The sequence below is a fragment of the Canis lupus genome, chromosome 5 (assembly GCF_011100685.1).
Source record: "Canis lupus familiaris isolate Mischka breed German Shepherd chromosome 5, alternate assembly UU_Cfam_GSD_1.0, whole genome shotgun sequence".
Classification (NCBI taxonomy): Eukaryota; Metazoa; Chordata; class Mammalia; order Carnivora; family Canidae; genus Canis; species Canis lupus.
The window spans coordinates 51,502,168-51,610,792 of NC_049226.1; the positions used below are offsets into that span (position 1 = coordinate 51,502,168).

The following is a 108,625-nucleotide window of genomic DNA, read 5'->3' on the forward strand; positions in this document are numbered from 1 at the left end:
GTAAATCCTCTAAAACTGTTTATAGTGTTTATCAAGATGTTTTTCATCATGCATTGAAAATACATATAACGAACTGCTGTAGCATCATACCACTATCTGATACCTTGTTTATTTACCTGTTTGCTTGCTGACTGCCTAGATTTCCTCTCTGGGATACAAGCTCCAAGAACGTCACATCTCTACCTGGTTCCCTGCTGTACCCCTGGCACCTAGAACGCCCTTGGTGCTGGCTATTTTTTGGTGGCATAAATGAAACATACTCTACACATTGTTTTGTGGCTAGCTAGTTTCCAGTAACTTCCAGATGCTTCAGGTTATACTTCATTGTTCTCGAAATGTGCCATTTCAGAGGTCACGCGAAAGCAGAGAATTCTCTCTCCAAAGACTACTTCTATCATTGCAACTTCACAACCAAGAAGCTTTCGTCCTTTGGCAGCCCTCGAGTCTCCTTCGCTTTGGCCAGGACTGCCTGAGAATCTTGAGCAGTCGCAGCTTTGCCTGGATCATTCTTTTTTTTTTTTTTTTTAAGGCAATATATAATGCTTATTTATTTATTTATTTATTTATTTATTTATTTATAGTTGGAGTTCAATTTGCCAACATATAGCATAACACCCAGTGCTCATCCCATCAAGCCCATCAAGGATCATTCTTTGGAGGTCCTGAGAGTCAGGACAGGAGTGAGGACCAGCCAGCGCCGACCGCCGAGCCCGCAGCCACGTCCCTCCTCCGGCCGCGCGGGGGCGCCAGCGCGCCACAGTGGCTCCCGGTCCGCGGCCGCGGGGAGGGCCACTCTGGGCGGGTGTGGCGACTGCCCGCGGTGGGCGGAGCCAAAGGCGCCCGGGCCCGGGCAGAGGGCAGGAAGTGAGGGGGCGGGGCTTCTGGGGCGCGGTGTGCGCTTGCGCGGGAGCCCGGCCGGAGGAGTCTCGGCGTTCGCTGCTGCTGGGGTCTGTCCTGGCGGGGACGCCTCCGCCCTTGGTTTAGGAGTTGGGGTGGGAGAACTTCCAGGGGGAGGCTGAGGGGGGCACTTGGGGGCAGGGGCGTCCGGCGTGGGCGGGCAGGGGGCAGGGGGCGAGGGGAAGAGGAGGGGGGGAGGGTCCAGCCTCGCGGCCCCCATCCCCCCCCCCCCCCCCCCCCCCCGGGGATGCGCTGCCAACCTGGGAGGTGTAAGCGCGCAGGGGACTTGGTGTCGGGGGGTGCCCAGCCTCTCCCCTCTGCCTTCCTTTCTCTTTTGCGGCTCCTTTTTTATTTTTAAAATTTTTAAAATTTTATATATTTTTTATTTTTAATTTTAAATAGTATTGACGCAGCGTGGGGTGCCTCGGACCGACACCTTCACCTGCGGAAAACCGCTTCTAGCGGCCTAAAGCGACTCGGGGGGCGGGTGGGGGGCGGCCCTGCCCCTGCCCCTGCCCCTGCCCCTGCCCCTCCCTTAGCTTCGCAAAGTCTCCTACCTAAACCCTGAGCAGCGAAGAGCTGAGCACGTCCGCGTCTCTAAACGGTTCTAGGCAGTTGTGATAATTTCTTCACGAACCTGTCTGCAAGAGGTCACTTTAAAAAATTTATTTTTTTATTTTTTATTTTTTAAAGATTTTATTTATCATTCATGAAAGACACAGAGAGAGAAAGAGGAGAGATACAGGCAGAGGGAGACGCAGGCTCCACGCAGGGAGCGCGACGCAGGACTCGATCCCAGGTCTCCGGGGTCACGATCTGGGCTGCAGGCAGGTGCTCAACCACTGAGCCACCTGGGCTGCCCCGCCCCCCCCCCCCCCCCAAAGAGTCACTTTTTATGGCTGTTAAATAATGCCACTGGCCTGTGTAGAACAGAGCAGCAGTTTAACTGCACCATGGAGCCTCAATGAGAAATTTTAGTCCAGGGTTGGGGGGGTTGCGATGAAGACCCCTCATTTAGAATTCAGGGATTGATCAACTATCACCACTGCCACCGATGCCGTGTGGCCCTCGCTCCCGTGATGCAGACTTAAAACATGCATCAGCTCGGCCACAGGGAAGGGGTGCGGTCTGACATTTGAAAGCTTGAAACCCAAGTCTGTCGCCCTCTTATTTATTTATTTATTTATTTATTTATTTATTTATTTATTTAAAGGCTTTCCATCATGTGTACACTTTGCTTGAATGATTAAAGTACATGTCCTTTTTTTTTTTTTTTTTGCCAGTCTGACAGCTGTTTCCATAGAAACTAGAGAAGAAATAGTCATTTTCAGCAGAGTTGTGAAAACCGTCTTCCAGGCTTCAGCCGTGAGCACCAGTGAGTGCTGTACTCGCTCATTCTGAGACGGTACTTAAAGGAACTCAGGATCTGAAATGTTCTTAGGCTAACCATCCAGATTGTTTAATTTTCCTCACCTCGTTAATTTTGCCGTCTTAGAGGTTTGCCAGCTATGTTTGTTGGCCTGCCACGGTTCTTTGAAGAGGATGTGTCAACCCTGATTCTTTTTTAGGCTGGGTATAGCCTGGTGTTGGCTCTTGGAAGGTGTATAAATAGATTTCTTTCCCCTTTCTTGAGGATAAACCATGCATCGCAAAATATCAGGCACTGTTTCTGTTCTAAATGACGCTTGATTGTCAGTGATACAAATGAAAATGTTTTTAGTTATGTTCATGTGATGTTTGGAGCTTTTGCTTATACCTTCTGGGAGAGACTATTTTTTTTTTTTTAAAGATTCCACATAAGTCTTGAGGGATGATCAAGAGTTGCTTGCTGTAATTACAGAGCTAAGCAGTGTAATAAATGTGCATAGAAATAGAGATGAGAGCTTTTCTGAGGGGTGTCGGTAAATCAGTGGGTCTGGAGCTTAGGAATGGGTAGGAGCTGGGGGAAGGTGCCTGGAGAAGTAGTGGGAGGTGGCATCATGAGAGGCCTGGTCTTCCATGTAGAGGAGTTTACTGAAACCAATAGAAACTGTTGGAAATTATAAAAATAGTTGCCTTTTTGGTTTTGGGGCTTATAAGAGTAATAATACATCCTAGTAAACATTTAAACAGCACAGAAATACATGAGATGAGAATACTAAATCCTTTACACCTGCCATTTTGCCACTCAAAGTAATCACAATGAATGGTTTGCTACGTTTTACTTTAGATTTTTAATTTCTATTTGTATATACTAGCATATTTCAGCATTACTATTTTTTGCAAATTGGGCAGAGATTTTTGTCTTCTTTATTTCCTGTGGTATCTCCAGCATCCAGAATGGCATGTGATATGGCATGTAGGAGGCACTCATTAAATATTTAATGAATGAATAACATCATTCAGAGGTCAAAAACTGAGTGGGATCTGGTGTATGTATTTGGCCAAGGTGGTTAAAAACTTTGTTTTCTCTTGAAGTTTGTTGCCAGCATTTTAAAACTGATAACTTTAATAAAAAGTTTGAATTACTGTCTTTTCTTGAAAATATTGAACTGTTTGGTAACACTAAGCTCAAGTTCCATTACAATTGCACCTTCCTTGTATGGGCATGAATTTACGTTTATATCAGTATGGCTTTGCCTGGACCCTACAGACTGGACCCAACAGTGCACTGTTGACCACAGTAGCACTAGTCACCGATGGCCATTTTGTTTTAAATTAACTAAAGTTAATTAAAAATTCTGTTGCTCAGTCACACCAGCCGCATTTCAAGCGATATAGTACAGTAGCCATAGGTGGGAGATACCATATTGGACAACACAGACACATTTCCATAATTGTAGACATTTCTGTTGTGCAGGGCTGGTTTACACATCTGAGTTTGCCGTTCCTGACCTACAGAATTCTTGCAAGTAGCATTTGTTGTTATTTTTAAGGTTTGTGTCTCTTTGTCATTGCACAAATCTCCTTTTAAAAATGGCTGCATAGTATTTAGCATTGTAGGACTTCATGTGAGTTGTGGGAGTAGGATTCTGTTGTCTGATTTTGCATTTTAGAAAGACTGCTTTAGTTCTTGTTTGGTGGTGAGAAATGAACTAGGCAGATAGGAGGAGTTGGTTGTTTAATAGGCAGAGACATTGGAGGGTATGTAGTAATCTACAGCCTAAAGCCACAGAGCCCAGGAAGGGCTAGGTTGAGATAAATTGACATGACTGATTTAATGTGGATTGAGGTCTTTTGTATGGTAAAGTCACTGCAGAGATAATCCAGTACTAATCTGGAACTGATTCAGTGTTGAAAAGTGGGAATTCAGCTTTGCAAAGTCTAGAAGAAACCCTTAGCTAGTTCTAGTAAGCAGCATGTATAATATTAAAATGTTATCAGCTTGCATGTAAAACAAGTGTAATTTTTATGCCCTGTAATTTTTTTTTTAAGATTTTATTTATTTATTCTTGAGAGACACACAGAGAGAGGCAGAGACATAGGCAGAGGGAAAAGCAGACTCTCTGTGGGGAGCCGGATGCTGAACTCGATCCCCAGACCCCTGGGGTGTGATCTGAAGGCAGACCCTCAACAGCTGAGCCACCCAGGCGTCCCTGCCCTATAACTTAAGTTTAAGTTTCTTAGATACAGAAACCCTTTGAGGGAGAATTGTTTGAGGAAGAAAGTAAAAGGTCATAAAGCTCAGTTAAATTTAGGAAGTACAATGGATTCTTGGGAACTAGGAAAGTATGAATCTTGCTCCCTCTCTTTCTTTCCCTGAGGCTTCATGATCTTTTATTTTATGCACATTGATTCCATTGTCCTTTTTGTTGATCCACTTCTCTTTTGCAAAGGTTTTTGTTTGCAGTTCTTGCTTGCAGATTGCTTTGTGTTACCATGACACCAACTATAACCCCAGTTTATACATGCCCTTACTCCTTTGCCTGATACTGCTTCACCAAAAGTCTTTTCTACGTCAGATATCCTAGCTCTGTGGCCAATGGCAGGGGTCACTGGGGAAGAGTGGCAGTCGGCCTATCCCTTAAATTGAGGTTTTAGGATGCCCTTATAAAAGGGGAGTGTGATTGAGCAAGTGTCTGAAGCTTACCTCCTATAGTAAAAGAATGTGGATTTGTGTTGTTTTTGCAGTTTGACTTCTAGCAGGTGACTTTTTTTTATAAAAAAAAGATTTTATTTATTTATTCATGAGACAGAAAGAGAGACACAGGCAGATGGAGAAGTAGGCTCCCCGCAGGAGCCCGATGTGGGACTGGATCCCAGACCCTGGGGTCATGCCCTGAGTCAAAGTCAGACAGACACTCAACCGCTGAGCCACCCAGGCGTCCCTGACTTTCTGTTTTTAAACCTTCAGTATACTTTCCCATTTGAAACCGTTTTTTCTGCATCTGCCCAAATGGCCTAAAAAATAATAGTTGCCTTGAACTATTCTGCTATTCATGGATGTCCTTTCTTTTTAAAAAATTTATATAGTGCATAACACTTAATGAAGAACTATATTTTCTGCTACTAAGTAGTCTTCTTAGGTACCTGTGCCCTTCTCAATTAGATAACATCCGTGAGGGCAGGGATTGGATTTTATGCTGTATCTGTAAGTCACAAGTCACCTAGCCAACGAAGAACCTTACTAGCTACTAAAATTTAGTTTTGAAATGATTTCTAGGCTTCGGTTTGATTCAAAAAAAGAAAAGAAAAAACCTAGAAAGTATCTTGTTAATGACATCAGATTATTATGTATCAAGTTTGGACTCTGATTTAAAATGGATAGTAATTCCAAAAGGTTAACTTGGAGTTAATGTTTACTTAGCATGCCCTTTATTCACATTATATGTTAATAATGCAAGGGTGAAATGTATAAAGTATATAAAAGTTTTGAGTGACTTTCAAATAGTTTGCTGTATAGTTAATACGGTTTTTTAAAACTGGTGTTTTTGGGATCCCTGGGTGGCGCAGCGGTTTGGCGCCTGCCTTTGGCCCGGGGCGCGATCCTGGAGACCCGGGATCGAATCCCACGTCGGGCTCCGGGTGCATGGAGCCTGCTTCTCCCTCTGCCTGTGTCTCTGCCTCTCTCTCTCTGTGACTATCATAAATTAAAAAAAACAAAACAAAACAAAACAAAAAACTGGTGTTCTGAACCATCTTTCTAGATAATATTGTCTAGCTTGAGTTAGATTTACATATTTTCCTCCAACTTTTATTATGAAGATTTTGAAACAGAAAAACCAAAAATATTTATTTATTTATTTATTTATTATTATTATTTATTTATTTATTTATTTTCCCCGAAAAAAATTTTAATGAACACATGCATAACCACAATTTAGATGGATGTTAATATTTAACTGCATTGGCTTTATGGGGTGTGTGTTTGTGTGTGTGTGTGTATTTGTTAATACAATTTGGAAGTAAATTTTATTCATCATAAAAACATACTTCAGTAAGTACTCAAGTGTAAGATATTCACCTACATAACCACATCATTATCACCTAATAAGCAGTACTTAACCTAAAATAACCTAAAAGTAAATCCATGTGCAAATTCCCCCAATAGTACCAGTTGTCCTCTAAAGCTGATTTTTTTTCCTTCAAACCAAGATCTATTCAGAGTCCATACATTGCATTTGATTGTTCTTTTTTTAGTATCTTTTGAAAAATAGCTTAAGTGATGTATAATTGATGTAAAATGAATTGTACGTATTTAAACTGTGTATTATAAGTTTGTCACATGTGTACACCTGTGAAACTAACACCACAATCAAAATAATGAACATACTCATTACCTCCAAACTTTGTAATTCCTTTCCTGATCTTCTTTACCTTCCTGTCCTCAAGCAATCATTGATCTCTCTGTAACCATAAATTATTTTGCGTTTTTTACAGTTCTTATTATAGAGCTGGAATCATAGAATTATGCATGTTTTTGGAGGAAGTACGGTCTGGCTTCTATCACTTGATAGTATATAGAGATAAAATTGCTTTTGTATATTGCTTTTGTATCCTACCCCCTTGCTAAACTCCTTGTAATAACTTTTCTGTAGATTTCCTTTGGATTTTTTATATAGATGGTCATGTTATATAAGCATATATAGGCATAAAGACCATTTAGCTTTTATGTTTCTTGTCTGGATGCCATTTATTTAGTTATGCATTTATTCTGTTCTTTTGTTGAGGATCTCCAGTACAATATTGCATTTAAGCGGTGAGAGCAAACATCCTTGCTTTGATCCTAAACTTAGGCAAAAAGTATAGTCTTTAACCAATAAATATGCTGTTGGTTATAGTTTTCTGTAGATGTCTTAGTTTACTGAGAGGGTTTTTTTTTTTTTTTTAATCAGGGTTGAATGTTCGATTTTATCAAATGCTTTTTCTATATCTACTGAGATGATCATGTGTTTCTTTTTCAATAAATAAGGTAGATTACATTGATTTATGAATTTTTTACTCAAATTTCCATTCCTGGAACACATCTCAGCTGGTCATGATGTAGTCTTTTTATGTATTGTTAAATTTGATTTTCTAAAATCTTTTTTTTTTTTTTAAAGATTTTATTTATTGATTCATAGAGACAGAGAGAGAGAGGAGGGAGGGAGGGAGGCAGAGACACAGGCAGAGGGAGAAGCAGGCTCCATGCAGGGAGCCCGACGTGGGACTTGATCCCGTGTCTCCAGGCCCCGGCTGCAGGCGGCCCTAAACAGCTGCGCCACCAGGGCTGCCCTAAAATCTTAAGTTTTGTGTCTGTGTTCATGAGAGATACTACTCTATCGTCTTCTTGTAATTTTTTTCCTGGCTTTAGTATCATAGTAATGCTGATCTTATGGAATAAAATGCAAAGTATTCCTTTCTTTTCAGTTTCCTGGAAGAGTTTGAATAGAATTATTATTAATTCTTAAATGTTTGATAGAGTTGCCCAGTGAAGCTGTTTGGGCCTGGAACTTTCTTTGTGGGAAGGTTTTTAAACTATGAGTTCAATTAAAAAAAATAGATATAGGGCTCTTCAGATGTATCCATTTCTTTCTGAGTTAGCTTGGTAGTTTTTGTTTTTCAAGGAATTGGTCCATTTCATCAAGGATGTCAAATTTAAGATTTTCTCTTCCACTGGTTTTAAGAAATTTGATTAAGATATGCCTTGAAGTAAGTTTCCTTTGTGTTCATTGTTTGTGTGGCTTTTAAATTTCATGGATTGGGATCCCTGGGTGGCGCAGCGGTTTAGCGCCTGCCTTTGGCCCAGGGCGCGATCCTGGAGACCCGGGATCGAATCCCACGTCGGGCTCCCAGTGCATGGAGCCTGCTTCTCCCTCTGCCTACGTCTCTGCCTCTCTCTCTCTCTCTCTCTCTCTCTCTCTGTGACTATCATAAATAAATAAAAATTTAAAAAAAAAAAATTTCATGGATTTGTAGGTTTATAGTTTTCATCAAAGTTGGAAAATGTTGGCCACTATTTTTTTAAGTATTTTTGTTTACCATCCCTCCCCTCTTTTCAGGGACTCCAGTTATACATGCATTAGGCCACTTGAGTTATCCTATACTTCACTGATACTCTGTGCCTTTTTTTTCCCTCTTAGTTTTCTTGGTTTCTATTGATATGTCAAGTTTACAAGTCTTTATTTCATTGTTACGGTATCTGGTATCTAGTCTGTTAGTCTCATCCAATGTAATTTTCTTGTTTAAATTTTTTTTTTTTTTTTTTAGATTTTGTTTATTCATGAGAGGTACACAGAGAGAGGCAGAGACATAGGCAGAGGGAGAAGCAGCTCCCTGAGGGAGGAATCTGATGCAGGACTCAATCCCAGGACCCCAGGATCACGCCTTGAGCCAAAGGCAGATGCTCAACCACTAAGTCACCCAGTCGTCCCTCATCCAATATAATTTTCATCAAAGACATTGTAGTTTTCTTGTCTAGAAGTTGAGTGTAGGTCTATTAAAAAAACATATTCCATGTTTCTACTTTAAATTCTCAGATTTTTCTTTTAAGTTTTTAAAGACATGGAATGTAGTTGTAATAACTAATATCCTTACCTATCAATGCTGTCATTCATGTTACTTAGGAGTGAGTTTTTATTAATATTTTTCATAATCATGGTTCACATATCCTATATCTTTGCTGCCTGGTAATTTTTAATTATAAATTGTACCTTATTAAATGGTGTTTTTTTTTTTTTTTTTTTTTTTTTTTTATACTTGTAACTAATTTTGAGCTTTTTTCTAGGATGTGGAGAAGTTCCTTAGAAACAGTTTGATCATTTTGAGTATTCTTTTAATCTTTGTTAGGTAGGGTCAGAGTAGCTTTTAGTCTGGGACTAATTTTTCTCTGATGAGGTAAAACCCTTCTGAGTACACTGTCTGGTGCCCCAGGAATTCAAAGGTTTTCCACTTTGAAAGATAGAAATTGGCACTACACTCTGCCCTCCTTGAGCCCTGAATTTTGTTCCTCTAATCCTGTCAGGTGATTCTTTCCCATCTCCAGGGACTTTCCTAACATGAGTGCCCTGTTTAGAACTGAGATGAGTACTGGAGGCAGATTTTCCTGCACAACACCCTCTGGAGTTCTTTCCCTGCACAGTCTTCTCTTGTATTCCATTATGTGGGGTCTAGCTACTGTGGCCTGCTTGAACTCCCAGCTTCATCTCTCCAATTTAGGAGTGCTGTTGGGCTGGGCTAGGCTTCCCCTCTCTACATAGTGGCCTGGAAACTCTCCAGGCAGGAAGCAGGGGCAATTGTAGGGCTCATCACATTTGTTTCCCATCACTCAGGGGTCACTGGTCTTCATTGTCTAACGTCTAATGTGTTGAAACCATTGTTTTATTATTCTGTTTGTTCAGTGGAAGGATAAGTCTGGTTCCTTTTATTCCATCTTGCCCCCATTCCGAAGTGTGAGGATTATATTTGAAAGGATCAGGTTTCTATTTTAAAAAATACATTTTAAAACTTAGATTTTACTATTCCTTTACATGCTTTTTCCTCCTACTTACTGCCAGTTCCTAAAACCTGTGGTTATTTTTGCTTAATCCATTTCTTAATTCCCCTATAATTTAGCTGTTAAAATAAAAACAGACTTCCCCCAACTAAAACTCAAAAACGAAAAGAAAAAAATCCCAAGTTTCTAGAGTATGTGTCAGAGTAAAAAAAAGTGGGTAAAACCTGCTTGTTTTGCATTGCTGACAGGCATTACTGAGGGATGGTGGTGGAAACCTAAGGTAATTCAGTCTGAGATGTGTTAAGGAAAGAACAATTGACACACCTGTTTCTTTTTTTTTTTTTTTTTAATTTTTATTTATTTATGGTAGTCACACAGAGAGAGAGAGAGGCGCAGAGACACAGGCAGAGGGAGAAGCAGGCTCCATGCACCGGGAGCCCGATGTGGGATTCGATCCCGGGTCTCCAGGATCGTGCCCTGGGACAAAGGCAGGCGCCAAACCGCTGCGCCACCCAGGGATCCCGACACACCTGTTTCTTAAGGGTTATGTTCCAGGCTTTGTAAATAAGTATTTTCCAGAGATATTTATAACTTATTTTTTTTGTGTGTGTGTTCCAGATAATCAAGGAGAAGAAAGATGAGCTTCATCTGTGGACTGCAGTCTGCTACTAGAAACTGTGTTTTCTTCCGAATACATTTGCTGACCAACTGGAGAAGATGTCACACACTAACTGTGACCTCACCAGACTGTCATCAAGTACAAATTAGTCAGATAGTTAATAAGTGTCAGGGTCTGGAAGTGAATCAGTGTGATAGGTTGACTTTTCTGCCTGAAAATTTTTATTTCTGTAGGACTTTTAATAACAAACGACCGAAATGCCTCTTGAGCACGAGATGTAAGGAATTTGGGATGGTTACCCCAAACTGTACTGCGTGGAATGGCTCTTTTTCGAGACAGCTACTGATAAAAGAAGTTGCAGGAGTTCCTGCCCTTTCACTATTGCATCCTTTAAACTGTCTTCCCAAAAGAGACGCCAGGAGTTTCCACACTTCTTCTCGGTTTCAAGCTGCTCCAGTTCCTCTCTTGTTGATAATTCTTAAACCAGTGCAGAAACTATTTGCAATCATTGTAGGCAGGTAAAAAGCTTTTAAAAAATAAACTTTTATATTAAAAACTATATTTTTTATTATAAACTATACTTTTAATGAAAACTTGTTAGATTTCCCATTTTCCATATTTAGCTCAAAATTAAGTTTCTGAACAATTGGTTCTACCCAGTTTTGTTAAGTATGATTTAGTAATCTTTTTTTTATGATTTAGTAATCTTGAAATAATTTACTGCATATTATTTTTTTAAAGATTTTATTTATTTATTTATTTATTTATTGACAGCGCAGGGGGTAGAGAGAGAGAGAGAATCCTAAGTATACTCTGTGCTGAGCATGGAGCCTGACACAGGGTTCGATCCCATGACCCTGAGATCAAGAACTGAGCCAGATTCAAGAATAGAATGCTTAACTGACTGAGCCACCCAGGTGCCCTAATTTATTGTATATTATAGTATAAAAATATGATCTCTAAGAAATTTTATAGACACTTTTTAAAGGATTTATGTTTATGATTATAAGAATGAGAAATGTTGGTTATGGCTTGTGTGTAAGAACAGTAACAAACATGTTAAGTTTATGGAATCTGAGGCAATGGGTCATGAAACTGAAGAACTTCACTTATTTAAGAATGGGCTCCTTCCTAGCCAAGTTAACACTTAATTGCTATTTATTTTTCTTTTATTTAAAATTTTTTAATTAATTTATTCATGAGAGACACACAGAGAGAGGCAGAGACATAGGCAGAGGGAGAAGCAGGCTTCCTGCGGGGAGCCTGATGTGGGACTTGATCCTGGGTCTCCAGGATCACACCCTGAGCCAAAGGCAGATGCTTAACCGCTGAGCCACCCAGGTGTCCCTAATTAGTATTTATTTATTTCTTCTATTTCCAGCACATCTTTGTTATTTTCTCTTGGGTACTCCTTCATAATAATTACATTTTTATAGCTAAATAATACTTTAATTTAAACCTTCTCCCCTAAATAATCTTGTTTTCTCTTATTTGCTCCATGAAGATTGAAGAAAGATAAAGTTAAGCATTGTTTCTTCATCAAGCTTTCTTATATTTGAAGACAGGCCCTTTCTATGGGCCCTTCTGTGCCTTCCTCCTCCCATACTAACCAAACCAATTTTCTTTTTATCAGAAATTGAGAACTTGTACTCTCTAATGTATTGTGTTCCTAAGATTTGACATTGGCACTCAGAAAAAATACAGCTGTGTTAGCTCTTTTTTTTTTTTTTTTAAAGATTTTATTTACTTATTCATGAGAGACAGAGAGAGGCAGAAACACAGGCAGAGGGAGAAGCAGGCTCCACGCAGGGAGCCCATGTGGGACTCGATACTGGGTCTCCAGGATCAGGCCCTGGGCTGAAGGTGGTGCTAAACCGCTGAGCCACTGGGGCTGCCCCTGTGTTAGCTCTGAATGTAAGTAATGGCTATCAAAGAAAATCAGAGCTAGCCTACAGTTAAAGCAGTAAACATTTTATGCAGGACTGTTGCAGTAGGGGAAGAGACCTAAGTATAGAACCAGAGTTAATTTTGAATACAGCATGGGTAAGTGGGAATTTATAGCCAAGGTGAGGTTTGGTGGATGGAAAATTAGTAAGAGAAAATATCAGGAGTACAGGGTGGTTCTCCCTGACCTGACCCTACGAGGCTTTTTGCTGAAGGCAGGTGAGGGTCAGACATCACTTGGAGGCTGGTGAATGATGAGGAACCTGATCAGATTCTGCGGATAATCAGATATGAAGGGTGGGGGTTCTGGCTAAACTGATTTAGTGGGATTCTTGCTGAAAACTGGACAATGAAGAGATGAGATACAGAAGTCCAAAGGTGAGGCCTAGTTGAAAAAAGTTCAGGGGAGCCTGAGTAGAATCTGATGGAAGAGAGAATCTTTGTCACAACTCAGCCCAGGTTCTTAGGCCAATGGCTCTTTTCATCCTTTTTAATCATTATTTTTAACTTTTTGTTGTTTTTACTATTATAATGACATTTTTAAAGCTGTGTTATCATCTTAATTTTAAGCAGAAAATAAGTCACATATAGTTAGTTTTTTTTTTTTTTTAAGATTTTATTTATTTATTCATGAGAGACACACACAGAGAGGCAGAGACACAGGTAGAGGGAGAAACAGGCTCCATGCAGGAGCCCAATGTGGGACTTGATCCCGGGTCTCCAAGAGCACTCCGTAGGGCTGAAGACGGATGCTCAACTGCTGACCCACCCAGGCATCCCTATAGTAAGTTTTAAATAGGAAATAAGTCTCTTCAGCTTGAAACACTTTGAGGTATTTTAAGTGTATCACTTAATAAAATTAAGATAACTTGAAGTTATTTTATAAGATGAATTTTGTCAAGAGAATGATGTATGTATCTTAAGTTTTTGTTGTGATTTCACAGATGAACTTATGAGGAAAAAGTTTGTCCCAGAGTTGAAAACATTGCTTGTCAAAATGTCTGCGAACCCTGATAACCAGCAGAGAGTATTGTTGCCTGGTAGGAAGTGGACCTCCTCATGTGTTAGCTATACAGTCTCTTATTTCCTTATTTTTAAAAAAGACTTTATTTATTTATTGATTCATGAGACACATAGAGAGAGAGGCAGAGACATAGGCAGAGGGAGAAGCAGGTTCCCTGCGGGGAGCCTGATGCTGAACTCAATTCCAGGACCCCGGGATCATGCCCTGAGCCAAAGGCAGATGCTCAACTACTGAGCCACGCAGGTGTTCCTGTTATTTCCTTATTTACAGTGTTTATGCTCTTCTCCTTTGTCGCGTTCTTGGGAGAATAGTGGGTTTTTTTTGCTAGTGAGCAATAGTTATTTCTAAAACTCAGTGCTGAGGTTGTTTCCTTAGTACCTTGCTTGAAGTCCTGGCAGATTGTGCCAGAATTCTGATGACCAGTAGGGAGGATCATGGTTAGAGGTATAGATTATTGTACCATAACCCCCTCAGAAGCGTGTTAGGGCAGTTCATCCCTATTAAGTGGTTAAGTACTCTGACTCTGGAGTCACACTGTCTTAGCTGGTTACGTCTGCAACCTTGGACAAGTTGCTTTGCTCAGTATTCTCTTCTGAAACAGGGTTAATGTGAAGGTTAAATGAGATGACCTGTATATAACGACTAGAATAGTAGTTTGCATGTGGTAAACAGTCAATAAATGTTAAACTAATGGTAGTTGTGTAAAATTGCTACTCCTTTAGTGTTCATCTTTAAAAAACTTAAAATTTAAGTGAACATTAGAATTTTTTTTAACATTAGAATTTTTAATTATAGTTCTATATAACTGATTACTTTTTCATTATTTAGCCAAGAATTGTATAAATTGAAAAAAATTCATCTACACGGAGAAATATATCACAAAAATTCAAGTGTTTGATGACGTAAACTCCTAGCATAAGATTAAGTTTTGGTGATATGTGCTGATACTATTGTCAGAACTTTGAATTTTTTTTTTGCTCTAGGGGCATAAGGAAATGGTGGCAGGCACTTCCTCCTAACAAGAAGGAGCTATTTAAAGAAAGTTTAAGAAAGAATAAATGGAAGTTACTCCTTTGTTTCAGTAGTTTTGGATTGCTCTTTGTAGTGTTTTATTTTACTCACCTGGAAGTCAGTCCTGTCACAGGAAGGAGCAAGTTACTATTATTGGGGAAAGAACATTTCAGACTTTTATCAGAATTGGAATACGAAGCAGTAAGTAGTATGAATTGTTTGTAATTGCTTAATATAATACTCAAAGCGGGAAAAATTTCTTAAGTATGAAAGAGGCACTACTTTTTTGTTAGTCTTTGATAGAAAATTAACATTTTCCTGAAAGGCCTCCAACCTTTCATACTCAGTATTCCAACTGCCTACCTTGCTTTTCTTCTCATTTCTTCCTTCTCATGACATGTCACCTTGAATGTCACTTTCTCAGGAAAGCCTTCCTTGATTATCCAGACTGGGTTAGGCAGGTTGGCTACAGTAGGCTTTGAGGGTATACTTCATACAGACTAAATTATAAATCAGCTCATTTGTAATTGTGTCCAGTGGTGGCTATATTGGGGTCAGGACTCCTACTTTTATTTTCTTGCTTTTTTTTTTTTTTTTTATTAAAGATTACTTATTTATTCATAAGAGACACAGCGAGAGGGCAGAGACATAGGCAGAGGGAGAAGCAGGCTACATGCAGGCAGCCCGATGTGGGACTCAATCCTGGGACTCCGGGATCATGCCCTGAGCCAAAGGCAGACGCACAACCACTGAGCCACCCAGGTGTCCCACCTACTTTTATTTTCCTTGCATACTGTGCTTTTCTTTTAAATCACTTATCATGAGGGTAACAACAATTATTTGCATAATTATTTATTTGCTGATCTGTCTCCTTTGTTAGACTAAGCTCTGGGAACAGAGGCCCTGTCTGTTTTATCATTTTATCTTAAGTACTAGCACAACATACAAAGTAGTACTTAGTATGTATTTTTTTGGATAAGTAGGTATGTAATAGAATTTTTATACCTTGAAAGTAATGTAGAATAAGATTTTTTCCCCAAAAACATCATTTTTGGCAATTTATTATATTTTTTGAATGCAAATTAAAGTTGTAATTCAGAAGTCTTAACTCCTTAGCAAATACAAGTTAAGCATTTTATACCACTAGTGAGTTTCTTGAGGATAGATCCTCTTTGACCAGTTCTTAGTGCACACATAGTATGTGCTCAATTAGTATTTGTTGAATTAAAGTCTCGTAGTCTCACTTGACAGCTTTGGTGTGGCTAAATCTTTGTATTTTTAAATTTCAGTTCAACTTGAGTTTGTCCGTGGAAAGTTACCATTAAAAAAGAAATAACAATGTGTTTTCACTAAAAAGATTGTTCTCAGTAAAGATAAGATGCATCTCTTCTAGTTGAGTTTATACAGAGATTGGAGATGTTTCTTAGAGTAGTCTTGTCTGAAGCAAGTTTGAGGAAAATGTTGTGGAAGGATTGAGTGAGATAGGCCTAGTGTTAAATCAGTATGTCTTCTACCATTTATATCATTTAGAAGCTTTAAAAAATTATATATATGTTTGTATGTGTTCTTTTTTAAAAGATTTTATTTATTTATTCATGAGATACAGAGAGAGAAAGAGAGAGAGAGGCAGAGAAATAGGCAGAGGGAGAAGCAGGCTTCCCTGCAGGGAGCCTGATACAGGACTTGATCCCAGGATGCTGGGATTGTGATCTGAGCCAAAGGCAGACGCTCAACCACTGAACCACCCAGGTACCCCTATTCTTTTTATTTTTTAATCTACAAATGTAATAACTTGCTTGATATGAAAATTCAGGGATGCCTGGTTGGCTCAGCAGTTGAGCTCTGCCTTTGGCTGAGGGTGTGATCCTGGAGACCAGGGATCAAGTCCCACATCGGGCTCCCTGTATGGAGCCTGACTGTCCCTCTGCCTATGTCTCTGCCTCTCTCTCTCTGTGTCTCTCATGAATAAATAAATAAAATCATTAAAAAAAAAATTCAAGCACACATTTTTATACAGATATTATAAAGCACTATAATTCTATATAATTTTGTTTCATCCACTTCAGAAGGGTTCATATATAATGTTTTTTTGTTGTTTCAGTTTACATTGGTGACTTACGCTTTTTAAAAATGCTATTGATAAAAAGACTGTTTCAGATCCCAATTCTACAAAATCATCTTTTTTTTAAATACATCTCAGGGAAGGTTATCAAGTTCTTGATCCGCATGTAAAAGAAGTTTTACATTTTATGGAAATTAAAGTAATATTTTCAAAACATCTTTAATTTTCCTAGACTTGAAAGGGTTTCTTATGGAATATAGCTTCAGAAAAAGTGTCTTCATTTGGTGGCTAGTCTTACTCAACATCGTATAGAGGAAATTGCATGCCCATTAGTTTTAAAATTTCAGTAATTTCCTTTCATTCTGTGTGAATGAAACACTTTAAAATTAATGAAATGTCTTTTTTTTTTTTTTTGGTAGAAGTTTAAGTTTTTCAGTAAGTATATAGGGTGTTTTTCTATTCAGTGGGTTATGAAAGTAATTTTCTTTTGTATTACACTTCCTTATGTGAAATCTCTGTTCCCCAGGCAATGTTTTGTTTTCTGAAATATTTAGGAAAGTAGAAATCATACTTAAGCATTTTCTTTCTTTATAGACTAATAGAAAAAGATGAAAGTTTTATTTCAACCAATTTATATGAAAAATATTGGTTAATAGAATTTATTCCATTTGCATTGCCTTTGCATGAATAATTCAATTTAAGGATTTGAGTGTTTAGAATATGTAGATTTTACATAATTAAAAATTAAAATGTTCAACAGTAAGTAGCTATATAACTCTTCATAAAGCAATATAAACATTTTGTGGAGCTAAAACTCCTTAAAATAAAGATGACTTTTTAATCTTTCAGTGGATGGAAGAATTTAAAAATGATATGCTCACTGAGAAGGATGCCAGATACCTAATGGTTAAAGAAGTAGTTAATCATTTGATTGAATGCAATAAAGATATTCCAGGGGTCTCTGAGATCAATTGGATTATCCATGTGGTCGATTCTCCAGATGTAAATGCCTTTGTGCTTCCAGTAAGTAAAAGTACTCACACTAAATTTTTAATTGTTAAATTTAATGTCCTTGTTTTTTTAAGGTGTTCCAGTTGCTTACATTATTTTCTTTATGGTACAGAATGGACAAGTGTTTATCTTCACTGGACTTTTAAATAGTGTGACTGATAGCCATCAACTTTCCTTCCTTCTGGGCCATGAAATAGCACATGCAATACTTGGGCATGCTGTAAGTACCTAGAATGAATGTTTAGTTCTTGAAATACTGCTTTGAAGTTAGCAAGTCAAATCTTTTAAAACTGAATCTTTTCAGTTTTGTTTTTCTTTAAAAGATGGAGTTTTAGTTTTTAGTCATTGACTATGTTATCTCAAAAAATAAGATTGGCTAATTTTGAGAATTTTTATAGTCTAGTATTTGATACCTGGATAATTAGTGTTTCTCTTAAATACTATTTTTATCACCTGTGTCTTTTGCAAAGAAGTAATTATTCTCAACCTCTAATTATTTTAAATTAGATTTTAAACTTCCCATAATTATTAACATACTTGTAGTCTGTTGAGAAAATTAACTATATGAAAGTGATATGACTATTTAAGTGGTTAAATCCTTTTTCTTGCTTTTTTATTCATTCTCAGAGGATGGCTTGGAGCATTTCTGAAAATCTCTGGAATGATATGTCATATATAATTAATGCAGAGTAATAATAATGATACCTTGGCATTTTACAGTTTGCTGAGCTTTTAAATACAAACCTTCTCAATTATAATTTTAATACCATCCTCATTAACTACGTATTTAACATCCCTATATTACATATGAGGAAACTCATGTTTAAAAAGATTCTAGATAACTGGAGTAATGTGTCCAACTGGCGAATTGGGACTTTAATCCAGTTCTTCTGTTTGCAAATCCAGCACTGCTTGCTTTTATTGAAGTTACCTGGATATTGGCAGCACCTTTTTTTTTTTTAATGGATCATAGAATTCAGGTTGATTTATTTTCCTGTGAATACACATCTGTTTGACTTGATGGGTCCAAAAAAACCAATGTATTTGTTTACTCATATATTAGTATTCATTAAAAATAAGCATGTCTCTTTTGTCCACATTAATTAGAGAAATTAATTAGAAATATTTCCTGATTGAAAACATGAAGATAAATAGTGAAAGGATCATGAAATATTATGTTGGAAATGCAAGTAACATTAATTTTAAATGAAAATGATAATGTTATGAATTGCTGTAAAAATCATCTCAAATCCTGTCTATTCCTTAAAGAATTAGTAAATTGAAGTGGGCCACGATTTTACTTTTCTGAAGCATAAATAGGAGTTATTTCCTTCATTTCTTCTGTGGTACAGAAAAATGTAAAAAACATTTTCCGTAAACAGATATGCAGAAGAATAAATCAAAATAGATGGTCTTTCAAGAAAGGGCTTCATCGCTGCAAAATCAATCAATTTTGGTCACTTTAAAAAACATTTAAGAGATGTTCATATTCTGTATCTTTACTTTTCTGGCCTCTATCTCAGTGCCTCATTCAGCACACTGTTGTCATTCCTATCAGTGGAGGAACGCTAATTAGATAAGATATAAAAAGAAAATAGCGGCCTTAAAAATTGAAAATAGTTATTAGTATTTCTTTGTAGAGATCTTAGCCCTTATCAGCACTATATTTTCTCTTTTAGCAGTCTCCAGTTTGATTCATTATAGCCTTCAGTGTTTTTTTTCTTCATTCCACAAATACATATTTAAAAAAGATTTTTAGTTTTCTAAAACTAATAGGAATTATATTCTTTAATAATTAATAACAAGGATTTTATCTTCAATAATAACTTTATCTTTTGTAGTTTTACTCTTTTGTGCTAAAATAATTCCATAATTGTTTTTCATGACACACAGTTTGTATAATGAAGCAAAGAATGCTTTGTGAAGGCAGATTATATTAAGAGAAGTGTTCTATGTGATTATTTTAAGTTGTCAGCCATGTTTCATACATTCAAGTAATGATTCCTGTATGAACAATGTCAGCATTATATTAACATTTATTTATCAACTTAAATAGGGAACAGTGAACAATTCAGTATGTTAAACTTGTAATTGGAAATTACTACTCAAAACAACTATTTTAACTAAAATTGGTTATTACTGTAAATAAATATAAAACTTCACAGAAGTTGATTTCCTAGTGAGAAATATCAGAGTGATAATTTTGCAGACTTGCCTAAATGAAACATTTGGTCTTAAAATCCAAAAGACTTTTATTTAAAATAAATTTCCAATCTTCTTCTGAATTTTCCTTGTTTTAACTATTTCATATGTTAGGTAGTGTTTAGTCTGTCCAAAGGTATAATCATAATGAGCACATTTGTTCGCTTTAAAAACAATTTAATGACTACATTAGAAACTAAAACTTCCTGGGGTTTGATTTCTAGTCCTTTTACTAATAGCTTTGGGAATTTTGACAATTCTTTTAGTTTCTCTCCATCTTAGTTTCTTTATCAAATAGGGATAATTGAACCTATTTCACAAGATCTTATTATACTTATTAATATAAGAACCATAGGTTAATGAACTTATGTTCATATCTTTGAACCTGTCATTGTTCAGTTTCATCTATATGATGTAGGTGGCTCAGTAAATGTTAGCTGAATGAGTGAATATATATAAACATGTAAGCAAGTATGTAAGCAAGGGATGGAATAAATAAAGCACATGAAGAAAAAGAACATGTGATCTTAGTTGGTGAAGGTCAGTTAAATGTAATTATTTAGTGTGATTATACATGATGAACTAGAAGATGTAGGTATATGCTGTCTTTTTTTGTACATATTCTCAATTTATTAAATGTAATTTTCATTATTTTGATTATTCTCAGGCAGAAAAGGCTAGCTTGGTTCATTTATTGGATTTCCTAGGTCTGATTTTTCTCACAATGATTTGGGCCATTTGTCCTCGAGATAGTTTGGCACTTTTGGGCCAGTGGATACAGTCTAAACTACAGGAGGTAAGTATGAGACAGTAAGTTGAATTTGTAATGGCCTGTGATGAGGATATTTTAAATATTACTCTAAAGTAACAGATACCTATTTTCACATACCATGAAACATAGCTACTAAATTTTAGTGTCTTATGTTTTCTCATTTTTAATAGGTCTATATTTTTTAAAGATCTATTTATTCTAGAGAGTGAGCATGGTCGCCATGCACACACACACACATGAACAGGGTGAGGGGTAGCAGGAGAAGTGTTAGAAAGAGAATCAGATTCCCCATTGAGTGTGCAGCCGATGGGGTTTGACCTCACTACCCACAAGACCATGACCTGAGCTGAAACCAAGAATCAGAGGCTTAGTTGACTGAGCCACCAGGGTGTCCCTTTAGGGGATATTCTTATTAATGAGCATTCAAATTAGAAAATACAACATCTTTTAAATGATGTGGGATAGAGGGTTACAAAGGCTTAGCAACTTTTGGCTAACATGATATGGAGGGGATATAGTTATTGGTCTTTTTTTTTTTTTAAGATTTTATTTATTTATTCATGAGAGACACAGAGAGAGAGAGAGAGAGAGAGAGGCAGAGACACAGGCAGAAGGAAAAGCAGGCTCCACGCAGGGAGCCCAATGTGGGACTCGATCCCGGGACTCCAGGATCACCCCCTGGGCCGAAGGCAGGTGCTAAACCACTGAGCCACTCAGGGATCCCCCTAGTTATTGGTCTTAAGGAGAAAAAAGCCTTGTCACAAATCCTTTCCCTACTTCTGTCACTTTGCGTTCAGACTTTTCATTTTTGTCTCTCATAGTGACTGTGGTGTACTTATTAGATAACTTCCTTCCCCAAATATTTACATTCTGATGGGGAACTTTTAAAACCTGTAAACTTTTATGGGCATGATGTTGCTGAAGCTGCCCTCATCTCCTTCCTCCCAGTTAAACTAGAATTACCTGGAAAATACCAAAAGGGTAGTTATATTAGGTGTTTGTTAACTTTATTTTTAGTGCTTATGTATAATGATAATCGTTGCAAAATTTATTGAGGTCATTTTGTTCAGCACACTTCACAACTGAAAGTAGGTCTTGCAATCTTGATAATTGCTTTAACTATAATTAATTATTTTATTTCACATCTTTCTTCACATATTTCCTCCTGTCCTAGGAGGTTTGGTTATTCAGGAACAATCTGTTATTTGTTTATTTAATGATTTGTGGAGCACCCATCATTGTGCCATTTGGGTGCTGTTTAAATCTAATGTGTAAAATTCTTTGAGACAAATTGCTTTTGAAATCGGATAACTAAGCCTTTTATCCAGCGTTACCATATTGTTTGGCTGCTTCAATTTATATTGAAATAAAGGTTCTTAAAAGGAAAAAAAAAAGAATGGTTATTGTTTAGGTTACAGGATCTCGTATTTTGAATTTTATTTCTGTTATTGATATGCTGGGTAAGTCATAGGAGTTTGTGTAGTTTTCTCCCCATTAATTAGTATGTAGATTTTTTTTTCTGTGATGTAATCTGAAGATTCTGTCCTAAGAAAGATAACTTGTAGCTGTTTCTCTCTTGAAATATTTGATGAATCCTGCCACTTCGTGTAATTCTTTAATAATTAAACTAAAAGTAGAGATCACTTCTCTTTGAATGTTTTTTCCCTAAATCAAGGCTCCTCCAGTTATTTTGGTGATAAGGATATGTTTCTCTAGAAGCCTTGCTCCAAGGAGATGCTGATAGTGAAGTCATAAAGGGAGGGGAATTGGCTGACATTCATTTGCCAGAAAAAGGAAGAAACAGGGGACTTTACATAACCATTGGGGGGTCCTATTTTTGTAACATTAAAAGATTTGGGTATAAGGTAGCAGTCCTTATAGAGTGCTACCAGGTAGAGTTTTGAAAACTATTAGTAATAATTATGGTAGCTGTTTATGGAGTGCTTATCATATGTTAGGCAGTAGGTACACACTGTAGATTAATTATGTACAGGGGTTAAGAATATAAACTGTGAACAGATAGACCTGTTTTTGAATTTAGGCTCTGTTAGTCCTAAATTCTTTTTTAAAAAAATACATATTTTATTGGAGTTCGATTTGCCAACATATAGTATAACACCCAGTGCTTATCCCATCAAGTGCCCCCCTCAGTGCCCGTCATCTAGTCACCCCATTGGCCTTCCTGCCTCCCCTTCTGCTATCCCTTGTTCGTTTCCCAGAGTTAGGAGTCTCTCATGTTTTGTCTCCCTCTCTAATTTTTCCCACTCATTTTCTCTCCTTTCCTCTATAATCCCTTTTACTATTTTTTATATTCCCCGTATGAGTGAAAGTAGACCTAAATTCTATATAACTTGGGTAGATTACTTTACCAATTGTAGGCCTCAGTTTCTTGGTCTGTAAATTGGCATAATACTGGCTAAACTCAAAGCACTGTTATGGGTTTAGTGATGCATTTTAAAGTAAGATCCCTCAACCTAAGCACTATTGACATGTTGGGCTAGATAATTCTTTGTTGTGGGGAATTGTCCTGTGCATTGCAGGATGTTTAGTTAGCCTCTAAACATCTGACCTCTACCCACTAGATCCCAGAAGCACTTTTAACCGCCATCCTTCCTCCCCTACAGTAGTGACAATCAAAACTGTCTCCAGGGGCACCTGGGTGGCTCAGTCAGTTAAGTGTCTGACTCTTGATCTTGGCTTAGGTCATGATCTCAGAGTTGTGAGACTGAGCCCCACATCAAGCTCTGTGCTGGGTATGAAGCCTGCCTAAGATGCTCTCTCTCCCTCTGCCCCTGCACCACCTGTGTGTACTCTCTCTTTCTAAAGAAAAAAAAAATGTCTTCAAACATTTCCAAATGTCCCCGGGGGCAGAATCATATCCAGTTGAGAACCAGTGATTATAGAACGGTTAGCACAGGCCTTAGTACAAAGTACGGACTCAATAAATAGGAGCTGTTATCATTATTTGCTCATTTTATCCTGTCTGTAACCCCTGGAAGGTTGGTGCTGTTGCTACTCCATTTTACATATGATACTACTGGGCTTAGAGGGGTTAAACAATTAGCCAAGGGTTCACAGTTAATAAGTGTCAGCATTTCGACTTGAGTGTAAGATTCTGTCCTTTTAAAGACAATGTTTTTAACCAGTTACACTATCAGTAGATTTGATGGAAACCTGCAGATTGCTCGTTGAAAGTGAAGACTGATACATAGTTCATCAACCTAGAAAAGACCTGATCATGAAGGAAGAAAGTCATATCTGGTAGTCATATACTGTGGATCAGATTGATTATATTATTTCTGGACATCATTGACGTGTAGCTACCTCTGAAAAAGTATTTCCTCTATTAATAACTCTGTTCTCAAAAGTTCTGACTATTGATCCCTCTCCTACAAATTTTAGTACTTACTGAAAATAAGAATTTAACTGGAAAGCATTCACATAAATACAAGTAATTAGGAAAGTTAAAAATACGATAGCTATTTATATTTTTTTATTGAAGTTGGAAGAAAATTTCGTTTCCCTAACCAATACCTCAAAAAGAAAGATGGAATTAAGATAATTTATCAAGGAAAGAAAATTCTGCTATTTGGTTAATTTCCTAACTGAAATAAATTCTCTAGTGGTGTCAGTGGTTATTATATAGCTATATTTTTTCAATTTTCTTTTAAAACTGCACGATCAGGGGCACCTGGTGGCTTAGTGGTTGAGTGTCTGCCTTTGGCTCAGGTCCTGATCCCGGAGTCCTGAGATTGAGTCCCACATCAGGCACCCTGCAGGAAGCCTGCTTCTCCCTCTGCCTATGTCTCTGCTTCTCTGTGTCTCTCATGAATAAATAAGTAAAATCTTAAAAAAACAAAAAACAAAAACGATAAGATCAGAATGTTCCTTGGCCATATTAAAAGCTTGCATTAATAAGCTTTCTTAGAGGATCCTCTACACAGTAGGTAGAGGTTGTAATTGGGAAAATAGAAGTACAGGGATCCCCTGCTTTCTGAAAGTTCTTGTTATGTCACTTTCAGGCTTTTTTCATAAAAGCCAACATACTCTTTGGATTCTTTTGGTTAGTGAAAACAGGTACTAATGTAGGTCTTTAGTAAAAGCAAAGTAGAGTGAGGCAAACTTTTGGAAAGTGGGGGATACTTGTACTGTAGTATTCCTCTCCCATTATCCATGGGGTGAGGGGATGGTGGGATATATTTAAGACCCCTAGTGGATAGGCTTAAAGCCTCAGATAGTATCCAATCCTATATATACTATGTTTTTCCCTATAAATACATATCAGTGATAAAGTTTTAAAGTTAAACACAGTAAGAGATTAACAACAATAACTAATAATAAAATACAAGTTATTAACCACACACTGTAAAAAAAGTTATGTAAATATGGCCTCTTTCAAAATATCTTACTGTACTCACCTGCTTGTGATGACATGAGATGAATGGTGAAGTGAGGTAAATGATGTAGGCATTGTGGCGTAGCATTAGGCTGCTCTAAACCTGCCAGTGTGTCAGAAGGACCTTGTGCTTCCAGACCCCTGTTAACTGTGGGTGACTCAAACCATGGAAAGTGAAACTGGATAAAGGGGACTACCATACTCTCTGTGATACTATAGACTCTTCTGTAGTCTGTAGGCATAATTTTTTAAATATTCTTTTCATGTTTTTAAAATATTAATCTGATGGAAGAAATAAAGGCTGCCCTTTGAATGTTAATCATGGAGAGTGTAAAAACTCTATCCTAAATGTTCCATGAAATTAATTTTAAAAATCTCACTTTGGCACTCCTTTTGTTGTAAGATAAATATCCTTAATAGAGCTTCTCTTTCTTATCTCTTCTTAGTATATGTTTGATAGACCGTACAGTAGAACATTGGAGGCTGAAGCTGACAAAATTGGACTACAGCTAGCTGCAAAGGTAAAATGCTCAGTAGTTGAGAAAACAGAATGTCCTTCACACAGTACAAGATAAATGTACGTCATCTTAATGAGCTGTGGCATGAGCCAAGAATGAGAGTTGGGCTGTATGAAATTTGTCATTAATACCTTTTTAAATTTGTGCACACTGTACACTGATAGACTATCTTTATTTTACTCCTCTCCTTTGTTTCACTGATCTAAGGGTACTTTTCGAGTAAAGTCCTGTATAATGTTCCCCCCCCCGACCCCCTGAGAAAGGTTTATCGCTATGATCCTAGATGAACAAATTGAATTTTTACCATTTAAATAAACAGTAGAAGGACAGGCTTATTACTCTGTATCTTTAAGACTGCTTTTGTTGCAGCAAATGACTGACCTTTGCTAGCCACAGAAAGCAACTCTAGGCCTTTACTATGATTTAAGATGGCTTTGTTCATGTCTCCTTTATAAGGGCACTGCATGCCTGCCTGCTATTTTTATCATTTGTGATAACTGAGCATTGTTAGTAGAATTTAATATTGGAAGTAAAACTGCATTTTTTAAAATGGTTAAAAAACAATGCCACTTTGTACATTAAATTCAAATTGTACTTGATTCTTTGTTGTTTCCAGTAGTTATTAAAAGTCCTAGCTATTAAAAATCACTATTATTTGAAGTTCTTATTATGAGTTTTATGGATTTAATTTCATAAATGAAGATACTGCTCATTCACAAAAGCAAAAGTAGTTATTTGAATGTTATATAATGAAAGTTAAGTGAATTATCTCGCTGTTTAGATTAAGAAGTTCCTGAATAGTGGGCCACAGATTGGCTATAACAAGAGTTTCCTAACTTTAATGTACTATAGTCTATGGAATTTTCTCTTTAAGGTATGTTTTATGTTCTGGTTAAGAAACCTTTGCCTATTTCAATAAATTGTTACTGTTTTACTTCCAAGAAGCTTATTTTATTATCTTTTTAAAATATAATATTAGGAAGAAATCTAAATTGTTTTTTTTTTCCCATGTAGATATCTAATAGCCTCAGCACTGTTTATTGAAGAGTTATCTTTTCCCCACTATACTTCAGTGCCCTCTTTGTTGTAAATGTGGGAGGCTATAGAGAAGTCCATTTCTGGACTCCCTATTGTGTTCTGTTGTCTTTGAGCCAATACCACACTGTCACTGTAGCTTTGTAGTAAGATGTGATATTTGATAACTTCTGTCCTCCAGTGTGGTTCTGCAAGATTGACTTGGCTATTCTTAGTCCTTTTCCTTTCCATGTAAATGTCAGAATCAGCTTATCAAATTACACACTTCTACAAAAACATGCTTGGGATATTGATTGGAATTGTGTGAATTTGGGGATGGTTGAGTACTGTTAATAATATTGAGTCTTCCAGTGAGGGAAGGAATATATTTCTCCATTTACATAGATGTTCTTAGATGTTTCAGCGCTGTTTTCAGATGGTGTGTGTGTGTGTGTTTATAGGACTTACACATCTTTTGTTAAATGTACTGCTAAGTGTTTGACATTTTTTGATGTTATCGTCAAGTATAACTTAAAAAATAAACTTCCTATGTATAGAAGTGCAATTTATTTTTTATAAACTTGTATCTGGCAACCTTGCTAAAGTCACTTAATTCTAATAGTGTGTAGATTCTTTTAGATTTTTTTACATACATGTTTGTGTTACCTGTGAGTAATGACAACTTTAGTTCTTCCTTTCCAGTCTGTGTACTTTCTTTTTTTACCTTATTGCAATGGCCAGAAACTTCAGTACTTCAACTTCAGTTGATGGTGAGACTTTTATTTCTTCATGCCCTTAGGGGGAGAGCATTCAATATTTCACCATTCTGATATCTGATATAAGTTTTTTTTTTTTTGTAATCTGACTTTTTAGAAGAGTTGCCCTTCTATTTCTAATATGCTAAGAGAATTTTTTAAAATTATGAGTAGCTGTTAAATTTTATCAAATTCATTTTTTTGTATTGAGTATATAATTTTTCTTCTTTAACCAGTAAATCTGGAAAACTACATTTATTTTTATTTTACACATTAGGACAACTTGCTATTTTTGAAATAAACCGATTTTATCAATTATATTATCCTTTCAGTATATTACTGAAGTCGGTTTGCTAATGTTTTGCTTATTAGAATGTTTGTATCTCCATTCATAAGAGATACTGGCTTAGAATTTTCTTTTCTTGTAATGTCCTGTCATGTTTTGGTATCAGGATTATGTTAGCCTCATAAAATGAGTTGGGAAGGGTTGTTTTTCTTTTCTCTGGAACAGTTTGTATAATATTAGTGACATTTATTTTTTAAATGTTTGGAGATTTCATGAGTAAAGCCATATGGACCTACACATTTCTTTGTGGAATGGTCTTTAGTTATGGCTAATCTCTCTAACAGATACAGAACTATTCACATTTTTCTGTGTTGTGCTAGCTTTTTAAAAAAATTATTTACTTAGAGAGAGAGAGAATGAGCAAGGGAAGGGGCAAAGGGAGTGAGAGGGAAAGAAGCACACTCTGCACTGAGTCCATCGCAGAGTTTGATCTCATGACCCTGAGACCATGACCTGAGCTGAAATAGAGAGTTGGAGGCTTAACCAACAGAGCACTGAGGTGCCCCAGTTTTGTGTCAGTTTTTATAAGTTTTGTTTTTTATAGAAACTTAGGTTTTATTTAAGTTCTCAACATTATTGGCATAACATTTGTCAATATGCATATATATCCATATTTGTATTTTATATATTTTTTATTGAAGTATAGTTGACACACAATATTGCATTAGTTCCATGTGTATAAAACAGGGATTCGACAACTCCATATGTTATACTCACCGTAAGTGTAGCTACCGTCTGTCACCATGCAATGCTGTGACAGTACCATTGACTGTATTTCCTATGCTGTACCTTTCATCCTGTGGCTTATTTATCCCATAACTAGAAGCCTGTATCTCCCACACCTTCATCTACTTTGCCTGTCCCTCATGCCCCTCTCTTTTGGCAACCTTCAGTTTGTTACCTTTAGTATATTTTTAATGTCTGAAGGATATTGCATTCTATATATGTATTTTATTTATTTATTGAAAATCTAATTCAGTTTTATTTAAGGAGTTTCACATGTTGTGATTCCTTCCACTGTCAATCACTTTAGTTCTTCCAGAGTTTAAGTCATAATCTTCAAGGTAGCCCTTTTCTAAAGTCATGTGGTGTGCCTGGGTGGCTCAGTCAGTTAAGTGTAGAACTCTTAACTTAGGCTTAGGTCATGATCTCAGGGTTGTGGGATCAGACTCTGCGTCAGGCTCAATAGAGAGTTTGCTTGAGATTCTTGTTCCCTCTCCTTCTGCCCTTCCTACTCTTTGCTCACACACTCTTTCTCTCTCTCTAAAAGTAAGTAAATGAATCTTTAAAAAGATGCTTTGCTCAGTCCACAGTTCTTTTAGTTGGGCTTCTTTGATCTCCACTTGAATATGCACGTGCTTCAGAAATTCACCAGCTGTAATTTTTGGGATCCAGTGTCTTCAAGCAGTTTCCTTTAGGGCCACAGTTAGGGTCTGAGTAGATGGATCTGCCTAGTTCTCCATTTCAGACACCCTCTAAACGTGAATAAGTTCAAACTGTATTCACTCCTAAACTGTCACACTCTAGAATAGTAAAGATTGTTGGGATATGCCAATATCTAAGATTAAAATAATTTGTTAGTTCTTTCATAGTATTAGCAGATCTGTCTTGTGGTTCTTTCCCACAGATAACTCACGTTTCAGCATGTATATTTTCTGTCACGTCTTGTGAGCTCACTGATCTTACTTTCACTTGTGTCCATTCTGCCATTAAACCTGACTTTTAAATTTTAGTTATTATACTATTCCATGCTAGAATTTCTCTCTGATTCTCTTATAAATTACAATTCTCTGGGGAAATTCTCTATTTTGTCATAATTTTATTCATATTTTTTTGAATATGTTAATTGTAGCTTTTTTTTAAACATTCATGTTTATTAACTATTTGCATTCTCTCTGGGTCTGTTTCTATTGTTTGTTTTTTGCCTTTGGTCTTGTTCTTGATATGCTTGCTCATTTTTGATTGAATCCTGGACATTTCATATAAATAGTACTATTGGCTCTGAATGATAATTTCTTCTGATAATGGGGATTCTCCCTTTAGCCTGGAGGACTAGAATAGTCCAGAGTATTTCAGTCAGTCAGAGCCTGAGCTGAGACTTCATAAGTTTAAATTTACCTCTACTTCACCTTCATTCATAAAGGTGTTGCTGTTCAGGGAAGTCTACTGAGGCATGTAGTATTTGCTAAGTTCCTTCTGTGTAGTGGTTTTTGCACTTCAGTTTTTCATTTGCCAGCACCATGAGACTGTTGAAATGTCTACTCAGTTTTCATCCATTTTAAGTGTCCTTTGCAGCTTAAAAATTGATAGGACACCTTGGTGAACTGACATCAGGTGGTGTGTTTGCCTTCCTATGTTTCAGATCTTAGCTTCTCAAGTTTGGCTACCTTGTTAAGCCTGAAGTTTTGGCTCTCTAGCCCTCCTAGACAGCTGAAAAATCTCCTTAGTCACCTCTTTCTGCATGAATTTCTTTAGAGTTCTGCTTATATTCTCAGCCTCTGGCTCTTTACTGCTTAGAATTTAACAAATTTCTTTGAAAGCAAGAGCAACTCATAGATAAGACTCTCCTCCCTGAGCTTTCCTTCTGGGATTTTTGCTTTTCTAGTCTTGGCTGACTTGGTAACTTTCCAATACCTTTGAACAAATATTATTTATACTTTATCCAGATTTAAAAAATTTTTTGTTGAAGTATAATTGGTATGGAACATCCTTTTGATTTCAGGTGTACATCATATTGATTCAGTATTTTTATACATTACAAAATAATACCCATGAGAAGTGTGATTACCATCCATCACCAAAGTTATTACAATATTATTGGCTGTATTCCCTATGCTGTACATTATATCCCCATGACTTATTTATTGTATAACTGTTAGTTTTTACCTCTTAATCCCCTTCACCTATTAGATTTTCTAATTATGTTTGATAGTAACATTGTTCTGCTATAATTTATTTACTCTGTCACTGCTAGAAGAGGCAGTCCCTAACTTAGTCTTTTTAATAGCTACCTAATATTCTGTAATATCAGTAAGTAATTTAGTTATGTATCTATTCATGTGCTTTTGGATTATTTCCAGGTCTTTTGTCATTGTTTAAATTGCAAATTGGCATCCTTGTACACATATCCTTATGTTCCTTGAGCTTTTTATAGCAGGGTGGCATTGCTGACATGCCATTTTTATTTTTAAAAGATATTCTCAATTATTATAGAACATTATGGCAGATCTTAACAGTGACATATCAGAATACCATTTTTCTAATACCCACATCAGCACCATTTTAAATATCTTTAATTTTTGTTAATTTGGACAAAAAATGGAATCTTGTTGCTTTAAAAAATTTGCATTTTCTTGCCTAGTAGTAAAGTTGAGAATATTGCTTCATTTTTATTGACTATTTTATTTCTTCTTTTGTAGATTGCCTTTTTTAAAAAAAATGTTTTTTCTGCATAGATTTTTAAAATACATATTCTAGGCCCTACACTTGGAAATTCTGAATCAGTAACTAGATGATGAAACCCTGAATCTCAATATGTTTAGGAACTTCCAAGTGATTGTGCTCTCTAGACAGGTTTGGAAATTACTACTTTGAGTGATCAAATGTCAATTTTATGTTTTTGGATGACTCGGTAAATTAAATTTTCTGTTTTATTTGAGAAAGAAGAATGAAATTAGAAAATTTAGTAAATATTGATATTCCTTTGATTACTTTAAAATATATAAGCTATATATTTTTTAAGAGAATATATCTGGGTAGATAAAACTATGATTCATTTTCTAAAGCACATTTAAATATTATGGACAAGGTGACTTTTGCCAGTTGTGACATCATACTTAGTTCAAAGGAGAAAATGATACTGCTTACAGATGTTAAGTTATGAATCCATAGTGATACCAGTAATATCTTTGTTATGGAGCCCTTAGGATATAAAAAACGCCATGTCTGAGTATAAGTATTCATTTCCTATCAAAAGGAAGGAACAGTGTAAGAACCTCAGATATTATATTGATACTACCATTTATTCTGCAATATCACCTGTTTTGATGATAATGTCATTATCTGTGATTTAACACCATATTCTAATACCATGTTTAGTATGCTATATATATTGTCTGATCTAATCCTTTAGTAACTCTGTGAAATAGTGATTAGTATCATTATCTCCATCTTACTGATAAAGGAACTGAAGCCCAGATAGGCTGTGTTACCTTCTTACAAGTACAAAACGGTAAAGCCATGACAAACCCAAGTGTGTATGATTTCAAAGTCTGTGCTCCAGTTTTGTTTCTGGTGTTATCCCTTTACCACAATTACATTTCTCAAGCTCATCTTGTTTCCATGTTATTATATCCCATGCATGCTTTTCCATCTTTATGTTGTTCTTTTAGTAGCATTTGACACTATTAACCATACTCCCCTTTAAAAATATGTATGTATTTGTGTTTTTAGCTACACATTTCAGTATTGTATAGAAAGTAGTTTAATATTAATATTGTAAACTCATAATGGGAAATAACAGCCTTTACTGCCCCTCTACCTTATACCCTGAAGTGAAAGTCACCTTAACTTTAGCTGTTTACCTTTATGTTTTCACATAATGTGTTTATTAATTTAATTTCTTGACTGATTAGGTTTAGACAATTCATTTCTTGTTATGGAAGATTTAATCTTTTATAACCCAGTTAATGTTTTTATGTGTTTATTTGCTATCTGTGCCTATTCCTCCATGGTTAAGTATTTTTCAGTTTTTTTTTTTTCTTCATACTCTACTAGGATTGTGTTTTCTTACTGTTGACTTTGGAGTGTTCTTTACGTATTCTGGATACAGTCATTAGTTGTATGTGTGATTTGAAATTGTTTATTCCTTATCTGTGGTTCATCTTTTTAAACAAAGTTATGTGTGCTTTCTTTTCTATTTTTTTCCAGAGAAAACATTTTTAATTTTGATGAAATCTAGTTTAAGATACCCCCAAGGAAACTCTGCTAATTTCTCAGGCGAACTTCTTTCTGAAACCTTAACCCACAAATTCCAACTACTCCTGTAGCCCTAAACTCTTGTCTTCTAACTCCTTAGCTTAGCCAAACTTACCATGTTCTGCTTGGGTTTCACCCCTTTATATTGAGATCAGGAAACTGCCTCTAGGCAGAGAGCAGGAGCAAATCTGGGGATCTCAGTACTCAGTGTTTCTCTTTTTTTCAAGAATGACAGTCTTGTCTTGCCTTTTGTCCAGTACCTGAAAATGTTTGCTTCATGTAATCTGTCCATTTTTATGGTTATTTGTGGTGGGAGGACAAGTCCAGTGCCAGTTATTCTCATGAATGGAAGTGTATACACCCCCACATTCGTAGCTCATGATTGTCCATATTTTACACAAATACACTAAGAAACTTCTCAGAAGCTCTGCATACATAGGTTGGGATAGTGGACTCCACTGTAAGATGAAAAGACAGTGAGCTAGCTCTATCTTTGGGAATTTCTACATGGAATATATGTAGGCCCTTTCTCTGTGGCTGTTCAAGTGTCTTTGCGGAAGAATCCTATAAAATTGGCTGTTGTTATTTAGGGGATAGAAAGGGAGAGGGAGGTGGGGTTATCCTTTTATTGGTGAGACTCTTCCTTATTCTCTTTGTGAATCTTACACCTCAGCCACTTTCTCTTGAGTACCAAATATGGAACCTTTCTGGAGTCCCCATGATGTGGGGCTGTCAGCTGCCAAAGAAGCAATATGTATAGTGATAATGAGCGAGCTCAGAAACTTGACTGCCTCAGTTTGAGAATCTGCTTTGCCAGCTCTAGAGTATTAGCTGTGTGATCCTGGGTGAATTTTTTTATCCTAGAATTTCTATACCTCAGTTCTCATCTATAGGACAGGAATAGTAATAAGACCTATGTTATAGAATTAATATAATTAAAGTCCCAAGAGCACTAATCTATCTTCTAATCATTTATATTTAAATGTATGCCTGTGTTTCAGCTGTAGTCAAAAAATTAAAAACAAAACAAACATATAACTGCCTGTTACTTCCTCTTTCTATTTCACAAGTATCCTAAACCTAATATATTCAAAATATCCTTGATTTTCCTTCACATCTACTTCTAGTCATCCTTTCCCCAATAAATATCCACCTTCTATTCAATTGTTTTTGAAAAACATCTGGAGTCCTTAATACTTCCTTCTTTATCATTCACATTGAATCTATTACCACGTGTTGGTAGTCATGTCTATAAAATATATCTCAGTGTTTCTATCTCCACCATTAGCATTTTACCTGAACTGTGCCAACCTCATGCCAGCTTTCATTGGCTCCAATCACATTTTCCTCTACTTTGCCATAAATTATAATTAGGTCCAGTCAGCTAGGATATTTACTTTCTCAAGGTAAGACCTAAGAGAACACTGGCCAGCATTTGCCATGAGATTTTTCAGATTCTATTTGATTGGCACTTTTTTTCCCATATTTGTTAATATATGCTATTAGAAGACATCTTTTTTTTTTAATTTTTATTTATTTATGATAGTCACACACACACACACACACACACACACACAGAGAGAGAGAGAGAGGCAGAGACACAGGCAGAGGGAGAAGCAGGCTCCAAGCACTGGGAGCCCGAAGTGGGATTCGATCCCGGGTCTCCAGGATCATGCCCCGGGCGAAAGGCAGGCGCTAAACCGCTGCGCCACCCAGGGTTCCTAGAAGACATCTTTGAGACCTAGGTGACACTCTTTAAATTGATATACATAGCCCTTCTTCAGTCTATTATGTTGATTTCTGTTTATTAATTCAGTGTGTACTTAATGTGTATGTATCATTTTCCAGGATGTAGGGATTATATAATACCTTTATGGAGGTCAGAATTTGAGTAAAAAGCAGAGACATTCAATAAGCAATTTTGTAGTTTAAAGTATTGTGATAGAAATACATAGGATCCCCTGAAAAAGTAGAGCAGAGATGTAACGTAACTAGGGATGAGAACTTGGCCTAGAGATTAGACTGAGAAAGAGATGCTTCTAGCAGACATCTGAAAGCTAGGTGGTAATTATGCTGGTGAAGATGTCGATGGGGATATTTGTGGCATGGTGGACAGCATGTTCAATGGCAAAAATAATTGCTTAGTCTAGTAGTTAAAAATGCAGTGTGCTAAAATGTAGAGTTCAAGAGCACCAATGTCAAGAGATAAAACTGAAAGTTAGAGACTTGTTAGCAATTTTCAGAATTTTATATCTTACCCAGCATAGTGGTTGACACCTTGAACTCCAGAGTCATACTGACCTGTGTTTGACCTCTTGTCTCTTTCCCATGATTGTCAGCAAATCACTTAACCCTTCTAAGTCTCTTTTCTAGTCTGAAAAATGGGAATAATGATAGTACCTACCTCTCGTGGTTACTTGATTCTTACTTGTGTCTTGTATCCTCTTTTTGGACATTGATGCATCAAACTTTAACTTCTTGCCATTTAATATTCAAATCACAGAGCATAATAATCTTATTCCTAATTCTGTCCTTATTAGTCAACCTCCTCATTATAGCCTGACTTCCTTTGTACCATGCCTAAAAGGGAGAGAACATGATGACTAGAGGACACAGATGCCCTGTACCCTTCGTAGTTTTGGCAATTCTAGTTATTGGCACATATTAATAAGTTGATATTCTGCTTTTATATCAGCCTTGTGAACTTGGTTAATAGGAACTGTTTCTGTGAGATTGAACTATTGGTCAGTCATGTGCTATCTATCCCATTAGATTTATGAGATTTTATGGCCAAGGACTAAACAGAATATGGAAAATTCATTAAAATCAAGTTACTCAGGATGCCTCTTTGAAAATAGGCAGCTTGCTGCCTTTAGAGTGCTCTCTAGTTGCTCTTTGTTATTGGGTGTGAGTTTATTTTGTGTTTTTATAGTTTTATTTTGTGTTTTATATTTTTATAGTTTTAATTTTTCATTTATAAAACATTTAATTTATCATTATATAAATTATCAGAAAGACTAATACAAGGTTGGTAAAAACTGGTGACTCACAGAGTAATTACTAGTAGATGTCCTTACTAGCTGGCAATCAAATTACATATTTGATTTTGTATGTGTCTGTATTCTGTGTCATTATAAAGATAATTTGACACTTCACAGTCATTTACATAAATGGCTGATTTCACCAGCAGCTAAATCATTTTTATTTTTTAGTATCTGTTTCTTAAATATGAAAAAGGAAACTGATTTTGTTTCAGTGGTTTTAATGCAGGAGCAGTCTTTTTTAGTAGGGCACTTCTTGTGATTGTCACAATGTTTAGGGTAGTAGAGATTTCTGGTGTTTAATTGGCATGGGATAGGCACTGGGAGCAGGGATCTTCAATACCCTGTAATGGCCTGGAGAGCCTTCCAAATGGTAGAGTTGTCCAGCCCCCCAAATTTGTAAGTGTTCCTGTTGTGAGATGCCAGATGGATTTTTCAAGTAGCCTGCATAACTATGCAGAGAGCACCATCTAGTGATGGAAACAGGTAATAAACAAAATCTATTTTCATGGCAGAAATAAAATCAAAATTCTAAACTTTCTGTAAATAATAGGTAAAAATCATAGACTTTTGGAGCAGGAAGGAAAGCTGGAGATAATCTAATCAACCTTCTCTTTTTACAGATAAGGAAATTAGGGTCCAAAGAGGTGAAGTGATTTGTCCCATAACATGCACCTAGTTAGGAAGAACCCATGCTAGGATGCAGGTCTCAGAGTTTTCCAGGTTGGTAATCTGAGCCTTTGTCATAGCATACTGACTATTTTTGTATTCAGTTTGGGTTAATATCTTAGGTGCTTTGCTTAGTGATTAAAGATTAAAAAACAGGAAATGAGGAAAACATCTCATTTACTAGGTGTGTTATAATGTAAATTTTCATAAAGCATACATCATGTGTTACATATTATTTGAACTTCATTATATCATGTAGACAAATGAGACAAGCTTTGTGTATTCACTTAATTTTTTAGTTGCAATGATTTTAACTCTGTTGAATCTTATGATAGAACTTTAGGATAGGGAAAATATGTACATGAAAGTTTGTTAAAATTTTATTGTATTGATGAACTGACATGTTGACAATCAAAAGATGCAAAAAACTTTAAAATGAAATGAATTTACAAAATGATTGAAGTCTTCTTATTTCTCTTTATTAGGGCATATAAAATAGCTTTGGTAAGTCCAGGTTTTTTTGTTTTGTTTTTAATGAGGTATTGAGAATGGTTTAGCTGAAACCATCTTGATGCTATGTCACATTCATTTGGAAAAGAGCAATTTTTAAGTATTGACTGGAAAATGTTGTTTGGACAAGAAATGGGTTCTACCATAAAGTGAGCTTTAGTGAGTGATGTCTTCAGAGGTATTGGGAAAATGATAGTATGAAAGTGAGAGACTGGGAGAGCTGGTTTCCTGGTAGATGGTGGTGATAGTGATGACAGCAGTGCTGGTAACACTGATGATGCTATTCACAACAACAGCAATACTGTTAACTAACGTCCCTGTACGTGAGGGGCCCTGTTTTGTTTGCGTGTGTTAACTCTGTAATTTTCCTAACAGCCCTGTGAACTATAGGTGCTGTTATCATCCTCATCTTATAGATGAAACTGAGGGACAGAGAAGTTAAGTAACCTGACAAAGATCTCTCAGATAGTAAGATTTTTCCCTCCTAGGATAAAAATACATGTTTCTGAAATGGAACTTTCTATGATATTGTAATGCACCAGGAACAATTTTGGTTTTCTGCAGCACTGCCCCAAAGATAATCGTTTGAAAAAGTGTTTGGTCTCTCTAAATAGCCTCAGTATATTCTTCTATCTCTAGGAGTCCAGCTACCCTTCTGCCACAGTCCTTTGTAGTATTATCTCAGGTGACTATTTTACCCACCGCATGTCTGTGTGAAATACAGGAGAGGATGTCACAAGGACTGACACAAGTGTAGGCTGTTAACGGCATTCTGAAAAATGACTCAGAACTGCTAATGTCAGATTTTACCCCTTAGGGTTATGGCTGGCAGGAGTTTTGTTGTAGAGTCTATCTAGAGTCTATCTAGGTGAATAGAAATCAAAATTCAGAGCTACCTTTATTGTTACATTTCTAATGAAAATTTTGGCTACAGGTAGGATATACTAGGTCTGGATTTATTTATACGTATTTTTTCTGGTATTGTTTTGACATTGGAAAATATTCAAATATAAGAATAGCTCTTCTACTATTCTACTCCTATGAATATCATATCCCACTGAGTTTCTAATTGAATAGTAGCAAATTCTTTTTGCATTAATATGTCCCTTAATGCATATTCATGCATGCTGATGTTATAGGCTGAATTAAACTAAATCCTTCTTTAATTGTAAATTTGTGATATCATCACTTATGACCAGACCTAACATCTTGCAAAATTGGTTGCTCACCGGGGGAAAGTAAGAGTAGAAATAGTATCTACTGTGTTCCGGGTTAGACTGACTACTTTAGAAGAGTTACCACATTTAATCCTAATGATCTACTGCTTTCATTTCATTTTGAAAAATGAATCTGAGATTCCTGGAGACTAAGTTATTGGCCCAAGGTCACAAACACTTCAACCATTCTACTTCTGTTCAAATTGTGACCCTGTCACTTACTAGTTATGTTACTTTCAACAAATTACTTGATCTCTGTAGGCCCTGGTTTCTTCCTCTGATCTGTAAAATGAGTGTAATAATAGTACTTACTCTCAAAGGTTTGTTATAATGATTCAATGGGTTAACATTTGTCATACGCTTGGAATAATACCTGGCATTTAGTGCCACGTAAGTCGTTATTAATTAAACAAAATAAATAAGTGGTATTTTGAACCCAGTCTTTCTGTTTCTAAAATCTGTGCTCTTCCCATTGTCCCAGTATAATGCCTCAAAAAGTGTTCCAGGACCAATGTATTTTACTTAACGTATTTTCTTATATTTCCCTTCGCCAACTGTAACCATTTCTAGTTCTATTTTAAGAAGGAAACCTTGTCTAGGAATTATCCCATCTTTTCTTAATGTACTTTCAGACACTTTGTAAATGCAAGTTCCTTACTTTGTGATAATTTTTAAAAGTTTATTTTAGAGAGAGAGGGGGAGAGAGAGCACCCAAGTAGGGGGAGGGGCAGGGGGAAAGGGAGAGAATCTCAAGCATACTCCATGCTAAGCTTGGAGCCTGATACAGGGCTCGATCTTGAGATCACAACCTGAGCCGAAATCAAGAGTTGGACACTCAACCGAGTCACCCAGGCGCCCTGCTGTAATTTTTATTGAGAAAAATGAATTAGGTTTGTGATAGGCTGAATATTTTTTTAATATTTCTGTTTTGATATATAATTATCATTATCTTTTTTTTATTGTGGCAAGAATATTTAACATGAGATCTACCATCTTAACAAATTTTTAAGTGTGTAATACAGTACTATTAACTATAGGCTGTGTTGTACAGCAGATCTCTAGAATTTATTCATCTTGTATAACGGACGCTTTCTGCCTTTTGAATGGCAACTTTCTTTTTCTCCCTATTCCCAGCCTGTGGCAATACCATCTATACTCTGCTTCTGTGAGTTTGACTATTTTAAATACCTCACATAAGTGGGACCATGCAGTATTTGTCCTTTTGTGACAGGTTTATTTCACTTAGCATAATACCTCAAAGTTCATCCATGTATTTGCATATAGCAGAATTTCCTTCTTAAAAACTGAATAATATTTCATTATATGTGTATGTCACTTTTCTTTATCCATTTTTCCACTGATGGGTGTTTAGATTGTTTCTGTATCTTGATTGTTATGAGTAATGCTACAGTGAACAGAAGAGTGTTGATATTTCTTTGAGATGTCAGTTCTTTTATATAAGTACTCATCAGTGGGATTGCTGGATCATATAAAAGTTCTATTTTTAATTTTTTGAGAAACCTACATACTCTTTTCTGTAGTGGCAATACTATTTTACATTTCCCACTGACAGTGTGCTAGGGCTCCACTTTCTCTGTGTTCTCACCAACACCCTCCCCCTTTTTTTTAAATCATAGCCATCCTAACAGATGTGTGGTGATCTCTCATTATGGTTTTGATTTCCTTTACTCTCATAGTTACTGATATTGATGATTTTTAGATATACCTATTGGTCATTTGTACATTGTTTTTGAAGGACTATCCAAGATTTTTGCCCAATTTTAATTATTTTGTTTTTTGTTGTTGTTGTTATTGAGTTCTAGGACTTCCTTATATTAAATATTAACCATTTATTAGGTGTATCATCTGCAAATCTTTTCTCCCATTCTGTAGGTTGCCTTTTCACTCTGTTATTTCCTTTGTTGTACAGAAGCATTTCCATTTGATGTAGTCTCCTGCATCAGTTTTTGCTTTTGTTGCTTGTGCTACGGTGTCATATTAAAGGAGTCATTGCCAAGACCAGTGTCATGAAGTTTCCCCCCTATGTTTTCTTTGAGGAGTTTCATATGTTTCAAGTTCTGTGTTTAAGGTTTTAATCCATTTGGTTTGATTTTTGTCTGTGGTGTAAAGTGAGGGTCCAGTTTCATTGTTTTACATGTGGATATCCAGTTTTCCACTTAATGAGGAGACTGTCTCTTGCCCATTGTATATTTTTGGCACTTTTGTCAAAGATGGCTTGACTGGATATGCTTAAGTTTATTTCTGGGCTCTCTATTCTGTTCAAATGGTCTGTATGTCTGTCTTTATGCCAGTATCATTCTGTTTTAATTACTGTAGCTTTGTAATATATTTTGAAATTAGGAAGTATGAAGCTTTTACCGTTGTTCTTCTTTCTTAAGATTATTTTGCCTTTTTTGGGGTCTTTTGTGGTACTTTGTGAATTTTAGGATTTTTAAAAATATTTTATTTTATTTTTTTATTTGAGATATAGAGAGAGCATGAGCCAGGGCAGAGAGAGAGGGAGAAGTGGGTTCTTGTTGAGCAGTTAAGCCCGTTTGCCTTTGTCTCAGCGCATGGTCCTGGGGTACCAGGATCGAGTCCTGCATCGGGCTCCCTGTGGGGCTTCTCCCTCTGCCTGTGTCTCTGCCTCTCTCTTTCTGTGTCTCTCATGGATGAATAAATAAAATTTTTAAAAAACCCAAAAAACAAAAAACCAGCTCTTAGTTTTTTTATCTTCCTATGATTATTATTATTATTACTATTATTTTAGTCTTTATTCCATTTATTTCTGCTCTGATCTTTATTGTTTCCTTTCTTCTAATTTTGGACTTGCTTTGTTCTTTTTCTAGTGCCTTTAGTTGTAAAGTTAGATTAATTATTTGCTATTTTTCTCATTTCTTGAAGTAGGCCTGTATCACTATAAATTTCTGGCTTAGAACTGATTTTTTTGTGACCTAAAGATTATGAACTGATTGTGTTTTTGTTTTCATTTGTTTTCAAGTATTTTTAAGTTTTCTCTTTGATTTCTTCATTGACCCATTCATTGGTTCTGTTGTAGCATGTTGTTTAGCCTCCACCTGTTTGTGGTTTTTTTTCAGTATTTTTCTTGTAATCAATTACTAGTTTCATATTGTTGTGATTGAAAAGATGCTTAATAAAATTTCAACCTTATTAAATTTTTTGAGACTTGTTTTATAGTGTAACATGTGATCTATGCTGGAAAATGTTCCATGTGCACCTGAAAACAATGCGTATTCAGCTGTTTTTGGATGGAATGTTCTCTATCTACCTGTTAGATCCATCTGGTAATGTGTCTTTAGAGTTATTGTTTCTTTATTGATTTTCTGTCTGGATGATCTGTCCATCGATGTAAGTTGGGTATTAAAACCCCCTAGTATCATTATATCATAGTCGACTTCTCTCTTTATATCTGTTAATATTTGCTTTATATATTTAGGTGCTCCTATGTTGAGTGCATAGCTATTTACAATTGTTACATCCTCTTATTGGATTTATCCCTTTATTGTTATGTAATGCCCTTCTTTATCTCTTATTATAGTCTCTGTTTTAAAGTCTGTTTTGTCTGATACAAGTACTGGTAACCAGCTTTTTTTTTTTTTTTTGGCTTATCTTTGCATGGAGTATCTTCTTCCATCCCTCATTGTCAGTCTTTTTTTTTTTTTTTTTTTAAGATTTTATTTATTCTAAATAAAGGAAAAGGAAGGATATAAACTTCCAATTATGGAGTGAATGAGCCAGAGGGAAAAAAGGCATAGCATATGAAATACAGTCAATGCTATTGTACCAATTTGCATTCCTACCAACAGTGCATGAGGGTTGGTTTTACCCCATATCCTCACAATACTAGTTATTTCTTGATATTTTATTTTAGCCCTTCTTATAGGTATAAGGTGATATTTTCATTGTGCTTTCTATTTGTGTTTCCCTGATGATTAGCAATGTTGAGCATTTTTTCATGTGTCTATTTGTATGTCTTCTTTGGATAAAGGTCTATTCGTGTCCTCTGCCCATTTTTAAATTGGATTATTTGGAGTTTTTTTGGTGTTGAGGTATATAAGTTATGTATTTTGGTTATTAACTCCTTATCAGATATATCATTTGTAAGTATCTTCTCCCATTCAGTAGATTGACTTTTTGTTTTGTTAAGAGTTTCCTTCTCTGTTCAAAAGCTTTCTGTTTTAATGTAGTCCCAATTGTTTATTTTTGCTTTTGTTTCCTTTGCCTTAGGAGACATATCTAGAGAAATATTGCCGTGGCCAGTGTTAAAGAAATCACTGCCTGTGTTCTCTTCTAGGGTTTTTATGTTTTCAGGTCTCATGCTTAGGTCTTTAATCCATTTTGAGTTTACTTTTGCATATGATATTAGAAAGTGGTCTGGTTTTATTCTTTTGCATCTTGCTATCTAGTTTTCTCAGCACCATTTATTGAAGAGACTATCTTTTCTATATTGTATATTTTTTCCTCCTTTGTCATAGATTAATTGACCATATATCCACGGGTTTATTTCTGGACTTTTCTATTCTTTTCCATTGATCTATATGTCTATTTTTGTGCCATATCTTCATTTTTAAATTCTTTTTTCTTTTTCCTCTTCAGCTTGGTTGCTCTCAATTTTCCAGTCTTTCAGATCTCTGATCTGTTCTTTTATATCCTCTAATCTGCTTTTTATTCCCCCTAGTGTATTTTTCATTTCAGTTACTGTATGCTTCAGCTCTGATTGGCTCTTTTTTTTTTATATTTTCTATTTCTTATTGAAGTTCTCACTGAGTTTATCCACTTTTCTCATAGTGTGGTGAATATCTTTATGACCATTACTCTGAACTTTCTCATATCAGATAGATTACTTATCTCCATTTGATTTAGTTCTTTTTCTGGGGTTTTGTTTTGTTCTTTTGTTTGGAACATATTCCTCTGTCATCTTATTTTGTCTTATTCTCTGTTTGGTTTCTTTGTATTAACTAGTCAGATATGTCTCTTGGTCTTGAAAGTAGTGGCATTACGTAAAAGGTATCATGTAGTGCCCAGTAGCTCAATTCCCTTGGTTACCAGAACCAGGTGTTCTATGGGTATCATCTGTGTGTGCTGCATCTATTCTGCTATTATGGCTAAACTGTGAGTACTGATGATGTGTTGGTGGCTGGAGCTGGCCTTAAGCCTGCCTGTCAGCAATGACTGACTGAAACTACTGTGGACACACTGATGGACATGGCTTGCCTCTGATACAGCTGGCTGAGGATTGGCTGTAGTCACCATGGGTATGCTGGTGGATGGGGCCAGCCCTAAACCTTGCTGTCTACTGTGATTGCTTGGATGCCTTGGTGGGTAGGGATTGCCACTGGCATAGCTGACTGAGAAACCTGGCAGTAGATACTGTAGGTATGCTAGAGAGTGGCATTTGCTTCTACCCTCCCCTGGACAGGAGTCACATTAGAGGAGCACTGCTCCTGACCAGGCTGCTTACTGTATGGCAGGGCAAGTGCTGCTTTGGAGGAGTGACTACTGGGATAAATCTGTAGGGGAGTGCTGCAATGGGGCAAGTGATACCAGCAAGGTGATAGAAAGTGTCAGAACTGGCTCCTGCAAGCATCCAGATAGCAAGGCTAAAAAGAGGGCAAGAAAATGGAGCCTGTCGTCACTTCTGTTCCCAGAGAATTCTGCAGACTTCTGCCTCTGTGGCAAAAATCCTAAAATTAGACTGTAAATCTCCTTCATGTGTAACAAAGACACTTTTCAAATGGGTGCTTCTGTGCTGGGTCTCTGAGTAATATAGTGCAACTGGCCTTTTAAGCTCAGTGACGTGGTTTCCTATAGCCTTCTGGTACCCTTGGAGTTAAGCCTTGTTGATTTTCTTTTTTCTTGTTTTCTTTTTTCTTCTTTTTCCTCCTTCCTTCCTTCCTTCCTTCCTTCCTTCCTTCCTTCCTTCCTTCCTTCCTTCCTTCCTTCCTTCCTTCCTTCCTTCCTTCCTCCCTCCCTCCCTCCCTCCCTCCCTCCCTCCCTCTCGCATGAGAGAGAGAGAGAGAGAGAGAGAGAGAGCGCGCGCGTGTGCGCGCGCGTGTGAGAGAGCAAGCACAAGCAGCTGGAAGGGCAGAGAGAGAAGCAGGATTCCTGCTGAGCCGAGAGCCTGATGGGACCCTGGGATCATGACCCAAGCTGAAGGCAAATGCTTAGTTGACTGAGCCACCCAGGTGCCCCAACCCCTGTTGATTTTTAAAGGTAGATATTATGGGGATTTGTCTTCTTGGTTTAGGTCCTTATGGCTTGAAGTGCCCAGGGTTGGGCCTAATCCCAATTCTTCCTTTTCCATATTTGTTATTTCTCCTCTTTACTGGTTGCTGTGCCAGAGGTTTGGTTCACTACAGTGTCTATGCCCCTCCTTCACTTCTTGTTGTAGCCTTCTTTTTATGTTTTTAGCTGCGGAAGATCTGTTCTGCCAGTCGTCAGGTCATTTTCACAGTTAGTAGCAATACATGAAGTTGTTGCCTTGATATATCCATGGCAGGAAATAATCTTAGGATCTTCCTCCTCTGCCACCACCCCCCCTACCACTCTTCTGTTGTACAGTTCTTTCAATGTGCTGTTGGATTTGGTTTGCTGTTAGTTTGCTGAGGGGTTTTGAATCTGTGCTTATCAAGATATTGGATCTATAGTTTTCTTAGTGTCTTTGTCTGGCTTTGGTAGCAGGATAATGCTGACTTTGCAAAATGATTTTGGAAGTATTCCCTCCTTGTCAACTTTTTTGTGTGAATTTAACAAGAATTGGTGTTAATTCTTCTTTAAATGTCTGATGGAATTCATTTGTGAAGCCATCTGGTTCTGGGCTTTTCTTTTTTGGTAGATGTTTTATTCCTGATTCAATCTTCTTTCTTGTTTTAGGTCTTGTCAGATTTTCTGTTTCTTTATGATTTGGTCTCAGTAGATTATATGTTTCAAGAATTTATCCCATTTCTTCTAGATTATCCAGTGTTAGGGCATGTAACTTTGTAATGGTCTCTTAGGATCTTCTTTATTTCTGTGACTTTGGTTGTAATGTCTCCTCATTCATTTCTGATTTTGTTTGAGTTTTTTCTCATTCTTTTTGTCTTGCTAAAGGTTTGTTAATTTATCTTTCAGAAAGTCAGCTTATTAATTCATCAGTTTTTTCCTATTCCTTTTTCTATTCTCTTTTTTGTTTATTTCTGCTATAGTCATTTCAAAAAGTAAGCTCTTATTAGTTCATCAGTTTTTTCCTATTCCTTTTCTATTCTCTTTTTTATTTCTGCTATAGGCATTTCAAAAAGTCAGCTCTTATTAGTTCATCAGTTTTTTCCTATTCCTTTTCTATTCTCTTTTTTGTTTATTTCTACTATATAGTCTTGGTATTTCCTTCCTTCTACTAACTTTATATAACTTTTTTTTTTTTTTAGATTTTATTTATTTATTCATGAGGGACACAGGGAGAGAGGCAGAGATGTAGGCAGTCTCCTTGTGGGGAGCCTGATGCAGGACTTGATCCCAGAACTCCGGGATCATGACCTGAGCCAAAGGCAGATGCTCAACCACTGAGCCACCCAGGGGCTCAAATGTTCTGTAGTTATTCTATTTTAAGCTTATAATAACTTCAGTTACATACAAAAATTCTATACTTTTACTTTTTATCCCCCCCACTTTGTTATTGATTTCAGTTTACATATTTTTATATTGCATATCCACTAACATATTCATGTAGTTATTTTTAATACTACTGACTTTAAACTAGAATTAAAGTGATTTGCCTACTACTATTAGAATATTATAGTATTCTGTACTTGTATACATATTTACTTTTACCACTGAGTTTAATACTCTCAGTGCTTTCATATTGCTGTTTATAGTTCTTTACTTTGAAGAGTTTTCCTTATAAAATGTTTCTTGTAAGGCAAGTCTAGTGGCAATAAAATCCCTTAGATTTTATTTGAGAAAGTCTGTTTTTCATTTTTGAAGGACGGTTTTGACACACTATTCGTGGTCAGCAATTTTTTTCTTTCAGCACTTTGAATATGATATTCCAATCCTATCTGGCCTCCAAGGTACCTCCTGAGGAAACCATTGATATTTTTATGGATGTACATATTGATTCACTTTTCTTTTTTTTTTCCAAAATTCTTTCTTTGTCTTTGACTTTTTAAAATTTGCTTGTAATTTATCTAGGTTATTGATTTCTTTGAGTTTGTCTTTCATGGAATGCATTGGGTTTCCTGCATCTGGTTATTCATTTCCTTCCCCTGAAGTGAGAAGTTTTCACCTATTATTTCTTTGAATAAACTTTCTGCCCCTTTCTCTCTATTTCCTTTTTTGGAATTCTGTAATGCATATATTGGTCTACTGGATAGTGTTCTATAACTGCTTAAGTTTTCTTCAGTCTTTTATTTATTTTTCTTTTTCCTTTTCTGGATAATTTCTGGTGACTTGTCTTTGAGTTCACTGAGCCTTTCTGGATCTAAGTCTGCTATTGAAATCTTCTAGCAGTAAATTTTTCAGTTCATTTATTTTTCAGTTCTAAGATTTCTCTTTAGTATTTTAAAATATTTCTTTTTTTTTAATTTATTTTTTATTGGTGTTAAATTTACCAACATACAGAATAACCCCCAGTGCCCGTCACCCATTCACTCCCACCCCCCGCCCTCCTCCTTAAAATATTCCTATCTCTGTGATAGTTCTCACTATTGTTTATGTATTTCTTCCGACCGGGGTGACTATCTTTATGAGGGTTACTTTGAATCTCTCAGACAAATCATATATATGTTTCATTAGGGTTAGTTTCTAGAGATTTAAGTTTTTCCTTTGGGACATATTTCCCTGGTTATTCATTTTTCTTGACCCTGAGTTGGTATCTTTACATTAGAAAAACTTTTCAGTTTTCATGGACTGGCCTTGTACAGGAGAAGGTCCTTACCAATTAGCCCAGCCAGGTATTTTGTGGACTTCAAATCTTCATACCAGTCCAACCCCCTGTCTTTGTTCTTAGTGGAACCCAGACATCTAAAGTTTGCCAGTCTCTGAGGAGCCTGGGTTGCTCAGTCAGGTCAGTGTCCAGCTCTTGATTTTGGCTCAGGTCATGATCTCAAGGTGATGCGTTTGAACCCTACATTGGGCCTCTGTGCTGGGTGTTGGAGCCTGCTGAAGATTCTCTATCTCCCTCTCTCTCTCTCTGCCTTTTCCCCTCCAAAATAAATAAAGTATACCAGGTCCCATCAGTACTCTGAGATAGGTGAGATAGTAGGCAGTTTCTCAGGCATCATCCAGAAATGTTGGAACATTAGACCAATGGTTCACTTTCTCTCTTTCCCAGGGAGGAGAAGCTCAGTTCTGGGGAATTTTGCCTCTCAGTCTGTGTTGAGGGATTGTGGCAAGGAGCTGTTCCAAATTGTCCTACTGGCTTTGATATGTCTGGTTTATGGTGGCCCAAGGTGCAGGAGCCTCTGAACTAGTTTCTGAATTTCTCAGGAAGGGAATTTATAATCCCTACCCTCAACACAGTGCCATACAATTTGAAGGAAACCTCAGTTCCCAGCTTCTCCCTAGTGAAGGAAGAATTGGACCGTGTGTCCAACATTCCAACTTTTCCAGGGCTGTCCAAGGAACTGGCTTCTTTTTTCAGAGCACTGACAAGATGCAATATAAGCTAGGCCTGGAGGCTGGTGAGAGTAAGGATAGCAATCTGAAGTAGCACACAAAGAGTTGTAGTAGCCCCTCCCATAGCTCAACACAGAGCAGTGAATGCCAAAATTCCCCAGTAGACCAATATATGCAGCCATAGTTTTTACTGCTTCCCATTATAGCAAGCCCTGCCCCTCTGGCCAAAGTGACTTCCAGGGGACTTAATCATCTGGTAACATTCCTCCCCCCAGCTTTCCCACTTCATTTTTTTTTCCACTTTTTGGTGAGGGGAGCCAGATACTAAAGACTAGAACTTTCTAAAACAACTGCGTATTTGGGGAAAATTAGAAAGTGACTGCACATGCTTAGAAAAATCCTGAGGAGACAGATTTATGCCACAGGCAAACCCTAGGCACAGAGACAGCAGTAGTCAAAAAGAAAAAAAAAAAGTAATAACAAAACAATAACAAAAATAACAAACTTTGAGGAAAGAGTGGAATCTGATATCCAGTGTTACATTATTAGATTCAAATGTCCAGTGTTCACCAAAAATGACAAGACATGTAAGAAACTGGAAAGTACGGCCTATTCATAGGGAAAAATTAAATTAGTAGAAACTGTCCCTTAAGAATATTTAATGGCAGACATACTAGATAATGACTTAAAACAATTGTCTTAAAGATGCTTAAAGAACTAAAGGAAGGCATAAGTCAAGAAAACGAGCAAAGTGTAAATATCAGCATAGAGATAGAAACCCCAAAAAAACTAACAAGAGATTTTGGAGCTGAAAAATACAACAAAGATGTAAAATTCACTGGACAGATTATTAAAAGGGAGATTTGACAGGCAGAAGAATCAGTGAACCTGAAGATAAGACAATGGAAATTACCAAAGCTAAGAAACAGAAAAAAGAAAAAAAAAAAAGATTGATTTAAGAGACCTGGAGGACATGATTAGGAGGACCAACATATACAATGTGGGAGTCCCAGGAGAAGGAGAAAGAGAGACAGAGAGAGAAAGAGGCAGAGAGAATATTTTAAGAAATAATGGGTGAAAACTTCCCAAATTTGATGAAAGACATGAATATAAATGTCCAGGAAGCTCAGTGAACTTCAAGAGAGATGAACCAGGGAGACCCACACTGAGATATTTTATAATTAGACTTTAAAAAGCCAAAGACAAAAAAAAAAAAAAAAAAAGAAAAAGCCAAAGACATAGAGCAAATCCTGAAATAGCAAGAGAGAAATGAATCACATTTAAGGGAGCCACACTAAGATTATCAGTAGATTTCTTATCAGAAACTTTGTGGTCCAGAAGACACTGTTTGCTATATCCAAAGTGCTATAAAAGAATATAACTGTCACCAAGAATCCTATGTCCAGCAAAACTGTTTTTCAAAAGGGAGAAATTAAGATACTCTCAGTAAAAAAAAGTTGAGGGAGTTCATGACCACCAGAACTGCTTTGTAAGAAATGCTCCACGGGGTACCCCAGATGGCTCAGTGGTTTAGCACCGCCTTCAGCCCAGGGTGTGATCCTGGAGATCCAGGATTGAGTCCCGCATTGGGCTCCTTGCATGGAGCCTGCTCTCCCTCTGCCTGTGTCTGTGCCCCTCTCTCTCTCTCTCTCTATATATATATATATATGTATCTCTCATGAATAAATAAATAAAATCTTAAAAAAAAAAAAAAAAGAAGAAGAAGAAATGCTCCAAGGAGTCAGGTGAAATGAATGGATAGGAGACAGTAACTCAAAACTTTATGGAGAAATAAAGATCTTAGTAAAGGTAAATATATGGACAATTTCAAAAGCTAGTATTATTGTAACAGTTGTTTGTAACTATGCTTTTTTGTTTCTATACAATTGTATATTGTAAAATAATTTCTTTATTGTATTCTATACAATAAAGAAAATACCTTTAAAGAAAAAAAAAAACAGTAGTATAAAAGCTTGTAAGCTTTTTTACTGTAAGGTTAGTTTGTAACTCCAAATCTTGTTTTCTGTATAATTTGGGAGATTAACACATTTAAAATAAGTATTTATTATTATTATTATTTTGGTTATACAATGTATAAAGATGTACTTTTGTTACATTAGAGACTGAAGAGAATGGGGACAGAGCTGTGAAGAAGAGTTTTTATATGTTACTGAAGTTGAACTGATATAAATTCAAATTCGACTGTTATAAACTTAGAGGATGTTAAATGTAATCCCCATGGTAATTACAGAGAAAATAGCTATAGAATATGCACCAAGGATATGAGAAAGGAATTTAAACATTTCACTACAAAAAAAAAAAGAACTAAACAAAGAATATAGTATTGTAGGAAATGAGGGCAAAAAAAGTAGAGGACATATAGAAAACAAATAGCACAGTGTTAGAAGTAAGTCCCTCTTTATCACTAATTACTTTAAATGTAAATAGATTAACTTTCTAGTCAAGAAACAGATTGCTAGAATGGATAAAAATACATGATCCAAGTATATGCTGTCTATAGTAGACTAATATGTGATTCAAGGACATAAACAGGTTGAGAGTGAAAGGACTGAAAAAGATATTCCATACAAATACTAACCAATAGAGAGTAGGGGTGGCTATACCAATATCAGACAAAATAAACTTTTATTAAGAAAGATTACAAGAGACAAAGAATGGCATTATATAGTAATAAAAGTTTCAAACAACAAGAAGATATAACATAAAGATTTATGTACCTAATTACATACTGTCAAAACATATGAAGCAAAGACTTACAAGACTAAAGGAAGCAATAGTTATAATAAGAGTTGGAGACTTCAGTAGCTTACTCAGAATAATGGATAGAACAACTAGATAGAAGATAAATAAAGGACTTAATGCAGGAAAACGACTAAGAGATTCTTTATTCCAAAATAACAGAATGTACACATTCATCTCAAGGTCATATGGGATATTTTCTAGGATGGATCATATGTTAGGCTACAAATTCTCATTGATTCAGGTATATATCATTGAGTGTGTCTTCTCAGATCACAGTGGGATGAAGTTAGAAATAAATAACAAAACTGGAAAACTCAGAAAATTCTGGAAATTAAACAGTACACTTTAAAAAAAAAAGATTTTTATCTTTTTAAGTATAATCTCTACACCTAACATGGGGCTCAAACCTACAACTCCCAAGATCAGGAGTCTCATGCTTTTTGACTGAGCCAGCCAGGTACCCCAAAACAGTACACTTTTAAATAACCAATGGATTGAGGAAAAAATCACAAGGAATTTAATAAAAACTAGACAAAAACAAAACAACAAAACAACATACAGAAAGTTACGGGATGCAGTGAAAGCAGTGCTGAGTATGAAATTTATAGCTATAAATGCTTACATTAAAAAACAAGAAAGATTTCATATAGAGAGCCTAACTTACAAATTAGTGAATTAGAAAAAGAAGGAAATAGTAAAGATGAGAGCAGAGATAAATAAGAAATAGAGAATAGAAAAACAATTAGAGGAGAATCGTTAAGATCAAAATTTGTTTTTTTAAAAGGTCAACAAAATTGCCAAAGCTTTAGCCAGCTGAACTAAGAAAAAAGTAAAGAAGACTCAAATTACTGAAGTCAGAAATGAAAGTATAGAGATTACTAATGATTCTATAGAGATAAAAGGTTTATAAGAAAGCACGATGAAAGTTGCATGCCAGACATTGGATAACCTAGAAATTAACAAATTCCTAGAATCAAAACCTTACCAATCCTAAATCATGAAGAAATAGAAAATTTGAATAGACCTATAACTAGTAATGAGATTGAATCAGTTATCAAAATCTAAGAATAAAGTCTGATAGCATTCCTGGTGGATTCTACTAAGTATGTAAAGATGAATTAATATTAATTCTCAAACTTTCCCAAAAGATTGAAGAGGAGGGTATACTTCCTAAGCTGTTCTTTAAAGTCAGCATAACCCTGATACAAAGACAGACACTCCAAGCAAACTATAGACCAATATCCCTTAAAAACATTGATGCAGAAATCCCCAACAAATACTAGCAAACAATTCAGTAGCATTTTAAAAGGATATGCTCCATGCCAAAGGGAGATTTATTCCTGGAATGCAAGAATGGTTCAGCATATAAAACTTGATCAATATAATATGCCACATCTAACAAAAGGAAGGGAAAAAGAAGCTTCACATGATCGTTTCAATTGATGTAGGAAAAAAATTGAGAATATTTAACACTTTTTCATGATTAAAACTCAACAACATAGGAATGGAAGGAAACTACATCAACGTAATATGAAAAACCTACAACAAACATCACACTCAGTGGTAAAATACTGAAAACTTTTTCTGTATGTCGCGGGCAAGAAGACAAGGATGCCCACTTTCACTTCTATTCAACATGGTACTGGAAGTTTGTAGTTAGAGCAAGAAAAAGAAGTGATAGGTATCCAAATTGGAAAGGTAGCAGTAAAATTATCTTTGTTTGCAGATGATATGATCTTATAGGTAGGAAAGCCTAAAGACTCCAAAAAAAGCTGTTTAATAAATTAATTCAGCAAAGTATCAGGATAGGTGTCAGCACTCAAAAATTCATTTCTATATACGAACAATGAACAATCTGAAAAGGAAATTATAAAAGCAATTTCATTTACGATAGCCTAGGCAAGAATAAAAGATTTAGGAATTAAGTAGGTGAAACACTTATATAGTGACAACTAAAAATTCATTGCTGAAATAAAACATAAAGAAATAGACATCCTGAGTTCATTGACTGGAAACTTAGTATTTTAAAAATGTTAGTAGTACCCAAAGTGATCTATAGATTCCACGCAATCCCTATCAAAATCCTGGTGACTTTTTTTTTTTTGGTAGAAATAGAGAAACCAAAACCAAACCTAAAATTCATATGCAATCTTAAAGGACCTGAATAGCCAAAATAACCTTTTTTTTTTTTTTTAAGATTTTTATTTATTTATTTATTCATGAGAGACACAGAGAGAGAGAGACAGAGATACAGGCAGAGAGAGAAGCAGGCTCCATGCAGGAAACCCGATGTGGGACTCGATCCCAGGACTCTAGGATCATGCCCTGGGCCGAAGGCAGAATCTCAACCGCTGAGCCACCTGGGCATCCCCTAGCCAAAATAATCTTGAAAAAGAAACTGGAGGACTCACACTTTAGATTTCAAAACTTACTACACAGCTACAGTAATCAAAACTGTGGCATTGGCATGAAAGATGTATAGACCAATGGAATAGAATAGAGTGCCCAGAAATGAACCCTCACATATATGATCAAATAATTTTTTGTCAAGGATGGAAAGTGGGTAAAAGTCTTTTCAACAAATGGTGCTGGAAAACTGGATATTCTCAAAAGGAATTAAATTGGACCCTTACATAATACTGTAAACAAAAATTAACTCAAAATGGGTCAAGAATCTTAAGTGTAAGACCTAAAACAATAAGACTTTTGGGAAAAAAAATGTAGGACCAAAGCTTTACACATTGGGTTTGGTCATGATTTCTTGGATATGACACCAGAGGGACCGGTAACAAAAGAAAAAAATAGGCAAATTGGACTCTATGAAAATTTAAAAAATAATTTTGCATCAAAAGACACCATCCACAGTAAAAAGATAACCCACAGACTGGGAGAAAATATTTGCAAATCATATATCTGATAAGGAATTAATATCCAGAATACAGAGAACTTTTAAAACTTAACAACACAAAAGATCTGATTGCAAAATGGACAGAAGACTTGAGTAGACATTTCTTCAAAGAAGATATATGAATGCCACTAAGCACATAAAAGATGCTCAACATCATTGATCATTAGATAATGCAAATAAAAATCTATAATGAGATACTACTTCATACTCATTAGGATGCCTACTATCAAAATGACAGAAATTAGCAAATGTTGGTGAAAATGTGAAGAAATTGGAACTCTTGTACATTGTTTGTAGAAATATAAAATGGTAAGCCACTGTGAAAATGATACGGTAGTTTCTCTCTCTCTCTCTCTCTCTCTCTCTCTCACACACACACACACACACACACACACACACACAGACAAATTCAATTACCGTACAATCCAGCAGCTCCCCTTCTGGATATATTTCTCAAAGAATTGAAATCAGGGCCTTAAAAAGATATTTGTATACCCATAGCAGCATTATTCACAGTAGCTAAAATGTGAAAGCAACCCGTGTCCATGGACCAATGAATGGATAAGCAAAATATGGTATGTACATATGAGATATTGTTCATTCTTAAAAAGGAAGGAAATTCTGCAGTATGCTATAATACTGGATGAATCTTGAGGATATCATGCTAAACGAGTAAGCTAGTCACAACAAGACAAATACAGTATGATTTCCACTTGATGAGGTACTTAGAGTAGTTAGAATCATAAAGACAGAATCTATAATGGCCTTCACCCAGGACAGGAGTGAGAGGAGAATGGGGCATTATAGTTTAATAGAAAATATTTTTAAAACACAGTGATATAAAGATAAATTTAAAAAATGTTCTCAAAAAAATTCTTATAACTAATTTTTAAAAATTAATTCTGGTTTTAGGCTTGTGTTGATGTCAGAGCCAGTTCTGTGTTTTGGCAGCAGATGGAATTTGCAGATAGCCTTCAAGGCTATCCCAAGTTGCCAGAATGGTTATCCACACATCCTTCTCATGGAAATCGAGCTGAGCGCTTGGATAGACTCATACCTCAGGTGAGCTAACCCTGTATAAGGCAAGACCTTGTTTTTACTATATCATTTATTTTTAATGCAGTTGCTTCTTGTACTTAGAAAAATTGAGTTCTACTCTAGCCTGTCAAATATTTTGATCACTATAATTATGGATTATCACTTTTCAAAGGCTTTGACTGATGAGTAAAAATCCTGCTTGTCCACAAGTATTGGAGAATAAATTGCAGTTCAGTTGACTTCTTGGTGGTGAAGATTTAATCTTTTTAGAATCATACCTTTCAATTTTAAACTGATTTGGGGAAACTCTATAACTCAACATATTGATCATAATTTAGTCTTTTCTTGGTGATTTAAGCTTTGTTAAAAAGCTTGTTAAAAATACCAGTTAAAGAATTGTGCAGAATTTTGGGATCAATTAATTATTAATTTTGATAGTGATGCTAGAATTTGTTTTCTTAGAAAAAAATCTCTTTGTATTCATTTGCTCTTTGGTTATTTATTTGTTTGAGAAGATACACTAAAGCATGTGCTATTTGGCACTCTTTCTTTTTTGGTAGAACTCCTGAATGGATCAAGTTGAAGCAGTTTTCTCTGAATTAGTTGTTACTATCTTCTGAAAATCTTTTTGACTTAGCATCATTCAAAATGTTTTATGTAGTTATCAGTACAAAATGGACGTCAGATATCTTTAAGCCAGGCTACATCTCTCTTCCATTTCACTTGAATTAAATTTGCTGGTTGGTTTTAAAAGCAGAATATTCTTTAGGATTTTAAGAATTGGTATTGGTCTGTTTGCTAAGGGATAAAAACAGATGCAGGTGTATTATAAAAGTATCTTTCAGTATGACTTCAAATTCAGCTTAAGAAATATTGGGTACCTACCATAAGAAAGAAATGATGCTAGTAGGTACAGGGGACACAAAGAGGAATAAGACATGGTTCTCGATATTTTCATGCTAAGATAAGTACAAATTGATTCTTAATATAACAGGGAATGTGACATCATAAGAAAAGTAGAAATGTAGTGGAATGCAATTTTTTGGAATGAGAAACAGTCACAAGATTCATTCATTCATATAATCAGTATTTGTTAATACTCACTTCTAATCTTCTACTTTGTGTTCTATTGCCAGAGAATGAGCAAGGACAAAACAAAACAGTCTTTGCTTTCTTGGAGCTAACATTTTAATTAGATAATTCAGATAATAAACAAGCAAACATACTTGTAGTATATCAAGTAGTGATAAGCATGAAGGAGAAATATAAAGCAGGCGAAAGGTAATAGAGAGGGCTGGGCAGCAGAGAAGGTTTACTAGTCTGTGTTCATGTGTCAAGGGTGTCCTCACTGAATAGAATCTGGAAAAGCCAGGGAGCAAATCCTGTAAATATATGGAGGGAGTCTTTTAGGCTAAGGAAGTAACAAGTGCACAGGACCTAAAATGAGAGTATGTTTGGTGTGTCCAGGGAATAGCCAGGAAGACATGGAGGCTGAATGGAGTAAAGGAGGTGAGGAGAGTGGCTGAGATGTAGGGGGACCAGACCATTAAGGGTCTTCTAAACCATTGTAAAGACTTAACTTTTGTTTCAAGTGGTGAGGAAGGCTAGTAGAGGGTTTTCAACAGAGGAGTATTCGAATTCAACCTGACTCTTGTGTTTTTTAGTGATCACTGGGGCTCCTGTGTGGAGAGTGGACTATAGTGCGTCAAGGGTGCAATCAGGGAGACTATTTAAGGAGGCTCTTGCAATAATCCTAGTAAGACATTAGAGAGGCAGAAGAGAGCGAAAGAAGTGGTCAGATTTTGAATATATTTTGAAAGGAATGATGACAACTTCTCTACAGTTTGGGCATACTTTGTACCTTTCATGAGCATTGAGGATAGCCAGACATGGGCTCTTAAGACCTTTCCTAAATATATTTCGATTTATACTCCTTATTTGGAGAAAAAATATTTGAGAAAGAAATAGCAGTGAAATTTACCTGATATAATATATAGTAATCATTCATCTTAAAGGGCAACATAGGACTGGGATCATATGTATTTCATTAGTAATGATGTGTACTGAAGCTCACTGGCTCTGAGAGTCAGTCTTCTTAGTGCTACCTAAGACCCAGAGACATTGTACTACTCTGGGAACTTTAGCCTATCTCTAAAGTCATAATAACCACATGGTTTTCTTTTAGAATTTCCTTTCTTTGCATTTTTGCTCAGTGAACTTCTAAAAATATATGATTTACTTAAATTGAATAATGAATTCTAGCCAACTTTCTTCATCTGAAGCCTGTCCTAAATTCTGTAAAAAATGTGGTTTAGAGAAATCTTCAGAATAATAATGAATTGATTAGTAAGGACGAGGAAAAGTGGTTAGAGAAACAAATATGTTATTTGGGAACCAATGATGAAAAACACTGGGAGATTTTTTTTCTTCTAAAAATAAACTATCCTAGTTCAGAAACTTAATTTGAAAACCTCATATCATTTCTTATATTTTCCCCCCAAGTGATTAAATTCAATTTGAAAGTAATAAGACTCTACTACAATATTGGGAATAATTCAGTGGTTGAAGTGAAGCTGATAGTGCAAGAGTATATTGTTAATTAGAATACATAGTCATAATTCAGAGGTTGGAATTCCCTATCATCAACAGTCTAATTTCTGTAATGAGAGAAAGTGATTTCTCAGGCAGTATATAGAATTATGTGAGTCTATAGCTTTTGTTGTTGTAGCTAAATTTTATTTAAGGTTTTTTTTTTTTTTTTTGTCATCGTTGTTGTTTTTACTTCTGTAAGTACAGTGTTCTATTCTGCCTAAAGTTCCTGTCCTTTGTGTTGCTGACCATATGCCTGAAGTGTTGTACATCTCAAAGGTAGTTAGGAATACAGCACCAGAGCACAGAGAAATCTAAGTGAGAGACGAGGATTTCAGAGTCACCTGAAAAAGGTGATAGTTGAAGCAGAGTAGATGAGTTCACTTAGGAAGTAAACAGAGAAAAAATCCTGGACAGAGTTAGCAGTATAAAGTAGTTTGCATATTTAACTGGTAGGAAGAAGATTGAGCCTGTAGTAAATCAGATTTATAGAAGGAGAAAAGATCAAGAAAATCAGGAATGTAAGATTCTTTAGTTCTATGAGAACAGAGATGATTTTGATTTTTTAAAAAGTTTAATTTATTAAAGATTGTGTATTTACTACTTTTTATTGGATTCCTTGAATGTAATCAAAGAAATGCATTCTTTCCTGCCATAGTATATCAACATTTAAGATATTTTAAATCTATACTTTATGCATTCCACAAATATTTATTGGTTATGTGTTATGCCAGACCATAGTTGTTACAGGTATCATGAAGAAAAAACACAAAAAACCCCGCCCTTGTGAAGCTTATGTAGTAAAGGGAGACAGACAATAAATAGCATTAATTAGTAATGTATAGAATGAATCACTGATATATTGTGTACTAGTTAGTAATGAATGTTAATAAGGAAAATAATGTAAGAACGATATATTTAGTCAACTTAGGCTGCCATAACAAAATACCAGAGACTGGGTGGCTTAAGCAACAGAAATTTATTTCTTCATAGTTCTTAAGGGTAGAAGTCCAAGATCAGGTTCTGTCTTAAGCAATAGCAATTAATTTTTTCACAATTCTGAAGGTTGGAAGTCCAATAATTTTCCAGCAGATTCAGTTTCTGGTGAGATCTTTCTGGCTTGCAGATGGTTGCCTTCTAGAACATTGTGCCCTCACCTGGTGGAGAGTGAGTGTTTTGGTGTCACTTCCTTTTCTTATAAGGGCATGCTAATCCCTTCATGAGGGCTCCACCCTCATGACTTCATCTAAACCTAATTACCTCCCAACGCCCTATCTCCAAATACTGTCATGACATTGGAGGTTAAGGCTTCAACATAAGAATTTGGGGCAAGGGGGAACCATTCAGTCCCTAATGGATAGGTAAATTGTGAGCAGAGGTGGTCGAGGTCCTGGAATAGCTGTTTGAAATGGGGTTCGTCAGAGAAGGTTTCACTGAGAAGATGGTATTTGAAGGAAAAAATGTAATAAAGAATGAGCCCTGTGGCTTCCTAGGAGAACACCCTTCCAAGCAGAAGAAATAGTACCAGACCTTGAGGTAGGAGTGAGCCTGGTGTATTTGAGGGACAGGGACAGCAAGGAGACCAATGTAGTTGGATGCAGGTAAACAAGGGAAAGTGGAGAGTATGGGTTTTGTAGCCAGTGTAAGGACTTTGGCTTTTGCTCACAGATGGGACACCAGTGGAAAGTTTTGAGAAGAACACTAAAGGAGTAATGGGATTGACTTAATGTTTGGAAAGAATGTAATCTCTAGCTCCTACAAAACACTAAAATCATATATATATATATATATATATATATATTTTTTTTTTTTATTATAGTCACAGAGAGAGAGAGAGAGAGGCAGAGACACAGGCAGAGGGAGAAGCAGGCTCCATGCACCGGGAGCCCGTGCGGGATTCGATCCCGGGTCTCCAGGATCGCGCCCTGGGCCAAAGGCAGGCGCCAAACCGCTGCGCCACCCAGGGATCCCTAATATCATATAATTTTGAAGTGTTTTAATATAGTATGTTTTTCAGAAAATAGACTAGTTCCTCATTTTGTTTTGCTTTGAAAATCAAGAAAATCCCCCCAAGTTAGAAAGAAGTATACCCTTGCTATTTTTTTAATGTGTATTCTGAGATAAAGCATTTGTAAATTCCTAGTTAAATATAATCCTGTGATCCACTAACATTTAAAAATGATAAATATAGGGTTATAGTATTAATAATATTTGTGGTTAATAAGATGATATGCTGTAATTTTATTTACTTGAAATAATCAGTTAAATTTAGGAAACAAATATACCACGCATTTTGGTTACCATAACAACTTAGGTGAAAAATTGAAGAACAGATGTTATATCAACCTGTTGATGTTTAATGGTATGACAGTTTTAAAATTACACTTAACACTGTTCAGATTTTAAATTTATGTATAACATAAGTTGTCCTTGAAAGAAATCCCTTATTTAACTTTCTTTCTATAAAGATTGTTATAAAATATGGATGAATAGATGTGAATAAAGGAAATGGTATGATAACCCAGGATAGAGATTTACTTGAAAGATTTATTTCACAACCGAAAGCATTTAGACTGAATTTTTCTGTTTCTCATTGCCTTACTCTCTGCCATCTTTTTCTTGGTTGGGGGAAGGAGATAGAGAATGATAGAATGTATAAGAAAAACATTTAATTTGGCCTTACTGTTCCTTAGGGTTATGTTATAATAATTTTTAATAGGATTTATTTTTTAATAACTCTTAGAACTTTCAATGTTAGCCTTATTTGTAAACTCGTGTTTAAATTTTGATGTTCAAATTTACTGCATTCAGTTTTTATAGATACTGGCAGGCTGTAAATGCATTCATTTTAATCTCATTTTATCTTGAATTCTTTAAACTTTCAGGAAGCTGGAGGTTGAACTCTTGTAAATCATTCTTATGCATTTATAATTGGACAAAGTAAATGCATAAATCATTAATATCATACATCTCATGAGTAGAAAATAGGAGTGTTTAACATTGAAGTGAAATGTTGTTGGCCAGTGTACACAAACATACACTGTTCACCTTACAGAATTTCATTTTGTCTGACATGGAGAGTGTTGAGGAAAAGGCAAATATCTTAGCAGCTACTGTAATTGAATTGGCCTCTGAATCATATAAAGCCAGGAAGCCTGACAGTAACATTGTCTAAAACCTTAAAAAAATATTATGGTGCATGTGATGTGTATCTACTTGAGGCTGAAGTGAATGGGCTATTAGAAAAAAATGCTTTTAGGGGGAAAAAAGTATGATATTTTTAGAAAAATGTGTTAAAAAATAGAGGTGATTTTTTTTTTCTCTTGAAATGACTTGTTTTCTACTTTCAAAGGAAGCTTTTAATCTAATTATAAAGCTTCTCTGGCCATTAATTTTTTTCTCCTCTTTTCTTTTTTAAAACCTAATTAATATGGCTTATTTTTTATGAATAAGTAATTGCTGTTTTACTTGATATTTAGTGCCTAGAAGAATCCTGATGTGTACTATCAGTTGTTTTTATAAATACTTCAGTTGTTATTGGGAATAAATACAGCCATTTCATAATATATCATTCTCCTATGCCAGGAGTGGTTGATTATAAGATTTATTTGAAAACTTCTTCTTATTTATCATTCAAGAGGAAAATTGACCTGTGTCAAGGTGGCCTTAATTTAAAAATTTTTCTATTTATTAAAATTTTTCATTATTTATAATTAATTTTAGACCACTTCAAAAACTAGTCAGACTCCAATATCCATTGCAGTTTATGAAAGGAACTGAAATATATTAGAAGGCAATTTTTTTTTTTAGGATTTTAATTATTTATTCATGAAAGACACAGAGAGGCAGAGACATAAGCAGAAGGAGTAACAGGCTTCCCTCAGGGAGCCCAATGCAAGATTTGATCCCTAAACCCCCAGATCACTCCCTGAGCTGAAGGCAGATGCTCAACCACTGAGCCACCCAAGTGTTCCCGAAAAAAAATTTTTAAGGTAAAATCATGACTTTTTTTTGGTAAAATCATGACTTACACAAAAATAAGATGAGGGATCCCTGGGTGGCGCAGCGGTTTGGCGCCTGCCTTTGGCCCAGGGCGCGATCCTGGAGACCCGGGATTGAATCCCACGTCAGGCTCCTGGTGCATGGAGCCTGCTTCTCCCTCTGCCTATGTCTCTGCCTCTCTCTCTCTCTCTCTCTGTGTGTGACTATCATAAATAAATAAAAATTAAAAAAAAAATAAGATGAACAAAATCTGAGATTTTCTTTACCTATTAATCCTGAGACAGCCAGTAATATGTTATAGCCAGCTCACAGGAGAATTTCAGAACCATAGGTATATAGACAATCAGGAATGATGAACCAGCTTTACAGATAGATGCAAAACTGATGTATTCATGAGGCAATGATCAATTGCATTCCACCAGACAGTTCACTTACATTTCTAAAGACAAGTATATTTGCATCGTTATTAGTTTTCTACAACTTAGGGAGTTGTAAAACAGCTCTAAGGCCTTGAAAGGCAGAGGTGACACTTGATAGGATATCCAGTGATCCTTTTTGCCCATTTCAAAGTCTTTTACAGTTTCTTCTGTTTTTATTTTCTTTTGTCATCCATTTGCTTTTAAGTAAAGACATTAAATCAAATCATCCTGACAGGCCAATATATAAACAGAAGTTTTTGTTTTGTTATTTGTAAGTAGCCACATAGCGTTTTCCTGGCTGTATTACTGTTCTGTCTCTTAAAGTAACAACCTACTATTCTCATTCATTTCTGTTAAATTTGTTTCTGTTGAGTTTTTGATTGAGGTTATTGATGCATTTTAAAATCCTAGGCTTTTTTTAAAAAAAGTACATGCTTGCCTACAGAAATTAAGGGAGAGAGCTTGAAGTGCAGTACAAAGAGATTGGTTTCATTTTTCAGGATGTTGGGGAGAAAAAAATTGTATCTACCCTTCAAAGATTCTTCTGGCTGGTCTAAATTAAATTGACATGAGATAGACTAACAGGAGAAAAACAGGTTTAATTTTGTACATATGGAAACCCCACATTCATGAGATGTTCAAAGACAGGTAAAATGAAGTACATATGCCATTCTGAGCTAAGGAATGGGATAAGCACCCTGGGCTTCAAAGGGGAGGAGAGCATTTCACAGGGCAGTTAGAAGAGCAGATGTTTGGTAATGAGGTGTTTGCCCTGCCATATAGATGGGTCACTCAGATAAAGTTTATTTCCAGTAATAACTCTTACTCTGGGAAACACCCCCAATTTATATTCTTTTAGGTAGTTAAGAGAGGAGCAGAATCTTCTCTTGAGCCCACAGGGGTTGTTGAATGCCTTCAACTCAAAATAGTCCACATACTAAAATGGCACATTTTAGGGAGACTTTTTCTGCGCCCCTTCAAGGAAAAACATTTAAACCTCTCATGAGTTATTTCAAACTCAAGGTGTAGATGTAAAATCAAGAATGAAGTCACAGAAATGAAGAAATGACAGGTGAATGGAGGATAGAGAGGAAAAACATCTTTAAAAAATTTTTTATTATAAATCTTAAAAACACATGTAAAGATAGAGAATAATTTGAATAATTAATGAATCTCCATTTCCCCCTTATCTTTGTTAGTATCAGTCTTTTTATACTTTTACTTCATTTGAATCTTCTTATTTTTTCCCATTAGTATTTTAATAAATGCTTGACATGATGCTTTCTCCCCAATTACTCCAAAATACATTTTAGAAAGTAGTATCATTTTCATCCACAATTATACTATTATCATTCTTAAGAGAATTTATAGTAATTCCTTATTAAAAATAAATATCCTGTCCATATTGCAAATTTTTTGTCTCAAAATACAGTTTTACCATTGGTTTATTCAAATTCGAATCCACCAAGTCCATGTGTTGCATTTAGTTGTTTTGTCCCTTACATCTCTTTGACTTCAGAACAGTGCCCCCCTCCCTTTTGTTTTGTTTTTAAACATACCATTGACTTGTTGAATAAATCTAGTTTCAACATTCTTTATTTATGTGATTACTTTTTTGTGATATCGTTTAACTGCTGTTAAAAAACAAAGTTCAACTGAGTAAATTTAAAGACCAGATTGGCTTTATTCAGTGATTTGTGAATTAGGCAGCAGCTGGTCTAGCAATAGAAAGGAGCTCCAAATAACTGAACAAAATGGGAGACTTCTATAAGCAGAAGAGGACAGGGACAAGGAAAGAGGGGTTACCCATATTTCTTTGGGGGTTGAAAGGGATCTACTGGAAGATTACCTTACTAAATGCTGACTGGGAAATTCTAGATTTACTGGTTTAAGATTCCATTTCTGGAAGAGGTTCAAACTGCAGTTAGGTTAGCTATTAAGTCTTGGTTTGCTAATGTGGGGCTTACCACAAATGAGTCTGTTTTGGGACTGTTGCTCCTCTCTTCTTTTTTTAACACTTGTTTCTCTGTATACCTGTAAACAGAAGTTAAATTTTGGCAGGAATATTTTATAGGCAGTGTAGCTATGCTTTATATTGTTTCACATCAGGATTCTTTTAATTTGGCTACTCCACATTTAATGATGCTACATTTACCTAGGGGTTGGATGGTGATAGCCTGGTCCTTCTCTTGTCAACATGATTTTCCCTTGTATGGCCAGCAAGTGATTGTAGGTTAATGATTTAGCGCTCTGTAAATATCCAGTTTTTCAGCAACCTGAGAAGTTTTTTTGATTGAGGGGAACTGTCATTGTCCTCTGTCTCAAAAGGCTAACCTGCATGTGTGTCTTCAGGAGGAATCTATGTAAAAAAAGAAAGAAGGGAATCAGAACAGCCAAATCAAATCTAATGGAAGAAAAGATGTTACAGCCACATTTTTCTCCTATTCAAGAATAGATTTAAGAGATAGATAAGAGATTTAAAAAAAAATAAGAATGACAGTGAGTACATAAAGGTTGAAAAGAAAGATGATTGTAGGTTATTGTATTTAAAAGATATTTTGTGTGTGAGTGTCCTTAACTAATAATATCACAAGGACCCTCATCTAAACTAAATCTAAGAATAACAACAGAAAGCCTCTGAAATGCCCATTTCCTTCCTGTAAGGTAAGCTTCAAAGAGTAGAAAAATCTAAAACAAAAACAAAAACAAATTTCAGGTATAATTTAAAAGTTTTCCTGCTTAGGAGAGGATAGCCTAGGTGCCCCCCTGAAGCTGGCATGAGAAGGCTGATTTAACTACATTGAAAGTGACAGAAGAAGAAAGAATGACTTCTAAGATACATCTGTTCTGGAAAATTGCTAAACTTATGAATACAACAAACAAGCTGTAAAACTTTCAGTGAAGGCTGTAAAGAGCAGAACTGATGCCCCAAGCAAAGGCTCGTTGATGCTAGATATAAAGGAACATAGCACAACCAAATTAAAACACCCAAAGCTAAAAAATAAGTCTAAAAAAATGAAGGAACACTGAAAAGACACAGGAAATCAAGCTACATAAAACTGTGGAAAAGACGACCAGTACCTTCATTTATGTCTTAATTTCGTTGACTGTGTTTTCTATAACACATCTCATTTAGATGTGTTATAGATTTAGATAACATTTCTTAAGATGGATTTTTAGAACCCCAGAGCATCATGCCTGAGATGCCCTGAAATGACAATGCCTAGACATTTAAATTGTCAAGTGTTTAATCTTCATCACAAAGATAGGATTTTATAAGTTGCCAAGTATAAAGAGAAAATATAGTCACATATGAGTAAGAATGACTTTACATCTTACCTTTTAGACTTTGGAGAAGTCTAAGCATTTACGGGAAAAGAAATAAAGCCAAAAAAAAATAGTGGCAGTAATACACTTTGGTATGCTATCTAGCCAAACCAACTTTTCCTTCTTTAAGATAGAAGATCCCTTAATACATGGAACACATAAAACAGTGAAGTACTTAGTAGCTAGCAATTCTCTTTGCAGAATCTATGATGATAAAAAATAGAATTTATAGTTTAATCTGTTTACAAATGATTATGATTCTAGCTTGCCCCGGGCTATTCTTAGAAAACCACAGATAGAGTAAGTAGTTAATAAAGAATTGAATTGAAAGTATGAAAAAATAAGATTCAACTGACACAAAAAACTAAATGCTACGAAAAAGATGTATTTTTTTCCCCAAATGTACATACATCTTCAGAAAAATACTGGTCTTAAATTGGACAAAAATACATATACTTAATATGAAAATATTATGGTTAAAATTATCAGAACATAGTACATTAAAATTAATATAACAAAAATTAAAATATGGTCACCCACATGAAAATTAAAATAAAATTCTTGTGTGTATAAGACAAGAAAGAAATGCATAGACAAGAAGAGCATGCCTTAGAATCAAAGAAAATTGTAATGGTTGTAGTTATATTTTCATGGATTGCTGTCAAACCTATATGTAAAGAAAAAAATTATCAATTTTATGTCTGTATTAGTAAAAGAGAAAAAGAGAAAGGAAATCGAGAAATATAGTGTACCTCAGACAGGGAAAATAAAATTAAGCAGAAATAAACAAAATTATAATAGTTGATTGTTTCAGAAATTTTGTCAAAGTGAAAATTACTAAATCAGTTAGTTAGACAAAGAGGATCAGGAGAAGAGCTACGATAATTAACATACAGGAAAACCAAAATACTTGAGAGAATGTTATTTTTAGGTAGATGATGTTAATTAATGGCTCAGGTCAAAATCAGAAGTAATTAAAGTGTGTGCATGCATGAGCATGTATGTGTGAGAGAGAGAGAACTGCCAGAGTGGATATAGCTAGAAGTAGAAATTGTAACTAGAATGTACCTCCTCAAATTAATTTTTGAAGAAAGAGGTAAGGTATAATTAAATCAAATAAATAAAAACAACTGTATCAGAAACCCAGAGTCATAACAAATTAGCAAAGGAAAGAGCACCTAGCCCTGATGGGGATTTACTTTGGAGAATTTTTGAAAGTTTAAAGAACAGTTATTCAGTGAATAATTAACTCTAGCTTCAAAATATAGAAAGGGGCATTGTTAATTATCTGATTCATTTTATGAACATTTTGTTTTGACAAATTGATAAAAATACCACCTTTAAAAGAATTTATGGACTGGGGTCATTAACCAGCAAACAGTACAGTACTAGGTGACAATAATTATTTACTTGGAGCAAGTAAATTATCCTCAAATACATGGGTAGCATAATAAAAGCAGTGCTGTTAACACAGAGGAAGGAACTCAGGACTCATTTTTTATTCCTTCTCTATATCCTGTCTACTGCCCCTTCTCCATCACCATCATCCCTTACCTGGATTGACTGCAGTCATATCCTATTTTAATCTTTTCCATTTTCCACCTCATCCCCCAACAGCCTGTTTGCAGTACAGTAGCCAGAATGATCTTTTAAATGTCATTTCCCTACATAAAACCTTTTAGCAGCATCTCTTGAATTTAGAATAAAAATCCCGACTCCTTGCTCAGCCTTTAAGTCAGGTAATTTGGCTGCTGCTTCCTTCTTCAGCTTTTTCACATGCTCCTCTCCCCCAGATTGTCCTGGATTCCAGTTCTTTCATACTGAGCTTGTTTCCTCCTCACTGCTCCCCTGCTGACTCTGCAGCCTGAAATATTCTTCCCTCAGCTCCTTACACAAATGCCATCTCCCTTCAGAAATTTTCCTTGATTCCCCCAGTTTCAAATAGCCCTTCCTCTGTGCATTCTCTAACAAAGTTCTCGGTTTTGTCTCTTCACACACTTAACTAAAATGCTCTTGTTGACTTGCTTATTGTCTGACTCCTCCTCTTAAGAATGTAAGGCCCTTACTCACTGCTATATCCTTAGTGCCCTTGACAGTGTCTGAGATGCTTAATGAATATTTGTTACATGATTGCATGATAGGTCATTATAGGCAAGATAACTAAAATAATATTGGGTTGAAAATAGAAAAATAGGGGCAGTGCAGTTGAGTAGCAGTTACATTCCCTCATGGGAGTTTAGCATATAGAAAACTAAGAATTGATAATGGGAAAAGGATGCTTAAGTAGTATAAAAATAGCAGTGGTCTTGGGAGCTTTGGGTTTTAATTCTGACCTGCCTACCTAATTTTGCAGAAGTTATCTAATCCAACCTTCAGGTTCTTCATCTGTAAAATTGCAATAACATTATCTCTTGGCTGATGTACGTACTTGAGTGTGTGTGTGGGGGTAAGGTCCTGCTTCCTTCCCTCTTTCCTTCCCTCCCTCTCTTATAAGGCACTTCAATAATAAACATACTCCATTGGGACCAAGATTTCAAAAGTGCTTCATACCATAGCACCAGTTGAGATAACGTAAGTAAAATACCTGGCACAGTTCAGGGCACATAGGAGATGAACAGTATGGTAGTTTCTTCCACCTCTAGTGGGAATCTGTAGGCTAACCGATTCTGTAGTTAACTCCAGTCTTCCTTGGGATTCTTAGAATTTGTGTGTGTGTGTGTGTGTGTATATTTTTTTTTTTTAAGATTTTATCTATTTATTCATGAAAGAGAGAGAGATTGAGAGAGAGAGGCAGAGACATTAGGCAGAAGGAGAAGCAGACTCTTCATGGGGAACCTGATATGGGACTCAATCCTAGGACACTGGGATCACGACCTGAGCCAAAGAGGGACAGACGCTTAATCACTGAGCCACCCAGGTGTCCCAGAACTGTATATTTTTATTATTAGAGTACATTCTTGCTTTCTCTTAGACTCTCAACTCTTGAGAGTGTCTTCCCTATGACATTTATCATAATGATTTATTCATAGCTTGTGTTCTATAGGTGTTTCTTTAAAATTCAGCATGCATTTATTAAGTGCCTGTTATGTGCAGTGCATAAAGTTAAATGTAGAAAACAAAGTAAAGGCAATGGAAGGGCATATCCTTCTAGTTGTGTATAGTGGGAAAATATTGCTCACTTTTAAAGAGATATTTAATAAATGTATTTAATAAGACAGATTTGAATTTATAAAAATAAAATATGTTGACACCCTGAAATTTGGTAAAATAAATGTGGAAAAAAAGGAAAGTAAGAAATAAAAATATTTCACCAACATAGGTGATAAAATCTTACTATGCAAAATAGATGAAATTTGATAGAAATGTATGTGGTTTGTAATAGGGTTTTGTTAGATGGAGGAGAGAAACAAATCACACATGTAGAAATATTAAGAGAAAACCTTTATGAAAAATAAAAAAAGAAAAATACATAGTTTTTCTAGCAATTAAGCATAGCTTATACATCTCAAAAGGACATTTATTTAGTAAAAAATGTATTTAAGAAACAAAATATGGTGCAAAAAAAACTAGTACAAAAGCATTGTATAAAAGCATCAAAAGCAAAAACAACAAAAGTGGGTTTTAATCCCTTTTTTTCTAAGCCCTTTCACTTTTATGCCCCTCTTAATTTTTTTTTATTAGACTGTTTTTAAGAGCAGTTTTAGGTTCACAGCAAAATGTCATGGAGGTACAGGAGAGATTTCCCATATACTCCTTGCCTCTGCTAGGTTCCCCCACTATCAAAGTCCTGCACCAGAGTGGTACATTTATTACAAAAGATGAATCTACACTGGCCCATCTTCAGGACCCAAAGTCCATTTATATGAGGGTTCACTCTTGGTGTATATTCTGTGGGTTGTGACAAATACAATGACTTGTATTCACCATTACAGTGTCACACAGTAGTTTCATTGCTCTAAAAATACCCTCTCTCCCTGCTCAGCCTCGACAACCATGGGTCTTTTTAGTATCTCCATAGTTTGCCTTTTCCAAAATGTTACGTGTGTAGCAGGAATCATATGTTATACAGCCTTTTTAGATAGATTTTTTTGGCTTAAAAAATTTAAGTTTCCTTCCTGAGTTTTCCTGGCTTGATAGATCATTCCTTCTTAGTGCTCAGTAATATTCCACTATCTAGATGTAATACAGATCATTATTTCTCCATTTACCTACTAAGGTAACCAAATTCTAAGGACATTTGGTTTCTCCAAGTTTGAGCAGTTATGAATAAAGCTGCAATAAACATTTGCCAAGCAATTTTTTGTTCCCTGCCAGTCACTTAACCTCTTTGGGGTTCAGTTTCCTCAATCTGTAAACTGTACTTGATGATTTCTAAGGATTCTGAGGTTTGAGATGATACAGTTATCTGGATAAAAATCATGAAATACTTATGTTATACTGATTATGAATAACTTTTGTAGGCCTTTATGCTGAAAACATTATAAGTTGGCAAAGCCTTCCTGGTAGAAAGCAATCTGGTCCTGTATAAACTAAAATTATACTCTGTTCTGATCATTCTGTTTTGGGGGTATACTTCAAGTAAACCCAAATGGAGGTTATAAAATAACATTTTTTCTTTAAGCAAAGATTTCATAGGGTAATTTGTTATTTATTTTTAAATACTGTATTTATTTAGAAAGAGAATGCATGCATGTGCACACAAGTAGGGGGGTGGGATACAGGGAGAGGGTGAAGTCAACTCCCCACTGAGCAGGGAGCCCTATGCAGGGCTTGATCTCAGGACCTGAGATCCTGACCTGAGCTTAGGCAGCTGCTTAACCGACTGAGCTACCCAGGCACCCCCATAGGGTAATTTATTAAACAAAACAAAACAAAAAAACCTATGGAAACAATTCAAGTACCCTGTAATGGGGAAATGCAGGGTAAATTGTGTGAGGGCAGGGGCCATGACTATTCAGACTGATATGTGCTTAGCACCTCACTCAATGTGGTGTTCCAAATATTGGCTGAATGTGAAAATGCTGAAAAAGAACTTAGGGGAGAGAGAAGACCTTTCACTGAATATAAAAGATTATATGGCATTCTGCTTTTCCTTTCATTTGCTGCTTCACCTCTCTCATGGCTTCACTCAGCTGTTACCAGCTCTTACCTGCTGGACTCCATACTTGCCCCTTTACTGACCCCAGTGAATGTCTTAGGCATGTGATATAGCAGCCATAATGTAGTGGCTTCTCACTTGGAAAAGGACATCACCGTGGTTGGAAAGGAGTAGACCGTGTGTCCCCATTTTGCCAGGGCAGTCTCAGTCTGTGCTTGAGGTCTCACTGCAAATCGTAATAGAATCTTCCACTCTTACAGGTGGCTGGGTTCAGACAGCAGGGCACCATTTAGCTGAGGGTCTGTCTTTTTGTTGTGAAACATTTGCTTAATTTTTCAGTTCGGTTTACTTTAATAAACATTTTTTTTTTTTTAATGCTCAGTATATGATTGTGAGATACAAAGAAAATTCAGATAAGGCCCAGTCACCACAGAATTTCACTTTAATGCTTTTTCCTCTTTAGTTTATTTTGGTAACTCATAGTCCTTTGGAATCAGAAGTGTTCCTAGGTCCAAGCTTCTGCCCTGGCCTCATCAATTTTTTTTTGGTTTGCCTCTGGCTTCATGCCTTTCTCTCCCTTGGACTTAAAGGAATACTCTTTTAAGAACCTGTGCTCCTACCACGTGGCACTCTGGGTGTTTGGGATGATGGAATTCCTCACTCAAACCCTTTTGAGCTTGCTCCTAGGCTCTCTTCCCTTGGATACATGTACACAAGACCCCTCACAGTGCCTGCTAAACCAGGGATGGGAGGAGAAGGGAATGGATGGCAGGTCAGTGGCAGGAGGATGGCCAGGCTCCCTGCAACCTTATATGTTGCAGAATTCAACCCTGCTTTTCAGGGTTACTTTCAATGTATATTCTTCAAAGTAGGAGAATAGAACATATTTTTTGTAGTAGTTTATTAGCTTGACTTACCGCTTTCAATATTTAAGCATGATATTTGAGCGTCCAGTTACATTCTTGCCATGAATCCCACAGATATCAGGGGCAGGCCCACTCATAGTAAAACCTAGAATCCTTACCATGACACATGAGATCATACATAATCTGCTCTTGCCCCTACCCTGCTCACTGCAGCTGCGCTGGCTTCCTCATTGTTCCAGAACAGTCCAGGCATGCTCCCATTTCAGATCTTCACACTTCCTGCTGCTGCCTCTTGGAATGCTCTTCTTCCAAGTACCCATGTGACCTCTTCCCTCATGTCCTTCAGGTCTCCCTCCCTCCTCGCTGCACCACCCCTACAAGCAGCACCCCCTCCCCACTGCCATCATTATTTTATCAGTGAAACCTCACCGGGCTAATCTTTCCAAAATTTTACTAACCCCCAAATACTGACTGTCTCCTTCCCTGCTTTACTTACTTCCCTTAACATGCATCACTATAAAAAGTTAGAATAAAAAACTAAACTAGGTCCCTCCCCTAAATATCTTTCTTTTAACCCCCATTAGATATAAAATGTTTTTTCCTTAAAAATTTTCTATTTTAGAAAAAAAAAATTCTATTTTAGTTTTTATGTCTTTTTTGGTATATTTTTTTATTGGAGTTCGATTTGCCAATATATAGTATAACACCCAAGTGCTCATCCCATCAAGTGCTGCCCTCAGTGCCCATCACCCAGTCACCCCATTCCCCTGCCCACCTCCCCTTCACTACCCCTTGTTTGTTTCCCAGAGTTAGGAGCCTCTCATGTTGTCACCCTCTCTGATATTTCCCACTCATTTTCTCTCCTTTCCCCTATAATCCCTTTCACTATTTTTTATATTCCCTGTATGAATGAAACCAGAGTTTTTATGTCTTAAGGTCATTTATGTATCCACTTTAAAGAATCACATAGATCTCCAAGTCTAGTTATTTAAAGCTGCAGTCCCTCTACCTTGCCCTAAATTTTTTAAGGGTAACCATTTTCAGCTCTCTTAAATGATACTTTTGGTATTTCCCACCATAACTATATAACAAACATACTTATATTGCTACTTCCTAACTTTTCAGTTTTAGGCATTACCAGTTTACTTACTCTGTAGGGGATGAGAACTAAGCTTCCCCTTACCATTGGGGCATACCCCATGCACATACACACATGGTCAGCTGTCAGCTTTCCCTCTTCCCAGTATTTAGTTGTGATTTTGGATAGGTCAAGCTTCGGTGTTTTTAAAACTGTTAAACGCCCCTCACAGCTGAGCCATGTTGTATACTGTGACTACTTTTCCTATAGCATTTTATTTTTCCTGGAATTAAAAACTATCATTATTTTGATTTGTTTACTTTCCTAGGTTATTAGCATCAGTGCTCCCTCGACTGCCCTAGTTATGTGTATCTTCTTTGAGTATGTTCACATTTCTACATGCATTGTTTTCTTTTCTGAGTCTTCAGCTCTTTTAAAATCTGGATGGATGTTCTTACGATCAGGCCTAGCTTGACTAAAATCATAGACACATAAGAAGTCTTGTTTATTCCAATAGGACATCAGTCAGTCACTTCAGATATTCATTACTGTGTGAACAAATAATGAAAATGTAACTATGTTTCTTGAATTTCTATATGGTTCTCTTTCATGTATTGTAATTAAGACACCTTTTATTCCAAAAAATACAGAATGTTTTCTTATATTTCATTGTATTACAAAGAGCATATTAGGAATTACTGGAAAAATTTTAATACATTTATGTATGTATATTTTTGTATTATTTCTAGGCTCTTAAAATTAGAGAGATCTGTAATTGCCCACCACTTTCAGGACCAGACCCTCGATTACTATTCAAACTCAGCATGAAGCATTTTCTGGAAGAATCGGAGAAAGAAAACCTAAAAATCACTGCTGAGAAACAGAAAATGGATACTCTTACCATTCAACAACAGAAGCAAATACCCTTAACATACATAGTTGAGAAAAGAACTGGCAGTTGAATTAAAATTTATGAGACACAGGGATATATGAAGAATGTATCAACTCTTACCATTTTTATGTTACTTTTTAAAAAATGATGTTTGAGATAAAAAAATGTATATTCAGGGTCAAATCATGTATATTACAAGTATTATCTAAATTCTTCAAGGTATTTTCATGAAATATTGATGTATTTTAATCTATTTTAAAATATCTTCAATGAGGAAAATGTCACAGAATAAATTTATATTCCACATTTTACTCTGTCTCATACTTGCTTTTCATTTGGAAGGCAGACCTCTAGTGGATGAAAAATCAGAATGTGCAGTAATTCTTAATGTAGAGAGAGTTATGGCCGAGCATAAACTGGGATTCAGAGTCTGGGTGGTTATGATGAACTGGGAAACTGACCATCTGAAGTATCCGTTTGCAGAAATTGACTTGCACTAGGATAGGATTATGTGGAATAGGGGACCTTGGGATGGAGAATTTCCTGGCCCTCGCTTATGGACTCTGAGGGGAAAAGGGCTATCTAGGCAGAAGCTAAACTGTTTCCACAGGAGGGAAAAGTAGTGACCTTTGTGGTCCAAGTGACAGAGTGAGAAACAAAATGGCAAGAGAGGGTCGCTTCCTTGCAAACATAGTGTGCCACTGACAGTCCAAAGTCCTAACAGAAAGTTGTATCATCTTGGCTCCTTTACAATAGTATGATTTGGGAATCTCAGGGGTTCTCAGAGAAGCCAGTGACCCCGTTCTCATTGAGGGAATACCCAGGAGGGGCAGGAGAAGGTGCAGCCCCCAAGTTGATCTCCCTGGGCAGCAGACATCACCTAAGGGCTGGAAGAAGATGGGGCAGGGAGCACAAGGCACAGCCCTAGCAGTGCTCAGAAATTACTGTTACAGAAGTCTGGAAATAAGTTTCTAAAATGTATTATTATTTGTATAAAATTATCTGTACTCCCAAACTGGTGAAGTCTAGTGATGTTAAGTTTCTATTCACAAGAGGGACATTATTCTTGAAACACGTTATATTAAGTAGTTTATTGGAGAATTAAAAGGGAAAGAAACTATCTTTTATTGACTGTGTACTATGAGCTGGGACCCATGAAGGAGGTTGCAGTGGTCTCCTTTCACGGTGAGAACCAGGCTTGGAGAGGTTATGTAGTATACCCGGTGTCTCTCACCTAGAAAGAGCAAACCTAGATTATCTGACTGCACATCTGTCCATCTTCACAACTCGCAGGTACCTAAAACTAAGCTATCAGAGAAATAGGCACCATCTCCAGGTGTGTGTTAGCTTCCTCATGTATGGCTTCAGTCAGGTAAAAATCTAATTATAAAATCAGGATCACTTCTCTGCAAGATGTCATTTCAGGTGTTCCTTCTCAGACCCTTCTACCAAAAACTGTACATGAAGAGCCTGGGTGAGGCAGGTTAGCAGATAAGAATCTCTCCCTCTGCCTGTAGAAGCTGGTGACTCCTCATTTGGGATGTGTCCTGACACATTTCCTTAGACAAAATAGGTACCTAGCTGTTAAGAGAATTTCAGGGGCTCTTTAAATTACCAGAGATTCCTGGTAAGGAATGTCTTGATCTGTACATAAGACAACACTTGCAAGGAGGAGATTCAGATTAACTGTTCTTCTGGTCGTTGTTCACACTCTGACCATGATTGCAGTTCTGTCAGAGGCTCTCCATAACATGTAAAGTCATTTGGAGAATGTCACCTAGAGGTAAACAGTAAAACACACCGTTAGATTTCCCTGTAGATTTCCTAAGAAAATAGTGTAGTGGAGGCCCTAGTCTATTTTTCCTTCCATCCCATTATCACATCTAATTGTACTGTTCAGACTTTCCAGGAAACATATACAAGTTGACAGAGCACAAAATATATAGAGAATACCTTATAGGGAATATAAAAAAGATATATTTTTTTAACCCATGGGATCAATAAATGTAAAAGAAATGTTACATTTCAGCTCAGGGTTTTAGGAGAACTTAAATAGCAGTTGAAATGTAATATAATATGTATACGCAAGGTCTAAGTTGTATATGGAAAAGACCTAAGTTCTGCATTTAGTTGCATACCATTACTGTCAGGGCTTTTCATATACCCAGAGGATTTAGGTGTCATTGGCTAGTTGCTCAGTTGTTAGGAGCATGATGCCAATAAATACAGGGCACAAATTCAATCTAATCTCTCTAGAACCTGGGCAGTTGTACAACTGTCCTCTGAAACCAAACGAAAGAACAATATATATATTTACTGCTATGTCCCTAATACCTAATAATTTTTGGCGCACTGTGGGTATTCAATTAGTATTTTACTGATACTGTACACTCAACATCATCTGGTCAAAGAATAGTGAAAAACAAGAAAAGAAAGAAGAAGGAAAGAAGAAGAAGAAAGAAAGAAAGAGAAAGAAAGAAAGAAAGAAAGAAAGAAAGAAAGAAAGAAAGAAAGAAAAGAAAAGAAAGAAAGAAAGAAAGAAAAGAAAGAAAGAAGAAGAAAAGAAAAGAACGAAGAAAAGAAAGAAAGAAAGAAAGAAAGAAAGAAGAGAAAGAAAGAAAGAAAGAAAGAAAGAAAGAAAGAAAGAAGAAAGAAAGAAAAGAAAGAAAAAAGAAAGAAGAAAGAGAAAAGGAAAGAAAAGACACCTTATGAAATCTGTCTCTTTGTAGCCATGGGACCCTGGGCAAAACATTTCACCTCTGACCCTCACTTATTCATTTGTAAATGGGGATAAGAAATCTTACCTCATAGACTGAAATGATGAAGGCAAATGATGTACTGAAAGCATTTAGCATAATGTGTAGAGCTCCAAACAATAAAAATAGCCATGATTTATTGAATGCTTATTTTGTACCAAGCACGGTGCTAAGCATTTTTCAAACACTGTTGAACCTCACTGCAGCCCTATTTGTGATAGGTAGTCTATTACCCCCCATTATACTCCAGGAATCTGAAGTTTAGAGGGTTAATGAAATTTGTTCAATGTTACTCGATGTATTTAAGATTATTTTACTTCCAAGAACAGAAAAAAAAAAAAAAAAAAAAACCAACTCAAGAAACTCAAGAAAATTTATTGCCTTACCTAACAAAAAAGCCCAGAAGTACACTAGCTTTGGACATGATTTAGTCCAAAGGATCATGATATCAGAGCAATGGTTCTTTTCCTCTGCAATTTTTCTCAGCTCTGGCTTCACTCTTCTCTGCTGGTGTCAAGATAGCTGTGCAGCTGCCAGAGTTACATGCTTCATTCACATCCCGTTGAGAAGAGTGGCTCACCTTGCAAATACTGAAACAGAACCCTCAATACTAACTGCACCCTCTAAAGAGCAACTCAGAAGCAACCACAGGGGATGGGGTGATCCTGCCTGGCTGGAGCTGAGGATGGTTACAGTCAGTGCCAACATTTATCCTTTTTCAGCAGGCACAGAAACAAGATCATTCTTTGTAGATTTGGTCCAAAATCATATTTAATCTGAGCAAAAACAAGGTAACATAAGTTTTATGTTGACATGGTAGTAAATCTGCATTAGAATATGGGCTTTATCATTTACAACCTGAAGTATCTCCTACCCTCCAAACCACCCTATGAAACTGGAAGGATTAGTGGTGGTATTTACTTAGGAAGGAGAAGACTCAAGCTTGGAAGGATTATGCAAGTTATCCAAGATGCACCTCAAGTCGATGGCTGGACTGGGATGAGAAGGAAAGGATTCTTGATTTGTAATCCAGTGCTCCTTGAGCAATACCAAATTCTTTGGAGAGGGAGGTATTACCTACATTTTTTATCTGGAAGCTCAGAGATACTAAGCAACTGTGTGCCCAGCACTACTCAGCTCATAATGGCAGAACTGAGATTCAAACCCTCATCTTCTGACCCCCAAACCTGTGCTCTACATCCAGTTACTACCACTTTAGTTGGCAGATCTCATAAAGGAAGTGGCAATGAAAACTGCTCATTTCCCTTCACCCCTCACTTGTGAACCGTAGGGCCAATACCCTCCTTTCTCTTAAAAGCATTCATTTTAATACTCTATGACAGGTGGTAAAAATATTCATTTTAAGAGTATTGATATATATGAGGGATACAATTCCTGTGAATCATCTTATGACATGTTTTTATTAGGGTCTGGAGAGCTCCTTAATCTGTGCCGAGAAATACCTCTCACTTTATTACTGGAAAGAACTATGTCAGTGTAGAGCCCCTAACTTCTAACAGAAAACCAGTAGCCTTCAGAGGTAGGCCAGTGACTCCCAGCGTTTCAATCATCAAGGACTCCTTTCACCTGACCTGACTGCATGGATTTTGACAGCACAGAGTTCTGTCTTGAAGAGGTGGAGAGTCTAGATTCAAGACCAAGGCTTCTTGGGGTGCCAGCTGTTTAGGGGTTGAGTTAGTTGGGCATGGGGTGTAAGTCACAGTGTGGTCCTGCCCCCGTGTCTCAGAATTTCTGTGATATCATCAAAGACCAATCAGGACCTCTGATTGTCATGTGATCTCTGGTATTATCAAAATTCCAGCCAAAAGAAAAATTTGTGATTTTAATTAGTCTGGGTGGCCTAATTATGTGAGAGAAAATATAAAATTTTTAGTTAGGCTCTCTGAAATATTAAGCATAGCTGGCAGAGTCCCAGTGCCATCAGTGAGGACCACAAGGGGCCTGGGACCTCATCCTGGTCAACAGGGATCTAAAGTCCGATTGCTTTTTTTTTCTTTAGACTATAAAAGAAAGTAAAATTGACATGTATTAATTTTGACCAATATATTAAAGTAGAACTATATTTTTGTGGGTTAGGAATAATGGATGATCTACCTAAAGGTCTATATTTAAGGATGTCTTTAAAGTAATTACTGTTTTTGTACAGAAACCAACAAGTTGAATTTTATTTTTTCTACAACTATTCCTCTGATGCTATAGTAGCCTTGAGAGAATCAAGGACAATATGACTAGTCTTGTTTCTGCAGGGATTGGGGGAGGGGGGAGGACATGAGATAGTAACATCTGCCCTGATTACTTCCCAGGATTATTATGGATTTTGAATATAGTTATGTGTGTATACTTTGTACAGTATCCAAACTGCTATACTTCTGCTGATTCTTATATTCTAACATTGTTTTAGTCTGGGCTGTAAGATTATTAGTTAGGAGAGATCATTTCCAAAAGGATGGCCATTGGCCTGATCTAGTACAACACAAAATTGAAGATATGTAAGACAAAGGGAAGCCTATTTATACCATGTTTTGTTTTAGTCCAACTTATGAGTGTGTGTGTGTGTGTGTGTATTTAACCCAGTTATTCTATTAATCCTATAATGATCTTTGTCTAGAGAGTGTAACTGGTTTCCATCAATTTCTACTTTCTGATGCTTAAGTCAACGTCTTTCTGGCCAGCCCACTCTTCAGATGATGAACTGAGAGAATGAGGATTCATGTTTGGCGAGTCCTGCTAAGGACAAGACCCCATATCCTTTCTCTCCCTTTAATCCTCACAGCACCTCTTCAAGGCATGGGTTATTTTACCAATTAACAGGGAAATGGAAGCTCACAGGACTGTGTAACTTGGCCAAGGTCACACAGATAGCCTAGGAATTTAACTAGGTTTATGATACACAGAAGCTTTTACTGACTTTGACTTGCTTTGTCTCGCACAAAGTAAATGAGAGCGACTGTTAGGGCAATGCAGGAAACATTTATTTGGGGTCCTCCTTTGTTCTAGGGCCCAAATCTTTTCTCTTGCTCCATAATCCCTGACACTTTCCATGGTCTCCCCTCTCAACACCATCTTTCAACGCGTGCAGTGAGCCAACCAGCTGAATGAAACAAGTTCATTACAAGGGCACAGAAGCCCTCAGGAATGCAAATCAGCACATAGTAAGTGCTCACTGACAAGTCCAAAGACCGAAAGAAAGAATGAATGGATACATATGAATGAATACAGACAAGTGAGCAATAGGGGTTATCTGAATGCTTGAGGCAGTTTTGGGGTGAACTTTATAAGGCAGTGAGGGGAAAGCCTCACCCATGTGCCAGGGTATATCACCTCCTCCCAGAACCCAGCTTCCCACAAACACTCCATAGCAGGTGCAGAAAAATCCTACCAGGGCAGCCCGGGTGGCTCAGAGGTTTAGTGCTGCCTTCAGCCCAGGGTATGATCCTGGAGACCTAGGATCGAGTCCCACGTCAGGCTCCCTGCATGGAGGCTGCTTCTCCCTCTGCCTCTCTCTCTCTCCTCTCTGTTTCTCATGAATAAATAAATAAAATCTTTAAAAAAAAAAAGAAAAATCCTACCAGTTCTCTACCTTCCACTCACTCATTCACTAACCCTATTCTCTGCTTTATTTATCTTCATAGCACTTATCCCTGTCTGAAATCATAGACTTATTTGACTCAACAACTACCCAAAGTTATTTGGGTCGCTAGCTTTGATCTGAGCTGATCACAAATACCCAACTCTTTCTTGTCAAAGGAACTAGTTTAGGAAACCACTGAGCATTTGAGGTCTGAAGATTGGGCTTCAGAGCCTGTCTTCCTTACAAGCTCTATGATGGAATAAGCCACTATGCCTCTCAGAGCCTCTGCTCATCCTCACTGGAATGTCGTGGAGACAGATCATGTCTGCCACATTGCACGGCAAGCCCACCCTCCACCTGGGAGCCACCTGGGGGTTGGAGCTCTGTTGCAGTCATCTTTCTTACTTACTCTTGATCCAAAGCACTGCTCAAGATGCATCTCTTCAATCAATTTAAGAATATAATAGTGGCTAGCATTGCTTTTCAAAGTTGTTGAGCAAACTCTTCACTGTGAGTCTCCCCATTCTATCAAGCAGGCTAATATTCTCCTTAGGCTTGCCCTTAAGAGCTCAGCATCTACAATGAAAGCCAGATGAGGCTGGCTCATTCTAAGTGAATTACTTTATTCTGTAAGACTCAATTTTCTTCCTCTGGAAACTGGAGGTGGTAATAGTTGGGGTTTCATGGTGGTGGGTGGGAGGCCTAAACATATGCTTGGAGCTCAGCCATTTCCTCAGCATGTAGAGGATATGTGCATCAAGAGTACATAGGACCACCTGTGAGGGCCCTCAGGCCACCCAAGATCATCTGCAGCTGGGGTGGAGAGTTTCCAGTACCTTTCTCACCCTGCTGCTTCCTTCTCTGCTGAGGGGTTTCTCTGGCACCTCCTGATTTTGTTCAGCCACCAGCAGGGGCATCTCAGAAGAACAGGGCATTTAACTCCTGCAGAATGTCTCACATCCAGGGGATCAGTGTCAGTGGATAAATGTCTCATACTTTGGGATGATTCTAGGGTATGTTCCACAGTTTGCCAGTAGGTGGGACTGGGACCCCCGTTACCCAGAACTTTAACCTGCTCATTGATACATACTCTGTATAAGCTTCTCTTCCTTACCACTCTCTTCATTTACTTCTCCACATGTGCTTCCCAGCAATCGCTACCAAATGACCTGGTGCCCACCTACCCTACCTTAGTGCCTACCTCAGGGCCTGCTTTGAAGGGAAACCAAACTGTGAAGGTCACTATCAAACTTGTTATTATTGAATCCCCATAACAACTCCACTTAACAGAAGAGAAACTCAAGTTCAGAGAGGTGAAGTAACTGGCCCATAGTTCCACTGCAAATAGTTCTTTCAAAAAAAAATTATTTATTCATGAGAGAGAGAGAGAGAGAGAGAGACAGAGAGATAGAGAGAGAGGCAGAGACACAGGCAGAGGGAGAAGCAGTCTCCATACAGGGAGCCCAATGCGGGACTCGATCCTGAGACTCTGGGATCACGCCCCCCAGCTGAAGGCAGACACTCAACTGCTGAGTCACCCAGGTGTCTTCACTGCAAATAGTTCTAATAATCCCTATCTCTGGGGATTGTTTTGGGGAAGTCAAAAGTCTATGAGATATAAATCGGCCTTGTAAACAGTAGTATTGGCATGAGTTGCTTATTGTCCCTTCATAGTGCTACCTCTTCTAATGGTAGTGACATGGACAGTGATGCTCAGATACCCAGAGTAGCCATAAACATGCCTAAGTACAATAGCTAATCATCTCTCCTTCAGGCCACACAGTCAATTCCCAGAGCAGCCTCTCAGTTTGAACCTATTATCTGTGATTCATGGGCTCTGGATCTAGAGTGACCCTAATAGCCACCCATGCAGTGGGAGTTTTGACTTGGAAATCATAGTCCAAGCAAAAAGTGGTATTTACACAAATGTGACAGCTCGTCTGGGAGCAGGAGAAGTTTATTTAACAGCCGGAACAGATTGCAGAGTCACCACTCAATGGCCTCGTCCAGAGCACAGAAATCTGTCAGGAGTCGAAACGTGAAGGAAAGGCAGGCTGGGAAGACAAACCAGTCTTGAGGAGCCTGCTTAGCAGCATTCAAACTTATTCTGGAGAGGACATTTGGGTTGGATTGTTCTGGAGATGTGGTCACTAGGGCTCAGCAAGATCAAGTTACTGACAATAAGATCAGTAATCAGAGCAATAATAAGAGTCACCATTCATTACTGAGACCTCATACAAACCAGGCCCCAAAAGCACTTGACATATTTATTTGATTCCTGCAACAGTTCTGTGAGGTGGCTATGATTGCCCCGCTTTATATATGAATGAAGAAATCAGAGCCCAGGGAGCCTCAGTGACCTGGTGCAGACATCATGGTTTGGACTACCTGAGCTTTTGGGCCCCAGATTAATGCTACCTGGAGGTGTTAGGTGTCAGTATATTGGCTTTTTGGTTGGTTGGTTGGTTGGTTGGTTGGTATATAATGCATGAACACACAGTGTAATGTAGAAAAATATCTTTCAAATCAGATGACCTTAGATTAATTATTTTACTTTCCCAGGACTAATTTCACTCCTCCCAAATATTTGGTAATATCTACCTCCAGAGCACCTGTAAGAAGGCAGTGGGTTTATGCATGTAGTATTTTTTCCCTCTCAACTTTGTGGCTTGTAGTCCACTTCCAAAGATGATGTTCATTTTTTTTTAAAGATTTTATTTATTTATTTATTCATGAGAGACACACACACACACACACACAGAGAGGGAGAGGCAGAGACACAGGCAGAGGGAGAAGCAGGCTCCATGCAGAGCCTGACGTGGGACTCAATTCCAGGTCTCCAGGATCATGCCCTGGGCTGAAGTCGGCACTAAACCGCTGAGCCACCCAGGCTACCCTCAAAGATGATTTTCAAAGGAAAGTTTGGGACCAAAATCTGAGAGGAGGAGATTCATTTCTTTGAGGCCAGGCCTCAAATTAGGAGATTTTTGTTGTTGTTGTTGTTGTTGTTGTTTTGGTAAGTCAGAGTATGTCAAGAAACAAACATAAGAATATTTTTCAACAAAATCATTTGTTTTCTACTCAAGGTAACATTGGGTATTAATCAGACATTACCTGCTCTGGTTTCTCTGCCCTCTGCTGGTGACATCTCTCTCCTTGAACTATTTCAAATGTCCCAGCAGAGCCAGAAAGCCCTCCTCACCCTAGGCTAGGCGTCACTGACATACAAAGAGGGCAGACAGAGCTCCCATGGTCAAGCTCAATGACCATGACTGGCCACTGACTTTCTCCCTTGAAGGGAACTGCCTTTCCCTCTTTTTGTTGGTAAGTTATTGATTCAGGCTAATTTTCAAAGTGAGATTTAGGAAAAGTAATAATGATAAATATAAAAAAACTAAAAAAGCTAAAAGTTAAAATTAAAAGGACAAACCCTGAATCTAAAGATTATGTTGGGACCAAATATTCCAAGGACAGGAGGGAAACACTTCTGGGAGAAGATAGTATGGTGAAGACAGATGACACAGAAATAATTATTTTACTCCTATTAGGACCAAGTTTAATGGTCACACAAGGTATAAACTGCACCCTCCAGGGGGCACCATTCACTGGCATAACAATGTAGATAACACCCAGGATAGTTGTGTAACAAGGCAGCCCTACCTATGACCCCTTTATCCTTTCTGCCAGGGAGCATGATCATCAAGGTAGAGCATAATTTAACAATGAACTCAAGTTCTTGCCGGGAGAGGAGATGGTCAGAGAGAAGTTGGATACTTTTATTAGCTTTTATAACAATAAGAGGCAATTGTAATAGTCAACACAGAGTAAAACGTGTCAGAGACTCTACTAAACACTTTGCATATGTTCCCTTTTACCCTCAACTACAATACCGTTGCTGCCCAGCCAATAGCCATTATTCCTCTTCTTTTCCAGCAAAACTTTGTTCTGTTTAGGTGGCTGTGTCCTGCCCATTTAAGGCAACCAAGGCAACGTTATCCATCAAAGACAGTGATTGATATAGGAGTTAGGCATGTGACCAGATCTGGTCAATGAGGCATAAAGGAACATGTAATATTTTCCAGAGATGGCAAGTACGTCCCTCCCTATATAAAACTCTTTTTTTTTTTTTTTTTGTAACTTCTGACTTCTATTTCTGCTTTGCAGGTGCTGTGTTAAGATATGATGTGTGTTACTGCTGTGGCCTTCTCATGAACCTGAGAATCATGAAGATGCCAACCAAGAACCCTAATATTACCTTGTTGCTGAGCCAACATTGGCACTGCCTCCCTTGAAACTCTTTGTGAAGTGAGATAATTGTCTTTATTGTTTATGCCACTATTAATTGAGTCTTCTTTTACTTGCACTCAGAAGAATTCCTGCTGATAAAATATTACTGGTTCCACTTTCCATTTTATCAGTTAAATAATACATTTTGCAAGTTAAATATCAATGTCACAGAGATAGTAAGTGGCCTGGCTATGCTTTAAGCCATGTCTGCCTGAGCCTAAGCTTTTTCTTTCTGCTACTCTTCTGCCTGGAGCCAAGACTAAGGTCTAGGGAATTACATTCCAGAGCAATATGCTGGCCTAATCAAATAAGAAGAGCTCTCAACAGCAGACAGCTCCACTGGGTAGGGAGGTCTCTGTCCCTGGAAATGTTCAAGCCAAGATGACCATCTATAAGGGTTGTTGGGGAGGAGAGTCAGGCTCTGAGCAGACAAAGTAAGGAAGATGGACTCTCAGTAAGAGGCAAATGTTCCATAAATGTGTTCTGGAATAGAACCAAATGAACCCAAAAACCAGGTGAAAAATAAGTTGCAGCCTTGGCTGACCAGGTTTTCTCTCTGAGGAAGTGGCTTGTCAGGCATTTGTGCTCAAAGAATGGGCATGATAGATAGCTCTGCTCCTGGGCCGTGGGGGGTCACGGTGTCATGAGTGGGTGGGTGAGGGGTAAAGCTCAGGTGAGTCTACATCAGAGTCCTAGTTGTGCTGTTTCTTAGCTGTGAACTTCAGCTTCCTCCTTTGCTGAACAGGAAGAATGGACTTGGTGTACTTCACAGGGCCACTATGAGGATTAAAGGAGATGACCATACACTTCCACAAACATTTATTGAGGACCTACTATGTGCTTAGCCTTCTATTGAATCCTGATGTCTGTGTAAGCTGTAAAGAACTTTCCAAATTTAAATATTAAATATTCTTTATTTTTAAAATATGTGCAACTTCTCTCTCCTTCGTACCCCACCAAAGGAACAAAAAAAGGACCTCATTCATCTATTTTGAAATAAATTGAGCTCTTATCCAGGAAAATAGAAGAAATGACTCCAACAGACAGAGTTTCCAGCAAGACAAATCCCCCAATGGCCTCTCTCTGCCACCGCTCAATAATGGTGTTTGCTATAAATCAGAGAGCTTCTTTATCAAGTGCCTTGGAAACGCTTGGGACCGATTTAGCCCTAGAGTGAGATTAATCACAAATGCTGCTTTAGAAAGAGTGATGGGTATGAATAAGAAGGTTCAGTGGACATCATTTCGATTTACCCCAATTGCTATAGATAGCTGCAGTTTACAGAACTAGGGTTCTAAGTTTTTAAACATTTCTCAGTTCAAGAAAAAATATTGCATCCAAAAATGATCCCTAACAATGATCTAGAGGGACAGAGGAAGAAACTAATGGTTTTGAAAACACCTACTATGTGTATCAAACATTATGCTTATATTATCTCTTTTAGTCCCATAACAATTCTGTGAGATAGGTCTGGTTATCCTCATTTTACAGAAGAAAAATGTGAGAGACCTATAGCAGTGAGATGACTTGTATAAATGGCAGAGGGAAGAATGAAATGCAGGTCTCTTTGTCTCTAGAACCTTAACACAGAGCCTCTTGGAACCTTAACTGTAGATTCCTGACAGCTGAGCTCTGCGTAGCCACCAAAAAATAAATGGAACTGGGTTACTGAGACTTCTGGCTCCAGCAGTGATGCTTGAAACAGTCCCTTAGGACCCATCTTTAATCACTCTTCTATGATGGCCTTCTCAAACATCTCATTTTTTTTTCCCCAGAGGTAGAGGATGAATGAATGAATGAATGAACTGAAGTCTGCCAGACAGAGTAAGAACTTACCTTCTCTCGTTTATTTATAGTATGGCAGTCACACAAAATGTGGCACCATTCAGAACCCCCCTCCCTGCTTCAAGAAAACCTGTGGAGAACATCGGTGACCAATGCTCCGGCCGTCATACCACCAGATCCACCATGGACTACCTCAGCCAGTGTCTGAGCACAGCAGGGGTGCCAGGGCTGGGTTGAGCCACTCCTGCCTCACATGAGGATGACTTTTGCTCAGGGGCTTCCTGTTGGCCTTACTGAGTCTCTTAGAACTGTGCTACAGTCAGAAGCTCTTCTGATTCAATCCTCCTTCCTCCCCACTCCCTTTGCACATGTATGTGTCAGACCTTCACGGTGGTCTCAAGGCTCTCCTGCCTACTCCTGCCCCCCCCATCACTCATGTGTTTTTCCAATGACTCTCTTGTACATCTAATGCCGTCTTCATGTCTGCTTCTTGGAGGACTCTAAGGGACAGACTTAGTGATACTATTTCCCCAACTCACTGTTTACTGCCAGGAAACAGATCAATATGGTGATATTGTTATAGAATGGAATACTATAGAGGAGTGAAAGTGAATGAATTAGAGATATAGGTATCAACATGGAGACAGCTCAAAAATATAATGTTGAGCAAAAACCAAAAAATGGCACAGAGTGATACGTACAGTATGTAACATTTATATACAAAGTTTTAAAATGTGTGGGAGAACTTCATTTGAAAAAAAGGCAAATGATGGAAATAAATACCTGGAGGGCAAAGAAGAAAATGCGTAAAGCAATGTGATACATTGTTTGTAGATACACATACATGTAATAAAAGTATAAAAACACACCAGGGAATGGTAAGCATCAAATTCAGGAGAGAGGTTACCACTGGGGATAGAAAAGAAAGGAGAATGCAACCAGGTTTTCTATTTTGAGCTGGAGAGTTGGTACACAGTTGTGCATTGTACTTATGCTTTTTATATGCCTGAAGTATTCCATAAAAAATTAATACATATTGAATCATACCCAACAAAGTGCCTCTTTTAAAAAAAATGTTAAAATGATTTGGAACTGGCTTTAGTGGAAAATCTTGGATCTGTGTTGTCACATGCCAGCAGCTGGGTCTTAGTCTATTGTGTCTGTTCCTTGTGTGAGCAGTAGTTAGTTATTTTTGTGCTTGTTTCTACTCTCTCCCTGTCCCAGACTCTTGCTGGACCATGAGCTCTAAGAAAGAAGACTCTCAAATCCTTATTTCTGAATCCCCAGTGGCTATGACAGTAGCAGGGGAGCAATATGTGTACGTTTTTATTTTTTTTTTTTTAGATTTTTTTTACATTTTTAAAATTTAAATTGAATTTGCCAACATAGAGTGTAACACCCAGTGCTCATCCCATCAAGTGCCTTCCTCAGTGCCCGTCACCCAGTTACTCCATCCCCCCACCATGCTCCCCTTCCGCAACCCTTTGTTAGTTTCCCAGAGTTAGGAGTCTCTCATGATTTGTCTCCCTCTCTAATTTTTCCCACTCAGTTTTTAATAATCAAGAGATAAGAAAATGGGATTGTAAAAAGAGAAGGCGGGGAGAGCAGACGGCAGAGCATAAAGAGCTAAGTGCTTCAGCATAGCCAGGGAGGCAGAGCTTGCACCTCCGTCTGAGCACCACCACATGTGTGCAGCAGGTGTGCAGTGAGGTGTCTCAGGGGCCGGGTTGGAGGGCCTGACATATTTGAGTTCCTACTACTCTACTCCGGCCACTTTATTAAAGTCTTCATGGGTTTTATTCTTAATCTGCCCCCCCTTGGAGAGTTGGGAATCATCACCCCTTTTTACAGATAAAGAAACTGAAGCTTGGTGAAACTGAGACCCTCCAGAGCCTCCCAGCTGCTAATTAGCAGAACTGGCTTCATACAAAAACCTTTGTGATCTCAGTTGTCCACCGTGGGACTCTGCATCCTGGTAATGTGTTTGTTTTGCACAAGGCATGCCAAGTCTTCCATTTATTAATGGGTTCATTTATTCAACTCTCCTACCTTGCAGGCAGCGCTGCACCAGGCACCAGAATACAGTGATAAACGGCACAGCCTCAGACTGCCCCTCAAAAAGCCCCCCACCCAGCGGGGCATACAGAGGCATAATCAGGTTGCCGGTGCCGTAGGGGGTGTTGCATGATAGGGGAAGGTTAGGGGGGCAGTGGTGCATCACCCAGAGAAGGTGTCAAGTCTTCCTAGAAAAATGACCTCCGGATAAGACCCAGGAAGAGTCAGGTGAAGGCAAGAGAGAGTGTGTGACAGGGGAGGGAAATTATTCCTTCAAGAAAGAATAGCCTCTCTAAGGTCTGAAGATAGGAAAATAAAGTAAATGACAACTTTAAATGACAACCATCTGGGAATCCTCCCTGAGTATCCCTTTTGTCTGCCCTCCAGGGGCAGGATCCTGGGCTTCAGGGACCTTCCCTGGGCACCCACTTTGCTTCTACTAAGACCTACCCACCCCAACTGTGTTAGGCCAGGTCCTCCGAGATAGCAGAGAGCAGAAACTGAGACTGGATTACACGCGCAGAAGGTTACTGCCTGTGTGGCTGGGGGAGCTGTAGTCCGTGATGTCAGTCTGATCCCGAGGGAGGGAGAGAGGGAAGGAAGGTTGGCTGGGAATGTCTTAGACAGTGCTAGGTTTGGCAAGGCTCCCTGGAGTTCTTGAGATAAAGGTTCCCATGAGAGACCCGAGTCCCCCAGGAGCTACCCCCACGTGAGTGGCCCTGCCTGGCTCTGCCCCTGGTTGGGAGAGGTCAGGGGCCAGCATGGCACAAAGGTGGTGCTGGGTTTCAGAGAGCAGTTGGTGGGACCAATGGTCAGTTACACACTCTGAGGTTGGACATCCAAGAGGCATGTCTTGAGGCCACCCGCCTTGCGGTCCTAGGTTTTTCATCCCAAAGCCTGGCTCGTCCCTTGGCCTCCTATTTCTGAATTGCAGCAGGGAAAACACATCTGACCAGAGGTGGCGTAAGGTGGTGCTGAGGAGTGTCGCTTGGAGCCACCCCCAGCTCTGCCACTTACCATCTGGGTACCTCAGCCCCCCAGTTACCTCATCTGAAACTGTGGATGATAGCACTTCCTATCTCATAGGATTGTTGTAGGAGTAGATGAATTAAAATACATGCTAAGTGCTTAATAAGCATTATCCATTATTTGAGTGGAGCCATTTTGATTCAGAGGGTGTTTCAGTGCATCAGTTTGACAGGGCTGCCTCAAAATGTAAAAACCCAAGTACCCCTACAAATGCTGTGTGCCAGACACACTGGAGCTTCACTCTGTCCTTAGCTCTTTGCCCATATATCTGCAAAGCTCTCCTGACCATGAGGCTCGGTTTGGGGTCCTCTGATCCTGAAGCCTCCTCTCCCATGGAACTTTTCACAATGTCTGGTTGCAGTTTTGTCATTTCTGTCATTTCCTCTGCTACACTGAGAGTTCCTATGGGGTGGGGACAGTGTCCTGCCTGCTGCTGCATCTTCAGAGCTTGGCATGCTGGCTGGTCCCAGCCCTTGCCAGGCTCAGACACAGGCCATACGGCCTGGTCTCCCAGGACATCTACCTGAGAGGGGAGCCAGGCTGCCATCCTGCTCATGCTCTAGATGCTGAGCTCAGTGCTCAGGGGTGCTGTGTCTGCCCAAAGGGGGCACGGTGTTCTAATTTGCATTCACACAGAGTTGCTGACAGATCACTAAGCTGGGCATCATTGAGCTGCACCTACCCAGAGGACAGCCCTTTTCTTGTTTGAAAAAGGTTCTGTGTCAACTAACAGAAGCTCTGCCAATCAGTAGGGCTCAGAATGTGTACAAGAATATGGTGCAGTGCCTCACAACGTGTCAGCTCTCCTTCTAGAAACTTCTGGATAAGCCCTTCTGAGTCTATTTCTGCCTGTGTAATATGAGGGGTTTCATTTGTGTTCTTCTAAGGAACTCTTCTGCTCTGACATTTAAGGATTTGTGGGAGCAGGTGTTTGGATCTTACTAAGGTGTGAGAACAGGAGCTGCCCCAGGTGGAATTTAGGACCACTCATGTCCTCTCCTGGGCAAAGGTGAGCCTTGTTCATCCCCCTGGTCAGCTCCCTCCTCTGCCAGGGAGGCTGCCTGACCAAGCCCACATACCACATTTGTTTCATGCTTTATAGTTGCCTTTATATACCTTATTTCCTGTAACTCTCCCAACTACCTAGTGATGTTCGTGTTATCATCTCATCTTATCAATGAGGGAAATGAAACTCAGAGAGGTTAAATAACTTTCCCAAGACCACAGAGTTCAGACTTGAACACAAATCTAGAAAGTGGAATTCCTACCCACTTTCCTTATACTGCTTGTATTCTTTTCTCTGCATTGCATATTTCATTCCTCCATTTGTAATATAAGAACATGATTCCACTTCATTCTAGTTCCTCCCAAACACCTCATGTACACAGTAGGCACTGTCTAAGTGCTGTCTGAGTAAAAGCCAACATACTTGAGATGTAATCCCATCATATGTCAAACTAGAAAAGCCCTGTGCAGATACAGACCCCATGTGGGTGTGACAGCACTCAATCTGATACCTTCTATGCATATGCATGGTGCAGCTGGTATGACACTTTTAAGGAGACAACTCTGTTTATAAAAACAAAACCCAGTTCTCCTGTCTGTGCCTGCCAGGGGCTATGGATTTGTTAGCCAGGTGCTCTGCTTCCCCGTTTCTGCATAGCATTCTTTCCCATTCTCCCCTCTCCACAGCCCAGGCTCTGCATCTCCTCTCACTTAGTATCCACAACTTCCTTGACCCCTCCAGCTGGGGACCCAGTTTCTTTCTTCTAAACTTTCCTCTTCCCAGCTTTGGAGGCATTCACCCAGAATCTCCCAGAGCCAGTTCCTCAGATGTCCCATGGGCAACCCCACAGTCTGCCCCGTTTCAGATTCTTGGACACTACTGAGACTCATTTATATCTGTGAAGCCAGGGACTTACACAGATGGGTCCACCCGGCCACACATATTCATGTCCACTGGGCCAAGAGCAGAGACAGAGGCGTGCACTTGTGCCCTTGGGGGCAAAGAGCCCATGTACAAACCCACCAGATGCAAGTGTACACAGGTGTTCACATAACCATGTGCATTTGAGACCGAGTCTGTGGCACACATGCCCCTCAGTATGTGAACACCAGTGTATGCAGATACAGCTCCATGTATGTGGAGACACACATGCATGGAAGGACAAGGAAGGCAGCCTTAGCCTCCTCCCCCCAAGGAAGATTCCATCACAGCATGGAAGATACAGGCTCACACCTCCTCCTTGGGGCCAGCTCTGCCTTTGCCAGGTTGTCTGGCCTTAGGAACAGAGCCAGAACTTGTGGTCCGGGATTCCCCAGGGGCCACACACTGGCCTGTCACCTCCACATTCAGCCACTCCTCTCACCAGGCACTCTTCTGCTCTCAGCGGGGAAGGTGCTAAGGCTTGAGGTAATTAAATCTCTCACTTCGCTTCAGCAACATTGATCTATACAGGGACACATTCTGACTCTGAAGGAACAAAGCTTTTAATTTCCTGGCTGGGATATGCTGTTCTTAGACTTGTTTCATGTGTGAGTCATAAGTAAAAATTACAACACATGCTCCTATCTTCTGAGAGTGTGATGGCTTGTAAGGCACTTGTGTACAATTTCATTTGAGTCTCACGATAAGCCTATGGGAAAGGTGGTAAAAAATGGTTAAGTCCATTTTATAGATGAGGACAGTGAGGCCAAAGCAGCAACAACAGCTACCACTGACTTCCTACTACTGTGTGTCAGGACCTTGTTCTAAATATTTTGTATGTTTCAATTTTTAAAAATTCTTACAATAATACTAAGAGGTAGGTCTGTCTTCATCCCTATTTTACAGAGAAGAAGTTAAAGCACAGGAAGGTCATATGAACAGACTGAGGTCACCAACTTGGTAAGCAGTCTGGCTCCATCAGATGCTGTATGCAGTTAAAGGGACTTGGCACAGGGTATTTGTCTTTTGGGTAAAAATCTAAAGCAATGACCTCCTGTGCTCCGACCACCAAAGACCATATATAGAATTTTCATACATCCCCAACTCCACCCTTAAAAGATCTTATTCATTACAAAACTCTGTAGTCATTAAGAAATAGCTTATCTTATGCCATTTCTCTGAGACTATTGAAGTTTTGAAAATAGCTTGGGGATACCCTGAACCTCCAAAACATTGCTACTGATTAAGATGCCTGGGGATTGAGGGGGGTCAGGTCCAGGCTGGAGACACCTGAGATATGGGAGAGAATTTAGTTCAGGTACTTCCTTCCTAGGATTGACCTGGGTTCAAATTCTGCCTCTGCCATTTACCCCTTGTGTGTCCTTGGGCAAGTAACATACTTGTCTGAGTTTTGGTTCACTTTGCTGCAGTGTCAGATGGGTACGATAGCACCCATCACTGTAGCATAGCAGAGTGATCACAGAAGCCCTATGACACCTCCATGTGAGGAAAGCAGTATTTGTAATTGTCAGAAACATGATACAGCCAGCAGAAGTATATGAAATCAGTTACATAAATTGCAAACTGTATATCAAAACTCTATTTGTCCTGAGACACTGTGGAAATCAGCACATTTCTCACAAGATGGAAAATAAGAACAGAGAAAAACCAGGAGCTCTTTGGAATAACTCAGCTGCAGAGAGACTTCATTCTCTTCACAAGCACTCTGTTGAGGCTCCCATTGTTTCATCGATAATTGTCTGCCTCTGTGTCCCTTGATGGACACCTTCGACTCTTTCAGCTATTTAGTAGTTTAACAAGAGTCAGTTGTGGTTTTCATCCTCAAGTTATTGTGCTTACGTGAAAACAACTTTAGAGTAAATCTTGCTTTCTCCTTGCCAATCCCTGAGTAGCTCTGGCTTTCCAAAGCCTCCATCGGTGGTGTGTCTCCATCCTTGCTCTCTTCTTTCTCACCCATCTTGCCTTTTTCTTACTTAGAATTGTTTCAGGAGGATAAGTGCAAGTCTCAACCATGTCAGGAGAAATAACTGGTTTCTAGGTTAATCTTTTTTGATCTTGAGTCTCTATTGGTCTTGGAATTTTGATACATTGGTACATCTAGTACCATATTTATGCATATTTATCTGTTTATAAAGTATATTGTTACTTCCCTACTAGCATTTTATGGATAAGATATACACAAATGGAGGTTTCTTTTTTTAAGATTTTATTTATTTATTCATGAGAGACACACAGAGAGAGAGAGGCAGAGACACAGGCAGAAGGAGAAGAGGCTCCATGCAAGGAGCCCGATGTGAGACTCGAACCTGGGAATCCGAGATCATGCCCTGAGCCAAAGGCAAGCACTCAACTGCTGAGTGCTGAGCACTCAACCGCCATTCAGGCGTACCAACAAATGGAGATTTCTAAGACAGTGCTTTAAAAAAAAAGTGTGAAATAAAAATAAACAATAATTTTAAAATGATTTATTAACGAGACAAAAATATTTGCTCACACTAAAATAATACGTTTTTGAAAATCTTGGTTTAACACTTTCTGAGATAGTTATATCAAAGTCCAATGTTCAATTTATATCAGAGGTTGAATTTGATCGTATTAGTTGTAAGAGACTACCAACAGCTGGTTTCATCACAGAAGATGTTTGCAAAAATGTTGCAAACTCTTGAATTTTTGAAAAACCATTGCATATCTCATCTTTACTTTAGACAACTCTTTTAAATACTTAGCTTTGTGATGACTAGTGAATCTCTATTTGGTATAGAAGATTTTCATTATCTTCACTCAGATCTAGCATTTCAGATAATATACTCTGTAAATTCACTTAACTGTACATTTGCCAAATATAATAAACTATGAAATATTGAAAACCAAAAACTGAATGACTCCATGGTAGCTCTTCTGCATTGTAAGGCACAGTTTCCTCAGGATCCCTCGCAAAGAGTAGGTAACAAATAGAGTATCAGAGCTTCAGTGTCCATCTGTATGTTACATCTTAGTAAACCTTAATGTTTTACTTATTTTACATTTAAATATATAAATAGAGGGCTAATATGTTTTCCTCCAAAGCTTCCATGAATCATTGTGCATGCTGCCTGTGTAGGTCAACCTCATTTTGGAGACCACTGGGCTAGAGAACAATGAGATTCAGGACTATGGACAGCTACACACTCAAGTGGGAGGGCACCATATTTTAATAATCTATCTTTGACACCTATCTGCTGGGATAGTTGTGAGAAATAAATAAAATGGCATAGTAAATGTTCAATGAATATTAATTCCTTCCTTCTCCTTCTCTGCTACTCAGTTTGAGGCCAAATGAAAGAAAGGAGATGGATTCAGGGAAGATATTTTGGCCAGAAATAAAACAATGCAATTTTGGAAGTGTTTCTGTGTGGGTGTTTCTGGTGCTGTCCATACACAATGTCCCAATTAGGAGAAAGACCTGAACAATAAGTTCATATTCTAATACAGATGATGTGCCCTTCCTGTCCTTGCCCCAAATATATACATATAATGTTAGGCTTTTGCTACCCTCCTTGACCTGACTCAAGCTCCTGGATGGTAAAGTGGTATTTGTGTATATAGATTTTGTGTCTTTAACTCTGGTTGATCTATCCATGCATTCTGCTTGAAAGGAGCTCTGGATACTAAGCCCAGTTCACATTTGTGGTAGTTTTAACATATATCCACAAATTCTTTGATATTTCTCTTTAAGTTGTGGAGCTTAGTTCATCTCTTGGTCCAGTGTGGGCTGGATCTAGAGACTTGATTTTAATAAGATACAATATGGAAGAGTGACGGTTTGTCATTCATGGGATTGGATTATTTAAAAAACTGTGATTCTCCCTCATTTAGTATCTCTCTCTTTAGGGTAATTGCCATGAGGAAAACTAGCTTCCATGTCTTAAGAGCACTGAGGGAGCCTTGTGTAGAGGCCCATGTGGTAAATATCCAATATGACCAGTCAACAGCCAGAGAGAAACCAAGGCCTTCTGCCAACAGCCTTGTGACTAAATCTTTTTACAAGTTGATTCTCCTGTCCTGGTCAAGCCTTCAGCCAATAGCTTGGCTGCAATCTTGTAAGAGATCCTGAGCCAGAGCCATCTAGCTCAACTGCTTCCACATTCATGACACTCAAAAACTAGAAGATAATAATATTTGTTGTTTTAAGGCACCAAGTTTTTGGGTAATCTGTTACACAGAAAAAGGTAAATAATAAAATATTCAAAATCCTGGGCCCACTTCCTTTGTTCCTCACTGACTTTAATTTTTGCTTTCTTGAGTTTTTGAAAACAAATGATTTCTGAATTTATTTCCCATTTCTGGTGCCAAACCATTATTATTTCCTCTCATGTTTATAGAGCTCAGTTTCCTCATCTAAAACAACAACAACAGCTACCAAATATTGAGCATCCATCCCATTCTAAGGATGTGCATACCTCTATTATCCTGCCATTCATCTCTACTAGCATATAAAGTGACCATTTGACTATTCCCACATGATGAGTAAACCAAAGCTCAGGGAGGTTAAAAAAACAAAACAAAAAACCTGGCCCACATTAGTATTTAAACACTGACAGGTCACACTATAAGCCATATGCTCTAAACTACTTTGCCTTTCTATACACAACTTTGATCCTGGTTCCTTTCACTTACTTACAGATTTTAGGGGAGGAGAGTCCCTGATTCCATAACTCACCAGGTGATCACTGTTTCCTCTTCTCTAAAATAGGGGAAACAACATCCACCTCAAAAGGTTCTATGGGGGCTAGATGCAAGAATATATGCAAAGCGTCCACCTGTTCCACTAAACCAGTGCTGTCCAATAGAACTGTCTGAAAGTGTTCCCTGTCTATCCATTATGGTAGCCACTAGCCACATGCATCTGTTGAGCACTTGAAATCTGGCTAATAGAAATGAGGTATTCTATTTTTCATTGTATTTAATTAATATGGTTTATATTCAAGTAGCTGCTATGGTAAGTGGCCACCATACTGGACAGCATAGTACTAAACTGTAATCTCTAGAAAGGTGGGGACCATGCCTATTTGGCTCACCATAGCATATTCAGCACTTATCACAGTGTCTGACACAAAGAGGCACCTGTAGTTAATTGTTGAATGAAAAAATGGATGAACAAATGAGTGAATAGTCCATTGCGGGCATTTGATAAATAGTATCTATCAGCTGGGCAGAACATTGATGTTTAGCAGACCCCTCCTGCCTGTGTGCTTCTCACCTTTTTCTCCCCTCATCAACAGCAGCCAATTATGCTCTCCTGCAGAAATGTCATTTGAGCCAGGAATTGGACAGAGACTAGATTTCAGGTGACTGAGGGGGCTGAGGGAGAGAAGGCCCCTACATCTCTAATGGGCCACAGAGGACAGGAAGCCCTCTCCTCATCCCTCCAAGGCTGACTAGAAAGTTTGTCTGTAACAGAGATGGTTAAATTAATGATGAGGCTCAGTGACAGGGAGGCCAGAGCAGCCCCCTAAATGTCACCTTCGTTATTTTTCAAGCCAACACGATGAACTGCCTTCCCAGTCAGCTCCCATGTTGTTACTGTTCTGCCTCAGGGTGGAGGGATTTTTTCCCCTAATCCCTACAACATGAGTGGTGTAAGTTCAGCAAGGGCAGGAGACAAGATGCACAGGCCGCTTAATAAGGGGTTTGGCTGTCACTGAGAAGGAGCTGTTGTGCAGACGTGAAGAGATGGTGGGGTGAGAGTGGCCTGGTGGGACTCCCTTCCTGGTTACCTCTCTGTAATGCAGCATCTGTCTTTCCAGTCTTGGGAGCGAGAGAGCACCGTCTGACACTCTGACCCAGCACTGGGTTATTGTTGTTGTCTTTTTTCCCCCTCCTTGCTACTTCTTCTCTAGATCAATATTCTAGGTGTAAAACAGAATGAGGCATGGCTGGGAGCACAGTGAGCTCTGGGCCAGGGGTCTGGAAACATAGCTAGTCTGGACTCTGATAGCACTAGTGTGGCTGACCTCCGGCAATTCACTTCCCATCCCTGAACCTCAATTTTCCACTCTGCAAAATGGGAGAGGATTGGACGTGGCAATCCTGACAATCTCTCTAAGCTCTAAGTTTACATAGTAGCTAAAAGTTTGGACTTTGAAGCTACATAAACTAAGGTTTGAACCCTGGCTCTGCTCCTTAGCTGTTACTTAGCCTCTCTGGGACAATAATAATAGAATCTGAAAGGAATGCTGTGAGGATTAGATGAGGTAATGAATTCTAGTGGTCTCAACCCTGGCTGCATAATAGAATCACCTGGGGTGCTTTTAAAAAATAACAGCGTCTACAGCCTCACCCCCAGAGATATGACTTAATTGTCTGTGGTGAGGTCTGAAGTGCTGGGGTTGAAAAAAATTGGCTGCTCAGGTGCTTCTGAATCATACTTAAATCATACTTATGGCCTAATTGGGGGAGGGGGTTCGTAGAAAGCAGAAGCTTAGTATTTGGTGATTCAGTGGATATTTGTAAGATCACTTGTGTCACCTCTTTCTCCAAACCTGGCTGTCTGGCCCTAAATTACAATGCCAAAAACTAGCCCCAGGCATGTGAAATACAAATCCCCATCAATACCTCCTTCTCCCATCCTTCCTCCCTTTTCCCTAGTCCTCAGGACCCTCCATCCCCACAGCTGGAGTGCTCTGGACCATCATTAGTGCACTTCTGGATTCTTTAGGAGCCTCTTAAATTATCTTCCCACTTCCAGGATTCATTCTTAGATGAATCAGGAAGACACTATGATTATGAACATAGACTCTGGTGTCACACTGGGTTCTAATCCCAGCTGAGCTATTTATAAACTGTGGCCTTGGATGATTTCTTAAACCTTTCTGTGTTCACTTCCTTCTTCTGATTACTAGGGACCCAAGGATCCCAATCTTTGTTTGAAATCAGTTTTTCTCCTCTGCACAACCCTCTTACAGTGTTGCCCTTTTGAGGAGAAGGAAAGAAAATTGAACAATATAAATACTAACCATAATGTGGAATATTTTCCATGACTATGTCATTTTGTCTCCCCCGAAGCAAGCAAGATACATATGCCTATTTTGCAGAAGACAGATGCAAGGCACAGAAAAGTTATTTAACCTGACCAAAATCATGTAGTGAGTAGTCAGGGTCTGTCTGACTCCAGAATCCATGCTGTGGGCTTCTGATGTAAGAACAAGGGCCATCGCTTTGGGGACGTTCTTCTGCTTTGATCGACCTCACAGCTCTGGGAGGGATACCTATGGTGTGGAGCAGGGAGAAAGGAGATACCCACATCCACCCACTTGTTTAACCACAGCTTCTGAGCCAGCTTTGTTTGGTGACAGATATCAAATTAGGGGATATATCTGTGGCTTTTTTTTTTTTTTTTGGAAAGACAGGTAGGAGGGAATAGAATGGTCGAGTGACCAGCCTGAGATTTCCCAGCAAACTGATGAAGAATTAAATATAAAAGCATTCATTCCCACTTTTGGATATCAATAGTGAGGTGGTTTAAAGAAAGAGAGGAATTTGAGTTTTACAGAATAAACTAATATTTGAAGGTAGGAAGAGTGTATGATAAAATATCTCCTATCGTCAGAAAGGAGGACAGCACTTTATTGTCACAAACTGGGTCTGGAGGATTGCTGTGTCTGAGAGCAGAAAGAAGGAAGTCTCAGACAGGTCTGTACCAGACATGAAAGGCAGCAGCCTCTCCATCAGGACTTGGGTGAGGAGGGAGGGTCCTGAGGTAGTGGGGAGGAGGAGGCTGACACCCAGAAGGCAGGAGATGTGCCCCTCAAACTCTGGTTTCCTCTCCTTTCCTGCCCCAGCGCCTGCTTGCCCTTCACAGATGCACCCTCCTGCTCCCTCCCCTAACCTGCCCCTTCATCTGTCAGCAAAGCTGTTCTGTGTTGTTGTTGCCCTGGAGGCCTTTGCTCAAGGTGAACTTCAAGTCTGGGTCAGCGACTCTTCCAGGTCTCCTTTGGCACCAGCAGGCCTCCTGGGCTACCCCTCCCTGAATCTTCCTCTGGCTCTGACCTGAAAGGTATTTCTGGTCACCAGTCAGGCAGCTAGACAATGTGTCTAAATACTGAGGCTTCCTTGGCTGTCCCTAAACTACTGGATGCATGGGTTTTTGACTTTGTGTCTGCGAGGCTGTTGCATATTAACAGCTCGACATCATTGCCCATGACTTCAAGTGGCACTTTTCAAAGTGTCTGCCCTTGGAAGGAGTAGCTCATGGTTCATTTGACCCTGTACTTCACCCAACTGCTTCCTGAGCCAGTGGTGGGAGCGTAATCCCAGCCTAGAATTGTGTGGCCGACTTAAAGAGTGGAGCCAATTGATTCATTTCACCCAAGTTTGGAGTTGGAAACTTAAAGAGACTGCTGCTAGTATGTGGCAGGCTTTGGAGCTGGAAGGTCCTATGGACCTGCAGCTGGAGGATTAAGGGGGCACATACCAGCTGATGTGTAAGCAGAAGAAAGCAGGAAGGGTGTGGATACGGGGACAGACCCACTTAGGAAAGCAGAGTCTTGTAGGCCCCATGAACTGGAGGCCACACCTCGGTTTCCCTGAGAACTGCTTGATTTCCTGTCAGGTTCTCTGAGACCTCTGAGAACAATCCTCCAGACCCTTTTAGCCTGGCTGGCTCCAGTGCATTTCTCTTTCCCATCATCAAGAGTCTTGATGAAAACAGAGCATGAGGAGAGCTGCCATACTGACACATAGTAGCCTTGGAGAGCCACCTGAGGGAGTTGAGAAGAGGCTGGCTCCAGGGTGGCCAATTATACCCAGTCTTCCTAAAGTCTCTGCAGTGTGCCTCTGGTTGCAGGGACAGCTGAGATGCACAAGGTCAGGAATCTTGAGCGGTGAGATCCAAGGTAACCAGAGGAAATGGCTGTAGATTCAGATAGGCTTGGAGGAAGGAAAAAGTCTGAGAGGGGAGCACTTGGAAATATGAATACATTTATTACTATTATTATAGAAGTTTACATGCAGTCAAACTGACTTTCTTTTTTCTGGGTTTACTGCCCATGTCAGCCTTGATCACTTAGTTACAGTATTGTCTGCCAGATTCCTCCACTGTCAAGTTTTCTTGTTTGCTTTCCTTTCTATACTCTGTTCTTTGGAAATGAGTCACTAAAGCCAGCCCATCCTCTAGGGGAGAGGAATTAAACTCTAGCTCCTGCAGTGGGAAACCACTCTTTGAACCAGAATTAGAAGGAGCTGCTTCTATGTTTATCCAATGCATGGTTCTAAATTTTGGACTGCCTTTTAGTCTGGGCAGGGAAAGACTGGAGGAGAAATCAATTCAGCACCAGTTTGGTGTTCCTTTGCAGATTTGCCTACTACCATTTACTTTTCAGAGTTCTCAAGAGAGCTGCTCCATGCTTGCTTTCTAGTGTTTCTGTTACTTTCACCAGGAGTGAGGCTGAGTAGAGGGTGCATGCTTCATTTTGATGGGAACCAGAAACCACTCATTTACTTTTTATTCAATAATTCCTTCACTCACTCCCATTCACTCATTTGCTTATCCCTCATTTGTTAATTCTTTCATTATTACTTATTTGTTCATAAGTCATATACATTTCAATCAATACACCTGTTTTAAGCACTTATTTTACTCAAGTGCTATGCAAGTCACTGCAGGCACAGATATGAAATATAGTTTCTGTCTGAAAATAATCTTGGGCTAGAGAGAAAGTAGATTACCAAATAAATACAATTAGAGTAGGATGAGTTGTGGGAACAACAACTGCCTTAAATGAGGGAATCTAAAAGAAGACAGCCTGGGGGCACCTGGGTGGTTCAGTGGTTGAGCATCTGCCTTTGGCCCAGGTCGTGATCCTGGGGTCTGGGATCAGTCCCACATTGGCCTCCCCACAGGGAACCACTTCTCCCTGTGTCTATGTCTCTGCCTCTCTCTCTTTCTCTGTCTCTCATGAATAAATGAATAAAATCTTAAAAAAAAAAGAAGACAGCATGGCTTCGGGAAGTTATCTTATTTGGAGCTAGATGAGTCTGAGGTCTGCAAACATTTCACTTTAAAAGGACAGCATAAACTAAAGCATGAGATTGGGAGATGAAGGGAGCATGTTTGAAGAAGTGAAGTCCTTTGTCTTCAACCTTGGCATTCCTAGGATTTCAGGACAGGCATGTGACTGAAAACAATCCTAGGATGGAACATAAGACTCCTCCAAGATAACGCCTTAGTTTAGAAAATTGATATTTGATGGTCTCTTCTATCTGATTCTTACTCATCCTGGTGGGTTCTGTCTGCTTGCTGTTCTATCATTTTAAAAAATGTTGGCTTTGCTCCAAGGAGCCTGGCTAGTCTGTCACAGGGCTCACCTGCCATCTGTAAAGGATTGGAAGGCAACAGAACCTGCCTCTGCAGTTGTATCTGGAAAATGGGGTGGGAGTAGGGGAGTAACCTGATTCCTAGATTCCTGATTCCTGATGTTTATATTCAAGAGGAACAAAGTGCTGAGATTTATCATTCATCTTCAATGATATTCCATCTCCTTTGGATCCCAACCCCTGGGAACTCAGAGCCTCTGTATTCATCCTCTGATACATACAGATCTTACATTTTATCTGGCCTTTTTCCTATATTTGATCATTCATTCAGTTAGTCGTTTATTCATTCATGCATGCATGGATACATCCATGTGTATTCTACTCATACTTAATGCTGGGCCTTGATTTGACTGTTGCTTTCCTATGAAAGTCTTGCTTTGCTCCCTACACTATTCATATTCTTTTTCAACCTAAGCATTGCCTTCTGTTTTTTGTTTTAGTTTTTAAGATTTTATTCATTCGACAGAGAGAGATTGAGAAAAAGAGAACAAGCAAGGGAAGGGGGAGAGGGAGACGCAGACACCCTACTGAGCAGGGAGCCTGATGATGAGCTTAGTCTCAGGACCCTGGGATCATGACCTGAGCCAACGGCAGATTCTTAACAGACTGAGCCACATAGGTGCCCCTCCTTTTCTGTTTTCTTTGGATGGATTCTCTTTCTCTTTAGTGTGTGTATGATTCACCTTTGAACTGTTCTCATGGTCTGTTCTGCTCCCTCCTCTTTTAGCCCTCTTGTCCTCACAGCTGAGGCAGCCATGCAGTCCAACACTGAGATGGGGTAATTACATGGGGTTCTACTCAGACACCTAGCTTGGCTGCTAGTGCCTCCATTCTAATAGCTGTGACTTGACCTCATTTCTGAGACCCTGTTATAGTAATTTCTTCTGTTCATGTTTTCTGTCCCCAAGTTTCTCCCATTGAAATGTGTCTGGCCCTCCTGTTCCCAGTTGCTTGTCCTTTCTCATAATTGGGGATCCTTCATCTATAGACTTAACACCAGGACCAGCCCCACGACTTGGGCACAGTATCAAACCTCCTATCACCTCTGACCTGGATCTATCTGGTCTGCTCCTCATTGTGCCTTTTAAGATGGAGGAAAAAAAAAACATAAAACAAAATAAAACATGAATTTGGGATCAGATTTACCTGTGCTTCAAAATAAAATATTGTTAGACAATTGTTTAACTCTTCAATATCAATTTTCTAGTTGTAAAATTGATTATGGGCAAAATTCCTACCTACCACCTTGCTAATAGAATACCGGTTTTGTTCAGATGTTAAGCAATCACAAATTTCTAGGGAGGAAACTAAAACCTTCAGTGGGTTAAGGTTGGTTGAAGCTGATGGGGGTAATTCCTTTCCTCTTGCCAGCAATTGTTTTAGGAGAGGGCATGGGATGAAATTCTGGTCAATGAGGTATAAGGGGGATGTCTTCTGGGGGCTTTGGGAATGGATTTCTTCAATGGAAAAAGAGCATCAGAGAAAGTAATACTCACATTTCTGCCTCAAAATGTTGTCTCTCATGTGATGCTTGGAGCTGAGATGGCCATTGTAGGAGACTGTATAGTATACAAAAGGACAAACCCACACCCTGAGGAAGATGGCAGGGCAGAAAGATAGGAAAGCCTAGTTCTGGATGATATGGTTTAGCCACTTCATCGAGCAACCCAGAAAGTGTGCTTCCTTCAGTTTATTTATTGTTCAAGATAAATTCCCCTTCACTTGTCATTTTTAGTTGAGTTTTGCTACTCACAGCCCAAATCATCCTGATATGTGGTATTGTAATTCCTATCTTCTAAGGTTTAAATGAGAAAACTTTTGCTCACCCTTTAGGTCTCAGCCCAAATGTCACCTCCTCAAGAAAGCCTTCCCTGATTGCTTGTCATAAGTCATATCACTCTCTCATACATTAGTCACTAGCAGCATGTATCTTTTCTTATTTTTCTTCATGACAAAGTCTCTGTTTACTTGATTATTTACACTATCCTTCACTACTCTCTGGGCTTTGTGAAGGCAGAGATGCTGTTCCTTTTTTTTGATCATTGTGTCGCCTATGGCTAGCATAGTGCCCAACATATAATCAATCCTCAATAAATATCTGTCGAATGAAAGAAGAAATTAACATATGAACATATGTAGAACAGAACTGGCATGTAGCAGGAAAGTCTACCTTCATGCCTGTTCTGAGATTGAAAAGTTGATTAACTCCTTATTTTTCATTTTAACAAATAACTTCGTACCCAATCATTGGTTGATGTATTTCAAAACAATTTTAAATATACTTTGAAATACATCTTTATTTCACCCCCTCAGAAGCACCCCAATCTCCCTTCTTGATACTGGATTTTTAGTATTCATGATAGCTAAGCAAACCCCTTCTTTGATTTTTCTCTGTAGGCTCCAGGAGACTGAGCAGTCATTACTTGTGAATAATGGCCCGGGAGGCTGCTGATCCATGTAGGAATCTGGCTGCCTTGCACTGAGCGCTCAGCTCTTAGCTAGTTTTGTCACCAACACCACCCTAACAGGATATCCAAAGAGTTGCCTTCCATGATCCAGTAAGGATCATGGGGCTTGTGATTGGAGAGAGATATGGGGGCTTTGGGAAAAGAAAGCTGGAATAGCTTTGCCAACCCTCACGAGTATTTTGGGGAAACAAGCTAGCACAGCATAGTGATTTATTTTTATGAAGTATTAGTTTGCCTTGTAGAGTGAAAGTATGGGCGTTTGGAGAATGAAAGCTCGTAATGAGAGAGGCAGGGCTTATCCTCCACTTTCTCTTAACCATGAACAAGGAACGACAATGTCATTAATGACAACAGTAATAACTGGAGTCTCAGAGGAGATTAGAACTGGAGCTGGCGGCAAGTATCTGTGCTTAGTTATCTAGTCCAGCATTTCTCAAAAGAGGTTCTGCAGAGCCTAAGTCCCCTGAATGCTTTTTGCTAAAAGGGTTCATTCATGGTTAAACTATTTGGAAAACATAGTATGTACTTCACTCAGTAAATACAAAGGTCCCTGAAAAATAAGAAAACCTTATTAATTTTGATTAACCCACAATTCTGGTGCTTATTTCATCCAGGAAACCATTATTTTTTTGTGACTATTCTTAACAACTCCTAGAAGGTAGACATTTTGGGAAATGCTAATCTGAGCAAGGGTGGTTACTAGTTATTCTTACATAATATTTACTGAGTAATTAATTAATTAATTAATTCATGAATTCATTTATTCGTGTAATCATTCATTTATTTGAGAAAGATCCATTGAGAGACTATTCTGCATAATCTAATGGGTTAGGAGCAAGGGGTGCAGATTTGATCGATGCCTGCCTAAAGCTATAGTTCAGTGGACAAGACAAAATTAAATAACAAATTTCCCGATTGATTGCTTAATTACAGCCGTGATGAGTGCTACAAAAGGGAAACACCGGATGCATACAAATTTACATTAACAGGATAAGGAAGGTAGTTTGGAGCTCTCAGAGAAGCTGTGGACCAACCATCCTGGTTTGCCCAGGACAGGAGGTGAACTGTGATTCATGATTTTAACTTCCCAAACTGGGACACAGTGTCAGGCAAATCAGGGTGGTTGGTCCCCCTAACAGAATGTGATTTCTGAGGTACACTCTGTCGATCTGACTTTGAGAGAACTCTGGTAGGGTGGAGACGTCTTTTCTGGAGTTGCCTCACCCCCTGGGCCTGAGCTTCCCTATCTGGAATGAAGGGGATGGGGGTGTGACTCTTCTGCTCTTCATGGGTTGTTGGGAGTAACAGTGGAATAATTACAATGGAAGGCCTGTGTCAGGCACCTGGGCTTCCTAAGAGTCAGGGGTGACTCTTCCTTCCAGGGGAACTATAATCATCCCTACCTGAAGGTAGTGATTCCTCTGGGGGAAGGTTTTCAGAGAATGCCACTAGCCACACATCCAAGTTTCTAAATCCAACAGCAAGAGGCATTTCCCACAGATGCAAAAACAGGAGCGTGTGTGGGAGGCATGAATCACAGAGGGTGAGGGGGAGACCATAATGATGCCCAGGAAAACGCTTCACCCCAGGGTCTGGGAGGGGCTTGAGCCCAACAGCATCTTCCCCCTGGCAGGACCCTGAGGAGGGCTGGAGGGCAGTGCGGAGTCCTGCACCCTAAAGAACTATCTTGCATATGCACTTGTGCACCATGAGTGACTCATTGCCTGCTGGGGGAGTTCAGTGTCTTCATCTATAAAGCAGAAATAATGATGTTTATTTCAACTAGCTATTGGGAATTTAATAACAACGACAACAAATAATATTGCTGGAATGTAATGAATTTACCATGCCAAGGAATTGTGCTATGTCTTTACATATATAGGCTTGATTATTGTCTTCCATAATACAAATGTAAAAAGTGGGCTTAGAGAGGTTAAGAGACTTGTCCAAGGTAGGATGACTAAGTGTCCTGGTTTGCCCAGGACTTTTCTAATTTCAGCATGCCAAGTCCCCTCTCTTTGGAAACTCTCAGTCCTGGGAAACTTGGAATAGTTGTCATGTTAGACAGTCACACAACTAATAAGTGATGGAACTTTAAGATATTTCAGGGAAGAGAATTGTTAAGACTGTTAAAAATTATAGCAAAAATTATTGATATAGTTATTATTTGTTTTTTATATAATCATATAATCATTATTATATCAACCTCCATCTCAATATAAACCAAGTACTTCTAGACTTTTGTTTTTTAGGATTTTATTTATTTATTCATAAGAAACAGAGGGAGAGGCAGAAACACAGGCAGAGGGAAAAGCAGTCTCCCTGCAGGGAGCTGGATGTGGGACTCGATCCCAGGACTCCAGGATCATGACCTGAGTCGAAGGCAGATGCTAAACCACTGAGCCACCCAGCCTTCCCTAGGCATTTTCGTTTCATTTTATTTATTTTTTATCATGATAAGTGTACTCTTTAATCTCCATCCCCTATTTCTCCACCCTCCTCACCCCCTCCCCTCTGGTAACCATCAGTTTGTTATCTAAAGTTGAGTCTGTTTCTTGTTTCTCTCTTTTTTTTTCTTTGTTGGTTTGTTTTGTTTCTTAAATTCCACATATGAGTGAGACATATGGTATTTGTCTTTCTCTGACTTATATGACTTAGCATTATATTTTCTAGATCCATCCATGTTGTTTTAAATGGCAAGATTTCATTCTTTTTACAGCTGAATAGTATTCCATTATAATATATATATATTTATCACATCACATAAAAGTGATATATATATATATATCACATAAAAGTGATATATATATATATATCACTTCTTTATCTTTTCATCTATTGATGGACACTTGGACTGCTTCCATCATTTGGCTATTATAAACAATGCTGCTATAAACATAGGGGTGCATGTATCCCTTTCAATTAGCGTTTTTGTATTCTTGGATTAAATACTGAGTAGTGTGATTTCTGGATCATAGGGTAGTTCTGTTTTTAGTTTTTTGAGGAATTCCCCTACTGTTTTTCACAGTAGATGCACCACTTGACATTCCCACCAACAGTGCATGAGGGTTCCTTTTTCTCCACATCCTTGCCAACACTTATTTCTTGTGTTTTGGTTTTAGCCATTCTGACAGGTATGAGGTGATATCTCGTTGTGGTTTTGATTTGCATTTCCCCAATGATAACTGATGTTGAACATCTTTTCATGTGTCGATTGGCCATCTGCATGTCTTCTTTGGAGAAATGTCTGTTCATGTCTTCTGTCTATTTTTAAATTGGGTTGTTTTGGGTATTCAGTTCTATCAGTTCTTTATATATTTTGGATACTAACCCTTTATAAGATATGTCATTTGCAAATATCTTCTCCCATTCAGTAGGTTGCCTTTTAGTTTTGTTGTTTTCTTTGCTGTGCAGAAGCTTTTTATTTTGATGTAGTCCCAATAGTTTATTTTTGCTTTTATTTCCCTTGCTTCAGAAGACATTTCTAGAGGAATATTGCCACAGCCAATGTCAGAGAAATTACTGCCTGTGCTCTCTTCTAGGATTTTTACGGTTTCAGATTTCACATTTAGGTCTTTGATCCATTTTGAGTTTATTTTTGTGTGTGGTGTAAGAAAGTGGCCCAGTTTCATTCTTCTGCATGTTGCTGTCCAGTTTCCCCAACATTATTTATTGAAAAGACTGTCTTTTTCCTACTGGATATTCATGTAGTTATTGCTATGATAATTTTTATATTTTAATATAATCATATATTAATTATTCTATCAATTTCCTTTTCAATATGAACCAAGTCCTACTAGACTTTTAAAAAGACTGTTTTCCCATCATATTAATAATGCTCTCCAGACATTAGTGCTACTCACCAGTATTTGTAGTCTTCTTTCTTCTGGACCCAGAACCTTTGATGATAGATGTGACCAAATGACTTGTTTTGACCAATGGAATGTGATTGGAAGTGATACACATCACTTCAGGGAAGAAATGTAAGGATCAGTAAGCAGCCCTCCACATTCCTTGCAGTAGATGCTGGTAGGGTTTTTCCCAGGTCCCTTTTTTTTTCTGGCTGGTATGCTCACCCTGCAGCTGCTGTGACAGCTGGAGTGCTAATAGCTCACAGCTGTCCCTACCTAGCAGGGCTAAGAGCACAAAATTTGATGCCAGCCCACTTGGCCAAGCCCAACTCTGCCATGAATGACTGTGTGATCCTGAATGAGTTATTTAACCTCTCTGAGTCTTAGTTCCCTCATCTTTAAAAAGGATAAGCCTACCTCATAGTATTAATGTGAGGATTAAATGCATAATGCTTGTAAAGCTCTTGTAACAGTTTGGCACATGGTTAAGTGGGCTTTTAAAAAAACATTTATTTTTATGTCTCCTGCTTTACCCTGCCTCAATTGGGAGTATGACAACCCATTATCAAGGGCGCTAATGCTGTCACAATAGAGTGACAGGAAACAAAGTCCAGAGATACTTCACAGGTTTTTCAGATTCCATGGGGATTCAGTTTAGGAGCTGGAGTAAAAGCTAATACAGAAGAATGATAACAACACTAAGTCAGCACTTACTGTTGCCTGGCATTGCATTATCTTACTTATTACTCTTCACAATACATCTGGAAATTATGATAATCTTGATTATACAGATGTGGAAATAGAGGCAAACAAAAGAGGTGAAATAAAACTTCACAAGCAGTAAGTGGTAGCAGAGTCAGAAGGAAACAAAAATGAGATATTTCAGGATGAAATATTTTGCAATGGAAAATAACTATGATTACTATCTTTAAACAATGGAAAATGGTGGTTACAAATTTTTTAGAAGAGGAAACATTTATTTATACAAGTGTTTCATACCACATCCACTATTCTATACTTTGAATTTTTAAAAAATAAACGTTTTATTTTAGAACATCTTTAGGTTTACAGAGAAGTTGCAAAGACAGTACAGGGAGTCTTCATATACCTTTACTAGCTCTCCCTAATGTTAACATCTTACATTACCATGGTATGTTTGACAAAACTATTGGAACATCACTGTTAACTAAACTCTAGACTTTTTTCAGGTCTCACCAGTTTTTTCCACTAATGTCCTTTATTCTAGGATACAGTCCAGGTTTAACTGAATTTTAGGTAAAGGAAAGCCTTGCCAATGATGGAAAAGTTTGTTTACTTAGGGAATAAGGATTTGGTATTAGGGCAGTAGAATGATAAGTGACTTTTCTTCTATGGTCAAAACTTTCACACTCTTGTAACGTTAACTATAAGGGAATAGTTATTACATGAAGTCTCTCGCACCATGGGCGTTTGGTACTGTCTGGTGCAAATCAGATTGTAGATTAGAAAAGTCCTTCAATTATCTACTGGCCCCATGGAGTAAGGGAGAAGCATGTATGTTTGTGTTGGGGGAGCCAGGTGATAGGGAAGCTGAACCACCATCATTGTCACAAGAAGGAGGGAACAGAAAGGGGGAGGGGCTGGATGCTTTTAAATTCTGCTGGGGGAGGCGACGGGGGGCGGGGCATAATCCAGTGGTTGGTCAATCTAGGGGAGTGGCTTCAAAGGCTTTTTGGGTTTTGTTTGTCTTTTTTTTTTAATTTAAGCTTCTGCAATTCTTCAAACAAAAGTCTATTAATTATCTATAGTGTGGCAGTCCCTCTGTTGGCTGCTTTACCTACACTTTCCATACCTATACTCCTTTTTTTTTTTTATTGAAGTTCAATTTGCCAACATATATATAGCATAACACCCAGTGCTCATCCTGCCAAGTGCCCCCCTCAGTGCCCATCACCCAGTCACCCCAACCCCCCCCCGCCCATTTCCCCTTCCACTACTCCATACCTATACTCCTTAAAACAAGATGCTCTTATTCCCATTTTAAGGATCAAA

General features: G+C 38.0%; 1 protein-coding gene across 3 annotated transcripts; it reads left to right on the forward strand.

The window, feature by feature from the left end:
• The first annotated feature begins 871 nt into the window (after positions 1–871).
• On the forward strand, positions 872–72,781 carry OMA1 (OMA1 zinc metallopeptidase). Of its 3 annotated transcripts, XM_038537397.1 has the most exons (10): positions 890–947; positions 2,181–2,272; positions 10,409–10,927; positions 14,361–14,589; positions 17,300–17,473; positions 17,574–17,681; positions 20,331–20,459; positions 25,278–25,352; positions 54,074–54,223; positions 72,328–72,781. In XM_038537397.1, exons 3-10 carry the CDS (start codon positions 10,428–10,430, stop codon positions 72,538–72,540), a joined length of 1,578 nt encoding a protein of 525 aa, XP_038393325.1. In that variant the 5' UTR covers positions 890–947; positions 2,181–2,272; positions 10,409–10,427; the 3' UTR covers positions 72,541–72,781. The 3 variants fall into 3 exon arrangements, with proteins under 3 accessions (XP_038393324.1, XP_038393325.1, XP_038393326.1); XM_038537396.1 differs by lacking the exon at positions 2,181–2,272 and having other exon boundaries at positions 872–947; XM_038537398.1 differs by lacking the exons at positions 890–947; positions 2,181–2,272 and having other exon boundaries at positions 10,522–10,686.
• Positions 72,782–108,625: the final 35,844 nt, after the last annotated feature.

Bases quoted from the DNA above. Each gene is read 5' to 3' on its own strand.
- OMA1 (XM_038537396.1), top strand. From the start codon at position 10,428: ATGAGCTTCATCTGTGGACTGCAGTCTGCTACTAGAAACTGTGTTTTC. The intron at 17,682-20,330 runs GTAAGTACCTAG...GATTATTCTCAG, and splicing joins ATGCAATACTTGGGCATGCT to GCAGAAAAGGCTAGCTTGGT. The intron at 20,460-25,277 runs GTAAGTATGAGA...ATCTCTTCTTAG, and splicing joins TACAGTCTAAACTACAGGAG to TATATGTTTGATAGACCGTA.